Source organism: Zingiber officinale, chromosome 1A (assembly GCF_018446385.1).
Source record: "Zingiber officinale cultivar Zhangliang chromosome 1A, Zo_v1.1, whole genome shotgun sequence".
In the NCBI taxonomy this organism is placed as follows: Eukaryota; Viridiplantae; Streptophyta; class Magnoliopsida; order Zingiberales; family Zingiberaceae; genus Zingiber; species Zingiber officinale.
Window position 1 is genome coordinate 67,101,684 of NC_055987.1, and position 144,179 is coordinate 67,245,862.

A 144,179-nucleotide genomic window follows, 5' to 3' on the forward strand; every position below is an offset into this window, starting at 1 on the left:
AGGATGAAGAACAAAATACCAACCAAGCTCCAAGAGATGCTAGCTTTCTCTCCTTCTTCTTCTTCTTCTCCAAGTAGTATCCGGCCGCCACAAGAGCTCCAAGCCCTAGAGTTTCGGCCACCACAAGAGAGAGGAAGAGGATGGCCGACCACTCCAAGGAATAAAAGAGGGAGAGAAATAATAGAGGTTGTCTCATGAAGGCACCCTCACCCCTTCTTTTATATTCCTTGGCCTAGGCAAATTAGGAAATTTAATTACAATAAAATTTCCTTAATTCCCTTGACATGATTTAATTGAGAAAAATAAAATAAAATTTCCCCAATTAATCTCTAATGGCCGGCCACATTAAAAGAGATAAATTAGACAAGTTTTAATCAACAATTAAAACTTCCTAATTTGTTTCCGGAAATTTTAAAATTAGAATTTCTCTTTAAAAATCTCTTCATGGTTAATAAAAAGAAATTTCTATAATTTTAATTTTATCAACATGTGGATAATTTTAAAGAGAAAATAAAATATCTCACCAATCTACAAATAAGGAAAGAGATCTAATATCTTTCTTTAATCTTTTATAGATCTTTTACAAGAGAGATATTTTAATTTTAATTCTCTTTAATAAATTATTTCTTCCACATAATAAAAATTAAAATTAAAATTCTTTTTTAATTTAATTTGGCCGGCCCCCACTAGCTTGGGTTCAATAAACCAAGCTTAGGCTGGCCCTAGCTTGATTCCCAAGCTAGCTTGGTCGGCCCCCTTTAGGTGGGTATAGAAGGTGGGTATAGGTGGGTATAGTACTTTATAAATAAGAGGCTACGATAGGGACGAGGAATTGGTTTTGGTCTCCCGATAAAATTAAGCATCCTGTGTTCGCCCCGAACACACAACTTAATTTTATCAATAATAATTCATTCCACTAAAGAACTATTATTGAACTACCGCACCAATCCCAAATTACATTTTTGGGCTCCTTCTTATTATGAGTGTGTTAGTCTCCCTGTGTTTAAGATATCGAATGTCCACTAATTAAGTGAGTTACTGACAACTCATTTAATTAATATCTTAGTCCAAGAGTAGTACCACTCAACCTTATCATCATGTCGGACTAAGTCCACCTGCAGGGTTTAACATGACAATCCTTATGAGCTCCTCTTGAGGACATTATCAACCTAGTATCTTTAGGACACAGTTTCCTTCTATAATCAACAACACACACTATAAGTGATGTCATTTCCCAACTTATCGGGCTTATTGATTCATCGAACTAAATCTCACCCATTGATAAATTAAAGAAATAAATATCAAATATATGTGCTTGTTATTATATTAGGATTAAGAGCACACACTTCCATAATAACCGAGGTCTTTGTTTCTTTATAAAGTCAGTATAAAAGAAACGACCTCAAATGGTCCTACTCAATACACTCTAAGTGTACTAGTGTAATTATACAGTCAAGATAAACTGATACCTAATTACACTACGACCTTCTAATGGTTTGTTCCTTTCCATTTTGGTCGTGAGCTACTGTTTATAATTTATAAGGTACTGATAACATCATCTTCTGCATGTGGCACCACATACTATGTTATCTACAGTATAAATTAATTGAACAACTACATTTATCACAAATGTAGACATTTGACCAATGTGATTCTTATTTCTAGATAAATGTTTTATACCAAAAGCTAGACTTTTAGTATACATTCTAACAATCTCCCACTTATACTAAAAGACTAAGCTGGCCATACATCTGATTCTCATGCCTTTCAAAAAGCTCTTGCCTTAAGGACCTTAGGTTATCATCTGATGCAATCTAGGCGGCAACAACTTCTCCTCGTAATACAATTTCTCGTATTGGGTAGTACTTGCGCTCTATTGTGTTTACTTGCCTTATAGACTCATGGTTTCTTCGAGTTTGCTACTGCACCATTATTATTACAATAAATTGTAATAATCTTTGGACAAACTAGAAATCATATCTAAGTCTATCTTGAGGTTATTAAGTCATTCAGCTTTTATGACTACCTCAGAGGCTTGCCATATACTCAGCTTCTATGGTGGAGTCCAGAAAAACACCTATGCTTATCACTCTTCCATAGTTATGACTTTTCCTCCTAAAGTAAACACAAAACCCTGAGGTTGACTTATTATTGTTCTATCCAGGTTGGAAGTCAAAATCCATACAACCCACGAGAACAAATTAGCGCCTTGTGAGCTAGCGTATAATCTCTAGTGCCTCTAAGGTACTTGATATATGCTTTACTGCAGTCCATTGTCCTTGTCCAGGTTACTTTGATATCTGCTAACTATGCCCTTGGCAAACAGATTCGATCTAGTGCATAGCATACATTAGCTTGATAGCCGAAGCATAAAGAGCTGCCTTTATTTCCTTTATCTCCTTTGATGTCTCAGGACATATCTTTAGATAAAGTTACTCCGTCTGAAAGGTAAGAAACCTTTCTTGGAGTTTGCATGCTAAAACGCAAGGATTTTTACGATGTATGAAGCTTGGGATAAGTAAAATATTCTTTCTTGCGATCCCTTATTACTTTGATCTCGAGAATATACATTCTCCCAAGTCCTTTATATCAAATTATTTGGACAACCATACCCTACTTCTGACAACATTTTGATATTGTTTCAACTACCAAAAATGCTATCTACGTATAGTACAAAAAATACCATCACGTTTCCATCACACCTTTTGTATACACAAGACTTATCCGTTTACTCAATAAATCCATAGTCTGGATTACTTTGATAAACCGGATATTCCAAGACCTTTGCCTCGATAGACTGATTGAGCTTACACAAGATGCTCTTAGCCCTTGGCAACCCTTCCGGTTGCTTTATATGGATGCTTTCATCAAGACTTCCATTAAGGAATGTTGTCTTGACATCCACTTGCCAAATAGATAAAAGAATCGGATAGACTTAAGCATGGCTACCGGTGAAAAGTTTCCTTTTCATCAAGCCTTTCTTTGAAAGTTACTACCTTCCTTTCTATCTCTCTTTTCTATTATAGACCTTTTAACACCCAAACGCTTTTACACCGTTTGGTGGTTCTACAAGCTTCAGTTTTATTAGAATACATATATTCTAATTACATTATTCATTACTCTTTGCCAAGATATTGCATCTTTATCTTGGAGTGTTTCGTCGTATGTCGGAGATCGGGTTCATGTCCTCCAGGATCGAGTCCAAAACTCTCCCAAAACATGTATCTTTTAGGTTGCTAACAACCCTCCCCTCTGACAAGGCACTTTCTGCAATTGTGTATCATTTATGATACGTGTTGCAGTTTCCTTGTGGTATCTCATCTTGTACAGTTGGTACTAGATTAGACATGTCTTTTATTATTTCCTTAAGAACAAATTTTCTTATGGGCACATGGTTTATTACATAGTCCTTTTCTTAAAATCGGTCATTGATGCTAACAATGACCTTCTGATTTTTAAGACTATAAACCTACTTTCATTTCTCTAGGATAACCCATAAACAATTGAATTCCTGTCCAACTTATCATTGTCTCTCTTCTGCATATGTGCTGGACTACCCGAATCCGAATATGCTTCGAAATAGGCTTACGCCTATTAGCAATTCTATATGAGTAGAGAGTTCTGTCTTTGGAAGATACTATATTCATTTCCGTTTCCAGAGTATATCCTTAAAATGATTTTGGTAATATTCTAAATAACTCATCAATCTACTTATTTTCATAAGAGTCCTATACCTTCCTTTTTCTACACCATTCTGTTGGGGTATACCAGGTGCAGTTAGTTGGGATTGAATCCCTACTTCTGATAAGTGACTCCTAAATTCTCCCAAGAGGTACTTGCCACTACGATCTTACCATAGTGACTTTTACTTTAACATTTCTCCGCATCAGCCTTGTACTCTTTGAACTAATCAAAGTACTTAGTCTTGCGGTACATTAAGTAAATTTATTTGTATCTTGAATAGTTGTCTATAAAATAGACGAAATATTCAAGACTACCTCTTGTTTGGATAGTCATAGGATCACCAATTTCAACATATCTTTGACTCCATACCCCTTAGACTTAAAAGCTTCTTGGTTATTTTCCTTCCAAGTAAGACTCGTAGGTTGGAAAGATTTCCACTACTAATGAACCCAAATTTTACAAATGAATCCTACTCAAGTTAATATAACATAACCTTAGAAGCCAAAGATATAATTGGTTCATTTTCGAAGGTTACTTTCTCTTAAAGTTAGAAGATGTGTTACTAATTTCCATTTGTTGCATCGTGAGAGTTATTGGATTTATAAATTGCCAACCAACGTGCCAGAACAGATAACTTCCCTCTTTTTCTTAATAACAACTTTGTTATTAAAAGGCGAATATCAAGTTCTTTGAATAGTTTAAACCGAAAACTAATTCTTTCTAAACTTGGTTCGTAAAGACAATTACTCAAAAATCCATGTTTTATTCTTATCAAAGATAAACATCTCCCACTGCAATACCATTTTCTCAGTGGTGCCCATGTGGACGGTGTTTTTAATTTTCATTTAGTTGGGTTTCTGGAACCTGCGATGAATTACTGAGACGTGATTAATGGCATCATTTCTACACTCCGGTTACGGTAGATAACACCACTAAACATGTTTCAACTAATGAATTAAATACACTATATTGTTCTTAGTTCTAAGAAGGCAGTTTACCTTAATGTCCAAGTCCTATTTCCAATCATTACAATTGGGATTACTAAGTCTTTCTTATAGTATGACTACTAGGGATTGACAAACATTTTAAATCCTAAGAATCATAAAAATACTTGGTCAAGATCAACTCCTTAAAATCCCCATGAATTTTGTATGCCACGATAGTGTGGACGTATACAAAATCGAAGAGAAGATTTTATTCATTAATTTTATTATCTCGTCAACTTTACTTTATGATGAATAAAATTAATAGTTGATCTATCTTTGATCAAATATTTTGAAAACTTTTGAATTTAAAAATATTGATTCCTCAAACAATATTATTTAAATTCACCTACACCTCAAACACCGTGAATTTTGTATGCCGCGTTAGTGTGGACGTATACAAATTGACATTTGTAAAAGGAGGTTTTAACCCATTAATTTTATTATCTTGTCAACTAACTTTTGTGAATAAAATTAATAGTTGGTATCATTTCACACAAATAATAGCGGTGACTCCGATGGGAGGATATTATTAGATGTGTCTAAGTGTATACCATTACTTGACACTAAGTCCATTAATAAGATTATGCCCCTTGGTTGGGAAGATCACACGCTCTTAATTAACTTCCATAGTCATCCAAATGGAAGTCCGTACAGTGATCCACAAACAAGCTCATCAGTTATGGAGGAAGGCACTCGAGCCGCATGACTTATTTGCATCACTTACAAACCAAGTAATGGAGACCGTGGGATTTACTTAAAATCCCTCTCCCATAGTTATTTATAAATGAGAATTTTAACTATGCTAGCCTACTAAATATCTAACATGCACACACAGCATGATATAAAAGTAATAAATAGAAAATCTAATTTTCAACTATTATGGCTTTTATTTCTTGTTGCCTCAGGTGTTGTCATCCCAATTTCTTTGCCGTATTTGGGCCAGGTATCGCGTCCGTCTTGCTCCTGGATTACTCTCGCCTCGGTCCTTAGAAGGTTCCACGCTTTGCAAGATTCGATCCATGACATAAATAGAATTTTACATTTTGACCTATATTCCTCGAAGGAATGTACATATAAACTAGATCGAGCATAAAATAAAATTTACATCCATCGATCCTATATTCCATAAAAGGAATATACGTATAACTAGATCGAAAATAAAATCCTAATAAAACTAAATACGCTCCTGCTGTATTTTATAATATAATCATACACACAGATAAAATGTCCGACATGTCCAGGTCGATCACACACATAATAACTATAAGCCGTAATAGTTGGATCCTGCATCCACAAGTTAGCACATCCTACTATTAACTTGCCTAAATTATATGGCATATGCGTAATTAAACTAATACCAAATACCTGAGGCAAAACCCTAGCTTTGATACGATTGTTGGTTGCTACTCGGAAAGCCTAGAGGTTCCTCTGTACAAAAATTTTGTTTCGAACCTTTTCCTAGCTACCGTATGTTCTTTTAAATTAAATTTTGGATCACTGCGGAACTTAACACGTTTGATTCAAACTTAATCTATTTGTTCTTTTAGGTTTTGACTTGGATCTCTGCGGAACTTAACACGTTCGAATCACCTTAAGTTATTAATTCCATTAAATATTAATTTCCATAATCGGTTCCCAGTCTTGACGTGGCGAGGCACATGACCTTCTTGGATATGGGAACCACCACCGACTAGACAAAACCTTTTATGAAAGCTAATATTTAATTTCCTAAAATAACTTTAGGTTAACGAAAAGAACAATCAAATCACAAGGAAAAAAAAAACAAAAGAACACAACATCGAAAACATATTCGAAATTCTAGAATCGTAAGCCTCTTGTATTTGGTATTATTTCCAAAAATAACTAGTATGATGCGGAAAGAAAAATTACTAGTTATACCTTTTAGAAAGACCTCTTGATCTTCTACCGTATTCCTCTTCTAACCTCGGACGTTGTGTGGGCAACGATCTTCCGAGATGAGAAACCACCAACCACCTTCTTCTCCTCCCAGCTAGGTTCGGCCACAAAAAGCTTAACCAAGGATGAAGAACAAAATACCAACCAAGCTCCAAGAGATGCTAGCTTTCTCTCCTTCTTCTTCTTCTTCTTCTCCAAGTAGTATCCGGCCGCCACAAGAGCTCCAAGCCCTTGAGAGTTTCGGCCACCACAAAGAGAGAGAGAGGAAGAGGATGGCCGACCACTCCAAGGAATAAAAGAGGGAGAGAAATAATAGAGGTTGTCTCATGAAGGCACCCTCACCCCTTCTTTTATATTCCTTGGCCTAGGCAAATTAGGAAATTTAATTACAATAAAATTTCCTTAATTCCCTTGAAATGATTTAATTGAGAAAAATAAAATAAAATTTCCCCAATTAATCTCTAATGGCCGACCACATTAAAAGAGATAAATTAGACAAGTTTTAATCAACAATTAAAACTTCCTAATTTGTTTCCGGAAATTTTAAAATTAGAATTTCTCTTTAAAAATCTCTTCATGGTTAATAAAAAGAAATTTCTATAATTTTAATTTTATCAACATGTGGATAATTTTAAAGAGAAAATAAAATATCTCACCAATCTACAAATAAGGAAAGAGATCTAATATCTTTCTTTAATCTTTTATAGATCTTTTACTGAGAGATATTTTAATTTTAATTCTCTTTAATAAATTATTTCTTCACATAATAAAATTAAAATTAAAATTCTTTTTAATTTAATTTGGCCGGCCCTAGCTACCCCAATTTATACCTAGGCCGGCCTAGCTTGGTTCCCAAGCTAGCTTGGTCGACTATTGATGGTATAGAAGGTGGGTATAGGTGGGTATAGACTCTATAAATAAGAGGCTACGATAGGGAATGAGGAGGAATTGGTTTTGGTCTCCCGATAAAATTAAGCGTCCCGTGCCTCGAACACATGACTTAATTTTATCGATAATAATTCATTCCACTAGAGAACTATTGAACTACCGCATCGATCCCAAATTACGTTTTGGGCTCCTTCTTATGAGTGTGTTAGTCTCACGTGTTTAAGATATCGAATGTCCACTAATTAAGTGAGTTCTTCAACTCGTTTAATTAATATCTTAGTCAAGAGTAGTACCACTCAACCTTATCATCGTGTCGGACTAGGTCCACTGCGGGGTTTAACATGACAATCCTATGAGCTTCTCTTGAGGACATTATCAACCTAGTATCTCTAGGACAGTTTCTATAATCAACAACACACACTATAAGTGATGTCATTTCCCAACTTATCGGGCTTATTGATTCATCGAACTAAATCTCACCCATTGATAAATTAAAGAAATAAATATCAAATATATGTGCTTGTTATTATATTAGGATTAAGAGCACACACTTCCATAATAACCGAGGTCTTTGTTTCTTTATAAAGTCAGTATAAAAGAAACGACCTTAAATGGTCCTACTCAATACACTTTAAGTGTACTAGTGTAATTATATAGTCAAGATAAACTGATACCTAATTACACTACGACCTTCTAATGGTTTGTTCCTTTCCATTTTGGTCGTGAGTTACTGTTTATAATTTATAAGGTACTGATAACATCATCTTCTGCATGCGACACCACATACTATGTTATCTACAGTATAAATTAATTGAACAACTACATTTATCACAAATGTAGACATTTGACCAATGTGATTCTTATTTCTAGATAAATGTTTTATAACAAAAGCTAGGCTTTTAGTATACATTCTAACACTAAAAAGTAAGATTAAATAGATTTGCATCTTTTGATGTTATTCACCGGTTGACTCATTTCTGTTATGTATAGAAATGATTGTGAATATTAAATATGGAACATGCTCTTGACATACTAGTCATTATGAGGGATTAGAAATGTTTATATTGATGTAAATGAAGATTATTTAATTTGGGTAAATAGCAAGACATGATGGTTGTGTGTCACTGGGAGATTGTATGTTTCCTGGATAACGGGTATATACTGTCAGGCGAGAGGCTATGCACCATTATGAGAATGTCTCTGATTCATTCTTTAGAGCAGCTATATAAGATGTTGTCACGCCCCCAGAGGAGTCCTTACCGAAAAATTTCGACAGCATCTCCCCTGTACCGGTGACAATCTGAGGCATACATACATACAAAATACATCAGCCACATACAGCTGGAATATATATACACAACCACGCAGTTAAATGAAATAAACACAACCACACAGTTATATAAATATATTAATCACTGCAGAAATCAACACAGAAAATCACAAACAACGATCACGAAATACAAAGCGACTAGCTGCGGTAGGCTGACCTGAACGATAATATCAAACCAAATCTGAAAGAACACAAATCATAAACAAGTACAAAACCCAAATACAAATGGCGTGAAATACGAAATCGTAAGGTCGTCCTCGAATGTGACGTGGGACTGACGGATCTCCAAGCGACTCCATAAACCCTTTACCCTGCTACTTGGTGAAATTACCAACATACGGGTGGTGAGTATAAAGACTCGGTGGGTAATAGCAGATAGTGCGTGAGTATAGTAAAGAACTAGAGATGCATAGGTATACAGTCAGGAAATATAGCAGATACTACGGTGATATCATAATAAGTGTCTATACCTAAACCGTATCCTAGGCTAGTAAGGAAGGTAGATGTAGCGAAGTCCCGCTACTGATCGCTTATAACTACATGGTATCGTATGAGGTATATCTGGTCATCGATAAGTAAGCCGATTTCAAACACATAACATGTATAAATCTCGACCTAAGTAAGCATAACAACATAAATAAACAATAGTAATTTAGCAATGATAGATTCAATATGACGTAAGTAAACAACAGATATAATATGATAAGCGTATATACGGATGGTCGCCCACCTCTCGCACCCTGTATGGTCGAGAGGTAGGATCTGTACCACACAGGCCGCCACTACTCTCGAGTGGCCGGGCAGCTGAATAGCTACGTCTGCGACGGGTCCTAGCACTGCGACTCCGCCACTACCCCGTGGTGGCCGAGTGTGACGTGATAGAATGACTCGCCATTACCCGTAAGTGGCCGGCGTGCGCCAACGATGACCTCTCGACCCGAGGGAGCGTGGTCGGCGTGCGTCTGATGACGTGATCACGAATAATGCGTCATATATATATAAACATGTACACGTGCTCGTGAGGTGTGTAAATAATTAAGCAATCAAAGCGGTAAACATGGTATCGGTGTCCGTATATCGATACCTACTATCTAATGTACGGTATCGGTATCGATACCTAGTACTATAGTATCTGTTAAATATCATCGATAGCAACGAGAGACTGTATAGATACAGAAACGAGCAGCTCCAAGATTGAGTGGAAGTATTAAGCGCAGGAAAAATAAGAGTGGAGTCAAGATAGATACAGTAACTATCTGAACATAAAGCTCATGCACTAGGATCAAAATACTAAAGAGGTAAAGCAAGAAGTACCCACCTTTAATGATAGACCGTAGTTGAACTATCTCCACATCAGAACACTTGTCTCGTATCAGTGTCCTGCAACAAATCATACTATTACATCCAAATCCCTTAATACATTAACTAGCTACCTAAATCCAAATGCAAACTTAATTAATCATATCAGTCAATTGATTCAATAATCCTCAATCAACCACAAGTCGTCATTTAAAACTTAACTATTCCCTTCCAATTCATCAACACTAATCCTCATTAGTTGAACAACTAGTCATCACCCTAATCAAATCCAAGCTTAACAATTAAGCACAATTCATTATCTGTTCAGATTTAGTTTTTTGTTACCTCAATTCCAGATCTGCAGCAGCTTCTCGGTGAAGGAGCCAAATGCAACCAATGGCTGGTGGAGACTATCACAATGGCATGATCAGTATAGGCACCATCGTGTGAAAGAGTGGCATAACCATGATCCGTGCGACCTCGGGGCGACAACTTGGTAGCAGAGGAGCCTACTGAGCTTGGTTCCTCACAAGTACCACTGATCCAAGAACTACCCATGGAAGATGGTAACCGATGACGACATTGACGACACGAACAGAGACCACAAAAGGAACTAAGCATTTCATCAAACATAGGATCTGCACAACCAATATGACTAATTAAGCAATACATCAACACAACAGAAATGTTGACAAGAACGTCCCAGACCCAACCAACCTTAGCAACTCATCCGTGATGGCAAGGTGTGTGATCGGAAGGAAGTGCAAAGATGGCGAGCTTGCTGGGACAGAGGTTGTGGTACCACTCCAGTGAAGGGATCCGTGCGATAGGGGAAGAGTTCTATGGCTCCGCAGCAGGGATCCCTCCAGTGGCAACCTCCTTTACTTTGCCCGATCCTCAAGCTAAGAAGAGAACAAACCCGTCTTCCTTTGTGTGGAAACTCCCTTCGGTGGCAGTGGCACCCGACGATAAGGTGGCGTCGGGTAGCGATCAAGTGAACGACGGTAGCAATTCTAGGGCACGGAGATGATGAATCGATGGTCAGCGTCGACAGATCAAGAGCCGGCATCAGCGATGGGTGGCGAGTGGCGCAACGTCAAGCGTCGGCAGAGACGATACTGAGAGAGAGGAGAACTCAATGCCAATGGGAGATGGACCCCAAAACCTACGACTCCTCCACAATCAACTGCGTTGCCGATCCATTCTCAAGCAAAATACACATCGGCTTGGGGAGGAGGGGAGAGGGCGATGGCCGGGTCAGAACTCGAGTGGTCAGCGCCGGTGATGAGAAGGTCGTCGGCGTCGATCTAGCGAAAGAGAGGGAGAATTGGGAGTCGGCGAGAGAAGGAAGGGAGGAAGGGTTCGGGCGGATGAAAAGAGAAGAAGGAAAAATAATATGTTTTATAATTGTAACTTAGGCTTAGATTAATTAAATCTTAAGTTAATTTCTCAATCAACTCCCACTTTTAGGTATTTTAAACGGGCTTCCACTTAGCCCACAAATTCATCCACTTAAACTCGTCATACGAGCTCTGAAAAATTCTCAGAAAATTCCTATAAATCCTTAAAAATTCTAATAAGATTATTTGTCCAATAACCTTATTATTTAAATATTATTTGGGTACCATATTTTACAGATGTAATAATTTTCTTAGTAATAATTGCTGTGTACTTACTGTCGTACGAACCATTTTCCCTAAAGTATGGATTGGATGTTCTTACTTGATCTTTGTGACCAACTAGTGTTTTCGTCTGGTCTTTGTGACTTGATTACAATATAGTCTATGTGACTTACATGATCTTTGTGACTAAATGACCTTTATGGATTGATTTGGACGAGTGAGAGATGTTGGAGTTAAGAAGATGAAATGGCACCCCTTCATCTTCTAACTCATTTAATTCCTCTATTAATAGAGGGAGAGGAAGAGTCATCTTCCTCTTATATATATGCGTCCAAGCTAAAGAAGAAAAAAATGGAGAGTTTTGCGGGAGCTTGTTGTGTGCGAGGTTTGTGCAAAGTTAAGTTCGTCCCATATGTGAAAGGTCTCTGTGCAAGATTCGTCCGTATGCACAAGATTGTAAGAGGAGAACATCCATTAGAGAGGGGTTTGACTTGTGAAATCTTAAAGTGCTTTTCGATTTGTTCGTGATCGTTCTTCCGACGACAAGTTATTTTTTGATATCTTCTCCGATCTTCTTTTTCGAGTATCAATGTGAGTTTTTTGTTTATACGAACAGTGAAGATCAAGATTTACTATGCGAGATCATTGTGAATTTTACAATTTTTATATTAACCTTGGAACGAAGATAGTTTCAGAGCTTACATAGACTCAAAATGTGGATGAGTTGAGTCATAATACCTTAGTCGACTAATATTAAGGTAATAGTTGATTATTAAACAAAAATATATAAACCTTAAATTCAAACAAAAATGATTGGAGTCAGCTTATCGACACCATGAATAATTATTGAAATTATGATTTATATACAGTTGACTGATATCTAATGACTTAAAACTCTATTGCATATGTCAGACAGAATAATACATAAACTCAGAAAACAAAAAGCTTTATCATTTTTTGTCTTTTAGATTTTATTCACTCTTTTAAAAAACATGATAGACCATTTGCATCTGAATAAAAGTTTGATGTGATGTCCGAATCGTCCCCCGCATATAATTCATATGAGTATGTTATCATGTCTTTTTAGAACGATGTGATAATTAAGATATAAAATATTGTCATATGAAATTTTGAAATTTAAATTTGATATGTCTGAACATATTTTTTTTTTTATATTTTATCATCTGTACTAATAATTAGTAATAATCTATAACTTATTTTCTATATGTGCACGCTAGATGAGTTGATACGAACGAATCAGCTCTCACTGCATATAAGAATATTATCATCGATGAGTCCGGGATAAATTTTCAGTGGTAGTGATTGGTGAAATGCTTCATTAGATACCTCGCCTCTGGCCTATTGCTGGGAATGAAATCCCCATAATTTATCCCATTTCAAATAATGTGGAGCCGCCACCTCGACCGCTTTTGCCAGATCGGACGCCCAAATCCCCTAATTGGTGTACATACGATTATCGGCGCCAACGGCCGTTCAAAGGCGAAGGGAAGGGCAAGAATGTGTCGCCATCCACCCACCATTCGCGAATCCCTAGCCTTCCTCCCCAAACCCCAGATTACTATGGAAAACACATCGCCCACACAACCCAAAAATCCACCGCCATGGACGCCTCCTCCGTCGTATGCGTCACCCTCTTCGTTGCTCTCCTCTGCGCATGCATCCTTATCGGCCACCTCCTCGAGGGATGGCACTGGGCCAACGAGGCCATCGCCTCCCTCCTCTTGGTTTTCCTCTCTACCTCAGTTATTATTTTCGTTTTTATTGGAACTGAATGCGCTGTTGAGCTTACTTTGCTCGTTTCAGGGGTTGTGTGCCGGTATGGTGACACTGTTGATTACAAAATGGAAAAGCTCAAGGATACTTTCCTTTGACGAGGAGCTGTTCTTCATTTTTCTGCTGCCTCCTATTATCTTCAACGCTGGGTATTTTTCTAAATTACAGCTGGCTGTTATAGTAAGTAGATGAGGCTGGAAGGTAATGTTGATATGAGCAAAGAAGAAAAAAAAGTACCAAAGGCGGTTTTTTTCTTCTTTCCTCTTATGCTATTCAAATATATACTTCTAATACCCTCAGAAAAATATTCCCTCAAAAATTAGAGAACAAGTAAGAAAAACATATGATTGTATTGGATGTTTAACAAATAGGTTATTCATTTCAGATCTGCAAAAATAAAACTGAAACTGTGAATGTTTTGTTTGCATAAAATTAGTTGAGAGGTACCAATTCCCTTCCCTCATTTCTACCAAACTTTGCCTGCAGCTTCCAGGTCAAGAAAAAACAATTTTTTCGCAACTTCTCAACAATTCTACTATTGGGTGTATTTGGGACACTGGTATCCTTCTGCATTATCTCCGCTGGTAAGAGTTGAGACTTAAAAGGTTGACTAGCTAAATCTAGAAATCAACTCTTTCGTGATTGTCATGTTCTTTTCTTTCTCAAATTGTTCAATTTTTCCAATTAATGAGGAAAGAACTATCAAATTTTGTACTCTTCTGATCCTATGGAGTAAATGGTGCAATGAATAGAGGGAGACAATATAAACCTCTAGGTAACATAATAAAACTGTTTAATTGATTTGTATATTACTAGTGGTAAGCTTTGCACATGGTTCAATGGGAGATAGGATCCATCTAATCAACCCCAAATTGTTGGGACGAACACAATGTAGATGCTATTTTACTTAATCTTCATGGTATGGTAGCGTTGTATGTTCCAAGTTGTATTTACATTACTTTGCCTTTCCCTATGAGCTTTGGAGCCTATGACAAACTTGGAATGCTAGTGCAAGGGTAACCTATATCCAATCCAACAAACTTTGCAAGGGTATTAACTTAAAACACTATCTTTGTGATAGCAAGTTGATTGTCATATCAATTAGTATACATTTACATTTGTTACAACCTCTTAGAGACTTGTTAACAAATTTGCTAACTAATCATTAGAGCTACCAAAATGAAGTGATGGCCTCCTTTTATTACACCTTTTCCATCACAAAATGACAACAATCTCTATATTTTTTATTCTAAAAGATTGAATTGGATGCAATATTCATGATAGCCTAATTGCCACAATATAGGTTCATTAGCTTGGTGGTACAATTACCCAACTTAGTTGTTAATTATCTTAGCTAGATAATCTCACATATGGGTAGAGTCACAACCTTGTATTTTTTCTTGTGCATCTAACCGGCCATGATCATAGTATTTTGCTTAATTTTCCAAGATATTAGGTTTTCTTCTAGAAGAACTTTTGTTTAATGTTAATCACCTATTCATGGAAGAATCTATCCAATCTTGTGTCCTCGCCTATTTAGAGAGAACCACAAACATAATATAAGAGACATTAAATTATAACATTCGTAAAGTACCACATAATCCTTAAAGTTGCCTCCTAATGTTAATGACATAGAGCCTTAAGAAATTAACTATTCACACTTACAAGAAATGTGATGTGAGGTCTAGTGATGTATGATAGTTCAATTTTCTAAAAACTATTCAGTACTTTCCTAGATCAGATAATAGTTCCCTTATCATGACATTAGTTGACATTTGGGCCATCTAGCTAATAACATACTTATCTTTTTCAAGCATATTAAATAGATACTTCTTTTGTGAGATACGTATCTCCTTTTAAGAGAAAACGTATGAAGTAGTACGTTAGATTTCTCAAATCCTTTTTTGGAAGTGTTGATGAAGATATACTTGGAACCTTATGATCCTTATAATGCCATCATTAGTAATGATAATGTCATTTATATAGACAATTAGAAAAATCTCTAAGTAAGGTGAAACATTATACACATATTGGGGTGAGTAAAAAGTTGATTAAACCGAATTAACATATTGAACTGATTGAACAAGTTAAAAGTTTGGTTCTGTAAATTTGGAAATTCAATTTTTTTGTTGAATATAGGTTATTTCGATCAAATTGGTCCGGTCTTAGTTTTAAAAATCCGGATTCGACTATGCCTGAACTAGAACCAGAGTTTAAAATCCCTAATTCCGTAATTCGTGACTTTCCTCCTAATTCCCAATTTAATCAAAAGTTCGTTTATTTTGGTTTTCGACCTGATTAACTGATGTTTTATCGGTTCAGTTTGTTCTATTTTTATACAATAGTTTGGTTGGTTCGGTAGGTAAAAAAAAATTGGTTTGTTCGGTTTCAGTCAGTTGGTTATTAATCGATTGCTCACCCTTATGCACATAACCTTACCAAGATAGAGAATGAACTAAATTTACCAAATCATGCACTAGGAGATTACTTTAGATTTTTTTTGTTTACACACAAGTTATAGTCCTTTTGACTAACAAATCCAAGAAGGTAATATACATATACTTCTTCGCATTATGATCACTGTAAAAGACATTTTTTTTTATTTCTAGTCGATAAGGTAACTAGGTTAATGTTGCCACCAAAGTGAAGAAGGGTTGAGTTGAAGCCATGATAACAAGAGAAAATATGTTCAGTTTAAGTCTATTCCTCGACCACTATATGGCGTACACTACAATACTTCGGTCATTATCTTCAAAATAAACATCCACTTACTACTATTTATATATTTTCTGGGAGGAAAATAAAAATTCAACTATCAAACATGGTTTGAAATTTCCTATTGTGTCGAGCGGCATGGTCAAAAGGTATCATTCCGATAAATTAGCTAAATTCGAAACTACTAGGCACATATAATCTATCCTGTGTTGTGTAAATTATATTCAATATTTTTAGCTTTTATTGATGCAATATAATGTTAAAATTATACCATTTTATGTGGGAGTTTGTTAAGAGCCGGTTGGATGATTAACATTCAAAAGGCGATTACAGTTCATGATTCAGAACTGCTGATTACGATTCAGTTCATGGTTCGTGACAGTTCAAGATTATTATTATTATTTTTATGTTAAAAAATATTTAAAATTTTTATAAATTTGAAAAATAAAAAAAATATAAAAGGGCTTGCACTTATTTAAATTGTTTAATCCCCTTAGGGTATAGGGGAATTAAAGCCCACATAGGTTTTTTTTTTATCTTTTTATCCTTATTATCTTAGGAAGTGACATTGTTACTGACTCTATTTCCCGTTCCCATTGTGTTAGTTCCTTCAATATCAAACTCTTCTACCTTGTTATCTGAAAGTTTCATTCCTTGTATTATTTTTTGTAGCTCTCGTCTAATCATCAAGTAATGCATGTGCTTAAAAGAGTCGGAAGACAAAGTATATCTTCTTTCATCCAATATATTACCTTTGGAGCTAAATGTGTTCTACAATAACGGTTGACACTAGACAAACTAAAATTTCCTTTAATATGATGGAGAGGATGGAAAAACTTTTAAGTCATTTGTGATGACAGAATATCGAAATTCGGCTCACTCACTATCTATTTCACTAAAATCATAAATTGTAAAATTATTCTCAAGTTCTTGTCTAGAACTTGAGGATCCTCGTGGACATTTCTTCCATTCTCTTAATAAAAATTATGTTTTGTGAGTTTTAGATTAATAGTGCTACTGATAGTTTGTGTTTCAGTCTTTTAGATACATTAGTTTCTAATTTATATTTCAAACTATAATCTTTATAAATATCATATAATTTTTTTTTAGTATTTTCTACAATATTAGCTGGCAGGAGAAAAGAATAATCTTTAAATTAAATTAAAGCATCATAACACATAACTAACATTTCATGTAAAATATCTAATTTAAGTTTAGGATCTAAAATAAATGCAACTAACTAAATATCAAAATATGCTTAAAATATTTTTCCTATTTTGCCTTATTTGCTAACATGCAAGGAGATAAAAATTTATTTGTTATATATTCATTTAAAATTACAGCTATGTTACAAAAATTCATTCTAAATGAGAAGTAGGATAATAAATATCGGTTCAGTTGCATTATTAAGCGTAGTTATTGTTTAAAAAAATTATCAAATAATCTCAACCATTCAAAAAAATATAAAATTTACTTTAAACAGTTGGAATTGCCGGTTAAGGGGCGGTTCCAATGGTAACTAAATTAAAAAAATTAAACGTTTGAATTGACGGTTCAAATTGCCGATTCACAGTTAAAAACAAGACTGAATCGTAATCATCCCATTCCTAGACAAGTTGATTACGATTCCAAACCCTTCTAATAAGGTCAACGGCTAATCAGCCTATTGACTCGGTTACGGGTCCGGATGAGGTTTGAAATGGACCTGACCCGTGGTTAGGTCTAGCACAGTTCAAAATTTAAAGCTTGCTCCTAAATATCATTAGAATATAAATATATGGCTTGAAATCTTGTATTACACGGCTGTATGATCAAAATTTATTGTTTCGGTAAATTATTGAAACTTGAGACTACTCGACACAAGTAATCTAGCCTATGTCATTGGGTCAATCATGTTGATGACTATTATATCATGTTGACATTTGATATCCCTCGGCATGTTATAATGCACATATCAAGAAGAATTGAAATAATAATATTTTTTTACCTCGTGCCCAAATAATACAATATCATATTGTATCATTCTATATGGGCATAAAGTAACTTAGGTATATGGTCGTGTTCTTTTTTTCTTTTTTTTTTCATCTTCTTCCTTCAGCCTCCAATTTGCTATCTTAGAAATACCTCAAACACTGGTATGGTACCCAAACTCATGAACAACTCGATTTTTTGGACCTTGTGTCAATGTACCATAGCCTACCAACATGGATTAAAATGTGCCTATGTGACAGTGTTGAATGAAATGTTAAGGTAAGAAGAATTAATGTCAGATTACATGGAGATAATAAAGCATAAGAAATGTAGCAAGAAAAAGGATGCCTATAGTGCTTTTGTTAGATTCTTATCGAAGAAGAATAAAGGTCCAAATTAAAGCCAATGTCTGGAATAATTGATTGTGCTTGAAAAGGAGCAGAATCTTGAAGAGTGGCTGTGATATGGTCCTGTGCTGGCCTTCTGTAGTAGCATCACAGTGACTAAGGTATAGTGTCTGTATTTTTATAGGGTAAGATGATGAAATAAATAATCAAGTAGCAGCGAGCAAAACCTCTACAACAGGCAAAAAAACATAATTAGGTGAAAAAAATGTCTCATCTGCAAAGATAAATACACGTTTTTAACTCAGGAGATTACCAATGTTACCTCTTTTTGCATGCAAGAGTAGCCAAGGAAAATACACAGGTGTCTCCTACCAAGGAAGGAAACTAGAAAGGAAATATGGTTACTGAAAATTTTTCCCAGCAACATTTTATATGATTTAGGAGATAGTTTGTCTCGATTGAGAGATAAGGAAGTACAAAACAAGTACAACTAAATACACAATATATATGTCATCATGATCAAAATGAATGGTGAGAGAGATTTGATTATTAAAAAAAAAGAAGATATAAGGTGGCATGCAGTGAGAATTCTATTATTTTATGCTGGGGAATTGCATTATTCTGAAAAATAGTAAGAGATTTGATTTGAAGTAATAACATATAATTGTCTCAAACATAGTTTTAAAAATTGGTATATGCCGCATTGGTGAAACATATTGTTTAACTCGCCGATCGACACATGAAACAAATTTGAGATAGTGATGACCATGGCAACCAGAACAGTGGTGACGACCACACCAGAGCAATCATGTGAGGCTTCCATGAGCTACACAAGGCTTTTGTGAGGGCTAGAGTTTTCCTATTTTGTGATAAAGCTTTTACAATATGAGGTGATGAAGGATCTTTTGCAGTTCTACCTCTTCTCTTCTTTCTCTTCTCCCTGTCCAAGTCCTTCCTCCTCCATAGTTCCTCCGTTGTTGCATGACATGAGATCAATATCAAATCATTCTGGCCAGGTTCGAAACCCAAACTCAGAATTGTATTAAAACTTGGTCTCGACTAAGTGTATAATTTATCTTTGAATAGTACCATTTTGTTGGGGTTTATGTGTGTAGGATGACTGATGAAGGGTACTTTGGCTAGAAAAGTCATTCCTTAAAATTATAAGGAACCAAAAGGAAAATCATAATGCTCTTTCATTAAGAAAAGCCATTTCCTTCATGAGCAGTCATTAATAAAGGAAACAAAGTACTTAAATTAAGTTTTAAATAATATCCAAAGCATGTTTATGGATATTATTAAAGCATGAATGCAAATCATGAAATTATCTAAGCGATAAGACAAACACTCAAGGGTTTAATGATTTAATAAAATAGGGACTTTTTTTTTGTGTGCAAGTTATATGGTCTCAAATGACATGGGTGATTGTGTTTTTGAAAACAAGATAATTCATCCACAATTGCTCATGAATATGGGGGCACAACCAATTAATAATAATAATCTTGGAGATTTATTCTCTACACTTATCACCTTTCATAAATGTGATAAGCAATTCAAAGATTTGGTGAGTTTGCTTATTGACAATAAATTTAAAGAAAACTCATGTAACATACAGCGTGAACTAATAGAGATAGAGCAATAGAAACTTATCTAATGCCTTTTACAAATGAGGGAGACCTATTGGCAAACATGATGTGTTGGTGCAGCGGGCCGACAAGAAGGGAGGGGTGAATTGCTTGAAACAAAAAAAAATACCTTTCTTGTTCTTTCAACTCTTAAGGTGCAACAATAATAAATAAAAATAAAAGAACAGAATTAAAGAAGAGACTCAGGGATTGACTTGGTTACAACCTAGGTGGTTGTTAATCCAAGGCGGTTGAAAAGCTCAGTCAAAATCTCCTTCTCTGAAGGCGGAGAAGCCATTTACACAATAAAAGCTTAAGTAGTTGTTAGGAAGTTAGTACAAGAGTTGATTCTTAATTCCCTAGCTCCAGGGCCCTTTTTATAGGGCCTGGAAATTCTATCTTCGGCTTGAGGGCACCTCCCATAAGCATGAAGGGCGCCTCCAGCGTGACATTTGGATAAAGTTTTATCCAAATGCGAAACGGTCACTTTGACTGGTTTGAGGGTGCCCTCAACTCTATAAAGGGTGCCCTCAATGTGGAGGGGCGCCCTCAATGCTGCAGCGTATAAATAGCTCCAGCTTTCCTTTGGATCTTTCGTTGCTCCGTTCGCTTGGGTGATTGTGGCCAATCGAAATAGGGCTTACCCGAACACAATATCCGGCCTTCTCCTCGAGCAGGCTTCCGCTCCGGCTTCTCGTCCCTCGAACGTCGCGTACGTTCTTCTCATCCACCGATGAGCTCTTCCGCAGTCTTTCATCCCTTGGACACACCGAGCTCGTCGGTTCTCTTCTCGTGTCGTCCTTCTCGCCAGCTACGTCTTCTGCTCAACTTCCTACATTCTTAAGCTCCTGCACAATTAGACACAGGGATTAAAACAAAACAGGACCCAACCTAACTTGGTTGATCACGTCAAAACAACTACGGAGTCCAACAATCTCCCCCTTTTTGATGTGCATCAACCCAAGTTCAAGTTAAGGTAAAACAAACAAGTAATAATTTAAAGAAATTACCATACTAATAATTTAAGCATAAAAATTGCAATAAAAGAAATTGCAACATTTAAATTAAAAATTTTCTAAGCTAAAATAAAAATATTCTTCGAAGTTATAATAATTTTATTCCCCTAAACTTGTACTTATTTCTCCCCCTTTGATCACATCAAAAAAAAATCAATGTACAAATTTTTAAAAATTTCGAATAAAAATTTTCAAGTTACAAATTTTCAATTTTCAAAATTTCAAGTTAAACAAAATTTGAAACAATTTCCAAGTTAGAAATTTCCAAAAAGAATTTAAAACGTTTAAATAGTTAACAAGAATTATGTTAATTGCTTATCAGTTTGTCAATTAAATATTTAATTCAATAATCAGGTTCCAGGCTGTGGCAAGACACTAGGCCTTTTTGGTTATTGGATTATCAACCACTTCTAGACAAAGTCATTTAAGGAATTTAAACATTTAATTTCTTCTGAAAGCCTTGATTAACAGAAAGTTTAATCTAGATATGATTTTGGAACCCAATAGAGGTTCCTTCCTACTAGGTTAGTTAGATATCTAGGGGGTACATATCCTTTAGGTATTCTTCTAAGTTGTCCTTTGTTTTCTAATGTACCAGTTTAATTTTCCATAAATCTTAAGTTTTGACTTTTGAAAATTGTTTGGTTTTTGACAACATGTATCTGTTTTCAAATTTTCAATTTGCAATTTTAATTTTTCATTTTCTGATTTCAAGTTATTTAACATTCTGTTTAACTCAGCATTCTCTTTTTCTATTTTTACTAAATCTTTTGAAAGTACTTTAATGAACTTAAAAGAGTGCTTAGGTGAAAGAGTACGTACCTCACTTACCGTAAGTGCTAATGCTCCCTCTTCATTACTGCTTTCTTCCGATGATCCTCCCCCTTCATCTATGCTCATCTCTGAGCTGGTCTCATCTTCTTTTTGATGGATTGCAGTTAGGGCTAGTCCGGCGTATGCTTCGACTTCAGATTCGGAGGATGATGAATCATCCTACGTGGCTTTGAGGTTATGTTTGGACCGAGCTAGTTTCTTGTTCTTTTCCTTATCTTTGCTCTTCAATTTTGAACAGTCGTCTTTGATATGTCCTTCTTCGTTGCAGTTGTAGCAACGGACGGTCCTTTTGTTTCGCTGATGCCTTCTTGACTGCGATTTAAACTTATTAGACTTAAGAAATTTATTGAACCTTTTTACCAGTAGAGTCGTTTCGTCTTCATCGATGGATGTCTCAGACTCTTGATCTTCCATTCTTGCCTTTAGGGCAATGTTGAGGTTTGTCTTTTCTATGTCTTTTGAATTTGGGATTCGAGATTCGTGAAGTTCGAAAGTAGAAAATAGATTTTCTAGTGTACTTACCTTAAAGTCCTTAGAGATGTAGTATGCATCTACTAAGGATGCCCATTCTGAAGTTCTCGGGAAGGCGTTGAGCGCATACTGGATTGAATCTCGGTTTGTTACTGATTCTCCGAGATTGTTTAGCTGAGTTATCAGCTCCTTGATTCGTGCTTGGAGTTGTGCTACCTTTTCTCCATTGTTCATTCGGAGATTTGTTAGCTGAGTTCGGAGGATGTCCCACCTTGCTAGCTTCGCTTCTAAAGTACCTTCGTGGAGCTCCAGGAACTTTTCCCATAGATCTTTGGCGGAGACGTAGCTGTCGATCCGGTTGACCTCCTGGGGCGGAAGGACGCTGAGCAGATGGAACTCTGCTTTATTGTTCGCCACAAAATCGACTTACTCTTTCTTTGTCCACTGATGTTCTTCTTTCTCGACTCTTTGTTGATCCATAGGTGCTACAAAATCGTATTTCATTGTTAATAGAATATCGAAATCTGTTTTAAAAAATACTTCCATTCGGTGTTTCCATGTTGCGAAGTCTCCGTCGAATTTTGGGGGATGAATACTTGCACCGACCATTGTCTTGATCTTTGTTGCTTCAGATGGCGATTAGTCCTTCTGAGGCTGTTGGGCTCTAATACCACTTGTTGGTACAGCGGGCTGACAAGAGGGGAGGGGTGAATTGCCTGAAACAAAAAAATACCCTCCTCGTTCTTTCAACTCTTAAGGTGCAACAATAATAAATAAAAATAAAAGAACAGAATTAAAGAAGAGACTCAGGGATTGACTTAGTTATAACGTAGGTGGTTGTTAATTTAAGGCGGTTGAAAAGTTCAATCAGAATCTCCTTCTCTGAAGGTGGAGAAGCTTTTTACACAATAAAAGCTTAAGTAGTTGTTAGGAAGTTAGTACAAGAGTTGATTCTTAATTCCCTAGCTCCAGGGCCTTTTATAGGGCTTGGAAACTCTATCTTCGGCTTGAGGGCGCCTCCTATAAGCATAGAGGGCGCCTCCAGCGTGACATTTGGATAAAGTTTTATCCAAATGCAAGCGGTCACTTTGACTGGTTTGAGGGTGCCCTCAATGCTATGGAGGGCGCCCTCAATGAGGAGGGCGCCCTCAATGCTGCAGCGTATAAATAGCTCCAGCTCTCCTTCGGATCTTTCGTTGCTCCGTTCGGGTGATTATGGCCAACCGAAATAGGGCTCACCCGAACCCAATTTCCGGCCTTCTCCTCGAGTAGGCTTCCGCTCCAGCTTCTCGTCCCTCGAACGTCGCGTACGTTCTTCTCGTCCACCGGTGTACTCTTCCGCAGTTCTTTCGTTCCTCGGACGCACCGAGCCCGTCGGCTCCCTTCTCGTGCCGTCCTTCTCGCCAGCTGCGTCTTCCACTCAACTTCCTGCATTCCTAAGCTCTTACACAATTAGACACAGGGATTAAAACAAAACATGACCCAACCTAACTTGGTTGATCACATCAAAACCACGGGGTCCAATATGATGTTGATAGGAGGTGGTGGTGATGCAATGCTAGAAAAGGAAGAGATGTTTCTAAACATATGCCTAGAGGCTTTGAATCTAAGATCAATAAAAATTATCTAGAGGAATGCATAAGGCATCCAATGAAGCACCTCAACGGAACAAATGGTCTAAGATTTTGTTGCAGCATAGAACTGAAGGAAGTGAGAGTAATCCTCAACCAGGATAGTGATAGATGGTTCAGGCTAAGCTATATGAGCCACATACAAGGGATGGTCAAGTGGAAAATTTATGTAATATATCACATATTGTTAACACATTCAAGCTTTCTATAGTATGTGCACTTAGCTTAGGTCTTCCATGCCCTTCTTCACAGTCTCCACGTCCTTGCTAATGGCCTCCACCATCTTCTCCAGATCTTCATTGTGGTAGATGCACAAGAGTAGAGTGGTCCAACATAAGCTGAAAGGGTGGAGCAGAAATATAAAAGTATACAACATCCTGTAATTAGCAGATAGGGAACGAAAGGGCATGCCCTAAAGAATCTGAATCTTCACAGAATCTTCATTGGTTTGAGTTCATGATACCAAGCATAAAGAACCATAAAAATGAATAGCTTAGCAATGTGATCTCTTATAAATTGAGCATCTGATTTGTATAATATGAAAACTTAAAGCAAGTTTCTAAGTCAATAGTAGATGCCTAAAATGGACCAACATTGGTTTGAAGATAACTTTGTCAAATTGGCATAGATGAAAAGATTCCTAATCACCTCATAGGCACAAGGGGTATCGCTATTGTAAAAATGTTGCCTTGGTGTATGTCTCGTAATGCTCATATGGTTAGGATTAATGGGGCTTGCTAAAAGAGCAAAAGCAATTATGCTTCAATTATTTCTCACATGACTTTGTTTGGCCCAGACATATTTGTAGCCCTTGTTGTATGAGGTGTTCCAGCTATTTTTGATCCATAGACCACACTTTGATTATTTCTACCTCGGAAACATAATTCTTTCCTCAAAGGAGTAGCAGATTGAAAAGATTGTTATCGAGGATCTTGGTATTTTTAGATGGAAGACAACTTTTCATAAGGCAAGAAGACCTTTTATTGATATTAAGAATTTACAAAAGGAATCCGTGAAACAACATAATAAGAATGAAATCACATCTTAGAAGCAATAAGGAGGTGGCATACTGAGAAGAGATCATCGAATGATAGCAAAAATAGTCTTTGTAAAAGAGGTGAAGATGCCAAACAAAAAAACAAGTAGATTGACCATTGTGAGAAGGTGCAAAAGAAAATAGCCTTGCCTTCTGCTATGGGATTGAAGAATAAATCATGAATGTTGCGATAAGAAGTCACAACCTGGGGCGAAGTGTTGTATGGAAGAGAGAAGAAGGATGATCTAAGTTGACGAAGGTTGAGAAGAATAGATATGAGATCCATGTAGAACAAATTATGTGATGTGCATTGGGGTGAAGTGTTGTAAAGGACTATCAGGATGCACACCAGAAATGATGCTTCTGGGCCTCACTTGAACAAATCCATGAGTGACTATTAGGTATAGGCATTTTGAGATGAAAATGGGCATTAAATAAGGAGGTAGAGACCTCTGGGTATCATGCAGCAGAAGAATATGACACTAGAAGGACAACACCTAGTGTTGTGAGGTTCTATGGGTGTTGTATATGAAGGGAGTGACCATATTCCCTTTTCATACCATGTTGAAAGGGAAAAATATTAGGGTTAATTTTCCTTGATAATTCATGTATTATCTTATTTATCAATTTGTATATCCACTTTCTGTTATTTGTATATTTACAAATAGGCCTCTTTCTAATAGTATCAAATTTAATTCTAGATTAAGAAAACCTGAACACTTAAACTTTCAATTATGGATGATGAGTTTTGATCTGAATGATTTTGCTATATTGTGGTCACATGATGTTGGCACATGGTTTGCTCTTTGCTGGGGCCATGCCAGCATTTAGTAAATAAATTTTGCTTTAACAAGTTGGCATGCTCTGCTGTCCAGCACATAGTGATATGTTATTGACTTCTTGATTCCATGGTTAGAAGAAAATCCTTTTTCATGTCACCTTACCTTCAGAGTGTTATGTCTGTAACTGATATTTTTTTAATATACTTCCAAAACTTCTTAATGTACTTCCAGAACTTCTTAATAGGCTCATACTTTTTACTCAAGAAAATTGGTATTACATCCTTGAAGATTCAAGATTACTTAGGTAAATTACTATTATTTATCTTATCACCAGGTCTGAGTGTAATATTTTAATTTGCTCCTCTGATATGACACCTTAAACTAAAACTCTTGTAGCTATTGGTGCTATATTTTCATCCACTGATTCTGTATCCACATTACAGGTACAATCTACAAATACTGTACCAAAACCCATAGTTTTCTCTTACCTCCATTTCTAATTCTTTATTTATTTATTTTTTGACTTTTTCTCTGAAGGTTCTCAACCAAGAAGAAACACCCCTACTTTACAGTATTGTCTTCGGGGAGGGAGTTGTTAATGATGCTACCTCAGTTGTACTTTTTAATGCAGTCCAGTCACTGGATCTTAGCAATGTTAACACTATGACTGCCTTTGAGCTATTCGCAAAGTTTCTTTATTTATTCTTCACAAGTACTGCACTTGGAATATTGGTGAGTTTTTATTAATAGATTGGACCTACAATGAGATCATCCCCTGATCAGATATTGCTAGAGTTGCAATAATTATGTCTAACTCCTTGTTCTGAAATAGTAGAATGGAAACTTAGCATTCTCACTTGACTTCATCATGTAAAAGCCACATTCAAACTAATTAACCTTTATCCTTTTTTAATGGTCATGCTTTGAGATTCTTCTCCTTTCCAATGCCAAAACATTCTAAATGTTGTCTTCTGGACCTTTCAGGTTGGACTTATCAGTGCATATAGCATAAAGAAATTATACATCGGAAGGTCAACTTTACAAGTTCTCCATTTATATCACTTTTGCATGGAGTAAATTTGTACAGTTTCTTTTATGTGAGCATGATATGGTTACTGCATATATTTCTTCTTCCTATTTCCATTTTTCAGAAAAATGAAAACAGAAATCCTTACCTTTTATTATTATCATGATTTTTATTATTATCAATTGTGTTCCCAGAACTAGGTAAACAACTCTTCTTAAGGACTGTCATGAACAGGCTATGTTTGCTTTTCTCGGCGAGTTAGTTTTCTTCATGGAAACCAGAATTCTGAAACTTTGCTTGTTATACATCTATTGACAACTAAATGTGCTGCAGCCTGATATCTTCAATCCTCACCTGCATGTCAGCTCAAGTTAAAGGTCTATGGTTTAACAAGCTGTTTGTATTTGCTTGAAGCACATTACAGTATTTTGTCACACCTAAGTACCTATGGGATGAAGAGGTGACACAATTGCTTATTTAACTAACTCACATTGTCATATCAAGGTTGCATTTCTTCTAGACTTGTTTTCCCAGTGGTTGGATGGGACTAATGAAACACTTCATATTTAGGTTGAATCAAGGTTTGAAATCATGGTTTCTGATGCAAGCCATGCCAGTTGGCATATGCAAAATTTACCATTCCACTCACCGATTAGTGCACGAGACAACATCAACACTAGTGACGCATGATAGGCCAACACAATAGAAAGAGAGAAAAGAGACTGAGTAAGAGGAGGGAGGAGAGGGAGAAGGAGAAGAGATGGATGGTGACAAAAAGAGAGGGAGAGTGGGGAGGAGAAGAGAGGAGAGGAGCATGGTTTAAAATCTCAGCATGCCCAAAAAGTATTATTCCAATAAATTACCAAAACTCGATACTACTTAGCACAACTAATCTATCCTTTATCATCATGTCAATCATATCGATGAGTATCGCGTCATGCTGGCATCCAATTCATATTTGCATGCTACAACATATGTCAAGATGAAATGAAAAAAATATATGTTGGTTTTTTTAGTTTGTCTCTGCACAACAGAATGTCAAAATTATACCATTCCAAATAAAACATAAGTGGAACTTAGCTATATATTTGTGTTCCTTTTTTTCATTTCCTTCCTCTTCCCTTTTAATTTATTATTGGCACCATTCATTGGAACACAAACACAGTACCGAAATAGTCTCGTTCAAGTGAAAGACCAAAACACATGCTCTTCTTGAGATTTTAAAGCATGATATTTTTTTAATTTTTTCTAATAATCCTAAAAATCCATCTTAGGATTCTCATACTGCATTAACTTTTCACACTTTGTTTCCTAATTACCCAATATTTATCAAGAAAGTCTAACGAATCAAATCATAGTTTTATAACAATTTTTTTATCCTAAGGAACACTTGACGATCTCACAGATTTCAAAATGGCTATTCTCTAGTCTATTAATAATATATTTATCAGTATATTCTTTGTGAATGATAGAACCAATATATCTAAAACTCATACTTACAGTCATAGAATTTCATATCCTTCCATCTTTAATAGTCTCTCTCTGTTTTCTTATTTCGAAACTTTATGCTATATATTTAGTCCTAATTTTACTTAAAACCTTGAAGATTTGAGTTTAATCTATTTACCTCTCAATAATTAGTATTGTATCATCTTACATACACCAAGAGGGCTTTTATTATGAATATGATCGTGTGTTTATCTAATCATGTAAAAAAACAAGAACTTAAAGATGACCATTGATGTAATTTGGTAAGTTTAGAAAAATAATTTATTACATTCCTAGTAACTCTAACACTAGTAAATACATTATAATTTGTATCAGTTCATTCTTTTTTGAACCCACCATGATATCATTTAAGAACTTACCTTCTAATTCATTGAAACTTATATATGAATCATTCTTAGTTTCTATATATTTATCCATTAGTCATCATTTTAAATTTAACATTTATAGTTGGCTTTTAGACATGAAACTAATTAATTTTATAATTTGTTTCTTCTCTTAATCACCCTTTCCAAAGATCCATGGTATAACTCATCAACATGATCCCTTTATAATTTAACAACATTATACACCACCTTTATTCTTATAAATTTGTACTAAATAACTTTTTCCTCGAACATCTTTATTCTCAAAATTTTATTGAATAACTCAGTTAACCAAGTTATACCTTATCTCCAAAGCTTGTCCAAAGTGAACGTTTTTTGGATGTACACTTTTCCTTATTTTCATCTTTCTTAAAGCTTCTTTAACATCATTCTATGTAATACAGAACCAATCTTTGATACTCAAGATTACCATAATTCTAGTCACTTAAGCCAAATCTTTTGTGGTATTCTCATTAAATAGATGCTGAAGATAGTTTTTCTATTTGTTCTTAATTTATTTATCACATTAAGAGCATTTGTAATTTTTGTCTTTTCTGCATCCAACAACTATAATTAAGATCCATGCTGATAGGGTTTAGATATTCTATATTGGGCTATTCATGTCTAAGACAACCCTCATTTTGTTTTTTTAATCAGTTGTTGGAATAGTCATTGTCTTTTTTATAACAAACAATATTTAGATATTGCTAAGCTTTTGACAGAAAATTTGAGGCAGTTTATTCATTTTTATATAGCATGACTCCATGAAGAGTTTCATTATACATTTAATTTATCTTGCATATCATGAAACTATTGTTTGCATAAAGATGGTGGCTACCATAGGCTTTATGATTCAGGCCAGGCACTTCATCAAAGGGGAATGTAAAAGATGATATATGGTTATTATATATATGTTACCATGGGGCATAGCCTTATGTACAGTGTAATGGAAAGAGAAGGTTCATAGTTCACAATTTGTTTGTTGTTTTATGCACATGTTACTATGGCAGGACAAAGAATGCTTAACAAGCAATCTTTCTTTACTTAGTTTTTTTCTTTATTTTTGTTAGTGGCCACAACTTGTTAATAAATTATGTTTCATGGAGTTCATAATTTTCAAAAATGTGTATCTATCTATCTATATATATACATATACATATACATATACATATACGTTAGTATATATTCATTGTTACTATTTTTAAATGATGTGTGTTGGATCTTATGCAGGCATTCCACAAATAGGGAAGTTGCAATTATGTTACTTCTTGCATATCTTTCATACATGATTGCAGAGGTAAGAATGATCAAGAGTTTACTCTCCACAATTAGTTTGGTCTATTTCTAGAAAATATTTATTTTATTGGTGGATTTTGTTCCTTAAATAGATATTTTTTCCTGGCTTGTTGTCTCTATATTTGAAAATCTAAAGAGATTGAATGTGAGATAATTTTTTTGCTTCATATAAAGGCTTACTTGTAATACACAACTAAATTTAATCATTCCCAGTGTTTGATGCTTATGTCCTACATCTATGAGTAAATTTAACTTGTCCTTACTGAAGGAGAAAGGAAGTAAAAGAGGGTGAAAGAATGCATCTCGTAAGGACTTCATTTGTTAACTTGGAAGAGATAAATAGAAATTTTGCTAGGCAATAAAGTGTCTTTGATTTAATCTCTTGAGGGTTTGTGTACATTTGGAGCATTTAACTAGAAGGATCTTGGAAGGGGAGTTTTGGCGCAACGGTAAAGTTGTTGCCATGTGACCAAAAGGTCACGAGTTCGAATCCTGGAAATAGCCTCTTGCAAAAAGCAGGGTAAGGCTGCGTACAATGGATCCTTCCCCAGGACCCCGCATGGCGGGAGCTTCGTGCACCGGGCTGCCCTTTTTAACTAGAAGAATCTTGCTTAGTAATATTTCCTTGCATAGAGCTCCATGGAGGCTTGATGATGATGATGTTGTTGTGCTTAGTAATATGAGAGAAATGGATTTTGCACAAGCATATTACTAGTAATCACATATTTTCCCTTAAAAAATTATTTATCAGTGAGTTTTACAGTAAGTGTTGGCTGTATTTATTTTGAATTAATCAAATGTTGTTTTGTGGTTATCAATAAATTTTAGCAAACTAAATGTGACACTCCAGTTTAGTCCACATGAGTGTGTGAACTGTTAACTATCAACACCAATAAAAAAACTAATAAGCATCTATACTTGAAATTTTTTTGCACTTATTCAAAGATGTATCAAAAAATTCTTGCACTTATTTGAAAAACACAAATCATTTCAAAAAACAAAGAAAAAAACAAAAAACAACTGCTGCAGCGGTAGATAGGTATTAACATGTATCAAAGGACTCTTGCGCTCATCTAACGACACAAATTTTAACTCTTTCATTTTTTTTCTTCTCATTTGTATGTTGATCCCTACACATAGGTGCAGTTATTCCTAACAGCACGTTTGCAAGATTATGAAGAGTTCACCTAAACATACCGTTGAAAAATTTAAGACCAGTTCACTAAGTTTTCATTCAAAGGTTTTTGTTTGGTTTAAGTGATTAACGTGCGATAATTTTTGATTGCTAAAGTTAACTTTTAAACTTTTAATTTTACAAAAACTTAGTAGGATTATAATGTATACTAGTTATTGTACTAGTTTTACTGTAAATGTATTTATCACAGTAGTAGTACTTTTATTACTATTAAATATTTGTTATCTATTTTTGATTTGCAGATACCCACGGATATTTGAGCCTGTCTGAATACAAACATATAGCTGCAAATACCCAACTTACCAATACCCAAACCAGATCTGCCATAGCAAATGGGTATCTAAATCCTACCCATTTAAGTTGGGTACCCACAAGTACCTATTGCCATTCTATATGTCATTCAACTCCTTGTTTTTCTTCTTATGTCCTTGCTTCTTTTCCCTTCCAGCAACAAGTGTCGTTTTCTAATACGTCTTGGATTGTCTTCTCTAGTTAGTTTTATGACATCTGACTTCTTTCCCTTGTTCTCTTCGACTTGTTCTTCCTGAAACACTTCTCCCAGAGCCAAGATATCCTTCTTTCTCCTAGATCTATAGTTCTTCCTCTGGCTTCTGTCCAAGTCTGTATCATCCCCTTTCTTTAATTCCTATATCTTCTTCCTAATCTTTAGCCTTAAGACTTGTTTAGATTTCCTTCTATTCTCCATGTGCTGTTGTCTGCACCCCTGCTGGAGATGCAGAATCAGTTGCAATGAGTGGAATATTATGTTCACTCAACGCTACTTTTTCCTTGCTGCAATTGCAATGTTTGAACCAGTGATGACCTGAACAATATGGTATCTTCCTCCAACATTCAGGAGAAAATATCATGTTCTTAGTTTCTACTTGGCTATGCTAAGCTTCTTTTCTTTTCTTCAATCAATTTTTGTTGTTGTATGTAGCCATTTAACGAAGAAGTCCACTTGAGGATTAGTTTCTGAGATCTCTTTTCAATTTCAATTCACTTTCTTCTTTCTTTTTGTCTATGTGCTAATTTAAAGATAAAGACATCGTTGGTTGTTGTGGTTGAAGTGATCATTGGTTGCATGTTCTATTAACCCACTAAATTTTGTTTTGCCATTGTGTGAGTATTATAACTCCGCCCATGATGAACCAGTCATGGTCGGTCCTAAACTCGAATAAAGGAGGAGGGTTGCGTTAGGTTGCCGACCAGCGTTAAAACTATAACAAATATTTAATGAATGGATCCATTTAAATATTGTGCTAATGCAAGGTTGTTCCCCAGAAGGAATGCGTTGTAGGGTCCGATTGTAACGTCTCGGCAAGGATTGCTACATCTCCAGAACTCAGGTGTAGTGCTAAATATGCAAGATTTCCTGTTGCAGGGTTCGATTGTAATGTATCGACAAGGACCGCTACATCTCCATGAGAACTTAGGTATAGTGTTTGTTGTGATGTATACTATAAGCCTAGCTTTTGTATGAACATCTGTTTTGAAATATTTTGAAATGAGAATCACTTTGGTCAAATGTTTGCATTTTATATTTATATATATGTCAATGCAGTTGTCCATTTAATTTATATTGTAAATAACATGGTGTGTGGTGCCACACAGAAGATCATGTTATCAGTTCCTTATAAATGATAAATAGTAGCTCACAACCAAGATGGATTGGGACAAACCATTGGAACGGTTGTAGTATAATTTGGTATTAGTCTATCTTGACTATAAAATTACACTAGTACACTATATGTGTATTGAGCAGGACCGTTTGAGGTTGTTCGATTTGTACTGACTACATAAAAGAGCAGAACCTTTGTTATTATGATGTGCGTCCTCTTAATCTCTATATAATAACAAACACGTATATTTAGTATTTATTTCTTTACCTTATCAATGATTGAGATTTATTCGTTAAATCAATAGGTCCGATGAGTTGGGAAATAATACTGTTTATATGGTGTGTTGTTGATTATAGAAGGAATCTGTGTCCTAATTATTTAGGCTGATGATGCCCCCCTTGAGGAGCTCATAAGGATTATCATGTAAACCTTGCAGGTGGACTTAGTCCGACATGATAATAAAGTTAAGTGGTACTACTCTTGGAATCAGATGTTAATTAATTGAGTTGTCAGTAACTCATTTAATTAATGGATATACGATATCTTAAACACAGAGAGATTAACACACTCATGATAAGAAGGAGCCCATATTGTAATATGAGATTGATGCGGTAGTTTAATAATAATCCTTTAGTGGTATGAGTTATTATTGGTGGACTTGAGTTGGGTGTTCGGGCCGAACACAAGAAGCCCAGGAGGCTTAAACCAATTCCTCCTCTAGGTCCCTGTTGTAGCCTCTATATAAAGTCTCGCATTCACCCCAATAGAATTCGATTATAAAAAAAGGGAGACTTTTTCTAAACAGAATTCTGTTATTCTTCTTTCTTTGTAACCGATGGCAAGGGTTATAAAAAGGGGAGGTGGCGCCCCCTAAATATAAGTTTTCCACAACTCTCTTGCTTAGGGCCGGTGGCACAAGGTTCTCCTTCTCTCTTGCTTAGGGCCGGCGGCACAAGGTTCTCCTTCTCCACCTTAAGGCCGGCGTCACAAGGTTCTTCTCCACCTTAGGGTCGGTGGCACAAATCTCTTCCAACTCCACCTTAGGGCCGGCGGCTTGGAGGAGAGGAAGAAGAGGAGAGGGTGCCTATCCTAGAGCCTCCTTTTGGTGGTCGGCGGTTTAGAAACAAAGAAGAGAAGAAGAGTGGTTTTTGTCTTGGTAGATCATCGCCCACATGACGTTCAAGAAGAGGAGAGGAATACAACAGAAGATCAAGAGGTCTTTAGCTACAAAGGAAAGGTACAACTAGTTCTTTGATTTTGCTGTGTAATTAGTTTAGTTTTCTTTGTATCGATTTTGAATACCAACACAAGAGGCCAGCGATCTTGTACTTCGATCAAGGTGTGCTTTGATCCGTCAAGAATTTGCTTGATTGATCAAACACATGTCTGATCGAACATGCGAGTTTCTAGAAAAAGTTCTGTACTTGTACAATTTTTGTACAGGGAAATTTAAACAGAACAGAATTCCAACGCCTTCAGTGTTAAATAGGCAAGAGTTCTCACACCATAGGTTGGATAAGAACAAATATAATAGAAAAACTAATTGTCTAAGATTTGGAATATGGAATATAGGAACCTTTACTGGTAAATTAATGGAGGTAGTTGATACGATGATTTTGGAGAAGAATTAGTATTTTGTGATACATGAGACAAAATGAGTAGGTGAGATGACAAAGATGATAGAAAACTCGGGTTTTAAGTTATAGTACATAGGAAAAAGTAAAGCAAGAAATGAAGTGGGTATTTTATAGATAGTTCGTTAAAGAATAAAGTTGTAGAGTAGTTAGAAAAGAGGATAGAATTATAACCCTTAAGATAATAGTGGCGAAAGAAACTATGAACATAATTAGCGTATATACACCGCAAGTAGGATTAGATGAAACTACCAAATCAAGGTTTTGGGACTACTTAGATGAAGTATTACAAACATTTCGCCAAATGAATTGATTTTAATAAGAGGAGATCTAAATGAGCATGGCCGATTGAAAAATGAGAAATATGAGAGGGTACATGAGGTTATGGTTTTGGAAGGAGAAATTAAGGGAAAACTATGTTAGATTTTGCGATAGCATATGACCTTATAATGCTAATACATTTTTTAAGAAAAGAGGACACTTAGTCACGTTCAAAAGTGGGAATAATAAATCGCAAATTGACTTTCTTATGATTAGAAAAAAGGATAGAAAGATTTGTAAAGATTATAAGGTTATTCTTGGAGAAAGCTTAAGTGCTCAACATAGGTTAGTAGGGTTGGATATACGTCTCAAGTATAGTGTCAATAAAAAGAAAATATATACGACTCATAGAATTAAATGGTGGAAGTTAAAGGAAGGGAAGCAAAATATATTTAAGGAGAAGGTACGAGTACAAGTATTAGGTGAAATATATAGTGACTCTAATATGACATGAGATAAGATGATATCAAAGTTGAAAATAGTAGCTAAGAGTGTACTTGGTAAGTCAAAGAGACTTGCACTACTAAGTAAGGAATCTTGGTGGTGGAATGAGAAAGTAAAAGAGAAAGTGAAGGAAAAATGAACAGCTTATAAGGAATTATATATTTGTAAGAACGAGGAAAATTTAAAAAAATATACAATAACCAAGAAAGAGAATGAAGCAAAGAATGAAATTTTTGAACGATTATATTAAAAGTTGGATACAAAAGAAGGGGAAAGATACATTTATAAAATAACTAAAGTGAGAGAAAGAAAAATAAGATATCTTATTCAAAAAAATGTATTAAAGATGAATATAATAGGGTACTAGTAAACGATGGAGAAATAAAAGAGCAGTGGGAAAAAATATTTTTATCAACTTTTTAATGAAGGTTTAGGTGACCAGTTTAGCTTAGGTAATTTAAGTAGGTCAAATGAATATAGAAATTTAAATTTTTATCGTAGAATTCAAACTTCAGAAGTAGAATAAGCTTTAAATGGGGTGCACAATGGAAAAACACCGAATGATATTTCGATAGAGGTATGGAAGTGTCTAGAGAAACAAGATATTGAATGACTTACAAAATTATTTAACATAATATTAAAAATGAAAAAAATACTCGATCGAGGGCAAGTACTCTAGTTCCCTTATATAAAAACAAGTGAGACGTATAAAATTGTGCAAGCTATAGGGGTATTAAACTAATGAGTTATACCATGGAACTTTGGGAAAAAGTAATAGAAAAAAGATTAAGGAAAGAGACCACGGTGACCGAAAATCAATTTGGGTTCATGCTTGGAAGGTCGATAATAGAAGCTATACATCTTCTTAGACAATTAATTGAAAAATATCGGAGTAAAAATAAGATCTACATATAGTATTCATTAACTTAGAAAAAGCTTATGATAGAGTCCAAAGAGAAATTATATATGGAGAATTTTAGAAAAGAGAGGTATTTGCGTAACATATATTGAACTAATTAAGAATATGTATAAGGATGTAACGACCAGAGTAAAACCTTCAGTGGAGTAACTGAAGCATTTTCAATAAAGATAGAGTTATATCAAGGATAAGCTCTAACTCCCTATCTTTTTACACTAATTATGAACGAACTCACTGTACACATTACCCATGTTTGCAAATGATATTGTTTTGGTATATGAAACACATGAAGGAGTAAATGCTGAACTAGAATCTTGATGGGAAACACTAGAAGAGAAATGTTTTAGACTTAGTAGAATAAAGACTGAATATATAGAATTTAAGTTTAGCAATATTAGACGTAATGAAATAATTGTTAAGATAGGAGATGACGAGTTATCCGAAATCGAGAGGTTTTAATATTTATGATCATTTTTGCAAAATAATGGAGGGATTGAGAGAGATGTTTTATATATAATACAAGCAGGATGGTTGAAATAGAGGAGAGCATCGGGTGTTTTATGTGACCGTAAAATACTTTTAAAACTTAAAGGAAAGTTTTACCAAACCTGCTATGTTGGACTAAGCAAAGATAAGAATGTTAAGGTGGATGCGTAGATATACGAGGATAAACAGAATAAGAAATGAGAGCATTAGAGAGAATGTCGAAGTTGCATCTATTGAGGAAAAACTCCGAGAGACATATTTAAGATGATATGAGTATGTACTTAGACAACCAATAAATGTTCCAGTTAGGCGATGTGAAACTATGACAAATACACCTATCAAACAAGTAAGAGGTAGAAAAAAAAACTTGATTAATAACAATAAAATAAGATAAAATTTATTTAAGTATAAATGATGATATAGTAGGAGATAGAGCTCAATGGTGTAAAAGGATCCATATAACTGATCCCACCTAGTGGGATAAGGCTTGGTTGTTGTATTGTGTGAGTATTATGTTTTCATTTCATTATGGTCAATGTCTTAAACTACATTTTCTATTTCCTGTAACACACTGGAACATAGTAGCTATATTCCTGCATGAGAGGTGTATTAAGTTAATAGGATATTGCTTGGTGGATTTGGTCCATATGGGAATTTCAGGTTTATGGTTATGTAGAGTACTAGTTAAAAAGATGTGGGATGCCATTATCTCAGAGGTTATCTGTGAATTCCTTTTTTCTCTCATTTTTTTTTTCTTTTTCTCCTTGTTTTCTAGATGCCATCTGAATATGCATTATGATTATGGTTGATTACAATATTCTCTTTCATTATCTAGACATAATACTAATTTTATAGGTAGAGTGCATTGCAAATAACTTAATTTATTATGCCTTTTGATAATGCCAAGCTTTTAAGAAATATATCATTGACAGAAAAAGTAAAGGTTAATTTTCTGTTTCTACATCACATTTCTAACAGATTGCTTTATTATGTCAGCTCCTTTCTCTCAGTGGAATACTGACCATCTTCTTCTGTGGAATCATCATGTCACATTACACTTGGCATAATGTTACCGAAAGGTCAAGAATAACAACTAGGTAACTTTTTTTGACCGATTCATGATTAATCATGTTTAGATAAACAAGGTTTCCCACCAGTTCAGATTTGGCAGTGGACTGAGCTGCAATAGAAAAGTTCTTGAAACAAGTTATTTATAGTTATTTTCTTTTGTGATCTAATTAGTCTATTACTATGTGAACTTATGCCTGTAAGTTTGAAAAACTTATGAAAATTAAAATTGGTTTAACACATTTATTTATTTAGTAAATGAATCATCAGTTCATCTTTTGAAGAACCAAAGGAAAACAATGATATTGCTAATGACCATTCTAAGCTTTGAAGAAATGGCTGAAACTTGCATTCAACGGCAGCAACCTAAAATCTCAAATGATCTATATAATTGTTTGCTTGATATCCATAAAAGAGTCATGTAAACCAGATAGTTGGGACTTGTATATTTTTATTGTTACATAAACAAGGACTTAAATTTATTTCCTTTTTCTCCACTTATGAGTTCAACTAATTGTCCGACCTTTGAATGGAAAAAAAGTATCTGTTCAAATTTGAGAAGACTGTTTGGTTGATGTTGCATATAGGCGAAGGATTACATAAGACAATAATTAAAAGTAAAACCTGTATGGAGAGATCAAGGTTCAAAATCTCGAGTTGTGAGTGTTTCAGTCTTTATGGAACAAAAATGTTTCAACATCAATATCGTGCTGACTTTCCTATGTATGGCGACAATAGCAATTAGAGGTGGAAGGATGAATGGATGAAGAAGAAAAAGAAGATAAAACAACTATATCAACATTTATTTTCCATGAGGAATCGTATTATTTTAGCATCATCTCAATTCATCTTGAATTCTGTTTTAGCATGTTCTAAGGTGTTCAGTGTTGGTATGAAATGATATTAATCGACATGATTGACACAAAGACATAGGAGATATTATCTATGCCAAGTACTATCGAGTTTCGGTAATTTATCAGAATGATATGTTTCGACTAAGTTGCCCGATATAGACCAAGATTTTAAACAATTATGTCAAAAATCTTATGCCTCTGGATCTACATTTGCATGTATGATTTTGGAAATCAACTCAATGCCCACATTGATCACCATTATGCAGAATGAATAACTGGAATAAACTTTGGGCTAGACTTTTTTTTTTGGAGAAGAGGGCTGTGCGTTAGACAGCTAGTTTTACATAGGTGGGAGGAGACAAGAAAGTATCAACAGCAAATGGATGAGGGACTCACTATACATTACCCATTCTTTCTCTTGGTATGGAGGAGACAAGAAAGTATCAACAGCAAATGGATGAGGGACTCACTATACATTACCCATTCTTTCTCTTGGTATCAAATATCCAATCCTCATAGCCAACCAAACTTAGGTCTAACCACTGTAAAATTGGTCTCCATTAGGATTTTTTGGAAATTCAAAATGCATACTTTGAGTTCTTAATGTTTTGGTATGCAAAGCATAAATTCTTTTCAGCCACCTTATCATGGAACTACTTTACTCTTTATTACTCATCTCTTAATTTTCTCTTGCAGAATATATGCAATTTCCAATTTTTTAGGAACATACAGCTATAAGGTTAATAAGGCTGTTGCATCTATTTATTTCTTCAACTTCTGGAGTGCATATATTGAAAAATTCTCTTCTTTGTGATGTTAATACAGGCATGCATTTGCAACAATGTCATTCATTTCAGAGACTTTTATATTCCTCTATGTTGGTATGGATGCTTTGGATATTGACAAGTGGAAGATGAGTGATGCTAGGTAGGGAAGAAGTTCCAGCAATATCCAGTAATGGTTCTACTTCTTTGTTGCTTCTCATGGATATGTATATGAAGATTGATTGGTGTATTAACATGTCCTCTATATTTCTCACTGATTCACATGGTTAAGCTAGTGAACTAGTGGAAGCCTACTAATTTTATATCTGTATTATGAAAGCTGCACGGAAGTTCAATTTTTTTTTTTTTTGTGAACTAGAACTCTGTAGCCATTATCTATCAACTTTTCCATTTTTTGGTGTGTGTAAACTCATGTCTTGGTGCAGTTTCATCCATTGTTGAAGGATTTTGCAATAAACCTTGGGACAACTTATTGTTCTCCATCCAACATATTTTCTATTATTTCTGCATTATAATGCTGCACGCGTCTCATTTGTCTCAAATTTGCCTCAGTGTTGGAACAACGATCACTGCTAGTGGAACTTTGTTTTCTTTGGTTATGGTTGGAAGAGCTATATTTGTCTTTGCTTTGGCAAATGTTTCAAACTGTTTTACACATCGATCTAATGCTAAAATTGACCTTACATCACAGGTATCAACATTTTGAAATATATAACTTTGAATTATTATGATTGTTACTGATTGAAATGCTTGTTCTCTCAACTCTTCTTTAGTTTGTAATATGGTGGGCTGGCCTAATGAGAGGTGCTGTAACTATTGCTTTATCATACAACCAGGTCTTCCCTAGATCACCGATATATATATTGTGAAGGTTACTCTTAGTATTGTCATAAACAATTTTGTTTTTTTGTTGTAGTTCTCATCAAGTTCAACATCAAAAGAATATGCATTCATGATAACTACTACAATCATTATAGTGCTCTTCAGTACTGTGGTAAGCCAGCAACTCCTGCCATATAATTTTCAAAAGATATGATTGGTGAACTATTTTAAAGTGTATGCTTGATTTGTTAATAAATTCATCCGAATGGAAGTAGGCAACATTCCAAAAGAAATGAAAAAATGGAAAGGTCCTTTACTATTCCTTGGGCATTAAAAGTTTATGGATTTACTCTATCATTGTAATACTTTTTATTTCTTTTGGTTGGAATGAATAACAAGTAACAATAGAGCAAACAAACAGGCCAACCAATTAGAGAAAAATTAATAGGGTGTTACTTGAAGTACAACAAAGAACACTCTGTACAGGTCACTATGTATTCTTTAGGGCTTTATGCCAAATCAGCCTGTATTGATCACACTGAAGATGGCTGATTTCTACATTTGTTCACAAACAATCTCTCGATTCAGAGATGATATGCAATAGCATTTAGCAGTAGCCTCTTTTAAAGTGCATTTGAACTGTTATGGATAAACCAGCTGCCTCTTCTTTTAGTGTATTTTATGCAAGATCAGACATCATATTTAGCATTTTGCAGAATATGATTCCATACTTAAATAGAGTAAGCACGTTGAGAAAAAGTAGGTGGATTACTTTATTTCTCAGAACGAAGTATACAAGTTTAGGGTTCTAATAGCACATTTTGCCAATCTAATCATTATCAGTCTATATGGAAATGAAATAGTAGCCAAGAGACAAATGAGAATTTGAATATGTTTACTTTATAATTTACACCATACCTTATGTGACAAGGAGCATGGTGATTGGTGATCTATTTCCTCATAAATACTCATAAGGTTACTAAGTGAAGAGTTTTTGTTGGAAAGTGTTGAAAATAAAATCAATCAGTCAAGATATTGGCATGATCTTAGGAATATTCAAGCTGTACAAATATGTAGTTTTTAGGAAAGTTAATTAATTGTAATTAACTATTTCCTTTTTTTAGTTCCTTTGTATATCTTTAAATACAAGACATGTAAACTGTTTTAAAATTGGAAAAAAAGATACAACAATATTTTTAGTATCAGAGCTACTTCTCATCTTTTTTTAAAACCCTAGCAGTTGATTTCTTTTCTTTCTTTCACCATGTCTGAAGTTCTCAATGTTGTGCCCAAAGGATATCCAGATATCTCCACAATGACATGATATTGTCCACTTTTGGCCTAGGTCCTCATGGCTTTGCTTTGAACTCTCCATGGCCTCATCCAATAGAGATATCATGCATCCTTTTAATCCCATGATCTTTTTCAAATCTTTCCAATGTGGGATTTTGATTGAATCCCAACAATCCTCCCCTCAAACGAAGGACATAATTACTCTTATAATTTGGGCCTCTCAGTCACTCTGACCTGCTCTAGGCCTCCCCGCGAGCATCCACATCTGATCACTCTTGACCTTCTCGAGACCTCCCGGTGAGCATCCGGTCACCCTAACCAACTCGCCTCCTTATGAGTATCCGTTCACCCTAACTTGCTTCGGGCATACCCGTGAGCATCCGGTCACCCTGACCTACTCGCCCCCTATAAGTATCTGGTCACTCTTCTGGGCCTCCCTGTGAGCATCTAGTCACCTTGACCTGCTCTAGGCCTCCCCGCGAGCATCCGCATCTGGTCACTCTTGACCTACACCGAACCTCTCGGTGAGCATCCGGTCACCCTGACCAACTCACCTCCCCGTGAGTATTCGGTCACCCTAACCTGCTTCGGGCCTACCCGTGAGCATCCGGTCACCCTGACCTACTCGCCCCTTACAAGTATCTGGTCACTCTGACCTGCTCCAAATCCCACACAAGCATCCGGTCATCCTGACCTGCTTCGGGTCAACCCTCAACTTTGTTCAAGACCATCCCACATGGTATCTGGTCTGGACCATGGCTATGATACAATTTGTTAAGACCTTTGGTGGCCGACTAGAGGAGGGGTGAATAGCCCCTGCACAAATTAAACAAACACAACCTTTCTTAGCTTATAACTTAAACAAAATAAACACTTGCATAAGAATAAATAAAAGACTAAAAGGAAAGAGACATCGAAAATTTACTTGGTTATAACCGGGGAGGTTGTTAATCTAAGGAAGTTGAATCGCACTAAGAATCTCTTTCAGGCGGAGAAGTTTCTTACAACAATGAACGCATAGAAAAAAAGCTAAACAAAAACTAAAGTGCACAAGTGTTGTTTCTTTATATTTCACGATATTGTTTAGCTTTGGGAGGAAGACTGCTTATATAACCTTTCTTGGGGCGCCAGGAGGGGTTCTAGGCGCCCTGGAAAGGGATAAAATTTTATCCCCTTCATAATGGATCGCGGTCAAACGCGATCCGGATAAAATCCGGTTCTAGGCACTCTGACTCTGAGCGCCCAGATCAGGAAAGTCAACCAAGTTGACTTTTTTAGTCCGGGCCTTCCGCTCCGGTTTTGCTCGCCTCGGTCAGGGTCTTCCACTCCGGTTCCTCTTGCTTGGGTAATCTTGGTCATCCGGAATAGGATATGAGAAGCCAAGACGCTTCAGGAGGACTAACCGTCGAACGAAGCACACGAGATGGTCGGACCGAGCATCTATCCACCGAAGTTCAAGGGGGAGTTCGCGAGTTGGAAAAAGAAAATGGAGGTATTCTTTAAATCCAACTTTGAATTACTTTTAATAATGAAATTCGGTTTTGTAGCACCCGAAAGAAAGGAAGAATACCAGTGGACGAAGAAGGAGTGGACCGACTTCGTGGCAAACGACAAAGCAAAGTTCCATCTGCTGAGCGTCCTACCGCCACAAGAAGTCAACCGGATCGGCGCCTACGACTCAGCAAAGGAGCTTTGGAAGAAGTTCCTTGAGCTACACGAAGAGACGTCCGAAGCCAAGCTCACGAGACGGGATCTGCTAAGGAATCAGTTAAGCAACATAAAATTGGAAGTAGAAGAAACCGTTGCACATCTTTACTTGAGAATGAAGGAACTCATTACAGGACTCACGAATCTCGGAGAAAAGGTAAGCAACCGAGATTCGCTAAGGTACGCGCTTAATGCATTTCCTAGATCTATTGAGTGTGCATCATTAGTAGATGCTTACTATATTTCTAAAGATTTAGAAGCTGTCACCTTAGAAGAAATGTTTTCAACATTTGAAGTCCATGAAACGAGATGTGCAGATTCGAAGGAGCCGAAGTACAACGTTGCCTTTAAGGCAAGGATGGACGAATGAGATTCAAAATCCTCTTTGACGACGACGAAATGGTAATGATGGTAAGACAATTTAATTTTTTTTTTAAAATTAGAAAATCTGACCATCTGCAAGGTAGAAAGAAAAGAACAATCAAATGCTACCACTGCAATGAAGAAGGACATGTTAAAGGCAACTGTCCTAAATTAAAGATTAAGGATAAGGATAAAGGGAAGAACAAAAAGCCTGTCCAATCCAATAAGTACAAGACGTTAATGGCGACGTGGGACAAAACGTCGTCCGAATCAGAAGTTGAAGCTGTTGCCGGACTTGCATTAATGACAAGTCATCAAGACGACAAAAACGAAGCAAGCTCGTTCGAAATGAGTATCGAGAGCATCGATGAAGGGGGAGTGATATCGGAAGAAAGCAGCAGTTCAGGGGGAACTACGAATAACGAGATCGACAAGGTAAGCCAGGTACGATCTCTTCCTCCTGATAAGTTATTTAAATTTCTTAAATTATTATCTAAATATTGTTGCAAATTAGATAAACAAAATAAAGAATTAAAATTAATTCTAACCAAATCTGGCCTATTAGAAGATTTTGAAAAATTAAAATTGGAAAATGATGAATTGAAAATACAAGTAGAAGACTTGAAAAGTTGTGCATGCTTAAATGTTAAAAATCAAAATATTAGGAAATATAATAATTTGAACTGGTATTTGACCATAAAGGACCAATTAGGAAAATTTCTCAGAAATATATTCCTAAAAGATTTTTAATTAATCCAATTGATTGGCATATATATTGGGTTCCAAAATCTTGTCTAAATTGAACTTTAATTAGACTTAGCGCTTTTAACAAGAAAATTAAATGTTTGAATTTCCTTAAGATGTTTTGTCTAGAAAGTGGTTGTTGCTCCAATAATCAAGAAGGCCTAGTGCCTGGAAGTCAATTAATGAAATAAAATGTTTAATTGACTAACTGATAAAGTATTTGATTGTAATTAAATAATACTTTGAATAATTACTCAAATTTTTTTTTGGTGTTTTTAACTTATTTTTTTTTTTTAAAAAAAGGGAGACTTAAAGTTTTTTTGGAAACATCAGCTTTACTTTACCAAAACTATTTCTACAAAAATTAGTTTTTGCAAATTTGTTTAACTTAGGAAATTATTGATATTACAATTTTTTGATATCAAAAATATTTTTTACTTAGAAATTTTTTTCTAAAATTATTGCAATTTTTTTTAAGTGCTATTAAAATGCTTTTTTTTTTAAAATTTTTTAACTAAAATAGGAAACTGGCTTCTGTTTGTAGCCAATGGTGAATGAGGAAGGTAGCTTCCTCATCCAAATAGGGTGGATCTTGGCGACTAGCATAATTGCACGCAGCTACTCAGACACAACAAGGGCTGGTGGCTAGGGGTGTCAATTCGGGTGGGTCGGGTTGGGTCGGGTTGAGTTTTTTTTTTTTTTTTTTAACCCAACCCGAACCCGACCCGAACCCGAGTTCAACCCAAAACACCTCAACCCGAACCCGAACCCGACCAACCCGATCAACCCGAACCCGACCCATATAACCCGAAAATCCGATTCAAAACGACTTTTTTGGGCTATTTTCCCTATAATTCTTCACTTTTATCTCAATATTCCATCATTATCATACAAACATGATATTAATATACATAAAAACATCTAAATTTTTAAAATAAAATTTGATTTAACCCCAAAAAAACCCACAAAACCCTATATTTAAGTCAACCCGGGTCAACCCGAACCCAACCCGACCCAACCCGAGACTCATTTACTCTCTAACCCTCCAACCCGAACCCGACCCGAACCCGAAAATGCCCAATCCGAACCCGATTTTTTTCGGGTCGACTCGGGTTGGGTCGTCGGGTCGGGTTCATTTTTGACACCCCTACTGGTGGCGACGATGGGAAGAAGAGGAGAAAGTAACAACCAACCCTCGACAAGAACCAGGGAAGGCCGGTGGTTGGGCTGCTCGCGAGTCACGGCAGCTGCACACGTTGGTAACGTGATTGCGCAAGACAACTAGGGCTGCTTGCGGTGGCATACGACCGGCGACGGTAGCAGTGACCGGCGGTGAGGGAAACTTAGGGGCACGCAGAGGCGGCGCGGTGACAATTGGGATGTTGGCATCAGGGAAAGGCTGAGAGGTTGCGTCGGCTAGATAACCAGTGGAGAAGGAGGTTTGCGGCGGGAGAAAGTGAGAGCAATGATGGCGACAGTTGTGGCTAATCGCGCGACGAGCGATGGCTGCGCAGCGTGATCGCGAAGAGGAGGGTGAGCGGCGGCGGAGGAAATAAAACCAAACTTAGGTAATTCGATTAAAACTTAGGTTAATGGAATTCATCAATTCTCACTTTAAATATATATTTAAAACATGCTTTCTATCTTATCCGTTATCTCATTGAATCTAAAATGATTTCTTTAAAATCAAAAAAAAATTTCAGTAAATTTCATAAATTCATCTAAACTTATTTCCTAATATATTATCCACTTAAAATAATTTAATTATATCAAATTTTTAATTATTTAAAATCTTTATATATATATATATATATTGGTATATTATAATTTTTGTCCATATACCAAATCACTTGCGTTCAAAGCTTGATCCTAAGGCTGAAAAGTGCATTTTTCTAGGCTATGCTCCTTATAAAAAAGGATACAAATGTTTGAATCCAAAGACAAATTTTAGTTAGTATGGATGTCATTTTTTGATAAAAAAAACTCTTCTTTAAACAAAATGATCTTCCAGGGAGATAGAAAAGAGTGAAGATCAATTTTGGCACACATCCGTACCTATGCCGAATGTGTTTTTTCCGTAATTCAACCAAAATTCTAAAATAAACCAAGAGACACGAGTTTTAACTAATGAAAATAAAGAAAACCCTATTTTATTGGTGCTAAGTGTAGATGATTTATAGATGAGGAGATATACTACCAAAGATTTCTAATCTTTTGCCCGAGTTTCGTGCTTTTAGCAGGAAACATTTTCTTCAAAAGGGTGAGGATCATACAACTATCCTTGTGCAAGTTAAATCATCACTTCTAGAGTTAGGTCAATTGGACACTAAAAATTCTATAGCTAATTCTCTTATTCTAGTAACCATGCTTCCTATTGACAATAATATACCTATTGCCATTAGGAAAGGTGTTTAAACCTGTATTAATCATCTTATTGCTAAATATTTGTCATATCATAAGCTTTCCAACAATTATAGGGTCTTTATCTCAAATATGACTCACCTGTTTGTGCAAGAAACATCCAGGAAGCTGTAGATCACACGGATTGGATGTTAGCAGTTATAGAAGAGATGAATGCTCTTTGGAGAAATGGCACTTGGGAGGTTGTTAATGGGTGTTTACCATTAAGTGCAAAGCTGATGGTAGTGTAGAAAGGTACAAAGATAGACTTGTAGCTAAGGGATTTACACAGACACATGGAATTGACTATTAGGAAACTTTTACGCCAGTTGCAAAAATAAATTCAATCCAAGTTCTTATCTCTCTGGCAGTACATTTTGATTGGCGTTTACACTAATTAGATGTGAAGAATGCCTTCCTAAATGGAAACTTGGAAGAGGAAGTGTTCATTGAGTTGCCACCGGGATTCAAGGAAAAATATAGCAGAAATAGAGTATGTTGCTTATAGAAATCTCTTTATAGACTTAAGCAGTCACCAAGAGTATGGTTTAAGCGATATAAGAAGGCAAGTCAGAGGTATTGCCAAAGTGAAGCGGATCACACTATGTTTTTTAGACACTCTAAAGGAGGGAAGAGTACCATCCTGTGTTGTTAGAGGCGCGAGGCACACCAAGGCGCAAAGGGCTTCGGGCACGTGCCTCTTGAACTTGAGGTTAATTACTAAACTACTGTCACACTCATATAATATGTCACCTATGATAACCGTTAATATTCCACACACACAAATATCAAACCACTAGCCATAAAACACGTAATATGACAAGCAAAACAACACCATGATAAAATTAATAAAAGTTTCAAACTTTCAAGTTTCAACTTTCTAATCTAAACTAACAAAGTTCATCAAAACAAGCACAATAAGTCAAATTAATCATCAAGCTCAAGATCATCCTCATTGTATTCTTCTTCTTCTTCTTTATCGTCATCTTCTTCAAATTCAATTTCTTCTTCTTCTTCTTCATCTTTAAGTCTTAGAGATGAGTGTCTCATAGAGGAAGATGTATTTCCCTTATCGACTTGTTTTGGCCTAGCATGTGAACTTAATGCCATGGATGCAATGTTTTTTCCTCTAGTACAATATTTAGGCTCTTTAGCTCCACTAGCCTTAGCAACGACATCCCATGTCAAGTGATCACCTTCAAAACCAACTCATCTTCTTCATTATCATTTTCTCCATCCATTCTACCCATTAACCATTCATTACTGTTATCAATATCTGTCAAAGAGATGAGGCTAATCTTATCACGTGCATCATATCGAAGTTAAGGCACGATTGTATTTCACAAATACCAAATCATTTAAATGTTGTTGAGCTAGGCTATTCCTTTTTTGGCTGTGAATCTACAAAATGATAGCCTCCTCTAGCTGTTATTTTAAAAAGGCCCCATACATCAGTATTTATGAGTCCTAACAAGTCATTAGCTCTTTCGCTATGTCCACTAAATGAAGTCATTGTCATCTTGCCTTGAAGGCAAGATTCACATACCTCATATGATTCAAAATCAAATGAGTCCAAAAGTTCATCCTTATGGAGTTGGGATATGTGACTCTCATTTATGTGACCTAAGCGACAATGCCAGAGATATGTTTGGTTCAAACCATTAGGCTTGAACCGTTTGATATTTATGTTATAGATTGAGTTATCAAAGTCTAGAACATAGAGTCCATTCACAAGATGTGCACTACTTAGAATATTTCATTGAAATAAACAGAACAACATTTGTCCTTTATTACAAATGAAAAACCTTTCTTGTCCAAACAAGAAATAGAGATAATGTTCTTAGTCAAAGCAGACACATAACAACACTCTTTTAGTTCTAAAATAAATCCCGTGGGTAAAGATAAAGAATATGTTCCTACAGCGACAGCAACAACTCTTGTACCATTGCCTACTCGTTGGTCCACTTCGCCCTTTGTCAATGCTCTACTATTTCTCAATCCCTGTACATTAGTACAAATGTGAGATGTACATCCGGTATCTAATACCTATGAAGAAGAAATAGATAGATTGACTTCTATAATATATATACTTGAGGCAGAAGTCTCACTTCTCTTCCTTTTCAGTTCCTCTAGGTACACCTTGTAGTTCCTCTTCCAGTATCCGATCTCACCGTAGTGGAAGCAAGTTCCTTCCTTAGCAACCCCACCTTTATGTTTCAGTACATGAGTCTTGCCCTTGCCTTTGGCTTGGGTATTATCCTTACCTTTAGGCTTCCACTTGCCTTTGCCCTTTGACACCATCAAAATGGTACTAGACTTTGCCTTCTTAAGGTTGAGTTCAGCAGTTTTCAACATGCTCAACATCTAAGACTGGTTTGTCAATTTCATTTATGTTGTAGTTTATGTGACTGTAGCTCTTAGGCAATGACTGTAAAATAAGGTCAGTGGTCAATTCTTGGCCTAGTGGGAATCCCAACCTTTGTAGATTCTCCACATACCCGATCATTTTAAGCACATAAGGTCTTACAGGACTTCTTTCTTGCATTCTGCACTGAAATAGTACCTTAGAGATCTCAAATCTCTCATTCCTTGCTTGTCCTTGATATAGTTGTCTAATATGTTTAACCATATCATAAGCATTCATGTTCTCATGTTGCCTCTGAAGCTCAGAGTTCATGGTGGCGAGCATAAGGTATGATACATCTAATGCATCATTTTGATGCTTCTTGGGCTGCTTTAGGATCTACAAATTTCTTTCTTGCTTGAGAACTATTCTCAAGTTTCTGTACCAGTTCAGGAAGTTAGCTCCATTGAGCTTGTCCTTATCAAGGACAGATCGCAAAGAGAGAGAATTCGACGTATTTGACGACATGATAATCTACAACAATAAAATGCAGAAATAAGTATCATATTTAGATCATTTAATTAGAACTTGAATTAAATGATTCGCCTATTGAATTTTAAAGCTTGGTAGGAGCAAGTCATGGATGTTGTTTTATCTATACTACGAGCTCCAAATCCAATCGCGATGACATTCATATGGGGCAAGATCCATGTTATACCTCATCTTGAGTTAGCTTTGGTTAATTGCCCAAGACTTAGTATAATTTAGGTAGGTAACCCAATTACATCCTATGTACTCTTGTATCATTCGGTGAACAAGACTATTTGTTCGTTTGCCCATCTTATGAAATCCACATTATAGCTCATCTTGAGTTAGCTTTGGCTAATCACCCAAGACTAGTATAACTTGAATTTCATCATATGGGATATGCCTCTAAGTTCTCAATCCAATTGATATAACTTAGTTAAGTCACATCCAAAGTTTAATAGTCGTACATCACAATTGTTCTGTCGCACTATAGCAAGATAAATTAAGTCACTTTGCTTTGGCAAAACCTAATTACAATTGATCGAGCTAGAAGTGAGTACCAAACTTTGGTAGGTATATATTAAAAAGACCTAATTATTGTTAAACTATACATGTATCATATACAATTATGACACACATCAACATATATATGCATAATTAAACGTGACATGAGCTCCATCATCTACGATCCTCTCAAGCCAGAAGATCGAAAAGTCAACTTAGGTAAAAACATCTTCTCCAAGTGCCTCCTTGGTCATCGTGTGTTATTGTCCTTCTTCCTTTTTCAACATCCTCCAGTAGACTAATTATTCTCTAATTTGTACATTACAAAACCTAAAAAAATCTCGAGTTACATTCGAGGGTTGTCTAAATTTACAACAAGAGTGATAAAAGATGAAGGCATGTCACGCTGGCTATATTATGAATTACAACACACATATCCAATCACATTGGTGTTAAAGTCCATAACCATGCACCATGTCATATATATATTTATATATATATTCACAATATCCTTATGACATAAATCTACTATGATTTCAACAACTAATTATGAGCCGTAACACCACGACATAATCTGGCTGAGACTTATAATTTTGTCAAATCATAATAAACCTATCATGCAATTTCTTATCACATATAAAAATTCTAACAACTTAGTATATGCCTTCGCAAGTGGCTCTGATATCACTGTAAGGAACTAGGGCGCTAAACACGCGAAAGCATAGCGGAAAACATCTAGTTCCTCTAGAAGATCCATGCGAAAGGAAAATACATATTCTAAATTTTTACATGATGTAGGGATATACCTTTGATGCGTGCACACGAACTCATCTCATCACGATCACACGTTCGCGCCTCTAATGGTATCCACACGAACAAGCTTCTCATTTGTCTCACAAACTCACAAAGTGGAGAAAGAAACAACCTTTGGTTGTGCTAGCAACCACAAGGTTGAGTTTCGGCCAAGAGGAGGAAGGTGGAAGAAGAAGACTAAAAATTTTCATCTAATGAAAATACCAAAGGGTTTTGCCCTTTGGTCTTCCAATCCAATGGTTCAAAATTAACCATTCAATCCAATAGTTCAAAATTGACCATTCATCTTCCTAGTTGAATTCAAGTTCACCGAATGAGTCTAACTCACTGAACCATCAACCAATGAGTCTAACTCATTGAACCATATCAATCCAAATTGGCTCCATGAATCTAATTCGAATTAGACTCAATCCAATAATTGAATCTAATTGAGTCTAATTGAGTCTAATTTGGATTAGTTTTTTATCTAATGATCCATCGTATAAACCCATCTCCAAATAAACTTGTTCTTTGTGTGTGATCCAATAGGTTCTCGTAACGTTGGCAATGTATCCAAATCAACATTTAGATACATAAGCAATGAGTGACATCTAGCAAGGCATCATTGCTACCCAAGTGATGAGAATGTCGAGATCCGACTTCACATTTTCGTGGCTATTATATTGTATGACTTGGTTCTTCTATCCTTGATATTTAGATTGATCAATGAGGTATAGATCGTGCCATCCTCTTATCAATCTTTGTGTTTATTGATTTCTAAGTAGACACACTAAAATAAATAAACTTAATATCACATATTGACTCATTTGATCATGGTCATGCATTCTTGTGTCCTACTAATCAAGGGGCCCACAGATATCACTTACGTCATATAGAAGGGATAAATCCCATCTACATCACTCACATCTCTTCGCATAAGTTATTGCATGCCTAGTGATCAACTTTATAGTCCACGTTGTTATAGGTGACGTTTGCCGATACCAAAGTATACAATGCCTTATGTAGGGAACCGTAGTGACTTTAGGTCTAAAGACTATTCATACCAATAGTCACATGAGAATGTTTATGACACTCATATAACGATCCATGAAATATTCTCATGGCGAGTCATTCAGTATATATTCTCTAATATATATCCAGGTATCAACCTGATATCTCATATCCATGACTTGTGAGATTAAGTCATCTGTTGACTTACATACTAGTCTCAATGCATTAATATTATCTTTGCATATTAATGTTTGACTAGGAATAGTTAAGAGTAGTGTTCTATGTATATCTACAATATCTCACTATCAATTCAACCAATTGATATGTTGTAGATTAGAACCTCCTACTCTATGACGTTATTATACTTATTCATTTGGCACTGAATTGAAATAAATATAATAACTAACTTTGCCTTTTATTAATAATGAAATATGATACAAAAAGAGCCTTTTACAATCATCTCATAATTGGTACTAGGGCTAATGCTAGCAATATTTTCTCTCCAGTCTTTGCATAATTAGAAGCATCAACCGGTTCGATGAAAACTGAACCTTTAGGAGAATTCTCTAAAAAATTAATCAATGTCCTCTGCCTTTTGTCTACCCACCCATCTACCATCAAACTACAACCATACTTGGCCCATTCTATATCACACGACTTAATGTAATCATTTGTCACACTATCAACCGCTTTTTTTAGAAAAGGAATCTGTACTTCATGATAACTAGGTCCTCTTAGACCTACACCATATTGGCCAATCAAGTCCAACATCCTTTTGAAACTTGAATAGTTAACGACATTAAAAGGAATTACCGCATCATACATCCACTCAGTTATGACCATACAAGTTTTTTCCCTTAATTTTTTCTTGTATGCCTCATTTATGGTAGTTTGCCTCTTTTTACCCTTTATACTTTTAACATTTTTTTGCACATTAGGAGCAAAATATGTATCCATTGGACCTGTTTGTCATGACCTTTTTTTTGCATATTCACTGATCTAGAACTTGTACTTATAAGCGGCACAACTTTTGCTCCAATATCATCTATATCAATATCATAGGGTCTACATCCTTAATGTCCAATGTCGCAAGTTTAGAAAGATTACTTTTCTCCATCTTTTTCTCTATGAAATTTTTTATTTCACGTACATGAGGCGGATATTTTTTACAAATCGTAGTATTTCGAAACCGCCCAACAAGATATTGTTTTGCATGATAGATATCCCCTTTTGTATCTTTTTGACAAAAGTCATAAATCAAATTATTTTTATTATTCAGATTAATTCTTTGTAAATAATTCCATACCGGATTTTTTGATATAAATGTTAGAGTATCACTACTACCTTCTATGATAATTGAGCAAGAAAATAGCCTGAAAAATAAAAAAAAAAATAAAATCAACACTGTACCAGTAGGTAGCAATAGAAAAATAATGTACCAGCAATAGAAAAACATGACAAAAATAAAAAGAAAAACAAAAAAAATGGAAAAATAGGAAAAAAAAGCAAAATCAGACAATAACAAGAACACTGAACACGAATCAGCAAATTATACTTTTGATTGAAAAATCTTTAGTTTGCAAAATATGCTTCTATAAGTGAAAACAAAAAAACAAGACTTTCCTGTATAAATGGTAAACTAAAAATGATGGATTAGTAAAATAATTTCTACATAGGGAAAAGTTTCAGTGTGAAAACAAAGAAACACTACTTTCTAGTATGAGCAAGTAATAACTAAGTAAAATAGACAAATTTTTCATACCTCTCACTTATCAATAGATGCTCTTTCGGTGATCTTTGTTTAGTTTATTATAACATCTACTATATTATAAATAACCTAAAATGCAAAAAGAACAAAAAGAATGATTTGAATATGGAACAAATTTTGGTCATATATGAGTATGACAAACTAAGTAAAAGAAAATGGATTATGTTCCTTAGCAAACTTGATAACATAAAAGGGCAGCCCGGTGCACGAAGCTCCCGTCATGCGGGGTCCCGGGGATGGATCCATTGTACGCATCCTTACCTTACTTTTTGCAAGAGGTCGATTTCAGGATTTGAACCCCTGACCTTTTGGTCACATGACAACAACTTTACCGTTGCGTCAAGGCTCCCCTTCAGCAAACTTGATAACATGTTCAATGTAAATGTGAGAAGGTAGACAATGTATTTGCATCATATTGCATCATATTTATACTGTATCACTATACCAACAATAGAAAAATACGACAAAAATAAAAAGAAAAATAGGGAAAAAAAATGGGAAAATAGGACCAAAAAAAGCAAAATCGGACAACAACAGTAAGGGCACTGAACACGAACTAGCAAAATGGAAAAATAAGAAAAAAAATGCAAAATCGGACCGCAGTCAGCAGCCAAAACACAACCTGGAAAAATAGGAAAAAAAAAACAAAATCAGACAACAGTAAAAAAAACAAGAACATGAACCAGCAACTCTGCAAGAGGAAAAAACAGAAAAAGGAGAAGAAAAGAAGATACTAGAACAAAGAGAAGAAAAGGAGAAGAAGAAAAGAAGAAAAACTGAAAACGAAGAAGAGAAGAAGAAGAAAAGAAATAACAGAAGGAGAGAACAGAATAAAAAGAAGAAGACAAGAAATAACGGAAGAGAAGAAGAAGAGAACAGAAGAAACAGAAGAGAAGAAGAAGAAGAAGAGAAGAAGAAGAAGAAGTAGTGAAGAATAGAAAAACAAAAAAAAAAGAAGAAGGAAAAACACATACCTTGGTACGACGGCATGACTCAAGCAACGGCGGTGGTGGACGGAAATGTTCCGGGAGCGCTCAGGTTCAGGTTTCTTCTTCTTTGCATTCTTTTCTCTTCCCTTTTATCTTTTTCTTCTCCGTGCCCTAATTCCAAACCAAATCAAATGGTTTTTTTTGTTAACAATCTTCACAATCGCGCCTCAGTTGAGGTGCAAAGGCGGCCTAGGCGCACCCAGGCATGATCCTGACGAACAACGCCCGCCTCACGTGGGAAAAGGTGTTTTCCCCAGCGCCTTGTTTTCTAGACGCTCTTAAGGAGAAAACAGTACATCCTGATCGTTTACGTGGATGATATAATCTTAACCGGAGATGATCATGTTGATCATAAAAGATTGAAAGAAGTGCTTGCCAATGAATTCGAGATCATGGAACTAGGAATATTAAAATACTTCCTTGGTATAGAGTTTGCACAATCCAAAGAGGGTATATTTGTTAGACAAAGAATATATGTTCTAGATCTTCTTAAGGAAACATGTCTAATAGGTTGCAGGGCAGTTGAGACACCCATGGAGTCTAATATTAAGCTCCAACCAGCCAAACTTGAAGAAGTTTGTTGAAGAGATCAATACCAACGACTAGTTGGGAGGCTTATCTACCTTTTGCATATTTGCCCTGATATAACTTTTGTAGTTAGCGTTGTAAGTCAGTTTATGCACTTTCCAAGTCCAACACACTTCGATGCAGCTTACAGAATTTTAAGGTATTTGAAGGGAACTCTAAGAACAGGTTTATTGTTTAGAAAACATGGACATCTTCAAGTCAAAGCTTACACTGATGCAGATTGGGCTGAAAGTGTCACTGATAGAAGATCAACTTCTGGCTATTGTACATTTATTGGGGGTAGTTTGTTTGCATGGCGTAGCAAGAAGTAACATGTGGTGGCTAGAAGTAGTGCCAAGGCTAAGTTTCGAGCTCTTGCTCTTGGTGTTTGTGAGACAATATGGATCAAGAGATTATTGAAAGAATTGGGAGTCTCATATTTATTGCTTATGAAAGTATACTGTGACAATAAAGCAGCCATCTTCATTGCACACAATCTAGTTCTTCATGATAGAACGAAGCATGTTGAAATTGATAAGCACTTCATCAAGGAAAAACTGGATAATAGTCTAATTTATATGCCCTACATTCCAACTACTGAACAGGTTGCAGATATACTCACTAAAGGATTATCATCGAAACAATTCGAGTATTTGATTGGCAAGCTGACTATAGAAGATATCTTCAACTAGCTTGAGGAAGAGTGTTGTAAAGTGTTGAAAATAAAATCAATCAGTTAAGATATTGACATGATATTAGGAATATTCAAGCTATACAAATTTGTAGCTTTTAGGAAAGTTAATTAATTGTAAGCTATTTTCTTTTTAGTTTCTTTATATATTTTTAAATACAAGGCATGTAAACTGATTTAAAATTTTAAAAAAAGATACAACAATCTTTTGATTCCTTTACCATTCAACCAAACAAATTTGTCCTCAATCTCAACCTTCTATTATGGAGACCAAACAATGACAGCTAAGCATTGTTTGTTGACTTTAAGTTATAACATTTCAATTATTATTGTGAATCAACTTAAGGCATTATTATTGCTTATAGGCTTATAATTTGCTATTTCAGGAGGATATACATACATTGATCCATGGATCAACGCAAATTGTCGTTCCATTCTCATTTCCATTTCATGTCTTACACGTCGTAAAAATATTCTTTTTCTTTGGGCTACTCCTTAAGCCCTACAAATAAGCATAAAGGTGTTTAATATTTAGTTCTTAGGAAACTAGTTGCAAACATGTGTAATATAATATCTTTTTCCTAATCATTCTATTACACATAATAGTAGTAGAATTAGTTACTCTATATATTAATTAAACCAAGAAGCTGTATATCCATGAGATGTAATTTCTTTTAGAGAATAATAGTGCCCCTATAGCGCAAATGGTGGGTGCATGACATCTCTGGCGTAATGGCCAAGGGTCGATTCTCAAGAATTGACGACATGGGGTTTGCCCCACCATACGCCTAACACCTGTATGCTTATATTTTCCTCCCTCCATATCCGTAGGGCCGATATTAGGGGGGTCGTTAAAGTAGCAGATCTACTTTTTTTTTTTTTAGAGAATAATGTCAATAAAAAATCTATTCTTTAACTTGATATTAGAGCAAAACTATACTGCTGCTATCCCTCGCCTATCCCACTCCTTCCATTATCCCTTTGTTGTTGCATTTACATTGTCCTTAGATCCTTGAGATTGCAATTCCATGTTCATGATCTCCCCCAACCCCTATTTTCCCAAGTCCAAGACTAGCCTTTGCCCTTATGTAATCCACATCGAAGAATTTTTTATTTTTTACTATGTCATATTGTTTCGGAGTCTAAGGTATACAAATAGTGAAAGACAATCTATGATCTCCATAAAGTAAAAACATTTTAAAAGTTTTAACAAGGTCAGCCAAGTGTCATCTTTAGTGTAATAAAATCCTTTTATCTTTATCCAAACAAACACCGCTAGGATTGTAATTTTGACAATTATAGTTGATGACATTCTTTTAAGAAATGATGTTTAAAGTATCACAAATATTACAAAATATAGGTGGCCTGGTACATGAAGCTCCTGCTAGTGTGGGGTCCTGGAGAAGGGTTGGATCACATTGGGTCTTTTGTACGCAACTTACCTTGCATTTTGCAAGAGGTTGTTTCTGCGACTCAAAAGATCATGGCAACTTAGCCCTCATGGCTAAGGTACTATGGAAGTTTCATGGCGAAGTAATATTAATCTTTTAAGTTCCATCATTTAGTTGAGGCGAGCAGATATATGGACATGGGAGGCAGCCCATTCGGATTCCCCTCTGATCAAGCGCCTACTACAGCTACGAAATGTTCTTTTATTAGTTGCCGACTCTTAGGAGGTTGTTGGACAAAACTAGTAGAGTGGTTTGCGCAAGATGGTGGGGTGGCTCGGACATTTGACTTCTTTAGACATCCTAATCCTAAGAAGACATGAACCTGAATAGTACGAAAAATCTACTTACAGCCGAGTCATGGAGTCACACTTTGGATGTTGGCAAAGAGGCGTCTCCCACCAGAGACACAAGATTACATGGAGGATTGACGGTGCACTTTTTATAGACAAGTACTGAAGTCGCAGGAGCACCTATTTTTCAGGTGCCCTCCTATTATGGAGTTATAGAAACCCCTATTATGGAGTTATAGAAGAGGATCTAGGATTGGCTACACATGCTATAGGAGATGTCTACCAATCGAATGACATTGAAAGTTTTTGGGAGATACTATCGTGAGAGTCGAATGTTGACAAAGGCTCGATATCTTGCTTTGTCCTCTTTGGTCCACTATGTGTGGAGAGTAAGAAATAGTAGTTTCTTTGATAAGCTGCAGTTAGATTGCTTGAAGATTTTTAGAAGTGTGCAAATTCATGTATTCCGGATTGTACTCTAATATGACACTTTGTCTAAAGTTTACTTATTGTACGCTTTGTCAGTTCTATATATAAAATTTTACTTATCCGAAAAAAAGAAAACTATAATAATCTCAGATTGTAGTTTATGGTTGTAAGATGATGATAATTTTGTAAATTATTTTAATTACCTAAAGAAAAAGATAAAGGAGAGCTTTGATGCAATTATAAAGTTGTTGTGTAACCTAGAGGTCACGTGTTTAAGTTGGGAAATCCATCTCATAATTACAGCCGTTTTACCTTAAGAAAAAAAGCTAATCTATCTCATAATTATTAGCGAAATCCATCTTTTATGGTTGATATTGTCAACCAATTTATGAAGAAGTCTAAAGTGTGTTATTGTGAAGTTGTATTAAAGAATCTTAACATTAATTAAGGATCTAAAGAAAGAAAAATATAATATGCATCCATTTTTGTAGTCACTTCAATTTTAGTGGATATGATATATTAAGAAGAAGAAACCATTGATTGAGGATTTATAGGGAAAGATTGATTTTATAGGATGATATTAATGCAAATTTATTGCCCCCTTTATATGCCTTTTAATAATTAGGGTTGGTGAAGTTACATGGTGGAACCATGTGGGATCATGTGTAATATGTTACTGCAATCATGCTTTATGTGGTCTAGTCTACATACTTGACCTTAGCGACAATGACTACCTAAAGGGTTCAACTAAATGCTAATTAAATCTTAATCAAGACCCTAAAAGATTAATATTTCGTTTTGTTTAGCTTAATCATTAATCCAAAAATCTAATAGTAATTAGAAGTTTAATTGATATCAAAATATGATATGTAACATCCTCTGCTAAAAGAAATATGTTTAACAAATATAGTTACTCATGGAAATAAGGGGCAATATCTTGTTTTGAAATCTCGTACCTTGCTAAGTGAATTGAAACGTATCATTCTGGTAAATCATTGAAACTCAATACCACTTGACACCAAAGTTTAAAATCTCAAGTCATACAGTAGTTTCGATCTTTAACCAAAAAATATTATTCCATTATTGCATTGATTTGAGCAAAAAAGGTGGAACCGCCACCCTAGCGGCCCCCTGAGCCTAGCCCCCCAGGATTTCAGAGGGAGTAAATCACGGTGAGTGCTGGGCTGGAAAGTTGACTGGGGTCTTAGGAGTTTTTGACCAGCAGACTAGGAATATTATTCCCGTGTGCAACTGACGACCCTCGACCTTTGGCCATTTGAGCAAACAACCAGGCAACTTACCAGCTGATCCAGCCCGTGGGGGCTCCATTATTGCATTGATGCTCTAATACATGGTGTCGATGACAAATTGAAGGTTGAATGAAGAAGGAATTGAAGGGGACATTGTCTCTGTTGAGTGGTATCGAGTTTTAATAATATATCAAAATGATATGTTTCGACTGTTTCACCTGACATGATACAAGATTTAAAATCATGTTCTACACGAATTCCTTCCTATGCTTCATCTCATTCTTCAACTTCAATCCATTACCGACAGCATGTATCAAAAACATTAGATACCAAAATAGTATTGTTTGAGTCAAAGATTAAAAATTTGGCACGACTTAAGATTTTGAACATTAGGCAATATCTGATTCTTATCTCATCTTTGTGCTTCCAAGTAGCTTCTTGATCTAAGTGAGGCGAACACACTTGTTCCGCATATGATGTTCCTTGCAATCCAGATATGCACTAAAAGCCCCTATTAGCATGCATCATGCTAAAGTGGTATAATGACATTCTTTGGGAATAGTTAGATTTGAAATGTTCTTTAGCATTATAGAAATATCAAAGACGTTATACACTCCTACTTAAACTAGTGGTAAGGCAAATCTATTAGCTATTGCACTAATCCACTTAAAGATCTAAAAAGGTTGATTGTAGTTGGGAGCCAACTTTGTTTGATAATCTCTTCACTCCTTTGATAGGAAAAACATGAAGGAAAACATGATCACTCTTTGAAATTTTAACTCTACCTTCTGACCAATATAGCTCTTCTACTAATGTTAAACAACTAGCAGCCTTTGATGAACGACCAGAGTAAAGACTTCAGGCGGAGTAACTAAAGCATTTCCAATAAAGATAGGGTTACATCAAGGATTAACTCTAAGTCCCTATTTTTTACACTAATTATGGATGAACTCACTGCGCACATTCAAGATATAGTACCGTGGTGCATGTTATTTACAGATGATATTATTTTGGTAAATGAAACATGTGAAGGAGTAAATACTAAACTAGAATCTCGGCGGGAAACACTAGAAGAGAAAAGTTTTAAGCTTAGTAGATTAAAGACAGAATATATGGAATTTAAGTTTAATAATATTAGAAGTAATGAGACAATTGTTAAGATAGGAGAGGATAAGTTGCCCGGAACTTAGAGATTTAAATATTTAGGATCATTTCTGTAAAATGATGGAGAGATTAAAAGAGATGTCTTACATAGAATACAAGCAGGATGGGTAAAATGGAGGGGAGCGTCGAGTGTTTTGTGTGATCGTAAAGTATCTCTTAAATTTAAAGGTAAGTTCTATAAAACCGCAGTTAGACCTGCTATGTTATATGGAGCTGAATGTTGGGCTATGACTCGAGCATATGAATAGAAGATGAGAGTTGTAGAGATGAGGATGTTAAGGTGGATGTGTGGACATACGAGAATGGAAAAAATAAGAAATGAGAGCATTAGAGAGAAAGCCGGAGTTGCATCAATTGAGGAAAAACTCCGAGAGAGACGTTTAAGATGATACGGACATGTACTTAGACGACCAATAAAATGCTCCAGTTAGGCGATGTAAAACTATGATAAACATGCATATCAAACGAGGAAGAGGAAGACCAAAAAAGACTTGGTTAGCAACAATAAAACAAGATAAAATTTATTTAAATATAGATGATGATATACTAGGAGATAGAGCTCAATGACGTAAAATGATTCATACAGCCGACCCCATTTAGTAGGAAAAAACTTGGTTGTTGTTGTTTGATGAATCTCACCAACTTTATATTAGTATGTGGACCCCAAAACTCACATTCACCATCGTGATTCCATAAAGCAATCGATCCACATGCTCAACTATAAAGTTTTGAAAGGGTGCCATATAAATAGTGGAATGATGACTATTATTATACACAAACTCTATAAAATAAGGACTTCCCAATAGACACCAAAATCCACTGCACATGCGTAAAAGGTCCTATATGTTAGTTAGTCCTAGGAAGATCGTACCGGTTCCACTGTACAAAAATTTTGTACAAGTGTCGAACCTATCCTAATAACTTATTATGTTCTTTATAAATTAAATTCGGAATCGCAAACGGAACTTAACATTATTGATTCCAAATTTAACTTATCTGTTCTTAATGGTTTATACTTGGATCGCAAACGATGCTTAACATTATTGATCCAAATTCACCTATGTTATAAATTCAATTAAATATTAATTTCAAAAATCGGTTTCCAGGTTAAACATGGCGAGGTACTAGGCCTTCTTGGATATGGAAGCAACCACCACTTCCTAGACAAAGCCTTTCAATGAAATCTAATATTTAATTTCCTTATATAACCCTAGGTTTAACCAAAAGGAACAATCGAATCACAAATTCGAAAAACAAAAAAAACACAAACTCGAATCACATTCGAAACCTAGAATTATATGCCTCTTGTATTATGAATTCATACAAAGAAAAACTAGTATGATGCGGAAAACAATTACTAGTTATACCTTTCTTTATATATAATGACCTCTTGATCTTCTACCGTATTCCTCTTCTTATCTCGGACGTTGTGTAGGTAACGATCTACCGAGATGAGAACTACCCAAACCCTTCTTCCTTCTTACAAGTTTCGGCCAAGCTCCTCTCCTTGAGATGAAGAATTTCGATCACACCACCAAGCTCCAATGGATGCTAGAAACAAAACCTCCTTTCTCTCCTTCTCCTCCAAACAAGATCCGGCCACCACCATAAAGCTCCAAGGGATGATGCCGCCGACCACCAAAAAGAAGAGAAGAGGAGAAGAACAAGGACTAGGGCCGACCACCACCAAGGAAGAGAGGGAGAAAAATAGAATAGAGTTGTTCCTCATGAAGGCACCCCTACCCTCTCTTTTATATTCCTTGGTCTTGGCAAAAAAGGAAAAATTAAATAAAATCTTCCTTATTTTCTTTGACATGAAAAGGAAAATTTAATTGATTAAAATCAATTTCCTTTTCTTAAATATCATGGCCGACCACCACATTGCTCCAAGCAAGGAAAGTTTTAACACAAAATTAAAACTTCCTAATTTGTTTCCGGAAATTTTAAAATAAAAATTTCTCTAATAATTTTTCCCTTCATGGTTGGTTATAAAAAGAATTTTATAAATTAAAATATCTCTATTAAAACATGTGGATAATTTCCAAAAAGGAAAATTATCTTTTAAAATTAAAATCTTCCTCTCAATCTACAAATAAGGAAAGATATCAAATCTTTTCTTAATCTTTAGTAGAAACTTATAAAAGAAAAAATTTATAATTTTAAAACTCTCTTTTAAATCTTGAACATGGTTACAAAAAAGGAAAGTTTTCTCAAAATTAAAATCTTCCTTTTAATCTACAAATAAGGAAAGATATCAAATCTTTTCTTAATCTTTTTGTAGAAAGCTATAAAAGGAAAGACTTATAATTTTAAACTCTTTTTTAAAACCATGGAATCCACATAAGAAAAATTTTAAAAAATTAAAATCCTTCTAATTTGATGTGGCCGGCCACACCAAGCTTGGGTTCAAGCTAGGGCCGGCCACACAACTTAGCTCATCCTATTTGCTTGGTCGGCCCAAGCTTTGGTTCCAAGCTTGCTTGGCTGACCTCCTTAGGATGGGTATAAAGGTGGATATAGGTGTGTATAATACTTTATAAATAAGAGGCTACGATAGGGACCGAGAGGAGGAATTGGTTTTGGTCTCCCAATGAAATTAAGCTTCCCGTGTTCGCCCCGAACACCTAACTTAATTTCATCAATAATAATTCATACCATTAAAGAATTATTATTGAACTACCCCACAAATCCCAAATTATATTTTTTGGGCTCCTTATTATGAGTGTGTTAGTCTCCCTGTGCTTAAGATGTCGAATGCCCACTAATTAATTGAGTTACTGACAACTCACTTTAATTAATATCTTAGTCCAAGAGTAGTACCACTTAACTTTATCGTTATGTCGGACAAAGTCCACCTGCAGGGTTTAACATGACAATCCTTATGAGCTCCTCTTGGGGACATTATCAACCTAGATTACTAGGGCACAGTTTTCTTCTATAATCAACAACACACACTATAAGTAGTATCATTTTCCAACTTATCAGGCCTTTTGATTTATCGAGCTAAATCTCACCCTTTGATAAATTAAAGAAATAAATACTAAATATATGTGCTTGTTATTATATTAGGATTAAGAGCACACATGTCCATAATAACTAAGGTCTTGTTCTTTTATTAAGTTAGTATAAAAAGAACTTAGCTTAAATGATCCTGCTCAATATACTTAGAGTGTACTAGTGTAATTTATTAATCAAGATAAACTAATACCTAATTACACTACGACTATTTCAATGGTTTGTTCCTTTCCATCTTAGTCGTGAGCTACTGTTTATAATTTATAAAGAACTGATAACATTATCTTCTGTGTGTGACACCACACACCATGTTATCTACAATATAAATTAATTGAGCAACTACACTTAGCATATAAATGTAGACATTTGACCAATGTGATTATTATTTCTAAAATAAATGTTTACAAAAGCTAGGCTTTTAGTATACACTCTAACAATCTCCCACTTATACTAAAAGACTAAGTTGCCATATCTGCTGCCATACATCTGATTCCCATCCCCTCCATATGCCGATCAAAAGCTTTCGCCGGAAGGGCCTTACTGAAAGGATCTGCTAGGTTATCTGCTGATGCAATCTTGGCGACAACAACTTCTCCTCGCTTGACGATGTCTTGTATCAGGTGGTACTTGCGCTCTATATGTTTACTCGCCTTATGGGCTCGTGGTTCCTTCGAGTTTGCAACTACGCCGCTACTATCACAATAAATTGTGATGATTTTGGGCAAACCAGGAATCACATCTAAGTCCATTAGGAAGTTCCTAAGCCAAACATCTTCTTTGGCTGCCTCAGAGGCTGCCACATACTCTGCTTCCATGGTTGAGTCTAAAACACATTTCTGCTTAACACTCCTCCATGCAATGACTCCACCTCCTAAAGTAAACACATAGCCTGATGTAGACTTACTATTGTCCCTATCTGATTGGAAATCTGAATCCGTGTAACCCACAGGGAACATATCATCTGCTTGGTAAACTAGCATATAATCTCTAGTCTTTCTCATGTACTTCAATATATGCTTTACAGCAGTCCAATGTTTTGTCCAGGGTTACTTTGATATCTGGTAACCATGCTCACGGTAAAACAGATATCCGGCCTCGTGCACAGCATTGCATACATTAGGCTTCCTATAGCCGAAGCATAAAGAACTGCCTTCATATCCTCTATCTCTTTTGATGTCTTCGGAGACATCTCTTTAGATAAAGCTACTCTATGCCTAAAAGGTAAGAAACCTTTCTTGGAGTTTTGCATGCTAAAACGAGCAAGGATTGTATCTATATATGAAACTTGAGATAGGCACAACATCCTTTTCTTGCGATCCCTTATGACTTTGATCCCAAGAATGTGTGCACATTCTCCTATGTCCTTCATATCGAATTGTTTGGACAACCATACCCTTATGTCCGATAACACCTTGATATTGTTGCTAATTAACAAAATGTCATCTACGTATAGTACAAGAAATACCACCACGTTTCTGTTACACTTCTTGTATACACAAGACTCATCCGAACACTGAATAAATCCATATGACTGGATTACTTCATTAAACCGGATGTTTCAAGATCTTGAAGCTTGCTTCAGTCCATAAATGGACCGATTGAGCTTGCACACTAGATGCTCTTTGCCTTTTTCAATGAACCCCTCTGGTTGCTTCATATGTATGTTTTATTCAAGACTTCTGTTAAGGAAAGCTGTCTTGACATCTATTTGCCAAACCTCATAATCCATATGAGCGGCAATAGATAAGAGTATCCGGATAGACTTAAGCATGGCTACCGGCGAAAAAGTTTCCTCATAATCGATTCCCTCTTTCTGAATATACCCTTTCGCAACAAGCCTTACTTTGAAGGTTTCTATCTTCCCGTCTGTCCGTCTTTTCCTTTTGTAGATCCATTTGCATCCAACGGCTTTTACACCATTTGGTGGTTCTACAAGCTCACAGACTTTATTAGAATACATAGATTCTATTTCAGAATTCATCGCCTTTTGCCAAGATACTGCATCTTTATCTTGGAATGCTTCGTCATATGCCCGGGGATCAGGTTTATGTTTACCCGGGATCAAGTCCGAAGACTCTCCCAAAAACATGAATCTCTCAGGTTGCCTTATAACCCTCCCATTACGACGAGACACTCTTTATAACTATGCATCATTTGTGACATGTGTTGCAGTTTCTTGTGGTACTTCATCTTGTACTATTGGTACTAAAGTAGACGTGTCCTCTCTAATTTCTTCTAGAACAATTTCACTTATGGGCTTATGGTTCATTACATAATCTTCTTCTAGAAATCGAGCATTGGTGCTAACAATGATCTTCTGATTTTTCGGATTATAAAACAAACCACCTTTCGTTCCCTTAGGATATCCCACAAACAGACAAACTTCTGTACGTGATTCCAACTTGTCAGTATCTCCCTTTAGCACATGTGCTGGACTACCCAATATCCGGATATGACTCAGACTAGGCTTACGCCCATTCCACAATTCCATGGGAGTAGAAGGAACTGTTTTAGAAGGTACCATATTCAGATTGTACATTGTTATTTCCAAAGCATATCCCCAAAACGAATTTGGTAATTCTGAATAACTTATTATTGATCTAACCATTTCCATAAAAGTCCTATTCCTTCTTTCTATCACACTATTCTGTTGGGGTGTACCAGGTGCAGACAATTGGGATTGGATCTCGACTTCTGATAAGTAATTCCTAAACTCTCCAAAGAGGTATTCGCCACTACGGTCAAACCGTAGTGTTTTGATACTTTTACCAAGACGTTTCTCCACATCAACCCTATATTCTTTGAACTTATCAAAGTATTCAGACTTACGGCACATCAAGTAAATGTATCTGTATCTTGAATAATTGTCTATGAAAGAGACAAAATATTCATAACCACCTCTTGCCTGGATAGACATAGGACCGCACAAATCAGAATAAATCAGTTCTAACACATCTTTGGCTCTATACTCTTTGACCTTAAAAGGTCTCTTGGTCATTTTACTTTTCAAGCAGGATTCACATGTTGGAAAATTTTCCAACACTAATGAACCCAAGAGTCTATCGGCTATAAGGCTTTGAATCCTACTTAAGTTAATATGACCAAGCCTTAGATGCCAAAGATATGTTTGGTTCATCTCCGAAGGTTCCTTTCTCTTATTGGAATTAGGAAATGTGTTATTAATTTCCATTTATTGTTTTGTGGAAGAAATTGGATTTAAAGTATATAAATTGCCAACCAATGCACCAGAACAGATAATAACCCTATTTCTCTTTATAACCACATTGTTATTAAAAGAAACAGAATATCTATCCAAATATAATTTAGAAACTGAAATTAAATTCTTTCTGAAACTGAGTACATAAAGATAATTTCTTAAAACCAAACTTCTATTTCTATCAAAAGATAAGTAGACGTCTCCCACTGCAACAGTTGCCACGTTTGTAGCATTGTCCATGTAGATGGTTATCTCTCCTTCATATAGTCGACGGGTTTCCTAGAACCCCTGCAAAGTATTGCAGACATGATCAGTGGCTCCTATATCTACACACCAGGTGCTGGTAGATAACACCGTTAAACATGTTTCAACTACTAGAGAATGAGATATACCTTTATTGTTCTCTTTCCTATGAGGACAGCCCGCTTTCCAATGTCCTGACTGCTTGCAGATGAAGCACTTGCCCTTCGGCTTCTTCATTCCAGCTTTTGGTCTTGTACCTAGAGGTTTATTCACCTTCTTTGCTGAGACAGCCTGTTTCTTCTTCTTCTTGCCTTTCGACTTAGAAGTAGAACCATTTTCAGCATAGTGAATCTGAGAACTGTGACGAAATATACTTTTTGCTGCCTGTAGTTCTGTCAGAAGTTTCGCCAACGTAAACTCCCTTTTGTTCATGTTATAGTTCAGGCGGAACTGCTCAAAACTTCTGGGTAGCGTTTGGAGAATAATATCGACTTGGGTTTCCCCATCGATTTCACCTCCAAGGATCTGTATTTCGTTCAGATAAGCCATCATCTTGAGGATATGATTCCTTATGGGTGTCCCCCCTGACATGGTGACTGTCATTAATTTTCTCATTGGCTCTTGCCTAGCAGTCTGACTCTGGTGTCCGAAGAGTTCTTTGAGATTGTTCATTATATCATAAGTCGTTGGTAAGTCCTGATGCTGATGTTGCAATACATTTGACTTCGAAGCTAAAATGTAACACCGTGCCATCTCATCTGCCTTTATCCATTTCTTATGATACTCAATCTCCTCTGGGGTAGAGTCACCATTAGGTGTATTTGGGCATACCTCTGACAGTACAAACTTATAACTCTCAGCAGTAAGAACAATGCCAGGTTCCTTTTCCAATCTATATAATTGGGACCAGTAAGTTTGTTCTCTTTCAGTATAATGGCTAGTGGGTTGAAAGTCATCCTAAGAATCACAAAATAAACTTTGGTTAAGACTCTAAATTTAAAATAATATTGATTCCTCAAACAATACTATTTAAATTTACCAACACCTCTAAACACCGGGAATATTGCATGCCACGTTAGTGTGGACGTATACAAATTCAACATTTGTAAGAGGAGGTTTTACCCATTAATTTTATTATCTTGTCATTCTAACTTTATAACAAATAAAATTAATAGTTGGTATCCCTTTGGTCACACAAATAATAGCAGTGACTCCGTTGGGGAGGATACTATTAAATGTGTCTAAGTGCATACCATTACTTGATACTAAGTCCATTAAATAGAATTGCGCCCCTTCAGTTGGAGAAGATCGCATACATCCTAAATAATTTCCTATAACCATCCATAAAGGAAGTTTGATCTAGTGATCCGCAAACAAACTCATCCGTTGTGGAGGGAGGCACTCAGAGCCAACACGCAAGCTTGTTGCATCACTTACAAACCAGTAATGGAGACCGTGGAATTAATATACTTAATCCCTCTCCCACTTAGTTATTTAATGTGAGGAATTTTAACCTAACAAACATACATCACACACATAACAATAAATAAAAGCAATAAATATGGAAATTAATTTTCCAACTATTATGGCCTTTTCCATCACTGTTCTTCACGTGCTGCCTGCCCTAGGGTTCATGTCATCGGGTCCATTGAGCTTCCTTTTCCGCTGTGCCTCTGGTCCTCAAATAGCACCACGCCTCGCAAGGATACGATCTACGACAAAAATAAAAATTTTACATATATTGATCCTATATTCCACAAGGGAATGTACATCATGTCTAGATCGAACATAAATGTAAAATCCTAGGGCTAATACAGCTCCTGCTGTAATAGTTAAATGCAATCATGCACACACAATAATATGCCCTTGACATGTCCAAGGGTCCAATCACACACAATAACCATAAGACATAATAGTTGGAGCCTGCAACCACAGAGTTAACATATCCTACTATTATCTTGCATAAATTATGTATGACATGTGCATAATTAAACTGAAAACCAAACACACAGAGGCAAACCCTAGCTCTGATACCAATTGTTAGTTAGTCCTAGGAAGATCGTACCGGTTCCACTGTATAAAAATTTTGTACAAGTGTCGAACCTATCCTAATAACCTATTGTGTTCTTTAGAAATTAAATTCGGAATCCCAAACGGAACTTAACATTATTGATTTCAAATTTAACTTATCTGTTCTTAATGGTTTAGACTTGGATCACAAATGATGCTTAACATTATTGATCCAAATCCACCTATGTTATAAATTCAATTAAATATTAATTTCAGAAATCGGCTTCCAAGTTAAACATGGCGAGGCACTAGGCCTTCTTGGATATGGGAGCAACCACCACTTCCTAGACAAAGCCTTTCAATGGAATCTAATATTTAATTTCCTTATATAACCCTAGATTTAACCAAAAGGAACAATCGAATCATAAATTCAAAAAACAAAAAAAACACAAACTCGAATCACAAATTCGAAACCTAGAATTATATGTCTCTTGTGTTAGGAATTCATACAAAGAAAAACTAATATGATGCGGAAAACAATTACTAGTTATACATTTTTTTTGTATGTAATGACCTCTTGATCTTCTACCGCATTCATTTTCTTATCTCGGACGTTGTGTGGGCAACGATTTACCAAGATGAGAACTACCCAAACCCTTCTTCTTCCTCCTTGCAAGTTTCGGCCAAGCTCCTCTCCTTGAGATGAAGAATTTCGGCCACACCACCAAACTCCAAGGGATGATGCCGTCGGCCACCAAAAAAGAAGAGAAGAGGAGAACAAGGACTAGGGCCGGCCACCACCAAGAAAGAGAGGGAGGAAAATAGAATAGAGTTGTTCCTCATGAAGGCACCCCTAACCCCTCTTTTATATTCCTTGGTCTTGACAAAAAAAGAAAAATTAAATAAAATCTTCCTTATTTTCTTTGCCATGAAAAGAAAATTTTAATTGATTAAAACCAATTTCCTTTTCTTAAATATCATGACCGGTCACCTCATTGCTGCAAGCAAGGAAAGTTTTAACACAAAATTAAAACTTCCTAATTTGTTTTCAGAAATTTTAAAATAAAAATTTCTCTAATAATTTTTCCCTTCATGGTTGGTTATAAAAGAAATTTTATAAATTAAAATCTCTCTATTAAAACATGTGGATGATTTCCAAAAAGGAAAGTTATCTTTTAAAATTAAACCTTCCTCTCAATCTACAAATGAGGAAAGATATCAAATCTTTTCTTAATCTTTTGTAGAAACTTATAAAAGGAAAAATTTATAATTTTAAAACTCTCTTTTAAATCATGAACATGATTACAAAAAAGGAAAGTTTTCTCAAAATTAAAATCTTCCTTTTAATCTACAAATAAGGAAAGATATCAAATCTTTTCTTAATCTTTTTGTAGAAAGCTATAAAAGAAAAGACTTATAATTTTAAACTCTTTTTTAAAACCATGGAATCCACATAAGAAAAATTTCAAAAAAAATTAAAATCCTTCTAATTTGATGTGGTCGGCCACACCAAGCTTGGGTTCAAGCTAGGACTGGCCACACAACTTGGCTCATCCTATTTGCTTGGTCGGCCCAAACTTTGGTTCCAAGCTTGCTTGGCCGGCCACCTTAGGATAGGTATAAAGGTGGATATAGGTGGGTATAATACTTTATAAATAAGAGGCTACGATAGGGACCGAGAGGAGGAATTGGTTTTGGTCTCCCGATGAAATTAAGCTTCCCGTGTTCGCCCCGAACACCTAACTTAATTTCATCAATAATAATTCATACCATTAAAGAATTATTATTGAACTACCGCACAAATCCCAAATTATATTTTTTGGGCTCCTTCTTATTATGAGTGTATTAGTCTTCCTGTGCTTAAGATGTCAAATGCCCACTAATTAATTGAGTTACTGACAACTCACTTTAATTAATATCTTAGTCCAAGAGTAGTACTACTTAACCTTATCGTCATGTCGGACTAAGTCCACCTGCAGGGTTTAACATGACAATCCTTATGAGCTCCTCTTGGGGACATTATCAACCTAGATTACTAGGACACAGTTTTTTTCTATAATCAACAACACACACTATAAGTAGTATCATTTTCCAACTTATCGAGCCTTTTGATTTATTGAGCTAAATCTCACCCTTTGATAAATTAAAGAAATAAATACTAAATATATGTGCTTGTTATTATATTAGGATTAAGAACACACACTTCCATAATAACTAAGGTCTTGTTCCAGTATATAAAGAACTTAGCTTAAATGGTCTTGCTCAATACACTTAGAGTGTACTAGTGTAATTTATTAGTCAAGATAAACTAATACCTAATTACACTACAACTATTTCAATGGTTTGTTCCTTTCTATCTTAGTCGTAAGCTACTGTTTATAATTTATAAAGAACTGATAACATTATTTTCTGTGTGTGACACCACACACCATGTTATCTACAATATAAATTAATTAAGCAACTACACTTAACATATAAATGTAGACATTTGACCAATGTGATTCTTATTTCTAAAATAAATGTTTACAAAAGCTAGACTTTTAGTATACATTCTAACACTATAGAATCTAAATGGTATCCTATGACTACCCATCTATTTGAGGTTGAAAAGCAATGCTAAAGTGAAACTCAATATCTAGTACCCTTCGAAAACTCTTATCAACATCTTGAAGTGAAGGTGGTATCATTATCTTAAATGATTCTAAGAGGAATGCCATACAACCTATTGATCCCTTTGCAATAAAGTTTAGCCAACCAATCCAAGGACTCCATCCTATGGATCAACAAGAAATGAATTAATTTGCTTAAGAAGTCAACAATACAGCTAGTGATACTCCCAATTCAATTCGAAAATTGTGATCCATTAAAGAAACTTGTTGATTTCCGATGTTCTTGATTTGCTTATAGACCAAATATCTAGCTATAAAGTCTGCAGTGTCCTTCATGTCCTACCACGAATAAGACTGCTTAGATCTCTATGCATTCTAATGTACCAGGTGAACTACAAGTCTTGATTGATGAATTTCTCGAAGAAATCATCATGGTCAGGGTGTTCCTTAGAAACCACAACTTGTCTAAGAATCACAAGTGTCTATTAGTAAGTATCAAATTATCGACTACTCTAACTTAACAAGTAACTCCAACTCACTAGCAGCAACCTTTGACAGTTGGACTCTTTATCTACTCCTCCATACCCATGTCAAATACTCAACATTAAGACACTAACACTCTCAGTAGATATTCACTATTTCTATTGATCATGTGTAAAGAATTCTAAAAATAATCATATCATACACTCAAATTCATTCTTGTAGATACGATCCAGTTTGAAAACACCATATCATATCATGAATCCCAACTATTTCAGATGGATTATGATCTCTAATTGGATTTTAGATTCTTCCACTTAATCCTGGATGAAGTGATTAAAGAATTCTATCCATTTCCTTTATCAAGGTTGAATTCCTTTTGATTGAAGAGATACTTCAAGATCCTATGGTGGTTGAAGTTCTTGAAGGTGACTCTGTATAGATAGTGCTTGCAAATCTCAAGAGCAATGATGGTAGCTACGAACTTTAAATCATGAACAAAGTAATTCCTCTTTAGTCTTTTATCTGACAAGAAGAATAGGCTATAACTCTATTACGCTACATTAATACAACTAAACGATGAATGGATGTATCAGTATAGAGAACAAACCCATCATCTCCCTGGAAGAAATAATTAGCATAGGAGTACCCGCCAGTTTCTATTTGAGCTCTTAAAAATTTGCTTCACAAGCATCACCCAAAATAAACTTAACCCCATTCCCAGTCAACCAAATCAAGGGTGCAATAGTACGTGAAACACCTGGAACAAATTACCAATAATAGCTAGCCAATCAAAGGAAGCTTTTGATCTCTTGTATTGGCTTTGGTTGTTCCCATATGGTGACTAGCTTAATCTTCTACTGATCCATTGAAATACCTCAGTTAGACATTATGTGATCTAGAAATCCAATTGAAGAAAGTCAAAAACACACTTGCTGAACTTAACATACAAATGCTCCTTTTGTAAGGTCTCTATAACCAGATTGAGATGATGCTTATGCTCTACCTCTAATCGAGGAGACACCAAACTATCGTAGATGAAGACAATCATGAAATGGCCTAAGAACTCCAAGATAAAACCTAATTCTTCAAATATTGTAGATGAAGACAATCATGAAATGATATCAGAATTCTATAAATACTCAATTCTTGAGATCCAAAAAAGTTGCAAGAGCATTGATAATACCTTAAGAGAGCATTGGTAAGACTAAAGACATTACCAAGAACTCATAATTTCTATACCAGGTCTTGAAAGCAGTCATATGAATGTTTATATCTCCACCTCTCAATTGATGATAGCATCATCTTAGGTCAACCTTCAATTACACATAAGTACTCTTAAATTAATTAAATAAGTCATATCCTAGGGATAGATACTTCTTAATGATCACAATATTTAACTACCGCATTGATGCAAAACCTCAAAGTCTCATCCTTCATAATGAAGAGGACCCTAAGCACCCTACGGAGAAGAAATGGGACAAATAAAATGTTGATCAAGTACTTCTTGAAACTAAACCTTTAATTCCTTTAATTGTCTCGGCGCCATTTGGTATAAATCTTAAATATTAGAGCTATGCCAAGTTTCAACTCTATAACAAATGCTACTTGTTACTCTAGTGCAATCTAGGAGTTCCTCTATAGACATGTCTAGATAATTCCAAACTCTGCTGCATTAAGCCAATAAATCTCAAAACTCACTAAGAATAAAAGATATCCCTCATAGTTGCTAGCTAGCTAGCCACTGATAAACATAGAGAATTGAGATAATAGACAACCTCGGTCTCTTAAAAAGGACAGTCCGGTGCACGAAACTCCCGCTATACAGGGTCCCGGGGAAGGATCCATTGTACGCAGCCTTACCTTGCTTTTTGTAAGACACTGTTTTCAAGATTCGAACTCGTGACTTTTTGGTCATAAAGCAACAACTTTACCGTTGTGCCAAGTCTCTCACTTATACTAACAAAATCTTATGAAGGTTGATTTAAAGACCTAAAGACTACCACTTAAGCTTGATAAATGCATTATTCTCCAAAGCTAGTCTATCCCTAAAATGATGTCAAATTCAAGCGTCTCTAACATTTGTAAATCCACTACAAGATTATGACCACTAAAATCTAAAAGAGAACCCTAAGTTCTCAATTTAACCGTAGCACACCACTTGATGGTGTTAACAAAATTAGACCATATGAACAAGGTGCCTGACACCTCCTTATCTTATGCACGAACTCATGAACGATAAAAAATTGTGAATTACTAATACCTATCAAAATACCAATAGATAATGTAAACAAAAGTAGTACCTTGATGACTAGTTCATTGCAACCCCTCGTAAATGTGTCCACTCATGTTCCAACCGTTAATTGCTCTATATTGAGTATGATTTGTTCTTGTAGAAATGGGTAGGAACATGGTGGAGGCTCATACATCTAGGGAGGAGGCTGGTATTGCAAGGTGGAGGCAATGAATATTGGTGGCTTTGGTAATGTTGGTAGAAGTTTAGGATTATCAGTGGTAAAGCTATGGTGGCTGAAAGAATCATTAAGGTGGGGGATTCCATTGTTCTGGTGGTTGGGATCTTTGCTGCTGAGACTAAGACAGGTGTGACCAAAGGTTGACCCTATTGTGGTTGAGAACCTACTAGTTGATGTTGCACCCTATAATTTCTAGGTTGTTAAGGAAACGATACTTCCAAGTTGTTAGGTTCAATTAAGTTGTTTTGATATATTTGACAAAGAGTTTAAGTTATGTTGTACTTATGTTTCTAACGTGTGCATCAAATATGCAAGGACTTGAAATAAGACACATAATAGCCCACGAAGCTTGGTGACTCAACGTGTTTGAGCTAGTTTGTTGAATGACTCAAGAAAGTCAAGTTGTTTAGTTAGTTTCAATGGCTCGAAGGCCTAACATATAGAGTCTAATTGTGTCTATCAAGTGTGCAAGGACGCAGTCAAGCTCGACTCCAAAGGTGTCTAGAGAATTTATATAATATATAATTTGGCAATTTATCAAACAGTGAACCTAAATTTCTAAATTTACTAAAAGACACATGCTATTTTGGTATTTACTAAAGGGTGCACCTTTTCAAGTTCACTTTCCATTTTATCCTCTCGACAATTTGACTTTTTTTACCGTTTTTCTTTTCGCTACCATTTTCTCTCTCTTATTTTTCCTCTCTCCCATGCATGCAATTTCTCTTATTTTTCCTCTCTCCCCTTTCTTCTCTTTTCTGCAAAAAAAAAAAAAAATGTGGAACCGCCACATCAGCGACCCCCCTAGAGTCGGTCCCACGGATATGGAGGGAGGTAAATGTAGATACACAGCTGAAAGTGCATAGCCGGGACACTAACCCCAGGCAATGACACCCCAAGGATCGAACCCTGGACCTTTCGGCCACGAAACCATGCGCCCCCAGCTGTGTTATTCTTCTCTTTTTTGCAAGCATGCATAACATATGGATAACATTTTATAAGGTTTAGATGATTTTTTATAACATTTTAATACATTTAGAGAAGCCGAAATAAATAATGAATAGCATATTTGAACTTCTTCCAACCAAAAAAATCTACAAAAACTGAAATGGATGCAATCAGAGCTCTCTAGGTCTATTAGTGGGTTTCGGTCAAACCCACTGATAGACTTAGAAATCTCAGATTGCACTCATTTTAGTTCCTGTGGATTTTTGGGATTGCAAGGAGTTCAAATATGTTATTTATTGTTTATTTCAACTTTTTGGAGGTTTTAAAATATAATAAAGAAGAATCGCTAAAACCTCCACGTTGGGCCTGATATGGAATCATATCAAGCCCAACGTAGGCCTGATATCATTCCATATCAGGTCCAACAACTTAATGAAAACAACATTTTTATCTTTGAGATTACACCATCAAAAGTTGAGCTTTGGTATTATTTTCCAGATTAAGTAAGACATAAAGTTAGCATATAGTGATATCATTTTACTGCTCTTGTTGTTTGCCATAGTATTCTAAGATATTTCTGAGTTGAAATGTTAGTAGTTACCAGTGATTATCTAGCAGATGATGCCAAAGTTTCATTCTGTAATGTCTGCACTTCACTATAGACTTCGGTGCTTGAAGGTTCAAGGTATGATTTAGAAGTCACAACACTAACAGATCCTGAAAATATTTCAGAATTGCAGGTGTTCTCAGTTTCTTTGAATCTAGTATATCATTGCTTTCCCTACATGCACACGAATATCTACTCTCCTTATCAAGGCCAAGATCATCATGGAAGTTAAAGCCTTTTTCTTGTTATATAACACATTAGAATTTGTTATTCTTTACAGCCCTTAAAAAAGTATCAACAAATATAGCTTCAAAAAGAAAGCACCTCAGCTTGATGAAAATCATGGGTTTCTTGTCCTATTTATCCAACTATTCTTGAAGCTATTTTTTCACGCCCTTTCATTTGAGGAGCTCTTTCAAGCTTAGTAGTATAACTTTCCTCATTAAATGTGCTCTTTACTCCAAACAAAGCAACATTTGCTTCAAACTGATCCCAGTTCCTAAACAAGAGAACTCATCCTATCAACTTAGTGACTAAAAAAAAATCTCAAAAAAGCACATGAAAAATAATGAACAATTTGAACAAAAAACAAATTTCAGAAAGATCATACTCTCAAAAATATACCTAAAACTGAAAGGAAAAAAAGTATTTAGTGTTATTGAAATAATGTAATACCTATTAAATAACTAAAGGAGTTCTAATTATAAGACATTATAGAATTCCATAATATAAACACAGAAGAAGAAATGACTGAAAACATTAAGAAGATAAAATGACTCTAGAAAAATTAAGGAAACATTACTCTATTAGCAACCCTATAATCAATAACAATGTAGGTGTTATATTAGCTACCTATCTAGTGTTCCATCAAATATATTCTCCAGCTAAGGACATTCAGGATCATCTTCATCAGGGAAAGGTATCAGCTTTCTTTCTGTCTCTAGATGATGAGAATGAGAAATAACAGAATCAATCCAGAGATCTTTGCCCTTCTCATTGGAATGTCCCTTGGTGAATTCATCAAGTGACACATCCTGGTATTTTGGAGAAAAAAACATAATGAATCTAATATATGCAGAGACACAAACTATCAAAATCCAAGATTATTTTAAGAATATAATAGAAAAACAAAAGAGATGATGGATAAATCTCAAGTAATAAGTATTGAAGAGAATGCCAAAGCATGTAAATCTGATAAAGAAGAGCAATAGAAGGAACATTCACTCAAGGTCAACTTTCCTAGTGTAATCTACACAATGCATGATAACAAACAACTAGATAAAGAACCAATAGATTTTGCATGACATTCTTACACAATTCAGTTTAACTCTTAACAGCAGTAGAATAAAAATCTAGAAACATGAAGTAGCATGGATGAGATTGATTCTGGCATGACAAAAATCTCCACATTGCGTCTGATATAGAATCATATCAGACTCAATGTGGACCTAATATGAAATCATATCAGGTCTGATATGGAATGATATCAAGCTTGATATGGAATGATATCAGGCCCAACGTGGACATTTTTGGCGATTCTTCCTTATTACATGTTAATACTTCTGAGAAGCCGAAATAAATAAGGGATAGTATATTTGAACTCCTTGCAATCCCAGAAATCCACAGGAACTGAAATGAGTGTAATATGAGATCTCTAGGTCTATTAGTGGGTTTTGACCGAAATTCACCGATAGATCTAGAGAGTTTCGATTGCACCCATTTTAGTTCATGTGGATTTCTGAGATTTCAAAGAGTTCAAATATGCTATCCATTGTTTATTTCAACTTTTCAAAGGTTTTTGAATGTAATAAAGAAGAATCACTAAAAACCTCCACGTTGAGCCTAATATGGAATTATATCAGGCCCACGTTGTGCCTGATATCATTCCATATCAGGCCTAACGTGGAGGTTTTTATCGATTCTTATTTATTACATTTTTAAGTGTGGGGGAGGAGTGCATATGCTTGAAGTTCAAGGAGTTTTCCATTTGGCCTTTGAGACTGTGTTGAAAAAAAAAAGAGAAATAAAAACATGAGGAATTTATTACAAGGATTGGTTGTCGTAACAGATTGATACTGTGATGGAGTAGGAGTGAAGGTTTGAGTTTAAGTTTTGTAAGCTGGTCCTAAAGATTGTATTGTGGATATGCTATAGAGAATTTTTAGGAATAGAAGTTGGATAATTATGAAAAACAGAATTAGAATTGTGTAGAAACCTTTCTGCTGTAGTGGGGTTAGCTATTCCTATCTCAAAGGCTACTAAAAGCAAGTAAGTTGGTTCACAATTCTTTGGGATTGAATCACCAAATTGTCTAAAACACCAGCAACAACCATCTCAACATATTGTTTCAGCTCATGGGGTAGAACAACAGCACAAAGTCTTTGTATCAAGTTTAATCTGTTTTGTGCCAAGTCTTCATAAAAACAGTCCTATACAGTAGCTGATCTAAATTTAGCTCATGTCTTGTAATATCATTTGCTATTCCATCATTCCAATGAACTCAGTCTTTATTGTCTTTAAGGCATTCAGATTCATCTAAGGAATTCGCTTTATTTTAGAAATGATACTTCAGAAATGTGAATGCAGGGAGCTGCTGTTTGTGTTAATATACCATGTTTTGGCTCTTTACCTATGTGAAGTAAATGTAACCCTCAAGAAGGTTAGGGAACAAGTGTCATTTGTCACACCAATTCAAATCTGTGGAGGGAAAAAACTAGAACGAGAATAGAAATTGATGTATCATGTGCGAATTTCTATTGTGTTTTCTGGCCACCAACAGCTTGAATTTGATCCCTAATCATTTCATTATAAATGACACATATCTGAGCTGAATTCTTCATTGACTTAAGCTGGAATTTCCTTGAATCGATAAAAATCTTCACGTTTGGTTTGATTTGGAGTCACATTAGGTCCAACATGATATTTTTAACGATTATTCTTTATTACATTTTAAAACCTTTGAAAAGTTAAAATAAATAATGAATAACATATTTGAACTCTTTAAAATCTCAGAAATCCATAGGAACTAATATGGGTGCAATCGGAGCTCTCTAGGTCTATTAGTGGATTTCGGTCAAAATCCTCAAAATCCACTAATAGACCTAGAGATCTAAGATTGCACCAATTTTAGTTTCTGTGGATTTCTGGGGTTGCAAGGAGTTCAAATATGCTATCCATTATTTATTTCGGTTTCTTAGAGTTGTTAACATGTAATAAGGAAGAATCGGCAAAAATGTCCACGTTGGGGCCTAACGTGCGCCTGATATCATTCCATATTAGGCCCATGTTGAGCCTGATATGATTCCATATTAGGCCCAATATGGTGATTTTTGTCATGCCATAGTCAATCTCATCCATGCTACTGCATGTTTCTAGATTTTTATTCTTCTGCTGTTAAGAGTTAAATTGAATTGTGTAAGAATGCCATGCAAAATCTGTTGGTTCTTTATCTAGTTGTTTGTTATCATGCATTGTGTAGATTACACTAGGAAAGTTGATTTTGAGTGAATGTTCCTTCTATTGCTCTTCTTTATCAGATTTACATGTTTGACATTCTCTTCAATACTGATTACTTAGATTTATTCATCATCTCTTTTGTTTTTCTATTATATTTTTAAAATAATCTTGGATTTTGATAGTTTGTATCTCTGCATATATTAAATTCATTCTGTTTTTTTCTCCAAAATACCAAGATGTGTCACTTGATGAATTCACCAAGGGGCATTCCAATGAGAAGAGCAAAGGTCTCTTGATTGATTATGTTATTTCTCATTCTCATCATCTAGAGACAGAGAAAGTTGATGCCTTGGATCCCTGATGAAGATGATCCTGAATGTCCTTAGCTGGAGAATATATTTGATGGAATACTAGATAGGTAGCTAATATAACACCTGCATTGTTATTGATTATAGGGTTGCTAATAGAGTAATGTTTCCTTAATTTGTCTAGAGTCATTTTATCTTGTTAATGTTTTCAGTCATTTCTCATTATGGAATTCTATAATGTCTTATAATTAGAACTCCTTTAGTTATTTAATAGGTATTACATTATTTCAATAATAGTAAATATATTTTTTCCTTTCCCGGGACCCCGCATAGCGGGAGCTTCGTGCACCGGGTTGCTCTTTTTTTTTTAATTTTTTCCTTTCAGTTTTAGGTATATTTTTGAGAGTATGATCTTTCTGAAATTTGTTTTTTGTTCAAATTGTTCATTATTTTTCATGTGTTTTTTTGAGATTTTTTTTTGGTCACTAAGTTAATAGGATGTGTTCTCTTGTTTAGGAACTGGGATCAGTTTGAAGCAAATGCTGCTTTCTTTGGAGTAAAGAGCACATTTAATTAGGAAATTTATACTACTAAGTTTGAAAGAAGTCCTCAAATGAAAGGGCGTGAAAAAGTAGCTTCAAGAATAGTTAGACAAATAGAAGGATAGGAAGCTCATGATTTTCATTAAGCTGAGGTGCTCTCTTTTTGAAGTTATATTTACTGATACTTTCTTAAGGGGCGCAAAGAATTAACAAATTCGTATGTGTTATATAACAAGAAAGAGGCTTTAACTTCCATGATGATCTTGGTCTTCATGAGGAGGGTAGATATTCGTTGGGAAAGCAATGATACTAGATTTAGAGAAACTGAGAACACTTGCAATTCTAAAATATTTTCAGGATCTGTCGGTGTTGTGACTTCTAAATCATGCCCTAAACCTTCAAGCACTGAAGTCTGTAGTGAAGTGCAGTCATTGCAGAATGAAACTTTGGCATCATCTACTAGTTCATCACTGGTAACTACTAACATTTCAACTCAGGAATATCTTAGAATACTATGCCAAACAACAAGAGCAACAAAATGATATCACTACATGCTAACTTTATGTCTTACTTAATCCAGAAAATAATACCAGAGCTACAACTTTTGATGGTGTAATCTCAAAGATAGAAATGTTGTTTTCATTAAGTTGTTGGGCCTGATATGATTTCATATCAGGCCCAATGTGGAAGTTTTTAGCGATTCTTCTTTATTTTATTTTAAAATCTCTGAAAAGCTAAAATAAACAATAGATGGTATATTTGAACTCTTTGCAACCTCAAAAATCCACAGGAACTGAAACGGGTGCAATTTGAGATCTCTAGGTCCATCAGTGCGTTTTGATCGAAATTCACTAATGGATCGAGAGAGCTTCGATTGCACTTATTTCAGTTTCTGTAGATTTTTGAGGTTGCAAGGGGTCCAAATATATTATCCATTGTTTATTTCGGCTTCTCCAAATGTATTAAAATGCTATAAAAAAATTAACTAAACCTTATAAAATGTAATTCATATGTTATGCATGCTTGCAAAAAAGAGAAGAAAGAGAAGAGAGAGAGGAAAAATAAGAGAAGTTGCATGCATAGGAGAGAAGAAAGAGAAGAGAGAGAAAAATGACAAAGCAAAGAAAAGCGACAGAAAACGTAAGATTGTCAGAGGGTAAAATGGGAAGTGCACTTGAAATGGTGTGCCCTTTGGTAAATACCAAAGTAGCATGTGCCTTTTGGTAAATTCAGAAATTTAAGTTCGCCGTTTGGTAATTGCTGTATATAATTATAATTTATATAATAATTAATTAGAAATTATATATATAATATACTATTTTAATTAAAACTTTTATAAAACCCTACTTTTTCTCAAAATTTTGTGATTCTTGCCGCCTCCTCCCCTTCCACATAATTCGCCTTGCTTCGCAGTCGCCTCGCCGCCACCTCGCAGTCGCCTCGCTGTTGCTTGCTGCTACTGATCTCTCGCCAATGGTCTCTCCAATGCTTCCAAGTAAGTCTTCAGTTGATGGCAGGAGGTATGTCGCCCAAATTGCTCCCTTCCCTCTGTTGTGCACGCGTGACGCACGCGATGATGCACGTGAAATTATCGCATGCGCCGTGCCGATGCCGGTCCTGTGTTGGAACCTAAAAACCACCCATTTCGGGTGGTACAACATGATATTTCATTCCTTGGGTGTACTATAAGTTGGTATAAAATGAGGAGGACTTGTAGGCGAGGTAAGAAGGATGACTCTAGTGCATAAAGCTTACTTAAAACTAAACTCTTTTACTCTTGCTAACGTTTAGCAAGATTATACAATGTTTATGTAGCAGAAATTAAAAAAAAACAATTAAACTCTAACACAATAGGATTTATGTGGCTCAGAATGCTCGGTTCCTACTTTATGGCCTATGACTCTTTAGGTAAGTCACTCTCAAATCTCACTATTTATTTTTACTTTCCAGTTCCTTTTAGTTACAAGAATCTTACAAAAATGAGGAATATAATGAAAGAGAGACAACTACAATTATATTCAGTTTGTTAGCCTTAATTATCTCCTCTTGGTTCTCTATTTATAGTCATTAAGTTGTCTTCAAACAATCTTTATTTTTGTATTCTGCAGTAACCAGTCAACTCAATCAATTTCAATCTCAATCATTTTCAGTTGACTATATTTCTGATTGCTTTAACCTATTGTCTCACATTGAATCTCTCAATTAACTCACCTTACACCAGTTGACTATTTTGCCAGCCAATGGTTATTTAGTTGCTTTACCATTTTAAGCAATTGGATGGTTGCAATTTTCCTTTTGCTCGTTCAACGATCTTTTTTTTTCTCCTAGGTTTAATCAAATGTCAATTGACTCAACTTGGTCAGTCGAATACCTAATCGACTTAGTTCCAAATAGAAACATTCTTTATTTGTAGCCAGACTAGCCTAAGTTGGCTCCCTAGCTAACTCAACATACTAGTCGATTGGGATTGGCCTCCAATTGATTGGATTGTGGTCAAGTCATTGCTCAAGTATTACATGAAACTCCAAGTATAGGTCATTTGACTTTGACAACCCACTTAGCGATTTTAATTTTGTAGCTTTACTTTGCCCACAAGGCTATCTCCCATCAAGTCATTTATCCCTCAGATGCACTAAATCCTTTGGCTAATTCCATGTATCGTCCTTCACTTGTTCACTTACGTAGTCTGCCTCTTCCAGATTCAAAGTTGCTACAACTTCACTTTGATCAAGTGATCATCTTTCCTCGGTTCCTTGAATGCATCAATTTCTTAACTCAATCCTCATGCCATCCTTCTCTCCATCAAACCTTGAGCCATCGAGCCATGCTAATTTGGCAGTGAGTCATCAACCACAACTCGAGTTGTGATCGATGATTTGGTGAACTTTATGTGCATCTTGCCAAGTCTTTGCACACATTAATAACACAAACAAAACTTAAACTCTTTGCCCAACACATTAAAATACTTTGGTTGAATATAATCACTTAGTGTATCATTGCAATAGCCTGACATAAGGTGGGATTGAGGGTAACAAGGATGATTGACAAGGTTGAAGACCAAGAGGCATAAAAGTTTTGAGGGATTACATGTGATGTCTATTTTAGAGCTTTTATTTTTGGGCATCATCATGAAGAAATGATGTGTTTAGCTAGGTAGCGGTATACTACCTAGTGGCTTGGTTGACGCTTTATGTTGGAACAACAAGTTTCTAGTTGTAGTTTGTTGGTTGCAATTTATAGAGTAGTTTGATTTTGAGATTTCGTGTAGGTTTATGAGGTGTAAACCTAATGAAGGATCGCTAACGAGATTCAGTTGATCAGATGAGAATTTAGTTGACTAGATCATTTTAGCCGACTCACTAGTTGACTAGACACATGATTGAACACAAAAGCAATAGCCAATTAGAGGTATGAGCAGTTGTCTAAACCAAATTTCCAGATAATTGCTAATCATTGGCTGTTGTTACTTGTATACGGGCAGTTGACTAGAGCCTATTCAAGTCAACTTGAGGTGGACAAAATGTGTTCATTAAAACATCTCAAGATTAAGTGCTTAAGTGTTAAAAACTCTTAAATGACTTCATATTCAACTTAAAGGCTTCAACAGATAAATATTTGGTAAGCTCCTCTCCCTAAACCTTGCATTTCATTTCTATTTAAGAGAGCTTCATTGTAATTATTCCAAAGGTTGGGATGGTAAGAAGCATGCTTAATATCCTCTTATGAAAGAGGCAGTTAAAGTGGATTTATAGGAGTTACTTATTAGCCGAATCAATAGAACATGAAATAGGAGCAAAATCTCTAAATGACATAAAATAGACGTGTTATTATATATATATATATATATATATATATATATATATATATATATATATATATATATATATATATATATATACACACACACATACTATTTTCGTTATTTACAATAGTTGACACAATTAACTAGACTCACATATGAGCACTAATGTGAAATAATGTTTGAATTGCTTTATTGTTTTGCGAGAATTGTATTTTAGGTTTTTATGTATTCACTTGCTCCCCCTTTAGTTAATTGAACGGTGGTATAATTCCGCTAGACTAGAGGGTATTCCCTAGTAATAATATAAAGAGAGGATATAACTCATTTAACCTAACACAAATATCAATGCAATGCATAAATTGATACATTACTTATTGTTAATGCATGTATGCATGTTCATGTGCACATACCAAAATCAAATTAGTTAAATATTTTAAACTAAAAATTCAAGGTTCAAATAGAAAAGAACCAAAACAATAGAAAAAGAAACCAAAGAACTCAATGTTAAGTGGGATCGGCAAACCATGATCTTTGACCACAAAAGGTTAGCAAATGTAATATTTCCTCTATTTGCTAACCTAGAGGTCAAAGGAAATAGGTAGTGAGTACAAATTACTCCGTTGGTATAAAAAGATAGTACATGAATTTAGAAATCTGAGGTAAACTTAACTTACAATCGGATATCTACTACATCACATATGAGATTGTATCAAGTAATTGAATCATATTTGCTTAAGAGAACCAATATAATCATCCACTAGTTTGATCAATAACGTATGAAAACTGTATAGAGTACATATAATAAATCAAGATCCTACATATAAATAAATGTTGATTGCGCAGGGGTGGTACGCTACCACAAACAAGTCTCATGGATAGCCAAGGTGTATAAATAGTTATTGTTTGTGGGCGACAATACGCTACCATGAACGAGTCTCGTGGACAGACAAGATGTATAGATAGCTATTGAATGTGGGCGACACGCTACCACGAACGAGTCTCGTGGGTGGTCATGGTGTATATATAGCCACTGGCTGTGGGCGTCAACATGCTACCACGAATGAGACTCGTGGGTAGGACAGGATGTGAAGATTGGTACTGACTGCTAGCGACAACACGCTACCACCATGAATGGATATTGTGGGTAGTCAAGGTGTGTAGATAATCACTGTCTATGACGACAATATGTTGTTATGAACACGACTTGTGAACAAATAGGGTATGTAAATAGATACTGATTGCGGATGACAACATGCTATCACGAACGAATCTTAGGGGCAGTCAAGGTATATAGATAGTCAATATCTACGAGCGATAACACGTTACCACGAGTGAGACTTGTCGCAGATAGGATGTGTAGATAAATACTAACTGTGAGCGATAATACGTTACCATAAATAGTTCTCATGGGCAGTTGGGATGTATAGATAATGTGAGTGGAAACAATAAACAACCTAAATAAAACAAAACAATTTCATCCTGTACAATACTCCTTATGGAAGTAAAAATACGAGCTATACTACAGTATGATATCACAAACATATAGGCAAAAACATATAACAATAAAAAAAAAAATCTAGATATAAATCAGAATAAAATAAGGGCAAGCATGTAAGAGCATCCACATCAATTATCCTAAACTAAACTTTTACCTTAAATTTTACATTTTGTATTAAAAAAACATCCACATCAGGTACCCTACTCATTCCCTAAATATACATTTTATGAATAGTAGTTCTTTAAATTTAGGGAATGGAATCCATTCCCTAAACATTAAAATACTATTTCTCTCTCCTCCCTTTAATAATAAAAAATTTCTCTCCCCTTCCTCTAATAATAAAAAATTTCTCTCTCCTTTATCTCTTTCCTCCATCTAATAATAAAAAATATGAAGGAAAGAGAAAAAATAATAAAAAAATAAATATATGGTAAATTATAGGGAAACTGATGTATGTGGTGAAAAATGGATATCTAAATTTAATAAAATAGTTTTTTTTACCTTAAATTTTAGATTTTGGATGAGGATACTGATGTGGATGCTCTAAAAGGTAAGTGTTAATTCAAGAATAACAAATAATAGAGTACCAAGATAAAAGTAAGTAACTGCGGCCTAATTAATTTATTTAATAAATTATTCATGCACTAAAGATAAAGATTCTAGAGAGATCAAGGACCCATATCTAAATATAGCGGTGTATTGTCAAACTTTTTTGTTCTTAAATCCTATTACATGATAAAATAACTTAATCTTTATGCTACATTTTATAAGAGTGAAATAAATCAAAAGGTAGGATTTTCAACTAGATTAGGGGATATTAATTAATCATTTGATTAATCAATCATTTATTAAACCAATTACTAATTTCATTGATGCTTAATTGATATCTAATCAATTATTAATCTGATTAATAATTTAATTAATCACTAATCATTTATTAAATTGATTAATAATTAAATCTCAAGTTAATCAATCGATAATTCAATTAATTTCTTCTTAATCAATTATTAAATTGATTAATGATCCAATTAACTCATAATCAAATTAATTATCTAATTACAACTAACTAATCAATTAAATCTTACTTTAATTAAATTAACTAATTAATTTTCAAATTCATTTAGGTGAATAGTATTATAATGGTAAATCAATTGATCTTGAACTAATTAGTACCTTAATAAATTATCTAATTTGTCAATTAAAATGATTCGACATCTAATTACCAATTATTAACTTTTTCATCAATTAATCAAACTGATTAATAGCTTAATTAATTATCTAAAAAAAAGGACAATCCAATGCATGAGGCTCTTGTCAATTAGGGATGACAATGGGTCGGGTTTGAGTCGGATTCCATATTCTCCGTCCCCACATCTATCGGGGATCGAATATCCATCGAATATCTTCTATACTAATACTTTTTCTTCTTTCCATTTAACTATCTTCATTCAATAAAAAGTATATTAGAATTAACATCCTATTAAAAAAATATAATTAAAAAATACATTAAACATCTATATAACCTACTCCTAACATCTAAAAAAACAGTAGTGGATTTTGGGGATATATATTATTTAATTAGGTATTCGTGTTGAATATCAAATATCAGTAGTCCCTCCATACCCTCCTCCATTCGAGTTGGATTTCAGATCTTCCATCGGATTCAGAGGAAATTCCATCTCTACTGCCAATATGGAGTCCCGGGGAAGGGTCTATTTTATGCAACCTTACCCTACATTGCAAGAAGCTATTTTAGAGACTTGAACTCATGACCTCCAGATTACACGATAATAACTTTATTGTTACGCTAAGGCTCCCCTTCAACTTAATTAATTTCTAATTTATTAATTAAATGAATTAATCATCATTGATTAATCAATTAAATTGATTAATTGTTTAATTAAACTGATTAATAATTTTAATTAATCCTCTAATTAATTTATCAATAAATTTAAATGGATAAAGTTAACAATGGATTAAGAGTCTATTAATCAATTAATCAACCTATTAATTAATTAATTAATTAATTGATCTATTAATTATTAAACCCTATTAAACCTTGTTACCTCCTCCTTCTTGGAGGTTGATTAAGGTTTGGGGTCTATGGTGCAACGAAAGGGCGCTAAGTTGTCACCAGGCACTCGCGGTTCGATCCCTAGCTACGATCCATTTGTATGGAATTTTCCTCTAAATGATACATGAAACCACAGGATACTGGACTTCTGGGTCGTCCGCCATGAGTGCTTCCCGATTTATCCTTGTGACGGGTAGCAAACTTCTGTTGGGCTGGGTCGGTCACCCCAGATTCGATGTTACCAGGCACTCACAATTCGATCCCTTGTTGCACACGCGGTTCAATTCCTAGCTACGACCCATTTGTATGGAATTTTCCTCCAAATGATACACGCAACCACGGGATACTAGACTTCTGGGCCGCCCGCCATGAGTGCTTCCTGATTTACCCTTGCGGCGAGTGGCAAACTTTTGTGCGGCTGGGTCTGTCGTCCCAGATTCGGTGTTACCTGGTTCAACATTTCTTGGAGGTTGGTTGTGGCAGCTCGTAGTAGTTGAACTAGGTAAGGTTGGTCATCAGCAACGGGGAGGTTGACATACGGTGGTGGGGACGCACAAGCATGCATGTGAGGGACATGTGTAATTAAAACTTAGGTTTTGTAATTAAAGCCTAGATTTGTAATTAAAACTTAGTTTAATAACTTCAATCAACTTAAATAGGCTATAAGCCTAATGGAATTATCCCATTAATCTAAAATTTTCTTTATAAAAAATATTCCAAAAATTTATAGATTTATTTGTTTATATACTTTATATATTATTAATATATATATAAAGAATGTTAGCCTACACACCCAATGGTGCACAACTTGTGAGCACCATGTGTAATTTTTTTTGTTTTTGTTTTTAGAGCTTAGGGTTTAAAATTTATGATTTAGTTTTTAGGGTTTAGGGTTTGTGCTATAGTATTAAAACTAAATAAATTTTTAAAAAAATTACACATGGTGTTCACAAGGTATGCACTATTGAGTGTGTAAGCTAACATTTCTCATATATATATAGGAATGTTATGGCGCACACCCCGTGATCACCTAATAAAATTTTTTTGTGTGCTTAATACCATGCCCTAACCCCCATATAGCTAAAACCTTAATTGGATAAACCGTAAGCTAAAAAAAAAATACTATGCACCGGCAAAATATATATATATATATATGATGTCGCACACCCCATGACCACCTAATAAAATTTTTTTGTTTGAAATTTTTTTTGTGTGTTTAATACTATACCATAAATCCTAAAGCCAAAACCCTAATTGGCTAAACCATAAGCTAAAAAAAATGCTATACATCGATAGGCACACACTATGAGGTGTGTAGCATAACTTTGATGTGTGTGTGTGTATATATATATATATATAGACACATGTGTTTTTTACCTTGGGCTGCCTTTGTGGGCGGCAATGGTAAGTGACACAATCGCCGAGCATGGTGTTTATATATATATATATAAGCTTTCGGTTGTGCCAATAAAATTTGTTCCTTTAAGGTTTAGAGGTTGGATTATAATATTAAGCATAAAAAAATTTTAAATCAATTTTTTTTAGGTGTATACACACACACAGAGATGATATCCTAGGTGACTTATCTCGAGTGACGGTGAGTGACATCCAACGTGGATGGTTTGACGTGGCCAAAACTTTTTTTTTTATTTTTCTCTCATCTGCATGCAATTTTTTACTCTTCTGCATGCACGTTGGTGCTGGTTTATAGCTAGTTTCTACAAACAAGTACCAAAATGAAAATCAGCACCAACACGTTGGTGCTAATTTGCACAAACCAGCATCAACATGGTGTTGATTTACGCAAATCAGCACCACGTTGGTGCTGGTCTTTAAAGATCAACACCAACAATGGCACAAACTAGTGTAAATCAACACCACATTAGTCGTCTTTAAAAATTGACACCAAAGAGGTGGAAACTAGCACAAATCAACACCATGTTGGTGCTGGTTTGCGCAAACCAGCACACCAACGTTGGTGCTGGTTTGCGCAAACCAACACACCAACGTTGGTGCTGGTTTGCGCAAACCAACACACCAACGTTGGTGTTGATTTGTGCAAATCAACACCAACGTTGGTGCTGGTCTTTAAAGATCAACGCTAACGTGGTGCTGATTGGTGCTGGTCTTTAAAGACCAACACCAATTAGTGCTGGTTTCAAAATAGCGTTGGTGTTGGTCTTGAAAGACCAGCACCAACACTAGTGCTGCTCTTGAAGATCAGCACTAAGCATCTTGGTGCTGGTGTTGCTCTTGAAAGACCAACACCAATGCTATTGTGAAACCAGCACCAATTAGTGTTGATCTTTAAAGATCAACACCAACATGGTGCTAGCTGGTGTTGGTTTTTAAAGACTAGCACCACTTTATATGCAGGAGAGAGATTTGCATGTAGGAGAGAGAAAAAATTTGCATGCAGATGAGAGAGGAATAAAAAAATGAGTAAAGTCTGCGTCAGAGCATTCACATTGGGTGTCGCCTAAGGTTATGTAGGGTAAGTTGTGCCTCATCATTCTTACTTTTATATATATATATATATATATATATGCTTATTTGTTTAATTTGAGTGTCTATATGCATGAAAATTGTTGTAATTTATATGATAAGCACACTTATAGCTTATGTTGGCATGCTTATATATAAAAATTTAGGATAACAATTCAATCATCTTATAAAATTTCTAGAATAACTTTTATTTTCTATTGAGACATTAGATGATAAGTTATATGCTATGATGATACTTCACACCAAAAGTGTCAAATTTATATACTAATCATGTAGAAAAAACACAACTCTACTCAATTATATATATGCAGTCCAATATAATTACTTATAATAGTTTTGGCATGATATCATTTTTAAAAATTATAATTTTTGTCATTAAGTATCAAAATCTTTCCTAGTTTCATTAAAATTGCCTATTTGTGCATTACACAATGGCATTCTCTTGTCGCTTAAAAAGTAAATTCATTGTACCTTCTTGTACACCGTTTTTGTGAAAGTATTAGGAAAAGTGATTCCATTCTTTGCGATTGCAATTTCAACATCCTGAACAAGCCATATTCAGAACTTACTATTTTGAGGGGGATTATAAGATATAAAGGAATAGAGAAGTATATTTTACATTCACTTGTCTAATCCCTGTCTTCCTTCATTGTACCTGCTTGTTCACTATTTGTGAGGGAGAATTAAGTCTTACAAAAAGTGATTCCATGCTTTGAGATTGCAAATGCAACATCCTTGACAAGTCATATTCAGACCTTACTAGCTTGAGGAGTATAAGATATATAGGAATAAAAATATGTATTTTACATTCAGTTGTCTAGTCTGTCTTCCTTGTTCCTTCCCTATTTTCATCATGATATGTGAGTTTTCTTTTAACCACCTTAATTGTTAATAGTCTGGTCCTGCCGATCTCATTCCTCAATGACGGTTTTCCCTTTGTGATGGTTCTGACTGTATCTTTTGCTAATTATAATCGAAACATTGTTTGACTGTTTCTTTTCCAGTCAATTTTACAGTGTTTATTTTTTGACATGGTCAATAATCGAGGCATGTTCAAATGCAGTGTACATTTTTCTAGTTCGGCTGTTTTCTTTGTTTCTTCTAGCTGCTGTATGGATCCCTGCTTTCTGCTTTGTCATTGTATGATAGCAATCTGACTAGACTACTTGCTCAGGTATTTGGAACGGTCACTAAACCTTTAATAAAAGCTGCATTATCATACTCAACACATGGTGAAGACTCTATTGTTTCCAGCTTAGAAGATATGCGTATCTTATTTATGGAAGATTGCAGTTCGAACAACAATGATGTCGCAAACACAAATGTGAAGAATAGTATCGGCATGTTGATGAGGTATCCTACTTCGACTATTCACTACCTGTGGAGGAAGTTCGATGATAGATACATGAGACCAGTTTTTGGTGGACGTGGTTTTGCATCTCCCAGCTCATTGCTCCCTGCCACGGATGGCGATGATGTTTGACCAGTGTCCCTCAAGTAAACAACTACCAGCAATAGAAGTAAATCCATAGGATGCATACATAAGCTTGTATATCTAAAAACAGTAGACCTTGTTGGCTTCAGGAGAAGCATTCGTACAGTGATGTGATCATTATAGGGGAAGGAAGAGCAACTGATTCCTCCTATACATTCTCCAATATACATACTTGTAGTTCTGGCTTCTTCACATGATATTGCATATTGTCGTTGACGTGTAAATTCAGTGATACTTTTTTTTTTTTGGAAATAAAAGAAAATTTTCAATTTACACGTGTAAAATTCTTTTAAATTTTGACATTGTCTAAAAATATCTTCTAGAAATTACAAATTTTAAATATCTTTTTAGATACTTTATCCGGCACCTTTTATAATAATATCCACTTTGTGTAAATAAGTAAAATAAATATATTTAAATTGTCATTTTTTTTTCTCAAGGCACAATTTTAAAAATGCTATTTAATAATTAGCTCAAATTTATAACTATTGCATATGCCAACAGGCCCAGGAGTCCAAATTTCATGGTAAAAAAAAAAAAAAATGGACAAGGAGATGAGTCATTTATAATTGTGGTCGGATCGTGGTTGTCATTTGATCATAATTGATTACGATTCTTCCTTATATTCATCGTCCTCAAGTAATAATGTGGCGGATGTTGCCACAATGAGGTCGCAGGGTCGATCCTCGGGACAGCTGGTGAATAAATCTCCTATCTTCGTATTACACCCTATCTGTCACATGCTCGCTCGGATGCTGCGATTTACCTCCCTCGTGATGACCTTGGGTCGGGTACGGCGAGGGTGCTGGGGGCGAGCGTTTTGCCTTTTGCCACAATTGGGTAGAGGTAGGTAGTCGAATGTCACCTGGAGGCGGCCTCTCGCTCGAAGTTAGGTTGCATAGTCACTTGCCCACTGCCGGTGATCTCTAGGTAGCCTTCGGCCATCTGCCCTGATCCAAATTATAACCTGGGGTTGGTGAATTCAGAGAGAAATCATAACCAATTACAGTTGGATTGTGTCCACAATCCGATTATAATTATAAGTGCTCCATCTCTTGATCCACCTCGCTGGTTAAATAGATAATGACAAATTTCCTCTAAGCACCGTGATTTAATGGGAATTTAAGAATTCATGTTTTTGTTTGTGTTAAGATTAAAGCAATAGAAAGATATTTACAACAAATATAATAATAATAATAATAATAATAAATCTCACAATGCTAATACAATACAATGAGTTTAACATGATTTAAAATATTGAGTTCCAACTTCATCGTCTTGTCCCTCTAGTGCAACAATATCAAAATAAAAAAATCACTAAAATGACTATTCGACACAAGGAACGAAACAAGTCTCAATTATTTGACAAAAAAACCCTTATCAGGATAAAATATTAAATTAAATTACAAGGATAAGCCTGGCACCCGTGGCCTAATGGATAAGGCGTCTGACTTCTAATCAGGCGATTGTGGGTTCGAGTCCCACCGGAAGGGCAATTAGGTCAGCCCAGATAAAGGAAGAGGAACGTAAAAAATCAAACTTAAAAAAAAAAATACAATAGCCAAAAAAGAAAAAAAATAGTAAAGCAAAAAAATGAAATTTTGACATTTATAGAATAATTAAAGTAAAAGAAAGGAAAATAAAATATCTTAATCAAATAAAATATATTAAAGATAAATGTAATAGGGTATTCGTAAACAATCGAGAAATAAAAGAGCGGTAGAAGAGATATTTTCATTAACTTTTTAATGAAGGTTTAGGTGACCAACTTAACTTAGGTAATTTAAGTAGGTCAAATGAGTATAAAAATTTTAATTTTTATCGTAGAATTCAAACTTTAGAAGTAAAACAAATTTTAAATGAGATGCACAATGGAAAAGTCATTGGACCACATGATATTCCGATAGAAGTATGGAAATGCTTAGGTAACCAAAGTCTTGAATGACTTACAAAATTCTTTAACATAATATTGAAAACGAAAAAAATGCATGATCAATAGAGCATAAGTACTATAGTTCCCTTATATAAGAACAAGGGAAACATACAAAATTGTACAAACTATAGGGGTATTAAATTAATAAGTCATATATGAAACTTTCGGAAAAAGTAATAGAAAAAAAAATTAAAGAAGGAGATCACAGTGACAGAAAATCAATTTGGGTTTATGCCTGGAAGGCCAATAATAAAAGGTATACATCTTCTTAGACAATTAATTGAAAAATTTCGAGAGTAAGAACAAGATCTACACATGGTATTCATTGACTTAGAAAAAGTTTATGATAGAGTTCCAAGAGAAATTACATAGAGAATTTTAGAAAAGAGAGGTAGTAGCGTAACATATATTGAACTAATTAAGGATATGTATGAGGATGTAATGACCAGAGTAAAGACTTCAGGTGGAGTAACTGAAGCATTTCCAATAAAGATAGGGTTATATCAAGGATTAGTTTTAAGCCCCAATCTTTTTACACTAATTATTGATGAACTCATTGCGCACATTCAAGACACTTATCATCTGCATGTTGTTTGCCAATGATATTATTTTGATAGATGAAACATGTGAAGGAGTAAATGCTAAACTAGAATTTTAGAGGGAAACACTAGAAGGAAAAAGTTTTAAGCTTAGTTTATTAAAGACAAAATATATAGAATTTAAGTTTAACAATATTAGAAGTAATGAAATAATTGTTAAGATATGAGACGAGGGTTGCCCGGAATCAAGAAATTTAAATATTTAGGATTTTGTAAAATGATGGAGGGATTGAGAGATATGTCTTACATAGAATACAAGTTGTTGAGGAGCGTCGAGTGTTTTATATGACCATAAAGTACCTCATAAACTTAAAGGTAAGTTCTATAAAACCGTAGTTAGACCTGCTATGTTATATGGAACTGAATGTTGGGATATGACTAGAGCACATGAGCAGAAGATGAGAGTTGCAGAGATGAGGATGTTAAGTTAGATGTGAGGACATATGAGAATGGACAAAATAAGAAATGAGAGCATTAGAAAGAAAGTCGGAGTTGCATCTATTGAGAAAAAACTCCGAGAGACACGTTTAAGATGGTACAAACATGTATTTAGAAGACCAGTAAATGCTCCAGTTAGGTGATGTGAAACTATGATAAATATGTATATTAAACGAGGAAGAGGAAGACAAAAAAAAGACTTGGTTAGTAATAATAAAATAAGATAAAATTTATTTAAATATAGATGATGATATAATAGGAGATAGAGCTCAATGATGTAAAAGAATTCATACAGTCGATCACACCTAGTGGAAAAAATGCTTAGTTGTTATTATGGTAAATGATGAAGTTTCTAATCAACTATTTTTTTAAAAAAAATATCTTAATAGATATTGCGAGGAAACTCAGGTTACCATGAGAATTTTTATAGCAAGGATGAAACCTTGTCTATGGCTTTCAATGCCCTTGGTAGAATTCAACTCATACCTTCAAACCTTGCCTTTTGGCTTTTGCCAAAAGAATTATTGAAAAGGGATAAATCAAGTTTAAACAGTCATAATTTGAAATGTTTAGTCAACTAAACATGACTAAAGATAACTGATATGACTATTGAAAATTCGAATTTAATTTTTTACCAATGAGTGGAGACTTAGGCATCTAAATTAGTTTTAGTCACCTAGTGAGATGACCAAAACAACTAACAAATAATATGGTTATCCAGAATATCACTTTTTGTTGACCAATATGTCGTTTTGGCTCTCACATTTTTTTATCACTAGTATTAGACTTCCTAAAATTTTTATAGGTCACTGAAATAGACTTTCTATGTATTATTTCCCAATTAAAAGTTAAATTCTATTAATAAGGTTCTATTTGAAACAAACCCTCATCAACACATATATCCGCATTTTCAGTCACTAGCTCTCCTCAAGCTTGATCCATCACCAAGCAGGGGCGGATCCAGAGGAGGGGCGGCATCGACGGTCGCCCCCCCCTTTGTCGGTAATGGAATCCCTAGTAGTATGGGGTTCCACCAATAAAAATAAGAGATATCGTCCTTTGTTCTACATAAAAATCACCCCTTTATACATGAATTTTTAGATCCACCACTGTCACCAAGTAAACACAACACATGGCTGCACCCTCGTTCTTGATCACCTGCAAAACTTGATTATCTTTTCAACAAGTTTTTTAATTAATATGAGCAATCATGCAAAATTATAAGTAAAATATCAAATATGAATTCCTAATTTGTCAAATATCAAAAAATAGTGAAAAAATGACTACAATAGAGGAGCTAATTTCGAAAAGTCTCCTATTTTTGTTTTTAGTAACCATTTAAATTAAGGACCAAATAAGTATAAAAGTTATCAGAAAATCAAAGCTCTACATCAACCTTAATTAATATGAGCAATCATGCAAAATTATAAGTAAAATATCAAGTATGAATCCCTAATTTGTCAAATATCAAAAAATAGTGAAAAAATGACTACAATAGAGGAACTAATTTCGAAAAGTCTCCCCTTTTTGTTTTTAGTAACCATTTAAATTAAGGACCAAATAAGTATAAAAGTTATCAGCAAATCAAAGCTCTACATCAACCTTAATTAGCTCCCAACCAATTTGGAAATCTTACAGATATGTATCCTTAAATTACTTAGATTTCGGGTTAAACTACCTTTGAGATAAATACTTAAATTTTTGATGGAGAGAGATTCTAGTTTAAACCATCGTTACTCTCTCCATTTGACAAACAACAAAATGAGCATAAATATAGCATGATAGCATAAAAATGAAGAATGTTGCAACAACAAATAAATGACCATAAGAAATTCCTTCAACAAGATAAACTTGATAAATAACAACTATATCTTTCCCCTATCATAAAAGTATGATAAATGATCAAATAATTAAGCATGGTGATCAAATATATATATTAACATACATCCTTTCTTTTGAAAAATATCAACCCTTTGTCTGCCATTAAATTAGGCATGATCATGGTAAATCTCAAATATGGGTGGTCAAATAATATATACAAATACATAATATACATCAAAATAAATCAATAAAAAAAATCAATATTGGCTCAAAAATTCTTTTATATTGTTTTGGTTAACTAAAATATTCTTGTAGAGTAAGAATAACATTTTTGTGTCAATTTTGGTTAACAAGAATGTGTTTAGTTGGTTAAAAGTAACTTTTGTGATAGTTTTGTTAATTAACTCTTACAATGCGATAAAAAATCTAAACATTTTAATAATCAATTATCAACTTTAGAACCCTCTAAAAAATTATAAGAAATCTAAGAAAACATTACAAAATATGGAAGGAATGTATTTTTTTTCTATGTCCTGAAAAATCTATAAGACAATTGAAAAAAGGTTTTCAAATTAACCTTTGAAACACCATGAACCCAAAGTTAACCCCACCCAAGAGTCCATTCGTATCCGTAAATATTGATCTCAACCAGATTGAGGTTATTAAGGTGTCTTTTCCAAAACAACTTGATGATCTTATAAAGAGCATTTTGAGGGTCTGAAAGCACCATTATTCTTATTATGATTTGGATTATTGAATATGTTTTATACTATTCTACTTACTAGTTTGTGATTGTTTTATTTTATGGTAGTGTCGATTGGCTTTTCCGTCATGAGGTACTTTAAATATTCAATATTCAAGAACTCATTGTTTTGTTTTGCAAGTAGACTTGATGAGCTACCAAACAAAGGTAACTACTAGAATATCTGAAACTTTTGAATTTATTATGTACTGATGTATTTTACAAACAGTTACCAACTTTTTTTTTTTTTTTTGTTTAATCGAACCACATCTTATCAAGTGACCTATTATAAACTGCCAATGCAAAAGTTTTATATCCAATTTAAAGAAAAATTATATATATTTTATGAAATTGAATATTTGTATCACTAGTGATTGTATTGTTAGTACTAGTCCTTAGTATCAATTATGAGATGATTGATATTGATATTTTTGGTATTATATTTCATTAATTAATAAAAAGTAAAGTTGATTATTATATTTACTTTAGTTCAGTTCCGAATGGATAAGTATAATAATATCATAGGGTAGTAGGTTTTAGTCTACAATATATCAATTGGTTAAATTGATAATGAAATATTATAGATATATATAGAACGTTACTCTTAATTATTTCTAATCAAGTATTGATATACAAAGACAATATTAGTGCGTTAAGATTAACATGTATATCAACATATGACTTAATCTCGCAAGTCATGAAGATGAGATATCAGGTTGACACATGAATATATATTAGAGAATATGTACTGAATGATCTGCTATAAGAATATTTCATAGATCGTTGTCTTATTCTATAATTTATATCCACATACTACCAATTTGACTATTGAAAAAGGCTGATTAAGGAGTTGTTAGAATAATACTTTGATAAACTTTCGTTAGCCAAAATATAATTGTGATACATCAAATATAGATAGGTTACTCTTATAAATGGATTGATGTCAGCACATCATAATTTATAATTTGAATCCTGAAGACCATCAAAGATTTTGAAAAAAACACTTTCATAGCCATCTATTATTTAAAATGAAACTACCCAACTCCCTATCTTCTCGAGCAGGCTTCCGCTTCGGCTTCTCGTCCCTCGGAATGGCCGTGTGCTTCCTTCTCGTCCGCTAGCGTACTCATCCGCAGTCTTCGTCCCTCGGTCACACCCCGTGTCGACCTTCTCGCTAGCTGCGTCTCTTGCTCCTCGAGCAATCTTCCGCTCCGGCTTCTCGTCCCTCGGAACCACCGCACGCTTCCTTCTCGTTCGTCGGTGTACTCTTCCGCGGTGTCTCGTCCCTCGGACACACCGCGTGTCGTCCTTCTCGCTAGTTGCGTCTTCCGCTCGACTACCTGTGCTTCTAAGCTCCTGCACACTCTGACACAAGGTTAAAAACACATAGGACCTAACTTAACTTGTTAATCACACCAAAACAACCTTGGAGTTCCAACAGTAGGGACCCATTGCTACATAGCCAATTAGCTACTCAGCACCTGTCCACTCAGCCACTCAAGAGTAGTGGTAGCTGGAGTGTGTACAGTTGTCATTGTCTCAGCCTCTTGACAATACAGGGGTTGTGGTGTAGAGGGGTGGGCGAGGTGACTATCCGTGCATACACTGTTGTTATTTTACTTGCTTATGTTGTTGGTTGTTTACTTATGCAATTCTCTTATTGTTTCCATGTGATATGCTTATATATGTTGAGTTATATACCTATTGCATATGGTTCGACACTGGCTTACTTATTGGTAGAGTGTATATACCCACATGTTATCCTTGTAGTTATAAATAGTACTATTATAGTTCCCTACTACCCCTAACTTTCTATTATTAGCTTGGTATATGGATTCAGGTATTGACATTTATTATGATACCTCTATAGTTTATGATATTTTTCTCTATGAGACTGTATATCTTTGAATCTCTGGATATATATTATGCTCATACACTATTTGTCTATTACACGCTGAGTCCCAACACTCACCACCCCATGAACTGATTTTCTTTTGCCAGGTAGCAAGTAAAGGATTTATGAAGTCGTATAGAGATCTTGTCCGTCAATCCCATGTCACATCGAGTGACTTTTTCTATTATTGCTTTCGTTCGCATTATTAACTTTGGATTTATTTTGTGTATATGTATCCTTTGTATGGAGTTTAGCTTTGTGGCTTCCTGTAATTATTTTGATGTGGTTGTGTCAAGCTAGGCAGGCTCACAATTAATTATTTTATGGTTTTATGTTCATTATTTTGTGACTTCCGCTATATTTTGTTACAACCATGTGGGCTACTTATTATACAATTGTGTGGTTATGTTCTTTTTGTTCCAGCCATGTGGGCTATGTTTATAACTGTGTGGTTATGTATGTTCCAACTGTGTAGGTTGTTGTTGATGGCTTGTGAGTAGCCTTATAGTTTGCTGAAAGAATAGGTATACCCCCGGAGGTCCTAAGCGGACAATTCTTGACAACACTACCCTCGGGAGAGATAATGACATCTACGCATTGGTTGTTAGCTGTGCCAGTCAAAATTTCAGACAGAGAATTGTACAGCGATCTGATCTTGCTGAACATGTCTGATTATGATGTTATTTTTGGGATGGACTTCCTGAGCAAGTATGGTGCTTCCATCGAGTGCCATAAGCAAAGGGTTCTATTCCAACCTGAGGCATAGTCTAAGTTTGAGTTCATCGGAGATTCAAAGAAGATAACCCAGAAATTTTTATCAACCCTGAAAGCTCAGAAGATGTTAGCCGATAGAGGTGTTGGGTTTCTAGCTCATGTGGTTAATACCCAGCAAGAGAGAGCCCAAAAGCTAGAGGAAGTTAGAGTTGTATGATAAGAAGGAGCCCAAAATGTAATTTGGGATTGGTGCGGTAGTTCAATAATAGTTCTTTAGTGGAATGAATTATTATTGATGGAATTAAGTTGTGTGTTCGGGGCGAACACGGGAAGCTTAATTTCATTGGGAGATCAAAACCAATTCCTCCTCTCGGTCCCTATCGTAGCCTCCTGTATATAGAGATTTATACCCACCACATACCCACCTTCTTACCCAACCTTCTTAGTCCAAGAGTAGTACCACTCAACCTTATCGTCATGTCGGATTAAGTCCACCTGTAGGGTTTAATATGACAATCCTTATGAGCTCCTCTTGGGGACATTATCAACCTAGATCACTAGGACACAGTTTCCTTCTATAATCAACAACATACACTATAAGTGATATCATTTCCCAACTTATCGGGCTTATTGATTTATCGAACTAAATCTCACCCATTGATAAATTAAATAAATAAATATCAAATATATGTGCTTGTTATTATATTAGGATTAAAAGCACACACTTCCATAATAACTGAGGTCTTTGTTTCTTTATAAAATCAGTATAAAAGAAACGACCTCTAATAGTCCTACTCAATACACTCTAAGTGTACTAGTATAATTATATAGTTAAGATAAACTAATACCTAATTACACTACGACTTTCCAATGATTTGTTCCTTTCCATCTTGGTCGTGAGCTACTGTTTATAATTTATAAGGTACTGATAACATGATCCTCTGTGTGTGACACCACACACCATGTTATCTACAATATAAATTAATTGAACAACTACATTCATCATAAATGTAGACATTTGATCAATGTGATTCTTATTTCTAGATAAATGTTTATACCAAAAGCTAGGCTTTTAGTATACATCCTAACAATCTCCCACTTATACTAAAAGACTAAGCTATCATTTCTGCTGCCATACATCTGATTCCCAACCCTTCAACATGTCCATCAAAAGCTCTTGCCTTAAGGACCTTAGTTAAAGGATCTATAGGTCATCACCTGATGTAATCTAAGCGGCAACAACTTCTCCTCGTTATACAATTTCTCGTATTGGGTAGTACTTGCGCTCTATTGTGTTTACTTGCCTTATGGACTTATGGTTTCTTCGAGTTTGCTACTGCACCAAATTATTTTGGGCAAACTAGAAATCATATCTAAGTCTATCTTGAAGTATCTGAGTCATACAACTTTTTATGGCTACCTCAGAGGCTATCATATATTCAGCTTCTATGGTGGAGTCTGAAAAAGCACCTATGCTTATCACTCTTCCATAGTTATGACTTCACCTTCTAAAGTAAACACAAAACCCCGAGGTCGACTTACTATTGTCCCTATCTGATTGGAAGTCAAAATCCATGCAACCCACAGGGACCAAATTAACTGCCTTGTAAGCTAGCATATAATCTCAAGTGCCTCTAAGGTACTTCAATATATGCTTTACCACAGTCCATTGTCCTTATTCAGGGTTACTTTGATATCTGCTAACTATGCCATTGGCAAAACAGATTCCTGATCTCGTGCATAGCATACATTAGGCTTCCGACAGCCAAAGCATAAGGAACCGCCTTCATTTACTTTATCTCCTTTGATGTCTTCGGAGACATCTCTTTAGATAAAGCTACTCCATGCTGAAAAGGTAAGAAACCTTTCTTGGAATTTTGCATGCTTAAAATGAGCAAGGATTGTATGAAGCTCGGGATAGACACAACATTCTTTTCTTGCGATCCCTTATGTCTTTGATCCCAAGAATGTGTGCATATTCTCCTAAGTTCTTCATATCGAATTGTTTGGACAACCATACCCTTACTTCCGACAACACTTTGATATTGTTTCCAACTACCAAAAATGTCATCTACGTATATAGTACAAGAAATACCACCACGTTTCCATCACACTCTTTGTATACACAAGACTCATTTGGTTATTAAATAAATCCATAGGTCTGAATTACTTTATTAAACCGAATGTACCAAGACCTTGAAGCTTTACTTCAGTCCATAGATTGTTTGAGCTTACACAAGATGCTCTTTACTCTTTACAATGAACTCTTGTGGTTGCTTTATATGGATGTTTTCTTCAAGACTTCTATTAAGGAATGCTGTCTTGACATCCACTTGCCAAATAGATAAAAGAATCCGGATAGACTTAAACATGGCTACCAATGAAAAAGTTTTCTTTTTCATCAAGCCTTGCTTTGAAAGTTTCCACCTTCCTGTCTATCCATCTTTTCCTATTGTAGACCTATTTTTACCCAATGACTTTTACACCATCTGGTGGTTCTACAAGCTTCTAGATTTTATTAGAATTCTAATTCTGTATTCATTGCTCTTTGCCAAAATGCTGCATCTTTATCTTGGAGTGCTTCATCATATGTCCGGGATTAGGCTCATGTTCATTTGGGATCAAGTCCAAAAGACTCTCCCAAAACATGAATCTTTTAGGTTGTTTGACAACCCTCCCACTACGATTAGGCACTGTCTATAATTGTGTATTAATTGTGATACATGTTGCAGTTTCTTGTGATATTTCATCTTGTACAGTTGGTACTAGATTAGACATGTCCTTTATAATTTCTTTAAGAACAAATTTACTTATGGGCTTGTGGTTTATTATATAGTTCTCTTCTAAAAAACAGTCATTGATGCTAACAATGACCTTCTGATTTTTAAGACTATGAACCTACTTTCGTTTCTCTAGGATAACCCACAAACAAGTGAATTTCTATCCAACTTATCATTCTCTCTCTTCAGCATATGTGCTGGACTACCCGAATCTGAATATGCTTCAAAATAGGCTTACGCCTATTCAGCAATTCTATATGAGTAGAGAGTTCTGACTTTGGAAGGTACTATGTTCACTTTCTTTTTTCAGAGTATATCCTTAAAACGAACTTGGTAATTTTCTGAATAACTCATCATCAATCTAATTATTTCCATAAGAGTCATATACCTTCTTTCTACTACACCATTCTGTTGGAGTGTACCAGGTGCAGTTAGTTGGGATTGAATCCCTACTTTTGATAAGTAACTCCTAAATTGTCCCAAGAGGTACTTGCCACTACGATCTTACCATAGTGACTTGATACTTTTAATTTAACGTTTCTCCGCATCAGCTTGTATTCTTTGAACTAATCAAAGCACTTAGTCTTGCGGCACATTAAGTAAATGTATTTGTATCTTGAATAGTTGTCTATAAAATAGATGAAATATTCGATATTACCTCTTGTCTGGAAAGTCATAGGATCACACAAATCAGAATGAACCAATTCCAACATATCTTTGGCTCCATACCCCTTAGACTTAAAAGCTACTTGGTTATTTTTTCCTTCCAAGTAAGACTCGCAGGTTGGAAAGATTTCCACTACTAATGAACCCAAAAGTTCATCAGCTACCAATGAATCCTACTCAAGTTAATATAACCTAGCCTTAGATATAATTGGTTCATTTCCGAAGGTTGCTTTCTCTTAAAGTTAGAAGATGTGTTACTAATTTTCATTTGTTGCATCGTGGGAGTTATTGGATTTATAAATTGCCAACCAACGTACCAGAACAGATAACTTCCCTCTTTTTCTTAACAACAACTTTGTTATTAACAAAGGCAGAATATCAAGTTCTTCGAATAGTTTAGAAACTGAAAACTAGTTCTTTCTAAACTTGGTACGTAAAGACAATTACTTAAAATCCATATCTTATCCCTATCAGAGGATAAGCATCTCCCACTGCAACAGCTACGACTTTTGCAGTAGTGTCCATCCAGACGTGGACTTCCCCTTCATTTAGTTATCGGGTTTCCTGGAACCTCTGCAATGAATTGCAGACATGATTAGTGGCTCCTGTATCTACACACCAGGTACCCGTAGATAACATCACTAATCATGTATTAACTAATGAATGAAATACACCTATTTTGTTCTTAGCTCTAAGAGGACAGTCTACCTTAAATGTCCAAGTCCTATTTCCAATCATTACAATTGAGACTACTAAGTCTATTCTATAGTATAACAACTAGGGGATTGACAAATATTTTAAATCCTAAGAATCATAAAAATATTTGGTCAAGACCAACACCTTAAAATCCCCATGAATTTTGTATGCCACGATAGTGTGGACGTATACAAAAACAAAGAGGAGATTTTATTCATTAATTTTATTATCTCGTCATCCTAACTTTATGACCAATAAAATTAATAGTTGGTCTATCAAATATTTTGGTCAATATTTTTGAATTTAAAATAACATTGATTCCTCAAACAATATTATTTAAATTCACCAACACCTCAAACACCGTGAATTTTGCATGCCACGATAGTGTGGACGTATACAAAATTTAAACATTTGTAAGAGGAGGGTTTTACCCATTAATTATCTTGTCAATAAATCTTTTTGACAAAATAAAATTACCTCAAACACCATGAATTTTGTATGCCACGATAGTGTGGACGTATACAAAATCAAACATTTGTAAGAGGAGTTTTTAATTTTATTATCTTGTCAACCTATTTATTTGACAAATTAATAGTTGGTTTTCTTCGGTCACACAAATAATAGCAGTGACTCCGATGGGGAGGATACTATTAGACGTGCCTAAATGTATACCATTACTTGACACTAAGTCCATTAATAAGATTGTGCCCCTTCCGATGGGGAAGATCACACGCTCTTAATCAACTTCCTATAGTCATCCAAAATGGAAGTTTAATCTAGTGATCCGCAAACAAGCTCATCCGATATGGAGGAAGGCACTCAGAGCCAACGCGCAAGCTTGTTGCATCACTTATAAACCAGTAATGGAGACCATGGAATTTATTTAAAAAATAAATCCCTCTCCCGCTTAGTTATTTAAAGTGAGGAATTTTGACTATGCTAGCCTACTTAACATGCATACTAACAAGCACACACAGCACAACATAAAAAGCAATAAATAGAAAAACTAATTTTCAACTATTATAGCTTTTATCTATTGCTGTCCTCCGTGTGTCACCAACCCTAGCTGCTGCCATATTTGGCCACCGCTACCGGGTCTAGCTGTCGTATCCATCTTGCTCCTTGTTCCGCTGTGCCTTTGGTTCTCAAAAGGTTCCACGCCTTGCAAGATTCGATCCGCGACATAAATAGAATTTTACATTTTTTGATCCTATATTCCTCGAAGGAATGTACATGTAAACTAGATCGAACATAAAATAAAATTTACATCCATCGATCCTATATTCCATAAAAGGAATGTACATGTAACTAGATCAAAAAATAAAATCCTAATAAAACTAAATACAGCTCCTGCTGTATTTTATAATACAATCATGCACACACAATAAAATGCCCTTGACATGTCCAAGGGTCCAATCACACACACAATATCTATAAGTCATAATAGTTGGATCTTGCATCCACAAAGTTAGCACATCCTACTATTATCCTACCTAAATTATGTATGACATGTGCATAACCTAATTTGAAAACCAAACACACAGAGGCAAACCCTAGCTCTGATACCAATTGTTGGTTAAGAAAATCGTACTGGTTCCACTATACAAATTTTTTTTTGTACAATTGTCGAACCTTTCCTTAAATAACCTATTGTGTTCTTTAGAAGTTAAATTAGGAATCGCAGATGGAACTTAACATCATTGATTCCAAATTTAACTTATCTGTTCTTAATGGTTTAGATTTGAATCACAAGCAGAACTTAACACTATTGATTCAAATCTACCTAAGTTATTAATTTCATAAATATTAATTTCCAAAATTGGCTTCCAGGACTGCATGGCGAGGCACATGGCCTTCTTGGATATGGAAGCAACCACCACCGCCTAGGCAAAGCCTTTTAAGGAAAGCTAATATTTATTTCCTTAAATAACTCTAGGTTAACCAAAAAGAACAATCGAATCAAAAATTTGAAAAAGAAGAAAACACAAACTCGAAAAACTATTTCGAAAACTCTAGAATCATATGCCTCTTGTGTTTGGTATTTCCAAAAATAACAATACAAAGAAAACTAGTATGATGCGGAAAATAATTACTAGTTATACCTTTCTTTGTAAGCAAAAATAACCTCTTGATCTTCTATCGTATTCCTCTTCTAACCTCGGACGTTGTGTGGGCAACGATCTTCCGAGATGAGAACCACCAAACACCTTCTTCTTCCTTCTAGGTTTCGGCCACCAAAAGTTCCTCCAAAGATGAAGAGGTTCGGCCACCACCAAGCTCCAAGGGATGCTAGAAATATCACCTCCTTTTCTCTTCTTCTTCTCCAAGCAAGATCCGGCCACCACAAGGACTCCAAGGAAGAGATGAGGTTCGGCCACAAGATGGAGAAGAGAGAAAGAGGAGGGGCTGACCACACCAAGGAAGAAAAGAGAGGAAGAAAAATAGAATAGAAGTTGTCCCCATGAAGGCTCCTCTACCTCCTCTTTTATAATCCTTGGTCTTGGCAAATAAGGAAATAAAAACTTCCTTAATTCTTTTGCCATGAAAAGGAAAATTTATTTAATTAAAAATCAATTTTCTTTTTATTATTTCAATGGCTGACCACTTTAAAATCTCCAAGCAAATAAAGTTTTAAACACAAATTAAAACTTCCTTATTCGCTTCCAAAAATTTATAAAAAAATTCTCCAATAATTTTTCCCTTCATGGTGGATTATAAAAAAGGAAATTTTATAAATTAAAATCTTTCTTTTAAACATGTGGATAAAAAGAAAGTTATCTCTAAAAAATTAAAATATCTTTCTATCTACAAATAAGGAAAGATATCAAATCTTTTCTTAATCTTTTGTAGAAACTTATAAAAGAGAATATTTAATTTTTAAACTCTCTTTTAAATCATGAATATGGTTAAAGAGGAAAGTTTTCTTAAAATTAAAATCCACCTTTTAATCTACAAATAAGGAAAGATTTCAAATCTTTTCTTAATCTCTTGTAGAAAACTATAAAAGGAAAGATTTAAATTTTAAACTCTCTTTTAAAACCATGATATCCACATAAGAAATAATTTTAATAAAAATCCCTTTTTAATATGATGTGGCCGACCACCTAAGCTTGGGCTCCAAGTTATTGGCCGGCCACCTTAAAGCTCATCCTTTAGGCTTGGCCGACCCTAAGCTTGAGCTTCAAGCTTAGCTTGGCCGGCTCCTATAGGTTGGGTAAAAAGGTGGGTATGTGGTGGGTATAAATCTCTATATACAAGAGGCTACGATAGGGACCGAGAGGAGGAATTGATTTTGGTCTCCCGATGAAATTAAGCTTCCCGTGTTCACCCCGAACACACAACTTAATTCCATCAATAATAATTCATTCCACTAAAGAACTATTATTGAACTACCGCACCAATCCCAAATTATATTTTGGGCTCCTTCTTATTATGAGTGTGTTAGTCTCCCTATGTTTAAGATGTCGAATGTCCACTAATTAAATGAGTTACTAACAACTCACTTAATTAATATCTTAGTCCAAGAGTAGTACCACTCAACCTTATCGTCATGTCGGACTAAGTCCACCTGTAGGGTTTAATATGACAATCCTTATGAGCTCCTCTTGGGGACATTATCAACCTAGATCACTAGGACACAGTTTCCTTCTATAATCAACAACACACACTATAAGTGATATCATTTCCCAACTTATCGGGCTTATTGATTTATCGAACTAAATCTCACCAATTGATAAATTAAAGAAATAAATATCAAATATATGTGCTTGTTATTATATTAGGATTAAGAGCAGACACTTCCATAATAACTGAGGTCTTTGTTCTTTATAAAGTTAGTATAAAAGAAACGACCTCTAATGGTCTTACTCAATACACTCTAAGTGTACTAGTGTAATTATATAGTTAAGATAAACTAATACCTAATTATACTACGACCTTCCAATGGTTTGTTCCTTTCCATCTCGGTCGTGAGCTACTGTTTATAATTTATAAGGTACTGATAACATGATCCTCTGTGTGTGACACCACACGCCATGTTATCTACAATATAAATTAATTGAACAACTACATTCATCATAAATGTAGACATTTGATCATTGTGATTCTTATTTCTAGATAAATGTTTATACCAAAAGCTAGGCTTTTAGTATACATCCTAACAATTATTTCCAAGGATGGGGTCATGGTAGACCCGACAAAAATAGAAGTTGTAAATAACTGGAATAGACTCAGGAATGTCAGTGAAATCAGAAGTTTCCTTGGATTAGCAGGCTATTATAGGAAATTCGTTGAGAACTTCTCAAGGATTGCCTCTCCATTGACAACACTTACCAGAAAGAATAGAAAATTGTAGTGGACAGAGGATTGTGAGAAGAGTTTCATTGAACTAAAAAGGAGACTGACCAGTGCTCCAATCCTGACTCTTCCAGAAAATGGCGAGAGTTTTGATATGTATAGCGATGCTTCTAAATTGGGACTCGGAGCTGTACTAATGTAGAATGGCAGAGTCATTGCCTACGCCTCAAGACAACTCAAAGATTATTAGAAAAACTATCCCACTCATGACCTCAAGTTAGCAGCAGTAGTCTTCGCTCTCAAAGTCTGGAGGCACTACTTATATGGAACTCAATGTAAGATTTACACAGATCACCAGAGTCTGAAGTATTTCTTCACTCAGAAAGACCTAAACATGAGACAACGGAGGTGGCTTGAGTTAGTCAAAGACTATGATTGTGAAATCCTCTACCATCCAGGGAAGGCGAATAAGGTGCAGATGCGCTAAGTAGAAAATCTTGCACGACTTTATTGTCCTTATCTGCCATGTCCCAACCCCTACGGAAGGAAGTAGTAAATTTTGGGCTAGAAATTATTATTGGGCAGCTCTTCACTTTAACACTAGTGTCAACCTTGCTTGATGATATACAGAAAGGGCAGGATGAAGATCCTAATATTTAGAAGATCAAGCAGGGAATACAAGAATGAGAAAATGGGGAGTTTTGAATATCAGACCGTGGGATGCTATATTATGGTAATCGTCTTTGTGTCCCTAATCAAGAAGAACTGCAAAAGAAAATTCTAGATGAAGCCCATAGAACACCCTATACAATGTATCCTGGTTCTACCAAGATTTAAAGGAGCGCTTCTGGTGGTATGGAATGAAGAGAGATATTGCTAGATACATCAGTACCTGTCTGACGTGTCAACGAGTTAAAGCAGAACATCAGAGACCAGGCGGAGTTCTGCAGCCTATCCAGATCCCAGAGTGGAAGTGGGAGGATATATCTATGGATTTTATAGCAGGATTACCTAGAACTATGAATGACTATGATGCTATCTGAGTAATAGTAGACAGATTGACCAAGTCTGCTCATTTTCTAACAATCAGAGCATCCTACTCTATTGAGCAGTTAACACAATTGTATGTGAAAGAGGTTATCAGATTGCATGGAGTTCCCAAAACCATAATTTCTGATAGAGATGGTCGTTTTACTTCACACTTCTGGGAGTGTGTTCAGAGAGCTCTTGGAACTAAGTTACGATTCAACACTGCATTTCATCCTCAAACTGACGGGCAAATAGAACAGGTGAACCAAATTTTGGAGGATATGCTACGGGCTTGTGCCTTAGATTTCAAGGGGAGCTGGTGTCGATACCTATGCTTAGCAGAATTCATATACAATAATAGCTATCAAGATACTATCGGAATGACACCCTATGAGGCTCTATATGGGCGGAGATGTAGATCTCCTATTTGTTGGTATGAAGGTGGTGAAAAGAAAGAAATGAGACTCTAGATAGACCTCATCGAAAACACCATAAAAGCTATTCAGAACATTCTCCAGAGAATAGAAACTGCTCAGAGCCGGCAGAAGAGTTATGCGGATGTGCGTCGTAGACCGCTAGAATTTGAGGTTGGGGATTCAGTATTCCTCAAAGTAGCCCCTATGAAAAGAGTAATGTGATTTGGGAAGAAAGGAAAGTTGAGTCCATGATATGTGGGGCCATACTTGATCACTAAAGGAGTTGGCAAGGTAGCTTATGAGTTGGAACTACCTCAGGAAATGTCAGCTATTCATAATGTATTTCATGTCTCAATGCTGAAGAAGCATGTTCCCGATGTAAACCAAGTGATTGAACCACAGACAGTACAAATTCAAGAAGATCTCAGTTATGAAAGTCGACCTATTCAAATAATAGATCGAGAAGTTAAGAAACTGAGAAACAAAGAGATACTGTTAGTAAAAGTGCTATGACAAAGTCAACAGTATGAAGAAGCAACACGGGAACGCGAGGATGATATGAGACAGAAGTATCCAGAATTGTTCTAAGTTTGAGGATGAACTTTTTATAAGGTATGGGGAATTGTAATACCATAAATTTCCTCTATGTCAAAAGAGCAAAAATAAATAGGAGACAATAAAAGAAATAAAAAAAAAGATTTATAAATAGCCTTGGGCTAGAATTGAACCCCAAGACCTTTTATTTAAGATTAGTTGAAGTTGCCATTAGGGTGGTGGTAAAGTATCACATTGGGAATAGGAAACAATTGATTATAAGTAGATTTTTTGTGAAAAGATGTTTCAACTTCCACCTAGTATAAAGGGAAAAGAAGAGATGAAAACCTAGCTTTTCATCTTCCTCTTCTCCTCTCTAGCCGAAATCTCTCCTTCCTCCTTTCAAGTTTCGGCCAAGAAACCTAGGGCTGCAAGTCTTTAAGCTTTTCAAGGGAAGAATCTAAGGGGAGGGTCTCTCCCAAAGAAGTAGAACGTGCAGGAAGGTGTCTTGGGAATTAGGGAGGGCAAGAGAAGATTGTCTTCCCTACATCTTATACTAGTAAGATTTAGCGAAAACATGTAAGTACTTCTCACCTGCGGTATAAGTTGCTTCGTCGATGCATGTTGTCGTATGTATCTATGCAAGTTAAAAAGAAGATTCATGCCATGATATGTTTTATGTATGTTAAAGGCGATAGATGTTATGATTGTAAGATGCCCTCTGAAGTTTGGGATTAAGAGCACGTTTATAATATTTGATTTGCTTCCCATTAAGTTTTGGGACTAAGAAGCATAATCAAGTGCCCCCAAAGTGCTTCCCTATAAGTGCGAGGGATTAAGTGCACACTGTTGGGACTTTCGAGTCGCAAAAACCGCCTTTTTGCAATGCGGAAACCTCAAAGTCCCATGTCACCGGATCCGTGCGAAGATTAAAAAAAAAATTCAGGTACTTGTTTTCTAACCTAGATCTACACTAGATCTACACATTAAGGAGTTTATACCTTTGATGCGAAGCCCTTCGCTTATCCCGCTCGTGCAAGAAGATGCCGGATCTCAAGGGTGTCAAGTGAACACCCCTCTATATGTATCCTCACGAACAATAGAGATGGAGAAAACACTTAGAGTGTGCTAGCACTCTAAAAGTGTTCGACCAAGGAGGAGGAGAGGGAGAGAAGAGAAGAGAAGAGGAAGAAGATGAAATCAATAAGCACAAAAATGTAACTCACACACATCTAATGGTGGCCGACCAATTTAGAGGCTTTTAAACCTTTATGGAATATCAAGAGTCACAACTCTTGATCTCCCTCATGATGTGGCACACATATAAGCCAACCTTGATGATGTGGAACATCATCATTGGTCCACCCTATGCCAACTCACAAATGAGGTGGCATTGGTCAAGTCAAACTTGACCTTTCATCTTCCCTTCTCAAGTCAAGTCAAACTTGACCTTTCATCTTCCCTTCTCAAGTCAAGTCAAACTTGACCTCTTCTCTCCCATGGTTGATCAAATCTAACCATTTGATTCAAACCAATTTAATTTAATGAATCTATATTCATTGAATTAAATTGATTCAATGAATCCAAGTCATATTGATGTTAGCTAGAGCCCTAGAGTCAATCATTTGATGATTGTATTTTTGGACTTGTTGTATAATATTCTATATAAATAAAGGCATTTGGTTTTTGGTTATTATACTTGCTTGTATTGGTGCCAAATAAACTAAGTATAATAGCGTCCTTGAGTAGAAGGTTCTTACCTATATCAATCGATTGGTTGAATCGATAGTGAGATGATATAGGGAACACTACTCTTAATCATTCCTAGTCGAGTATTAACATTCAGGGGCAATGTTAATGCAATAAGACTAGCATGTAGGTCAACTCGATGACTTGATCTCACAAATCATGGATATAGAGATATCAAGTTGACACATGGGTATGCATTGGAGAATGTATACTGAATGACCCGCCATGAGAAAGTATCATGGATCGTTATATGAGTGTCATATACTTTCTCATGTGGCTATTAGTATGACTACTAGTCCTTAGACCTGAAGTCACCATGGTTCCCTACATAAGGAGTTATGTACTTTGGTTTCGTCAAACGTCGCCTGTAACTGGGTGGACTATAAAGGCGATTACTGTGTATGTAACAAATTATGCGGAGGGATGTGAGTGATGTAGATGGGATTTATCCCTCCTATATGACGGGAGAGACATCGGTATTCTTGATAGAGTGAGACCACGAAGTGCATGGCCATGCCCAAATGAGTCAATATGAGATATTGAGCTCATTTGATTTAGTTAGTCTACTTGGAGTTCAAGATTTAGATTGGTCAGAGGATGACACAGTCTATGCCTCACATTGATCAATCTAGATGTCTAGGATAGAAGGACACTTGTCATATTTTGTGAGGAGTCACAATTAGTAGTCACAAAGGTGATGTTGGATCTCAACATTCTTGTAACATTGGTTAGTAATGCTGTGTTGCTAGATACCGCTCATTACTTATGCTCCTAAATGGGTTTAGGGGCATTGCCAACGTTACAAGAACCTATAGGGTCACACACTAAGGACAATTAGATGGAGATTAGGTTCATATGATGAACCAAGAGGATTAGATTCATTTGATGAATCAAATTGGATTAAGAGTAATCCTAATTGGGCTAATTGAGTTAAACTCAAGTTGATTCATGTGTTTAATGAGTCTAATTTGGATTATGACTCATTGAATCAATTTAATTAAATGAATTAGATTCATTATATTAAATTGGCTTGAATTAAATGGTTGGATTAGATCAACCATGAGAGAGATTAAGTCAAGTTTGACTTGACTTGAGAGGAAGATGAAGAGTCAAGTTTGACTTGACTTTATGCCACCTCATTGGTGAGTTGGCATTGAGTGGGCTAATGATGATGCTCCACATCATCATGGTTGCTTAAGTGGGATGCCACCTCATGGGAGTTACCTGAGTTGTGACTCTTGGCATTCCATGGGAGTTACACACCCTTTTAATGTGGCCGGCCACATGAATGGGTTGATGAGTTTCATTTTGTGAATTAAATCTCATTCATTCCTTCATCTTCTTCCTTGCTGCAATTTTGCTCTCCCTCTCCTCTCTTGGCCAAACCATCCAAAGGTGCTAGCACACCTTTTGTGTGGTTTTTCTCCACCTACTTGTTTGTGTGGATACATATAGAGAGTTGTCTACGTTGACAACTTCGAGATCCGACACCATTTGGACGAGTGAGAACGCGAAGGGCTTCGCTTCAAAGGTATAACCTTTTATTTTGTAGATCTAAGTGTAGATCTAGGTAGAAACTCTCGTATTCGTATGTTTTTTAAAATTTTCTTTGAACGGATCCGTTGGCTAGGGGCTTTCGGGGTTTCCGCGACGCGAAAAAGTGATTTTCGCGGCCCGAAAAACCCAACAATTGAGTCCAACTCAATTAGTCCAGTTTGGATTACTCTTAATCCAACTTGGTTCATCACATGAACCTAATCCTCTTGGTTCATCAAATGAACCTAATCTTCATCTAATTTCCCTTTGTGTGTGACCCTATAGGTTCTTGTAACGTTGGCAATGCTCCTAAACTCATTTAGAACCATAAGTAATGAGCGGTATCTAGCAACATATCATTACTACCCAAGTTACAAGAATGTTGAGATCCAACATCACCTTGTGACTACTAATTGTGACTCTTCACAATATATGACAAGTGTTCTTCTATCCTTGACATCTAGGTTGATCAATTTGAGGCATAGACGATGTCATCCTCTGATCAATCTAAATCATGAACTCCAAGTAGACTCATTATAATCAAATGAGCTCAATATCTCATATTGACTCATTTGGGCATGACCATGCACTTAGTGATCTCACTCTATCAAGAATAACGATGTCACTCCCGTTATATAGGAGGGATAGATCCCACCGACATCACTCACATCCCTCTGCATAATTTGTTACATACCCAGTAATCGCCTTTAAAGTCTACCCAGTTACGGGTGACGTTTGACAAAATCAAAGTATGTAGCTCCTTATGTAGGGAACCATGGTGACTTCAGGTCCAAGGACTAATAGTCATACTAATAGCCACATGAGAAAGTATATGCCACTCATATAACGATCCATGATACTTTCTCATGGCGGGTCATTCAGTATACATTCTCCAATATATACCCATGTGCCAACTTGATATCTCTATATCCATGACTTGTGAGATCAAGTCATCGAGTTGACCTACATGCTAGTCTCATCGCATTAACATTGTCCCTGAATGTTAATACTTGACTAGGAATGATTAAGAGTAGTGTTCTCTATATCATCTCACTATCGATTCAACCAATCGATTGATATAGATAAGAACCTTCTACTCAAGGACGATATTATACTTAGTTATTTGGCACCAATACAAGTAAGTATAATAACCATAAAGAAATACCTTTATAAACATATATAAATATGATACATTAAGTCCATACAACAATCTTCACATGATTGGCTCTAGGGATCTAACTAACAATCTCCCACTGGCACTAGTACCAATCAGTGTAGGCTCTAAGGCCCAATGACCTAGTGTGACCATCATGCTTTCTCTGTGCCAATGCTCCTCCCTTTGACTGCCATGTGTTGCTCGCACCCTCCTCGTAACTCCTCGAGTGGACCTTCCACTGCTCCAATTTTGTACATTACAAATTTGAAACTCAATTTATATTCGAGTCTAAACTATTTTACAACAGGAAATAAAATAGGAAGGCACGATACGCATGTCGCATATCAAATATACAACACGCACAATCACACAAAAATGGCGCGCAGGCCATATTATGAATTACAACACATGTATCCAATCCAATTGGAGTTTTTTGGGCCATGACCATCACAAATACATACATAATTCTAAATTATGTATTTTATATAAATTTCTATAATTTTACTACTATTTTTATAATTTTATGAGTTACAATTTCCCGGCGGTCCCGTTTAGCGATTTTCGGACGCGATCGCGGGACGACGCCCCTTGAGAGGTTAGGGGCTGCGCCCCTACTCGTGAAATGAGTCTCACGAGTGTCCTACTACAATCTTACAGCGTCTTAAGCTGCTGTTCCAAAACTATTTGGGCGAAACCTTGTCGTTTCGGAAGGTTTTTCTCGGTATATGAAGCCTATAAGTGACCAAACACTTGTTTCTTCGCATCTCCAAGAAAAATACTCATAAAAACTATAAACGTAAATTTATAGAAACTTACAGATCTGATATTTTTCATAAAAATACAAACGAAATAAGTACATGCTTCACACGTGGCTCTGATACCACTGTTGGGACTTTCAAGCCGCAAAAATCGCCTTTTTGCGTTGCGGAAACCCCGAAGTCCCATGCCACCGGATCCGTGCGAAGATTAAAAGAAATAAAAATTTCATGTACTTGTTTTCTAACCTAGATCTACACTAGATTTACACGTTAAGGAGTTTATACCTTTGACACGAAGCCCTTTGCTTATCTCGCTCGTCCAAGAAGATGTCGGATCTCAAGGGTGTCAAGTGAACACCCCTCTATGTGTATCCACATAAACAATAGAGATGGAAAAAACACTTAGAGTGTGCTAGCACTCTAAAAGTGTTCGGCCAAGGAGGAGGAGAGGGAGAGAAGAGAAGAGAGGAGGAAGAAGATGAAATCAATAAGCACAAAAATGTAACTCACACACATCTAATGGTGGTCGGTCACTTTAGAGGCTTTTAAACCTTTATGGAATATCAAGAGTCACAACTCTTAATCTCCCTCAGATGTGGCACACACATAAGCCAACCTTGATGATGTGGAACATCATCATTGGTCCACCCTATGCCAACTCATAAATGAGGTGGCATTAGTCAACTCAAACTTGACCTTTCATCTTCTCTTCTCAAGTCAAGTCAAACTTGACCTCTTCTCTCCCATGGTTGATCAAATCTAACCATTTGATTCAAATCAATTTAATTTAATGAATCTATATTCATTGAATTAAATTTATTCAATGAATCCAAGTCATATTGAGTCCAACTCAATTAGTCCAGTTTGGATTACTCTTAATCCAACTTGGTTCATCACATGAACCTAATCCTCTTGGTTCATCAAATGAACCTAATCTCCATCTAATTGCCCTTTGTGTGTGACCCTATAGGTTCTTGTAACGTTGGCAATGCTCCTAAACCCATTTAGAACCATAAGTAATGAGCGGTATCTAGCAACACATCATTACTACCCAAGTTACAAGAATGTTGAGATCCAACATCACCTTGTGACTACTAATTGTGACTCTTCACAATATATGACAAGTGTCCTTCTATCCTTGACATCTAGGTTGATCAATTTGATGCATAGATGGTGTCATCCTCTGATAAATCTAAATCTTGAACTCCAAGTAGACTCACTATAATCAAATGAGCTCAATATCTCATATTGACTCATTTGAGCATGGTCATGCACTTAGTGGTCTCACTCTATCAAGAATAACGATGTCACTCCCATTATATAGGAGGGATAGATCCCACCTACATCACTCACATTCCTCCACATAATTTGTTACATACCCAGTAATCACCTTTATAGTCTACCTAGTTACGGGTAACGTTTGACGAAACCAAAGTATGCAACTCCTTATATAGGGAACCATGGTGACTTCAAGTTCAAGGACTAATAGTCATACTAATAGCCACATGAGAAAGTATATGACACTCATATAATGATCCATGATATTTTCTCATGGCGGGTCATTCAGTATACATTCTCCAATGCATACCCATGTGTCAACTTGATATCTCTATATCCATGACTTGTGAGATCAAGTCATCGAGTTGACCTACATGCTAGTCTCGTCGCATTAACATTGTGCTTGAATGTTAATACTTGACTAGGAATGATTAAGAGTAGTGTTCTCTATATCATCTCACTATTGATTCAACCAATCGATTGATATAGATAAGAACCTTCTACTCAAGGACGCTACTATACTTAGTTATTTGGCACCAATACAAATAAGTATAATAACCAAACAAATGCCTTTATATACATAGGAATATGATACAATGAGTCCACACAACAACCATCATATGATTGACTCTAGGGCTCTAACTAACACACACAAGTTGTTTGTTGAAATGACAAGTTAGTGCAAGTATAAGAAAGAAGTATTAAGAAGAAAGTATTTGTTAGAGTGTATACTGAAAGCCTAAGCTTTTGTAAACATTTATTATGAATAAAGAATCACATTTGGTCAAATTATCTACATTTGTTTGTAGTTGTTCAATTAATTTATATTGTAGATAACATAGTATGTGGTGTCACATACAGAAGATAATGTTATCAGTACCTTATAAATTATAAACAGTAGCTCACGACCAAAATGGAAAGGAACAAACCATTGGAAGGTCGTAGTGTAATTAGATATTAGTTTATCTTAACTAAATAATTACACTAGTACACTTAGAGTGTATTGAGTAGGACCATTAGAGGTCGTTTCTTTTATACTGACTTTATAAAGGAAAAAAAACCTCAGTTATTATGGAAGTGTGTGCTCTTAATCCTAATATAATAACAAGCACATATATTTGATATTTATTTCTTTAATTTATCAATGGGTGAGATTTAGCTCGATAAATCAAAAAGCCCGATAAGTTGGGAAATGATATCACTTATAGTGTGTGTTGTTGATTATAGAAGGAAACTGTGTCCTAGTATCTAGGTTGATAATGTCCCCAAGATGAGCTCATAAGGATTGTCATGTTAAACCCTGCAGGTGGACTTAGTCCAACATGACGATAAGGTTGAGTGGTACTATTCTTGGATTAAGATATTAATTAAATGAGTTGTCAGTAACTCACTTAATTAGTGGGCATTCGACATCTTAAACACAGGGAGACTAACACACTCATAATAAGAAGGAGCTCAAAAAATTTATTTGGGATTGGTGCGGTAGTTCAATAATAGTTCTCTAGTGGAATGAATTATTATTGATAAAATTAAGTTGTGTGTTCGGGGCGAACACGGGATGCTTAATTTTATCGGGAGACCAAAACCAATTCCTCCTCTCGGTCCCTATCGTAGCCTCTTATTTATAGAGTATTATACCCACCTTCATACCCAAGATGTAGGGGCCGGCCAAGCTAGCTTGTGGATCAAGCTACGGCCGGCCAAGCCTTGGTTCATGGGTGGCCGGCCCTAGCTTGAACCCAAGCTTAGGTGGCCAACCCTAGCTTGAACCCAAGCTTAGGTGGCCGGCCCCCATTAAATTAAAAAGAATTTTAATTTTAAAATTTTCTTATGTGAATGATATAATTTATTGGAGAGATTAAAAATTAAAATATCTCTTTTAAAAGGATCTACAAAAGATTAAAGAAAGAGATTAGATCTCTTTCCTTATTTGAAGATTGAAAAGATATTTTATTTTTCTTCTTTATAAATTATTCACATGTTGAAAAATTAAAATTATAGAAATTTCTTTTTATTCACCATGAAGGGATAAATTTTATTTTAAAATTTTTCCGGAAGCAAATAAGGAAAGTTTAATTTTTCAGAAAATTTTTCTTATTTGTTTGATCCTAGTTGTGGCCGGCCATAAGATGGTTAAGAGGGAAGTTTAATTAAATTTTCCTAAATAACCATTGACAAAAAGAATTAGGGAAAATTTTATTGTAAATAAGTTTCCTTAATTACGAAGGCCAAGGATTACAAAAGAGGGGGTTAAGGTGCCTTCAAGGGACACAACCTCTATTATTCTCTCCCTCTTTTCCTTGGTGTTGTGGCCGGCCATCCTCTCTCCCTCTCTTCTTTTTTTTTGTGGTGGCCGAAACTCTTCCTTGCTTGGAGCTTTTGTGGTGGCCGGATACTACTTGGAGAAGAAGAAGAAGAAGAAGGAGAAAAAGCTTGCATCCCTTGGAGCTTAGTTGGTGGAAAATGTTCTTCATCCTTGGATTTTGGTGCTTGGCCGAAACTTGAAGGAAGAAGAAGAAGGTGCTAGGTGGTCCTCATCTTGGAAGATTGTTGCCCACACAACGTCTGAGGTTAGAAGAGGAATACGGTAGAAGATCAAGAGGTCTTTCTAAAAGGTATAACTAGTATTTTTCCTTTCCGCATCATACTAGTTATTTTTGGAAATAATACCAAATACAAGAGGCATGCGATTCTAGTATTTCGAATTTGTTTTCGATGTTGTGTTATTTTGTTTTTCTTTTCCTTGTGATTTGATTGTTCTTTTCAGTTGACCTAAAGTTATTTAAGGAAATTAAATATTAACTTTCCTTAAAAGGCTTTGTCTAGGCGGTGGTGGTTGTTCCCATATCCAAGAAGGCGATGTGCCTCGCCATGCAGTCCTGGAAGCCAATTTTGGAAACTAATATTTAATGAAATTAATAACTTAGGTGATTTGGATCGAACGTGTTAAGTTTCGCAGGAGATCCGAGTCTAAACCTAAAAGAACAAATAGATTAAACTTTGGATCAAACGTGTTAAGTTCCGCAGGCGATCCAAGTTTAATTTAAAAGAACACAAGGTAGCTAGGAAAAGGTTCAGACCTTTGTACAAAAATTTTGTACAGTGGAACCATTAGGTTTTCCGAGTAGCAACCAATAATTGGTATCAGAGCTAGGGTTTTGCCTCTGTGTATTTGGTATTAGTTTAATTATGCACATGTCATACATAATTTAGGCAGGTTAATAGTAGGATGTGCTAACTTTGTGGATGCAGGATCCAACTATTATGACTTTTAGTTATTATGTGTGTGATTGGAGCCTTGGACATGTCAAGGGCATTTATATGTGTGTGCATGATTGTATTATAAAATACAACGGGAGCTGTATTTAATTTTATTAGGATTTTATTTTTGATCTAGTTACATGTACATTCCTTTTATGGAATATAGGATCGATGGATGTAAATTTTTATTTTATGTTCGATCTAGTTTACATGTACATTCCTTCGAGGAATATAGGATCGAAAAATGTAAAATTCTATTTGTGTCGCGGATCGAATCTTGCAAGGCGTGGAACCTTTTGAGGACAAGAGGCGCAGCAGAACAAGGAGCAAGATGGATGCGACAGCAAGACCCGGTGGCGGTGGCCAAATATGGCAGCAGCTTGGGATGACAACACACGGAGGACAACCATAGATAAAAGTCATAATAGTTGAAAATTAGATTTTCTATTTATTTCTTTTATATTGTGCTGTGTGTGCATGTTAGTATACATGTTTAGTAGGCTAGCATAGTTAAAATTCCTCATTTATAAATAACTAAGTGGGAGAGGGATTTTAAATAAATTCCATGGTCTCCATTACTGGTTTGTAAGTGATGTAAACAAGCTTGCGCGTTGGCTCTGAATGTCTTCCTCCATATCGGATGAGCTTGTTTGTGGATCACTAGAACAAACTTCCATTTGGGATGACTATAGGAAGTTAATTAAGAGCGTGTGATCTTCCCCATCGGAAGGGGCACAATCTTATTAATGGACTTAGTGTCAAGTAATGGTATACACTTAGGCACAACTAATAGTATCCTCCCCATCGGAGTCACTGCTATTATTTGTGTGACCAAAGGATACCAACTATTAATTTTATTTGTCAAAAAATTAGGTTGACAAGATAATAAAATTAATGGGTTAAAACCCTCCTTTTACAAATGTTGAATTTGTATACGTCCACACTATCGTGGCATACAAAATTCACGGTGTTTTGAGGTGTTGGTTAATTTAAAATAGTATTATTTGATGAATCAATATTATTCTAAATTTAGAGTTTTGACCAAAAGTTATTTGTGATTCTTAGGATGACTTTCAACCCACTGTCTATCATACTACAACAGAATAGACTTACTGGTCTTAACTACATAGATTGGAAAAAGGAACCTGGACATTGTTCTTACTGCTGAAAGCTATAAGTTTGTACTGACTGAACCTTGTCCTGATGCACCCACTGGTGAATCTACCCAAGAGGAGATTGAATATCATGAGAAATGGGTAAAGGTAGATGAGATAGCGCGGTGTTACATTTTGGCTTCAATGTCAAATGTATTGCAACATCAGCATCAAGATTTACCAACAGCTTATGATATTATGAACAATCTCAAGGAACTCTTTGGTCATCAGGATCGGGCTTCTAGACAAGAAGCCATGAGAAAGATAATGACAGCCACCATGTAAGAGGGTACTCCTGTGAGGGATCATATCCTAAAGATGATGGCTTATCTGAACGAAATACAGATCTTTGGAGGAGAAATTGATGAGGAAACCCAAATCGATATGATCCTCCAAACACTACCTAGAAGTTTTGAGCATTTGGCCTGAATTACAATATGAACAAAAGGTATATTCATTGGCGGAACTATTGATAGAACTTCAGGCAGCAGAAGGATTGTTTCATCACAATTCTCATATTCACTATGTTGAAAATGGTTCTACTTCTAAACCGAAAGGAAAGAAGAAGAAGAAACAAGTTGGTTCAGCAAAGAAAGTGAATAAATCTCAGAGTACAAGACCTAAAGCTGGATTGAAGAAGCCGAAGGTCAAGTGCTTTATCTGCAAGCAGTCAGGGCATTGGAAGGCGGACTGTCCTCGTAGGAGTCAGAACAACAAAGGTATATCTCATGCTCTAGTTGTTGAAACATGTTTAGCGGTGTTATCTACCAGTACCTGGTGTGTAGATACGGGAGCCACTGATCATGTCTGCAATTCCTTGCAAGGGTTCCAGGAAACCCGACGACTAACTGAAGGAGAGATTACCGTCTACATGGGCAATGCTACTAAGGTGGTGGCTGTTGCAGTGGGAGACGTCTACTTATCTTTTAATAGGAATAGAAATTTGGTTTTAAAAAATTGTCTTTATGTACCCAGTTTTAGAAAGAATTTAATTTCAGTTTCTAAACTGTTTTTGGATGGATATTCAGTTTCTTTTAGTAATGATGTAGTTATTAAGAGAAATAAAGTGATTATCTGTTCTGGTGCATTAGTTGACAATTTGTATACTTTAAATCCAATTTCTCCCACAAAGAAAAACATGGAAATTTATAACTCATCTTCTAACTCTAATAAGAGAAAAGAACCTTCAGAAATGAACCAAGCATATCTTTGGCATCTAAGGCTTGGTCATATTAACTTAAGTAGGATTCAGAGGCTTATAGCCGATGGACTTTTGAGTTCATTAGAGTTGGAAAATTTTTCAACTTGTGAATCTTGCTTGGAAGGTAAAATGACCAAAAGGCCTTTTAAGGACAAGGGGTATAGAGCCAAAGAAGTGTTAGAATTGGTTCATTCTGATTTGTGTGGTCCTATGTCTGTCCAGGCAAGAGGTGGTTTTGAATATTTTATCTCTTTTATAGACGATTATTCAAGATACAGATACATTTACCTAATGCGCCGCAAGTCCGAGTGCTTTGATAAGTTTAAAGAGTACAAGGCTGATGTGGAGAAATGACTAGGTAAAAGTATCAAGACACTACGGTCTGATCGTGGTGGCGAATACCTCTTAGGAGAGTTTAGGAATTACTTATCAGAGGCCGGGATTCAATCCCAACTGTCTACACCTGGTACACCCCAACAGAATGGTGTGGCAGAACGAAGGAATATGACTCTTATGGAAATGGTTAGATCGATGATGAGATATTCAGAATTACCAAATTCATTTTGGGGATACGCTCTGGAAACGGCAGTGTACATTCTGAACTTAGTACCTTCTAAATCAGTTTCTTCTACTCTCACAGAATTGTGGAATGGGTGAAAGCCCAGTCTAAGACATATTCAGATTTGGGGTAGTCCAACACATGTGCTGAAACCAGATGCTGATAAGTTAGAATCTCGTACAGAAGTTCGCGTGTTTGTGGGGTATCCCAGAGGAACGAAAGGTGGTTTATTTTATAGTCCTAAAGACCAGAAGGTCATTGTTAGCACCAATGCCCAGTTTTTAGAAGAAGACTATATAATGGATCACAAGCCCAGTAGCAAAGTTGTTTTAGAAGAACTTAGAGAGGGCACGTCTACCTTAGTACCAACAGTACAAGATGAAGTACCACAAGAGACTACAACACGTGTCACACATGATACACAACCACAGGCTGTGCCTCGTCATAGTGGGAGGGTTGTTAGGCAGCCTGATAGATTCATGTTTTTGGGAGAGTCTTCGGACTTAATCCCGGGTAAACATGAACCTGATCCCCGAACATATGACGAAGCACTCCAAGATATAGATGCAGCATCTTGACAAAAGGCAATGAATTCTGAAATAGAGTCTATGTACTCTAATAAGGTCTAGGAGCTCGTAGAACCACCTGATGGTGTAAAAGTCGTTGGATGCAAGTGGATCTACAAAAGGAAAAGAGGGACAGACGGGAAGGTAGAAACCTTCAAAGCTAGGCTTGTTGCGAAAGGGTACACTCAGAAAGAGGGAATCAATTATGAGGAGACCTTTTCACCGGTAGTCATGCTTAAGTCTATCCGGATACTCTTATCCATTGCTGCTCATATGGATTATGAAATTTGGCAAATGGATGTCAAGACATCTTTCCTTAATGGAAGTCTTGAAGAGAACATCCATATGAAGCAACCAGAAGGGTTCATTGAAAAAGGCAAAGAGCATCTAGTGTGCAAGCTCAATCGGTCCATTTATGGACTGAAGCATGCTTCAAGGTCTTGGAACATCCGGTTTAATGAAGTAATCCAGTCATATGGATTTATTCAGTGTCCGGATAAGTCTTGTGTATACAAGAAGTGTAACGGAAACGTGGTGGTATTTCTTATACTATACGTAGATGATATTTTGTTAATTGGCAACAATGTCAAGGTATTATCGGATGTAAGAGCATGGTTGTCCAAACAATTTGATATGAAGGACTTAGGAGATTGTGCACACATTCTTGGGATCAAAGTTATAAGGGATCGCAAGAAAAGAATGTTGTGTCTGTCCCAAGCTTCATATATAGATACAATCCTTACTCATTTTAGCATGTAGGATTCCAAGAAAGATTTCTTACCTTTTAGGCATGGAGTAGCTCTATCTAAAGAGATGTCTCCGAAGACATCAAAGGAGATAGAGGACATGAAAGCAGTTCCTTATGTTTTGGCTATAGGAAGCTTAATGTATGCAATGCTATGTACGAGACCTGATATCTGTTTTACCGTGGGCATGGTTAGCAGATATCAGAGTAACCCTGGACAAGGACATTGGACTGCGGTAAAGTATATATTAAAGTACCTGAGAAGGACTAGATATTATATGCTAGTTTACCAAGCAGACGATTTGCTCCCTGTGGGTTACACGGATTCAGATTTCCAATCAGATAGGGACAACAGTAAGTCTACATCAGGCTATGTGTTTACTTTAGGAGGTGGAGCCATTGCATGGAGGAGTGTTAAGCAGAAATACGTTTCGGACTCAACCATGGAAGCTGAGTATGTAGCAGCCTCTGAGGCAGCTAAAGAAGCAGTATGGCTCAGGAACTTTCTAATGGACTTAGATGTGATTCCTGGTTTGCCCAAAATCATCACAATTTATTGTGATAATAGCAGTGCAGTTGCAAACTCGAAGGAATCACGAACCCATAAGGCAAGTAAACATATAGAGCGCAAGTACCACCTGATACGAGATATCATGAAGCGAGGAGAAGTTGTCATCGCCAAGATTGTATCAGCAGATAACCTGGCAGATCCTTTCACTAAGGCCCTTCCAGCTAAAGCTTTCGATCGGCATGTGGAGGGGATGGGAATCGGATGTATGGCAGAAGATATGGCAGCTTAGTCATTAGTATAAGTGGGAGATTGTTAGAGTGTATACTGAAAGCCTAAGCTTTTGTAAACATTTATTATGAATAAAGAATCACATTTGGTCAAATTATCTACATTTGTTTGTAGTTGTTCAATTAATTTATATTTTAGATAACATAGTATGTGGTGTCACATACAGAAGATAATGTTATCAGTACCTTATAAATTATAAACAGTATCTCACGACCAAAATGGAAAGGAACAAACCATTGGAAGGTCATAGTGTAATTAGGAATTAGTTTATCTTAACTAAATAATTACACTAGTACACTCAGAGTGTATTGAGTAGGACCATTAGAGGTCGTTTCTTTTATACTGACTTTATAAAGGAACAAAGACCTCAGTTATTATGGAAGTGTGTGCTCTTAATCCTAATATAATAACAAGCACATATATTTGATATTTATTTCTTTAATTTATCAATGGGTGAGATTTAGCTCGATAAATCAAAAAGCCCGATAAGTTGGGAAATGATATCACTTATAGTGTGTGTTGTTGATTATAGAAGGAAACTGTGTCCTAGTATCTAGGTTGATAATGTCCCCAAGATGAGCTCATAAGGATTGTCATGTTAAACCCTGCAGGTGGACTTAGTCCAACATGACGATAAGGTTGAGTGGTACTATTCTTAGATTAAGATATTAATTAAATGAGTTGTCAGTAACTCACTTAATTAGTGGACATTCGACATCTTAAACACAGGGAGACTAACACACTCATAATAAGAAGGAGCCCAAAAAATGTAATTTGGGATTGGTGCGGTAGTTCAATAATAGTTCTCTAGTGGAATGAATTATTATTGATAAAATTAAGTTGTGTGTTCGGGGCGAACACGGGATGCTTAATTTTATCGGGAGACCAAAACTAATTTCTCCTCTCGGTCCCTATCGTAGCCTCTTATTTATAGAGTACTATACCCACCTATACCCACCTTCATACCCATGATGTAGGGGCCGGCCAAGCTAGCTTGTGGATCAAGCTAGGGCCGGCCAAGCCTTGGTTCATGGGTGGCCGGCCCTAGCTTGAACCCAAGCTTAGGTGGCCGACCCCCATTAAATTAAAAATAATTTTAATTTTAAATTTTTCTTATGTGAAAGATATAATTTATTGGAGAGATTAAAAATTAAAATATCTCTTTTAAAAGGATCTACAAAAGATTAAAGAAAGAGATTAGATCTCTTTCCTTATTTGTAGATTGGAAAGATATTTTATTTTGCTTCTTTATAAATTATTCACATGTTGAAAAATTAAAATTATAGAAATTTCTTTTTATCCACCATGAAGGGATAAATTTTATTTTAAAATTTTTCCGGAAGCAATTAAGGAAAGTTTAATTTTTCAGAAAATTTTTCTTATTTGTTTGATCCTAGTTGTGGACGGCCATAAGATGGTTAAGAGGGAAGTTTAATTAAATTTTCCTAAATAACCATTGAAAAAAAGAATTAGGGAAAATTTTATTGTAAATAAGTTTCCTTAATTACCAAGGCCAAGGATTATAAAAGAGGGGGTTAAGGTGCCTTCAAGGGACACAACCTCTATTATTCTCTCCCTCTTTTCCTTGGTGTTGTGGCTGGCCATCCTCTCTCCCTCTCTTCTTTTTTTTTTTTTTGTGGTGGCCGAAACTCTTCCTTGCTTGGAGCTTTTGTGGTGGCCGGATACTACTTGGAGAAGAAGAAGAAGAAGGAGAAAAAGCTTGCATCCCTTGGAGCTTAGTTGGTGGAAAAAGTTCTTCATCCTTGGATTTTGGTGCTTGGCCGAAACTTGAAGGAAGAAGAAGAAGGTGCTAGGTGGTCCTCATCTTGGAAGATCATTGCCCACACAACGTCCGAGGTTAGAAGAGGAATACGGTAGAAGATCAAGAGGTCTTTCTAAAAGGTATAACTAGTATTTTTCCTTTCCGTATCATACTAGTTATTTTTGGAAATAATACCAAATACAAGAGGCATGCGATTCTAGTATTTCGAATTTGTTTTCGATGTTGTGTTATTTTGTTTTTCTTTTCCTTGTGATTTGATTGTTCTTTTCGGTTGATCTAAAGTTATTTAAGGAAATTAAATATTAACTTTCCTTAAAAGACTTTGTCTAGGCGGTGGTGGTTGTTCCCATATCCAAGAAGGCCATGTGCCTCGCTATGTAGTCCTGGAAGCCAATTTTGGAAACTAATATTTAATGAAATTAATAACTTAGGTGATTTGGATCGAACGTGTTAAGTTCCGCAGGAGATCCGAGTCTAAACCTAAAAGAACAAATAGATTAAACTTTGGATCAAACGTGTTAAGTTCCGCAGGCGATCCAAGTTTAATTTAAAAGAACACATGGTAGCTAGGAAAAGGTTCAGACCTTTGTAGAAAATTTTTGTACAGTGGAACCATTAGGTTTTCCTAGTAGCAACCAACATTATTTTACTTTTAAATGACATGTACTGAACACAAGGTCCATTGGTGGCTCCTAGATCGCCTAGTAGTACCTTGATAAGTTCGGGATTAGCTACCTCGGACTTTATTAAGAATGCGCGCAAAGTGGTACAATGTCAGACCCAAAGTAAGTGATTATTATTTTTACTAGTATGTAAGATAAAGTTTTCAAAGCTCATTGATTTGTTAAAGTGAAAACATTGTTAAGTTGAGAACTAGAGTTAGAGAGTGCAAGGCTTGAACTATATAGCATAGCAAGTTTTATGTTTTCATTGCATGGGTTTAAGTGGATATTTTGCATGATAAACTGATTTTAAAATGCATGTCATATACATATTTCTGAGTTATGTATTTTAGCATAAATGATGGTTAAGTGCATGTTTTGGTTTCCGCAAGCAGTTTGAAAAATATGTAGTTTTTGAATGCATTGTTTTGTGAGTAGATGGTACTTACTAAGCATTTGCTTATAGATTACTTTTCCTTATACTGCAAATAAACGTAAAGGAAAGTTCGAGTAAGGAGGGGCAGTAGGAGCAATGTTTGCTGGTGTGTGTGACGGAATAGTGGGAAGTGATCTTGGAATTTGCTAGTGCATGGAATATGTTAGATTTTGGTACTGATGGACCTATTGTCTTATCCCGCTTCATATAAAAATGATATTAAGAGTGGTGTATGATGAAATTGACAGTTTGTTAGTAATTATCATGTCAAAGACTCTTCCTAAAGAAATGGGAGAGAATGGTAAACCAAGAGGGAGTACAAAGGGGAGAACCAACCTCCTTTGTAGTGCTGTGTGTGACCCCTGCACGGCCCGTGACACGGCCGTGTGAATTCACACGGCCATCACCTGTCCCCTCTCGGCCAGGGTGACATGATCTCGTGGATTCACACGACCATCACCTGCTCCCTCTCGGCCAGGGTGCTACGGTCGTAGTGACACGGCCGCGTGGCTTCACACGACCGTGCATCTCTTTTGGTCTCGGTCAAGGTGACACGGTCGTGTGAAGCACACGACCGTGCACCTCTTCTTCTCGGGTAAGATGACACGGTCGTGTGGTTTCACACGGCCGTGTACCCCTTTGTCACAGCCGAGGTGACACGGCCGTGTGAGAAACACGGTCATGCCCCTCTTCCTCGCTGCCAGGTGACATGACCGTGTTGAAGCCACACGGTCGTGCCCTGCTCCAGCAGGGAAGGGCTTACATGGTCATGCCCAAACTTGGGTCTGGTAAGGCCACACGGTCGGTCATCACCACACGGCCATATCATGCCCCTTCACGGGTAGGGCCACAGGGCTGGTTAGGATCACACGGTCCAGCCCCCCCCCCCCCCCCCCCCTCGCGCAACTATAGAGTACCTCTTAGCTCTGCTTCGCTCCAAACCTTGGTTTAACAGTCGAAAGAAGTTCAGACAAGATTTCTGAATCTAGCGAAGTGCAAATAACAATATCCTTAGAAGGTAACCAAAGAGTAACGTCCATGCCTAAGATAGGGTTTCATAAATTCGGTCATTACAGATGAAGAGGGAGCAACATCAGATGAAAGCAACACTATAGGAGGAGTATCATATAACGAGATCAATAAGGTAAGTTAGGTACAATGTCTACCTCCTGACTAGTTATACAAGTTTATTAAAATGCTATTAAAAAATTCTTGTCAATTAGAAAATGATAATAAAAAATTATTAAAGGAAAATAAAGAGCTAAAATAAACTTTAGCAAAATATTATCGATTATAAGATTTTGATAAGATGAAAATTGAAAGAACAAATAGAAAATTTGAAGAATTCTACATGTTCAAATTTTGCTACTTCAAATTTTAGAAATTATTAAGAACTAAATTGACATTTCAGTATTTGAATTCTTTCTCTTTGTTCTTCATTTGTAAGTGCGTTCAACATTCTGTATGAGCCTTCTCCTCCTCTGGCTTGTGTTAAAGAAGTAGTTTGGTTAGTTGAGCTTCGTTTGCCTTAGATTAACAACCTCCCTGGTTGCAAACCAAATAAATCTTTTGTCTCATACTTCTTTTATTCATTTTAGTTTATTTCATTAAAGTGTTTGTCGTAATCAAACCTGTAAGTTTTGAGAAGGGTATTGTTAATTTTTTCAGGGTAATTCACCCCCTCTTGCCGGTCACTAAGGGACCTATAGTTCTGACTCAAGTTCGAATCCATCTGCCTCCTCCTCAGCCATTAGTGTCATAAAGTTGATTTGGTCTTGCTCTTCTAAGTTTGACTCTGAGGATAACTCTCAAGATTCTGACTCAGATTCAAACTCACTTTTGCCTTGATCTTCTAGTCTCGACATAGTCTCGTGAAGCTCGATCAATTGCGTCCATAACTTGAATGCATTTTTGTAATTTTCTAATTAACATAAAATTTCATTAAGCAAAATAGTAATTAATATACTCATTACCCTTGTGTTTGCTTTAGCGTTTCAAGAAGGTTGTTTTAATGCAATCCAGTTCTCGAAATTGTCACTTCCTACGAAACATTCCATCATTAATTTGCCTCCAGGAATTAAAATAGACTTGATCGTACGATGGAGGTTCATAGAAGTTTCTCCCTTCTTGATAGGATATTGGCATTCTTGCAAGAAAAAAAAAATAGAAAATGAATTTCCAAGACTTCATCTTGGAATTAGTAGTACGATATAAAATTATGAAAGGAATAAAAAAAGAATAAAATATTTTTAACAAAAAGAAAAGAAAATATTTTTAAAGTACTCAAAAAATGGTTAAGTTAATTTAGAGCAACCTGCTCTGATACCAATTGAAGGATGGAAACGCGATAGAAGGGGGGTTGAATATCGTTCATTAAAATTTGATTCTTTTATCGTAAAAGTAAATCAAAATAAGTAGCAATATAGAAAAGCAAAAGCAATACAAGTGACTCAGGTGGTTACTTGGTTCATAGCCTATGTCGACTCCTACTCCAAGACCTGCGATCCTTGATTACACCATTACCCAAGTCATTGAAAATCCTCTTTCTGAAATCATCGAAAAAGAGGTAATTTATACAATGGAGTTTACAAAATAATATGCAAGCTAATGTAAATATACCGACAATGAAATACAAGATGAAGAACGTTGGAGCTTTTTAGCATCATAGCATGTGCATAGTTGAAGCGTAGAGCAGTAACACAAACAACAGAAAGATGATCGGAAGATTGCACAGAAGTTCATATCGTCGACGCTGATCTTGAGGTCCTTTTATACACATTTGGTAGACCGAAAAGGGTTCGGTCAATTGATCCTTTCGGTAGACCGATCATCCTATCAGTCAACTGATCAACCAGCCTTTCTTCTTCGCCAAGATCCGATCTTCACGTAATTAAGAGCATTAATTGATCGGTCGACTGATCACCTTGATCGGTCGATCGATCCCTCTAGTTTCTAAGTTTTACTGAGATCGAATCTACCAAGTGTGTTACCAAATTAGGTTCGGTCGACCGATCCCTGAGATCGGTCGACCAATCTGCTTGACTTCCAAGTCTGCTCTGCGTGATATGAATCCTATCATATCAGCTAGGTTCAGTCGACTGAACCTCTTGTTCGATCGACTGAACTTCCTGTTCGATCGACCGATCCCTACGGCTTCTACAAAATAGAGTTAGTTCCACATAAAAAATGTCCCTACAACACAAAGTTAGCACAGTAGTATAATGATGCATGAGTAAGAAAAGGCAGTAAGAGATGTCTTGATTTCAACATGAAAACCTCCCTGTTTCTTTAGTTGGATCAGCGACCTAGGGTTTGTCCCTTCCCGGAACACGACCTCCCCGTCGCTCCACTCCAGTTGATTACCTCAACCTACAGTCCAAACATTTGGTCCTCCATATCTGTTTGGACTCTTTCTGCTCAGTGTCTGATCGTATGATCCACTAAGACTTTTTATGCAATACTAAATTAGCCAACAACAATAATAATAATGCAAAATACTATGGTAAAACTAAACTTAGGTTTACCAAGATTTGTTGGTCCAACTGACCGTGTGAGGTTGACCGGAAACCTTTCGATCAACCTGTTAGAACTTTTGAGCCACAAAAACCGCTTTTTGTGTTGCGGAAACCACGAAGTTCTTAGCCATTGAATCCGTGCGAAGATAAAATTTTTCATGTACTTAGTTTTTCTACTCTAGATCTACTTTAGATCTACATGTCAAGGGATATACCTTTGAAGCGAAGCCCTTCGCAAATCCCGCTCGTCCAAGGTTCTTCGGATCTCAACTGTGTTCAAGCGGACACACCTCTAGAAGTATCCACACGAACAAGAGATAAAGAGAACAAACTAAGAGTGTGCTAGCACCCTCAGAAGTCACGGCAAGGATGAGAGGGAGAGGGAAGAAGAGAGGAGGAGGAAGATCACTTGAATGTGCACACCAAAAATTATTCACACACTTGTAACTCCTCTCCTCTTTAAGTGGCCGGCCACTCATGGAAGACAAAGAGTCATGGCTCTTGGTTTACCTTATGAGGTGGCACACACTTGAGCTAGCTTTGATGATGTGGAACACCATCATTGGCCGGCCCCATGTCATGTCACAAATGAGGTGGCAAATATTAAGTCAAACTTGACCCTTCATCTTCCCTCTCAAGTCAATTCAAACTTGACCTCTTATCTCCCATGGTTGAACAAGTCCAACCTTTGATTCAAGTCAATTTTGATTTAATGAATCTCTATTAATTGAATTAAATTGACTCAATGAATCATAATCTAAATTAGACTCATTGGACACATGAATCAAATTGAGTCCAACTCAATTAGTTTAATTTGGATTACTCTTAATCCAATTTGGTTCATCACATGAACCTAATCCTCTAGGTTCATCAAATGAACCTAATCTCCATCTAATTGCCCTTTTTCTGTGACCCTATAAGTTCTTGTAACGTTGGCAATATTCCTAAACCCATTTAGAAACATAAGTAATGAGCGGTATCTAGCAACAGATCATTACTACCCAAGTTACAAGAATGTTGAGATCCAACATCACCTTGTGACTACTAATTGTGACTCTCATAATTTATGACAATGTCCTTCTATCCTTGACATCTAGATTGATCAATTGAGTCATATACCGTGTCATCCTCTAATCAATCTATATCTTGAACTCCAAGTAGACTCACTCTAATCAAATGAGCTCAATATCTCATATTAACTCACTTGGGCATGGCCATGCACTTAGTGGTCTCACTCTATCAAGAATCATGATGTCTCTCCCATCATATAGGAGGGATAGATCCCATCTACATCACTCACATCCCTCCGCATAATTTATTACATACCCAGTAATCGCCTTTATAGTCCACCCAGTTACGGGTGACGTTTGACGAAGTCAAAGTATGCAACTCCTTATGTAGGGAACTATGGTGACTTTAGGTCCAAGGATTAATGGTTATACTAATAGTCACATGAGAAAGTATATGCCACTCATATAACGATCCATGATACTTTCTCATGGCGGGTCATTCAGTATACATTCTCCAATGCATACCCATGTGTCAACTTGATATCTCTATATCCATGACTTGTGAGATCAAGTCATCGAGTTGACCTACATCCTAGTCTCAGTGCATTAACATTGTCCCTGAATGTTAATACTTGACTAGGAATGATTAAGAGTAGTGTTCTCTATATCATCTCACTATCGATTCAACCAATCGATTGATATAGATAAGAACCTTATACTCAAGGACGATATTATACTTAGTTATTTGGCACCAATACAAGTAAGTATAATAACCATAAAGAAATGTCTTTATAAACATATATGAATATGATACATCAAGTTCATACAACAATCATCACATGATTGGCTCTTGGGCTCTAATTAACAATCTCCCACTAGCACTAGTGCCAATCAGTGTATGCTCTAAGGCCCAATGACCTAGTGTGACCATCATGTTTTCTCTGTGCCAAAGCCTTGGTCAAGGGATCAACGATGTTAGCCTCTGTGGATACTCTGCAAATCTTCACATCTCCTCTATCGATAATCTCTCGAATGAGATGGAAGCGCTGTAGTATGTGTTTGGTCCGCTGGTGTGAGCGAGGTTCCTTAGCCTGTGCAATTGCTCCATTGTTGTCACAATAGAGCTCTATAGGATCAGCTATGCTAGGAACCACCCCAAGCACAGTAATGAACTTGCGGATCCAAGCTGCCTCCTTTGCTGCTTCTGATGCAGCAATATACTCGGCCTCTGTTGTAGAATCAACAACTGTATCCTGCTTCGAACTCTTCCAGCTCACAGCACCACCATTTAAGCAAAACATGAATCCTGACTGTGATCTATAATCATCCTAGTCAGTTTGGAAGCTGACATCACTATAACCCTTTACAGCTAACTCATCATCGACTCCATATATCAAGAAATATTCTTTAGTCCTTCTCAAGTACTTAAGAATATTCTTGACTACTATCCAGTGACCTTCACCTAGATCTGACTGATATCTGCTCGTCATGCTCAAAGCATACGAAACATCAAGATGAGTACATAGCATGACGTACATAATAGATCCTATGGTTGAAACATAAGGGATCTTATCCATGCGGTCTCTCTCTTCTCTAGAAGAGGGACCTGGAGTCTTCGAAAGACTCATACCATGTGACATTGGCAGAAATCCTTTCTTGGAATTTTGCATGGCAAACCGTAGTAATACCTTGTCAATATATGTACTCTGACTTAAGTCAAGCAATCTCTTAGATCTATCTCTATAGATCTTTATGCCTAGAATACGAGCTGCTTTACCTAAGTCCTTTATTGAGAAACAATTTCCTAGCCAAGTCTTTACAGACTATAGCAAAGGGATGTCATTCCCAATGAGTAGTATGTCATCCACATACAATACAAGGAAGACAACTGTGCTCCCAACAACCTTCTTGTAAACACAGGGTTCATCTTCATTCTTGATGAAATCAAACTGTTTGATTGCATCATCAAATCGAAGATTCCATCTCCGAGAAGCTTGCTTTAGTCCATAAATGGACTTATGCAGCTTACATACTCTGCCAGTATGCTGTGGATCTACAAAACCCTTAAGTTGTGTCATGTACACATCCTCGAGCAAGTTTCCATTCAGAAATGCGGTTTTGACATCCATCTGCCAGATCTCAAAATCGTGGTATGCTGCAATAGCAAGCATGATCCGAATGGACTTAAACATCGCTACTGGAGAAAAAGTTTCATCATAGTCAATATCATGAATTTGCTTGAAACCTTTAGCTACCAAATGACCCTTATATATAAGTCCATCCATGTCAGTCTTTTTCTCAAATACCCACTTACACCCAATGGGTTTGACCCCTTCAGGTGGATCAACCAAAGTCCATACTTGGTTAGTGTAAATGGATTCTGATACGGTGCGTATTCTGTGGGGTCAGTAGGATGATGTGGTCATGAATCAAGGCCACGAGAGGGTCAGGAGTCAAGCTAACCTGGCAGACAGGAAAGTCAAAAGTCAAGCCTCCGTGGGCGGTCAGAAGTCAAACTGACTTGGCAGACAAGAAAGTCAAATGTCAAGCCTCCGTGGCCGGTTAGAAGTCAAGCTGACTTGGCAGACAGGAAAGTCAAGAGTCAAGCCTCCGTGGCCGGTCAGAAGTCAAGCTGACCTGGCGGACAGGAAAGTCAAAAGTCAAGCCCCCATGGCAGGTCAACAGTCAAGCCAATGTGGAGATCAAGGGGGTCAAAAGTCCAGGTTACGTGGCCAAAGTCAAAGTCTCAGCAGACAGGGTGGTCAGAGGGGATTATAAGACCAGCCCTGATAGTGATTAATAAATGGGCCCGTGGGCCAGATATAGCTAAGGATGGAGATTGCGAATAAACGAGTCTAGTTGCAAACCTGGCGTTAGAGTTAGGACATTCAAGCCAAGGATCGTAGGCCTGGAGTCAGACCCAGTGTGCAGGCTGGGACGTACATGCCTTGGATAGCAATAAGCAGATGCAGGTCGGAAATCAGACCCAGCGGGCAGGTCGGGACGTACATGCCTTGGATAGCAATAAGCAGATGCGGGTCGGGAATCAGACCCAGCGTGCAGGCCGGGACGTACATGCCTTGGATAGCAATAAGCAGATGCGGGTCGGGAATCAGACCCAGCGTGCAGGTCGGGACGTACATGCCTTGGATAGCAATAAGCAGATGTGGATCGGGAATCAAACCCAGCGTGCAGGCCAGGACGTACATGCCTTGGATAGCAATAAGCAGATGCGGGTCGGGAATCAGACCCAGCGTGCAGGTCGGGACGTACATGCCTTGGATAGAATAGGCAAATACGGGTCAGGAGTCAGACCCAGCGTGCAGGTCGGGACGTACATGCATTGGATAGCAATAAGCAAATACGAGTCGGGAGTCAGACCCAGCGTGCAGGCTGAGACATACAGGCCTTGGATAATAATAAGCAAATACGGGTCGAGAGTCAGACCCAGCGTGCAGGTCGGGACATACAGGCCCTGGATGGCGGTAAGCGAATGCAGGTCAAGAACTAGATCCATCGTGCAGGTCGAGATGTACATGATTCGGATGACGCAGACGAAGGTGGGTCAGAAGGTCAGACACTACATGACAAATAGGCCTGCAAGGAGTCGTAACCACCTGTCAGAGAATAATTATCACATGTCAGGGAATATTCTAACGGGGGGAGGCTCATACTCCTCTTGGTTTCTCTGCCAGCCTATAAGAGAAAGCCACATGTTGACCACCGCCAGACAAAGCCTGACATCCTACATTCCCTGACATTCGCCAGGTTCTAGAAGCCTCAGTTGCAGTATAAAAAGGGATGCTTTGTCCCTTACGCAGGTACACTCACTCGTCATTTCTTACCAGTCTTTTACTTTTCGTCCTTTCTCTGTGTGATTTCTGGGGAAAAAGTACTTGACTTGAGCGTCGGAGGGCCTGACCCGGAGACTTTTTCCCTGGTTTCTAGTCTCTTACGATTGGTGGACTTGTCTGCGTGTGTGTAGAGCAATAGCGTCATCATCCTGATCGTTTCGCTCCGGAGGACCGCCCGTGCGAACCTTTCCAGGGGGCACCTCGCTGATTAGGCATCTCAACGACTCCCCGTCAACTTTTCGTACAACAAGGCCCGCCTTCATCCGACTCAGCTTCCGGATGGGATCAAATTTGGCGCCGTCTATGGGAACACAACAACTTGTTCCGAAACGTGATGATGGAGGAGTCTGGCCGCATTCATGTCACTATGACCACTGGAGAGTACGAGCTCTTCAAGGAGGCCAAAAGGTTGGCAACCTCTGAGAGACAGGCAACTGTCTCACGACCACGACAAGTTCCTATCGAAGCTTCCAAGGAGTCCCTTCCTGTTTCAGATCAGGGTTCTAAAAGAAAGCAGCCTGAGGTATTTCCTCAAAATCCTTATCGTGAGCCTGGGGTGGGATATTATTAGCCAGAGCCCCAAGGACAGAGCCTTAAGAAGGAGCAGCCTCAAGCCTCTATGGCTGAGAGTTCGCTGACGCGGGATTCGAAGAAGGGGAAGGCCTTTGTCGCACCTGAGGTGTTCCCAGAAGATCCAGACGAGAAAGTACCTTTCTCGGCCAGGATTCTCAATGAAAGATTGCCTAAAGGTTATAGAGCCCCGTCGATCGAAGAATATGACGGGAGCAAGGATCTAGAAGAGCACTTGCGGAAATTCAAAAATGCAGCCCTGTTGCATCAATATAGCGATGCTGTCAAATGCAGAGTTTTCCTGAACACTTTAGCTGGCTCAGCCTTAAAGTGGTTCGATGGGCTACCTCAAGGGTCCATTACCTATTTTCTGGATTTCAAAACGGCTTTTTTGCGCCGATTTGCTAGCAGAAAAAAATATCAGAAGACAGATCATTGTCTGTTCGCTCTGAAGCAAGAGTCGACTGATCCCTTGAGAAGTTACATCAACCGTTTTAATCAAGTGGCTCAAGATGTCCCCACTGCCACTTCAGAGATTCTGATGAGCGCCTTCTCTCATGGATTAGGAGAAGGGGAATTCTTCAGAGATCTCATCAAAAATCCCGCTCAGAATTTTGATGAGATGGTGGAAAAAGCTACTTCTTACATCAAGGTGGAAGAAGCACAAGCAGCTCGAAGGAAGCCTGAAAGACCACTTCCTTCCACCAACAAGAAAGAAAGGAGAGCGCCAGAACCACCCCCTCAACCTCTGCCACGAGCCCGGGAAGCCAGACCTGCCTTTCATCCTGGGCCAGAAATTCGACCTGCCCCTCGAGTTGCTGCTGTACATGTTCCCCGACCAGGGCCAGGGAATAATCGCTACTGTACCTATCATAGGTCACATATGCATGATACTAACCGTTGCTTTCAGTTCGCTCGAGATTCCAAGAGGGCTGCCGAGATGGGTTTGCCTCCGCCCGAGCTAGCTCCTCAGTTGATCAAGATGATGGAGGAACAAAGGGGGGTAGGACAGGCCAGACAATCTCATCCAGACCTCGCAGGACCTAGCACTCATCAGTCTGGCCGGGGAAAAGAGCCAGAAGGATCACGGGAGGTCGAGAACAGAGGTAATGCAGCTGTCAGAGAGATCGACATGATCTCCGGAGGGCCAACTGATGGAGATTCAGGGAGGGCGCATAAGTCTCATGTTCGGCGCTTGGAGGTTCATGCTGTCGGATGCAGTCATGACAAGCTACTGGCCCTATTATCAGCTTTGGGCTAGCAGACCTGGAGGGCCTGGAGTTACCTCATGACGATGCTCTCATCATCAAAGCTATTATTGTCAATAGCCGAGTGGCTCGAGTTTTCATTGATACCGGGAGCTCAGTCAACATTCTATTCAGGACCGCCTTCGAAGAAATGCAAATTGATGCTGTTGAACTCCAACCGGTGGCCACATCTCTGTACGGATTTACAGGCAATGAAGTGAAGCCTATGGGTCAGATTAAGCTGGCCATATCTTTGGGCACCGAGCCGTTGGTGCGCACCAGGAGGAGCACTTTTATAGTGGTGGGCTCCCCTTCTTCCTATAATGTCATCCTCGGAAGGCCCGCCTTGTATGAATTTAAGGCTGCTGTCTCGACCTTCCATCAAAAAATCAAGTTTCCTGTGGGCGAGCAGGTTGGGGAAGTCAAAGGAGAACAGAAGGTTTCTCGGCGGTGCTATATTAACATAGTCCGAGTTGAGGCTCGGAAAAATCAAAGGATGTAGGATGGAGGTGTGCATGTTGTTCAAGAGGAGCCTCTTCCTATAGCTGAGGAGCCCATCCCTTGTGAAGAAGTACAATTACACACCGAGCAACCTGAAAGTTTGACCAGAGTGGCAAGCGACCTTCCTCCTCCCCTCAAAAAGGAATTAATTCAGTGTTTAATCTGCAACCGGGACGTCTTTGCTTGGTCTACTGAAGAACTACCTGGGGTTAAGCCGGAAGTGGTTGAGCACAAGCTACATTTAGTACCAGATTCCCGACCTATAAAGCAAAAGAAAAGGAATTTCTCAGCTGACCAGAATAAAATAATAAAAGCCGAGGTGGATCAGCTCAAAAAAGTAGGACATGTGCGGGAGGTTCAATTCCCATCATGGCTCTCCAATGTAGTCTTGGTAAAGAAGCCCAACAATAAGTGGAGAGTATGCATAGACTTCCGGGACCTCAATCGGGCCAGCCCTAAAGATTGTTATCCCCTACCCCGGATTGATCAAATGGTGGACTCCACGGCCGGCTGCGAGAGAATATGTATGTTGGATGCCTACCAGGGGTATCATCAGATACCTCTAGCCCGGGAAGATCAAGAGAAGGTTAGTTTTATTACGGCTGATGGTACTTTCTGTTACACTGTCATGCCCTTTGGTCTTAGGAATGTCGGAGCCACATACCAACGAATGATGGATAAAATCTTCCGGGAGAAGATCGGGCGAAATGTGGAGGTCTATGTAGATGATATACTCATCAAATCCCCACTGGCCGAAAACTTAATCAAGGACGTGGAGGAAACATGCCGGACTCTCCGACAGTATGGGTTGAAACTTAATCCTTTGAAATGCTTATTTGGAGCTAAAGGAGGAAAATTCTTGGGTTACCTAGTGACTGAGCGAGGAATAGAAGTCAATCCTGAGAAAGTCCAAGTGCTCAAGGATATGCAGCCTCCGCAGAATTTAAAAGAAACTCAAAAGCTGGTTGGCAGAATAACAGCCCTGTCAAGATTTATTTCCAGATCTACGGACCGAGCTGCTCCTTTTTTCAAGGTGCTAAGGAAGGCCTCCAAGTTCCAATGGGACGAAGAATGCACTAAATCTTTTGAAGAGTTGAAGAAGTATCTGGAGACTCTGCCCTCTCTCTTTAAGCCAGTTGTAGGAGAACCCTTATGGGTTTACTTGTCGGCTACCCCTGAGGTTGTAGGGGCAGTGCTCGTTAAAGAACATGACAATGTACAACGGCCAGTGTATTTCTTCAGTCACTTATTGAAAGGAGCTGAGTCTCGATACACGGCCCTAGAGAAGTTGGTTTACGAATTGGTCTTTATGGCTCGGCGATTAAGACCATATTTCTTGTCACATCCTATCACAGTCTTAACCAATAGCACCATGGGAAGAGCGCTGACTAATGTAGAAGTTGCGGGTTGGCTTATCAAATGGGCCACAGAATTGGGAGAATATGATATACAGTATCAGCCGCGCACTGCTATTAAGGCACAGGCCTTGGCAGATTTCTTAACAGAAGTACATCAAACCGGCTCTGAAGAAATATGGAAGATCTATGTGGATGGGTCTGCTAATCATCATGGAAGCGGGGTCGGGGTCTTGGTAATATCTCCTCAAGGAGATATACTCCAGTTGGCAGTACGATTAAATTTCTGAGCCACGAACAATGAAGCAGAGTATGAGGCTTTGTTGGCCGGACTGCAAGCAGCTAGACACGAGGGGCCGCTCAGATAATCGTTTATTCAGATTCTCAGTTAGTGACTCAACAAGTTACCGGCAACTTTGTGATAAATTGTGATAAATTGCAAATGTATCGGGAAGCTTATGAGAAGATGAAGGCAGAATTTACAAAGATCACTATAACCAAGATACCCAGGTCAGAGAATGAGTGGGCAGACGAGTTAGCAAAGATGGCCAGTTCCTTAACTACTTGGGTACTGGATCGGTCAACGACACAAACCTTTCTGATAGCCCAGATAGATCAGCAAAACAATGCAGAAGCAACTATTACAGGGTGTCTTACCCACAGATCCAGAAGAGTCACGGCTGATTAGGAGGCAAGCGCATGCTTATGTAATGATTGGAGATCAACTCTACAAGAGGTCCTTTTCTCGACCTTTACTCAAATGCTTGGGGTTAGAGGAAGCAGATCAAGCTTTGCGAGAAATACACCTGGGATGCTATGGCAATCATGTAGACGGTCGGACTTTATCTCGCAAGGTGCTCCTAGCCGGATATTTCTGACCTACTTTACAAAAGGATGCACATAAGTTGGTAAGCACATGCTTGTCCTGCCAGAAACATCAGAACTTGACACATCGACCTACAACCTTGTTGAGAACTTCTATAGTTTCATGTCCTTTTGATCAATGGGGCATGGATATCGTGGGACCATTTCTTATGGCACCTGGTCAGAGGCGTTTCTTATTGGTGGTCGTAGACTATTTTTCTAAGTTGGTGGAAGCGGAAGCCCTGGCCCGGATCACAGAAGATGCCGTCATTCAGTTCTTGTGGAAGAACATTCTTTGCAGATTTGGTATTCCTCACAAGTTGGTGTCTGACAATGGAAGGCAGTTTCAAGGACAAAGAATCCAGGCCTGGTGCAAGGGATTTGGCATAACGCAACCCTTCACTTCAGTAGCTTATCCTCAAAGCAATGGTCAGACTGAGGTAATCAACAGAGAAATAGTATGAGGTCTAAAGGTCAAGCTAGATCATGTCGGAGGTAATTGGGTGGAAGAACTGCCAAGCATTCTATGGGCCTATCGCACAATACCTCAGGAAAGTACAGGTTTGACACCATTCCACCTGGTGTATGGCAATGAAGCAATTGTACCCATAGAAATTGGAGTGTCATTGGTCAGAAGGACACTATACGATGCAGGAAACACGGAGCGGCGGTTAGCTGAGCTGGATCTTATTAGCGAGACCCGCGACCGAACAGTGGCTCAGCTGGAGGCTTATCGACAAAGAATGAGACAAAATTACAACAGAAGAGTAATTCCTCGATTCTTTGGAGAAGGAGATCTGGTCTGGAAGCAAATCAAGCCAGTGGGGGCGTGACTAAGCTAGCACTACAATGGGATGGACCTTATAAAGTCATTAAAAAGTTAGCATCCGGAGCCTATTATTTACAAGATGAATGGGGCAAGAGGCTAGATCGACCCTGGAGCACCAATTACCTGCGACCTTATCGAGTCTGAAGAGACAGGCTGAGAAGTGTAGGCCGAGTGATAAGCCGAGCTGTCACTTATCTCACAGACTAGGTTAACAGACCAGGGAAAGGTAGATCAGAGGAAGTAAAAGATGTGAAAGCAGAAATTGTATGTCCTAATATTTTTTATGACAAAGCTAAGCAATTTCAATAAAAGCAAGCCTTGGAAGGCAAACAAAGAAACAACAAAGTACTTTACAAGCAATTCTCAAGTTATTATGTACAAGAAACTGAAAAATATCATTCGAAAGGAGCAAATATTTCATCTGGTATCTCTTTGAGGATTCGGTCATGGTCTAAGAATTCAGGAGGTGGAAGTGACTTCAAGTAGTCTTGCTCATGAAGTTGTCGCAGAGCCCCGCCCGCCCCATAGATAATAGACGTAGAAAAACGTTGTCTGACCTGCTCACAAAATTCGGGAGAACGTAGATACAGGGCGCGGTTCTGCAGATAGCGATCGTTCTCTCCCTCTCTATAAATAGTCAAAGCTGTCGATACGCCCTCTGTGGTGACCCTAGCCTGAGTCAGTTCACTCCTGGCGATAGCCAATTCTGTCGCTTGGGAAGTTAGCTGGGTCTCTTGAGATTTCAAAAGGGCCTCCTGCGATTTTAACTTTTTGTCTTGATCCTGCACCAGAGTCTCAACAGCACGCAGCTTTTGAGCCAACTGGTCCATAGCTCTTTGATGCTCTAAAGCCTGCTGATTCATACTCTGTTGATGTACAATATCAGCCTGACTTTGCTTTTCCTGGAGATCTCTAAGTTCATGGTTGGTTCGGGCTAGGGATACTTCCAGATTGTTCTTCTTTTTGGTCAAATCTTTTATTTCGGCCCTCAAAGCATGGTTAGCTTGGGCAGGATCATTCAGTTGCAGTTCCAGTTCAGCGACTTGTTCTTGCAGCATCTTATTCTGATAATGAGTAGCATAGAAGGAATGGTTCACTATCAAAGATTCTGCACAAGCCTGGGACATATAGGAAGTATCTAATAAGAGCAAGAAAATCAACAGTTGGGAAATTTTTAAAGGTTACCTTGATATACAACTCTGCGAATTGGTCCATCTGGGCCGGGGAAGGCAAGGAATTCATATGTTGCAGGCTTTCTTCCCATAAAGTGGTTAGACGACCTTTTATCTTGAGGGAGCTGGTGGGAACATCTGTTTGAGACCATAATTGCTCCTCAAAAGGGAGAGTAGTACAATAGTTATGATAAGTGAGCGGGGATGTTCCTGAGGGACTTGCGGCTGAGCCTGGAGGAGCTGAGTTCTCAGTGGTTGAACCAGAAGGAGCTGAAGACGGACCCTGAGGAGGTGCAGCAGGAAGGGTAACTGATGGGCGTTCTGAGGGGCCAGCTTCACCTCCCTGAACATGCTGCGAGGTGGAAGGTTGAGCCAATGGGGGCTCGGCCTGATTATTGGATGAAATAGGGGGATCAGTTACATGGCTCGGGATTGGAGGTGGAGGCACATGGGAGGATGGAAGAGAGGCAGCTGCATTTGGAGGAGGAGAAGGGATAGATGATGGGCCTGAGTTGGACATCGGGCGAGGGGCTCGGCACCGACGTCTCTGAGATAGCGGCTAATCATCCGAGTCAGAATCATCAGAGGACGACCGAGCCCTGCGTCTAAAGGGAGTGGGGGCGGCCTGGCAAAGGAAAGCGGAACTGGCAAAGGAAACGTTGCCCGTTCTTCCGCCAAGGCCCATAAGCCTTTCACCAAGGCCCAGACCGGGGGTGTAAGTGGCTCTGGGAGGATTCGCCGGTTGGAGGGGTGTTAAAGTAGTAGGTCGAGCCGTACGGGGGGGTCGGGGCGAGCAGGAGTGGCTGGCCGTGGTGGACGAGCAGCCCGAGGACGAGTAGGGGCGGCCAGATGAGGCAAACGTGCGGTACGTGGCCGAGTGGGGCGAGCTGAGGGAGTAGGCCGGGCTCCAGAAGACCCTCGCCGAGCAGGTCGGGGAGGAGGATTGGCCGAGGTAGCCCCACCGATTGAAGTCAAAGACGAGTGGGGGAGTGTTCTTCTCTGCAGGATAACTCGACCACGCCTCATTATCTCCATGTCACTCAGAGGAAGGGGATGAACCTCTGAAGCATGGGTTAAGACTTCAGCTGCACCGGATAAAGTGTGAAATTACTTGCCATAGAAAAAATAAAGTGCCCACGAAGTAATAACAAAAAGGAAAGAGAGACTTACCCAGGGAATGAGGTGTTTCATAGGTCAGGTA

The 144,179-nt window shown here is 36.6% G+C and overlaps 1 protein-coding gene, 1 long non-coding RNA gene and 1 other non-coding gene across 3 annotated transcripts; 2 read left to right on the forward strand and 1 right to left on the reverse strand.

Moving 5' to 3' along the window:
- Positions 1-10,117: 10,117 nt before the first annotated feature.
- On the reverse strand, positions 10,118-11,487 carry LOC122005014. Its single transcript, XR_006118304.1, has 3 exons — positions 10,822-11,487; positions 10,450-10,742; positions 10,118-10,185 (listed from the first exon to the last, which is right to left on the reverse strand). It is a non-coding gene; the product is annotated as an uncharacterized LOC122005014 (long non-coding RNA).
- Positions 11,488-12,077: 590 nt separating this feature from the next.
- LOC121998258 (sodium/hydrogen exchanger 3-like) lies at positions 12,078-92,083 on the forward strand. Its single transcript, XM_042553082.1, has 15 exons — positions 12,078-12,182; positions 13,070-13,471; positions 13,551-13,669; positions 14,007-14,104; positions 26,193-26,252; positions 26,345-26,391; positions 26,486-26,680; positions 26,933-26,979; positions 30,077-30,143; positions 37,760-37,860; positions 39,511-39,612; positions 40,023-40,161; positions 40,244-40,306; positions 40,387-40,464; positions 91,540-92,083. The coding sequence occupies exons 1-15, from the start codon at positions 12,078-12,080 to the stop codon at positions 91,846-91,848; spliced, it is 1,932 nt and encodes a 643-aa protein (XP_042409016.1). The 3' UTR covers positions 91,849-92,083.
- Positions 92,084-93,283: 1,200 nt separating this feature from the next.
- On the forward strand, positions 93,284-93,353 carry TRNAR-UCU. Its single transcript has one exon. It is a non-coding gene; the product is annotated as a tRNA-Arg (tRNA).
- The last annotated feature ends 50,826 nt before the right edge of the window (positions 93,354-144,179 follow it).

What these genes read in the sequence shown, in the direction of transcription:
- LOC121998258 (XM_042553082.1), top strand. Translation starts at nt 12,078, where the DNA reads ATGGAGAGTTTTGCGGGAGCTTGTTGTGTGCGAGGTTTGTGCAAAGTT. An exon ending in CTTCTGCATTATCTCCGCTG is followed by an intron (nt 14,105 to 26,192) that starts GTAAGAGTTGAG and finishes ACTTCTTAATAG; the next exon opens with GCTCATACTTTTTACTCAAG. An exon ending in ATTCTGTATCCACATTACAG is followed by an intron (nt 26,392 to 26,485) that starts GTACAATCTACA and finishes TTTTCTCTGAAG; the next exon opens with GTTCTCAACCAAGAAGAAAC.